At 46.7% G+C, this 121,896-nt stretch overlaps 1 protein-coding gene and 3 pseudogenes across 4 annotated transcripts; 1 reads left to right on the forward strand and 3 right to left on the reverse strand.

Moving 5' to 3' along the window:
- Window positions 1-32,666: 32,666 nt before the first annotated feature.
- Window positions 32,667-32,785, reverse strand: LOC139269777 (5S ribosomal RNA; annotated as a pseudogene).
- An 870-nt stretch (window positions 32,786-33,655) lies between these two features.
- LOC139269752 (5S ribosomal RNA) lies at window positions 33,656-33,774 on the reverse strand (annotated as a pseudogene).
- An 8,104-nt stretch (window positions 33,775-41,878) lies between these two features.
- acad11 (acyl-CoA dehydrogenase family, member 11) lies at window positions 41,879-121,536 on the reverse strand. 4 transcript variants are annotated; one of them, XM_070887948.1, is made up of 21 exons: window positions 121,260-121,536; window positions 112,744-112,953; window positions 110,481-110,626; window positions 102,501-102,692; window positions 97,119-97,277; window positions 96,122-96,281; window positions 94,374-94,515; window positions 93,545-93,613; window positions 90,400-90,581; window positions 88,685-88,835; window positions 86,581-86,726; window positions 78,149-78,322; window positions 74,309-74,715; window positions 72,267-72,407; window positions 72,016-72,153; window positions 68,203-68,293; window positions 65,949-66,107; window positions 64,442-64,614; window positions 53,526-53,669; window positions 49,075-49,152; window positions 41,879-47,393 (listed from the first exon to the last, which is right to left on the reverse strand). In XM_070887948.1, the coding sequence occupies exons 2-21, from the start codon at window positions 112,937-112,939 to the stop codon at window positions 47,259-47,261; spliced, it is 3,183 nt and encodes a 1,060-aa protein (XP_070744049.1). In that variant the 5' UTR covers window positions 112,940-112,953; window positions 121,260-121,536; the 3' UTR covers window positions 41,879-47,258. The 4 variants fall into 4 exon arrangements, with proteins under 4 accessions (XP_070744049.1, XP_070744050.1, XP_070744053.1 ...); XM_070887949.1 differs by lacking the exon at window positions 53,526-53,669; XM_070887952.1 differs by lacking the exons at window positions 110,481-110,626; window positions 112,744-112,953.
- Window positions 99,164-99,282, forward strand: LOC139269761 (5S ribosomal RNA; annotated as a pseudogene).
- Window positions 121,537-121,896: the final 360 nt, after the last annotated feature.

A 121,896-nucleotide genomic window follows, 5' to 3' on the forward strand; every position in this document is an offset into this window, starting at 1 on the left:
ACCAGTAGATTGATATCCTCCTGCAGCCCATGACTTTCCTCCTCATTATCAACCATAGACATAGATTTACCCCACACCGAATCTGAAAGTGTACAAAGTCCTATTATACCGTTCACACCCCGAGCCTGCTGAAATGACAAGTCAACTCATCCATATCCACTGGCCTTGAAGCCCATTCCTCCTGAATGTCGCAGCATTACCTGAAGAGCCTGATGGCTGTAGCCCAAATGCCTGGAGGACACTGTGCCCCAAGACCACCATCTCTCGTTCAGATGCTGCGACAAAGGAGAACTGTGGCAACATTACCGGCCGAGTGATAGACATCAAGAATGTTCAACTGGAGACATATCTTCATCAGTTGAGACTTCTGGATGACTATCTCTCACTCTCAGTGTGGATGGTGACCAGTATGCCCACTAGGAGATATTTCCTCTGATGGTCAAACATCGAAATTTAGAAATATAGAAACATAGAAATTTACAGCACAGAAGGAGGCCATTTCGGCCCTTCGTGTCCGTGCCGGACGACAAAGAGCCACACGGCCCTTGGTCAGCAGCTCTAAAGGTTACATGTAAACCTATAAACAATGACGGAAAGGCAAAGATCACTCAGCCCAACCAGTCCGCCTCACACAACTACGACACCCCTTATACTGAAACATCCTACACTCCACCCCAACCAGAGTCATGTGATCTCCTGGGAGCGGGAAAAAACAGAAAAAACCCGGCCAATTTAGGGATAATAAATCTGGGAAAATTCCTCTCCGAGCAATCCGGGTGATCGATACTAGTCCAGGAGATCACCCTGGCCATATTCTATTCCCTGCAGTACTTACCACTATATCTGCGCCGTCGAACAAAAGGTCATCCAGTCCAATCCCAATTACCAGCCCGAGGTCCGTAACCCTGCAGGTTACTGCACTTTAAGTGCCCATCCAACCATCTCTTAAAAGTGGTGAGGGTTTCTGCATCCACCACTCTTCCAGGCAGCGAGTTCCAGATCCCCACAACCCTCTGCGTAAAGAAGACCCCCTTCAAATCCCCTCTAAACATTCCACGAACCACCTTAAAACTATGCCCCCTCATAATAGACCCATTCACCAATGGAAATAGACCCTTACTATCCACTAAGTCCAGGCCCCTCAATATTTTGTACATCTCGATGAGGTCTCCTCTCAACCTTCTCTGTTCCAATGAGAACAAACCCAGCCTATCCAATTTGTCCTCATAATTAACATTCTCCATTCCAGGAAGAATCCTAGTAAATCTCCTCTGCACCCTCTCTAGTGCAATCATGACCTTCCTATAATACAGCGACCAGAACTGCACGCAGTACTCCAGCTGTGGCCCAATCAAAGTATTATACAATTTAAGCATAACCTCACTGCTCTTATATTCTATGCCTCGGCCAATAAAGGCAAGCATTCCGTATGCCTTCTTAACCACCTTATCCACCGCCTGCTGCTTTCAGGGATCTGTGGACAAGCACTCCAAGGTCCCTTTTTTCATCTACATTATTAAGTGGCCTATCATATACCTTATCCATATCACTTGACACTTCTCTGATTTAAATTCTATTTGCCACTGCTCTTCCCACCTGACCAGTAGATTGATATGCTCCTGCAGCCCATGACTTTCCTCTTCATTATCAACCCATACAGCCAATTTTAGTTTTGTCTCCCTATATTCAAATATAAATCATTGATATATATACCACAAAAAGCAAGGACCCAGTACTGAGCCCTGCAGAACCCCACTGGAAACATCCTTCCAGTCACATTGGAAACCAAGCCACATTGTGAAATACAAGCTGCTCGTGCAGAGGATACTCACTACTTCTGGTCTCCTGATCCCAAGTGTCCAGAGTAATTCACTTCCACAGGGAAGTACTGGAAGTGACCCACCCACCCAGCTCTGTGGTAGGCTATCAGGCGGTCACTTGGGGAGGTGGAACTGGACAGGGTATCGAAGGTTACTTGTTGCGAGCTCTCTGCATTCCAGATCCTATTCTGGAATAATGGGCTTGCATGGTACAAAGGACATTGCGGTCCGGATAAAGCCTTGTAAAGACTTATTGAGGGAAATGATTACATAGGATTAAATGGGACATACTGCCCAGAAACAGGCCATTCGGCCCAGTCAGCCAATGCCGGTGCTTATGCTCCACCCACTCATCTATCAGCAGAACCCTCTATTCCCTTCTCCCTCATATGCTTGTCTAGCCTCCCCTTATATAAATTGATACCATTCACTTCAACCTCTCCCTGGGGTAGCGAGCTCCACATTCTCACCACGCTCTGGGTAAAGATTTTCAGGTACTGCAGGTGCCCGTTGCTGCAGAGGGCTTCTTTGGTGAGCAAGTGGAGGAGCTGCTGCATAACTTCTCTGCCTTTCAATTCTACCCCTCCAGAAATAAACCCTAGTGCTTGGTCTATTTTGTGGTACCTTATCGACTGGTCAATAGTTCCCTGGACATGTTCGATCTCCCTTAAATACAGGAATGGATTGGTGGTGTGCTACATTATCTAGAGGAGGAAGGTCCACAAACAACTGTCTTTACATTTCCCGGACGTACGTCTCCCGCATTCTGGTGGCTTCCACACGGCCGGTGGGTTGCTGGAGGAGGAGCAGCTCTGGGATTCGTTCCATCAATTCTGAACATTCTGCTACTGCAGCTCCTCCACTTGCTCACCAAAGAAGCACCAAATACTACAGGGCACCTGCAGTACCTGAAAGAGCCCCACGTTGCTTGGCCAAGCTCATTGGCAAGGCAAGACCCACTGGATGCTGGGCCCTGCTCCGATATTGAGGGCACCCACACAGCTTGTTGCTGCAGTAGATGCTCTCTGAAGGTGGTCCTCACTCTGTGACAGGCATTGCTCCCTCACTCACCTGCGAGGCATTAGGCTGCTGGTCAGTAAAGCTGGCCCCAATGTCTTTGGTGGCAGGGAGTTCGGGACATGCGCTAAACCCTGCAGGAAGCCCCGCCAGACCCCAAATGTGGGTGGACCAGGGCTAGTTTCACTCGGCAGTAACCTTCCTTCTGAAGCCTTCACCACTGAAGTTCACCAGATGCCAATAAACTGCAAGGTGTGAAAGCAGGGTGGCGGAGGCACTATGGATGCTGTCTACCTTGGCCTTAACTGGAGTCCACCCAAACTGTCCAGGAAATTGTTAGGATGAATACAGCTATAGCCTGAGGCCTTTGCAAGAGCCCAAGTAAAAACTAAAGCCCCCGCGCTCTGCCCCCTCCCCCAAGTGAAGGGGCCTCCGGAACCCACAGTTTCAGACTGGCTCACCCTCGTGTTAAATACATGAAAAAGCCTAAACAACTGGAGATCGTGGTCCGACTCAGGCTCCCAGCTTGGCTTCCGAAGGCGGGATGGCTCCGGGAAGCTGCCTCGGGCTGAAGAGACAGGGAAGGTTGATAGTGAGGCTCTGGGAACAGAGGAACAGAGATGAGGGCCTCACGATCAGCCTTCCCTGTGGGTTCATCCCGAGGAAGCTACCTGGAGGCTTCCTGCCTTCGGAAGTGATTAGTTACAGGCTCATGAATACAAAGGCCGATTGAGTTAGACCCTCCAGACATGAGCCCCTGCGTCGTGGGGGAGGTGACACTGAGGCACACATATCCTCCCTTGGAGTGAGAGCCCTTGGAACCTAGATGACCCATAGGAATTGGGAGAGATCCTGGCACCAGCAGTCACGGACTCCTCCGAGCCAGCTGGTGCCAGGGCAGGACTCCCTCTTAATTCTGGGAAGTCTCGGGCAACAACCGGAGCGTCCCTTCTTGAGACTTTCCTGTTTAGTCCCGAGGTGGACCCCTGGCCGGCACTGGTTTGTAGATGACGGCACAGACTGGCCTTTACCCAGAGCCAGTGCAGTTCACCCCAAGCAGTGCCGAACTAAGCCTGGAGTTGGAGCAGGGTTAGTGCTTGATGCCGATGCAGGGACATGAGGACTAGATGGTTCTGTGTGGGGGGGTGCGGGGGGGTTACTGGCCATCAAATGAAACACAAATTGAAAGGTGTGGAGTTGGCACTGAGAAATGGATGGGACACAGAGGGAGGGCATCAGGAGAATTTCAGTTACACCGCTCCGCTCCTTCTGTGGTTTCTTTGCTGGCATGGATTTGATTTCTGTCACGATGTATTCTCGCTTGTGTGTCTGATCCACTTATCTTTGTGGTTTTGTTGCTCACAACTTTAGTCTGTCGGTACTTTGATGAAACCGCCAATTTCTCTCTCTCATCCTGACACCAACCGTGTATATCTAGCAGAAGAAGAAATTACAGATTTGTTTTTAAATCACTGGATCACAACAAGACAACTGCAGGTACTTTAGAGCGACCCTTGTATAGTAAACCTTTATAAATGTTCAATGCAGATTCTGGGGGCAAAACTATCAACTTGTTTCTTTTCATGTAATTTGTGAGTTTGGTAAGTGGGTAAGTTCGGGCAAGTGCGGGTGGCAGGTGCTGTTTTGTCTTATTTTTCCTACCAGTGCTGACACAAGAGCAGCTGATAAGGAGTGCGAGAGTAGGAGACGGAGGCCCAGAGACCAGCCCAACCAGCTGCAGACAAAGATAGAGGGGTGCGAAATCGAGAGGTGATGTCACAGCCAAGCTGGTAAGTGGTTGGTTGTTCGACTGCTAAGTATAACTCTCTATTAGACTGACTTTTAGATTGGTTTAATTGGCAGCGAACTACTAAGTAGCTGTTTGGTGTTTAAGTAAATTTTAGTAAGCAAATTAATTTAAGGGTTAAGTCATGGCAGGAGAGCTCAGACCCGTGTCATGCTCCTCCTGTGCTATGTGGGAAATCAGGGACTTTTCCAGTGTCCCTGACTACTATGTATGCAGGAAGTGTGTCCAGCTGCAGCTCCTGACAGACCGCATGATGGCACTGGAGCTGCGGATAGACTCACTCTGGAGCATGCGCGATGCTGAGAATGTTGTGGATAGCACATTTAGTGAGTTGGTCATACCGCAGATAAGGGTTAGGACAGATAGTGAATGGGTGACCAAGACACAAGGCAAGAGCAGGAAGGTAGTGCAGGAGTCCCCTGTGGTCATCTGCCTCCAAAACAGAGATACCATTTTGGATATTGTTGCGGGAAATGATTTACGAGGGGAAGGCACCAGCAGCCAGGTTCATGGCACCATGGGTGGCTCTGCTGCACAGAAGGGCGGGAAAGAGTGCAAGAGCTATAGTGATAGGGGACTCTATTGTAAGGGGAATAGATAGGAGTTTCTGCGACTGCAACCGAGACTCCAGGATTGTATGTTGCCTCCCTGGTGCAAGGGTCAAGGATGTCTCGGAGCGGCTGCAGAGCATTCTGGAGAGGGAGGGTGAACAGCCAGTTGTCGTGGTACATTTAGGTACCAACGATATAGGTAAGAAGCGGCAAGAGGTCCTACAAGCTGAATTTAGGGAGCTAGGAGTTAAATTAAAAAGTAGGACCTCAAAGGTAGTAATCTCTGCATTGCTACCAGAGCCATGTGCTAATCAGAGTAGAGGGAGCAGGAAAGTTAGAATAAATACGTGGCTTGAGAAGTGGTGCAAGAGGGAGGGATTCAAATTCCTGGGACATTGGAACCAGTTCTGGGGGAAGTGGGACCTGTACAAAAGGGACGGTCTGCACGTGGGCAGGACTGGAACTGATGTCCTCGGGGTAACATTTGCTAATGCAGTTCGGGAGTGTTTAAACTAATATGGCAGGGGGATGGGAACCTATACAGCGAGACAGGGCGAAGTAATATGGAGTCAGAAACAGATGGTAGAAAAGTAAAAACCAATAGTGGAAGGCCGAGTAAACAAAGGCAAGAAACAAAAAGGGTCACACTACATCATCATTCTAAAAGGACAAAGGGTGATAAAAAAAACAAGCCTGAAGGCTTTGTATCTTAATGCAAGGAGTATCCGTAATAAGGTGGATGAATTAACTGTGCAAATAGACGTTAACAGATATGATGTGATTGGGATTACAGAGATGTGGCTCCAGGATGATCAGGGCTGGGTGCTCAACATCCAAGGGTATTCAAAATTCAGGGAGGATAGAATAAAAGGAAAAGGAGGTGGGGTAGCATTGCTGGTTAAAGAGGAGATTAATGCAATAGTTAAGGACATTAGCTTGGATGTTGTGGAACCTATATGGGTGGAGCTGCGGAATACCAAAAGGCAGAAAACGCTAGTGGGAGTTGTGTACAGATCACCAAACAGTAGCAGTGATGTTGGGGATGGCATCAAATAGGAAATTAGGGATGCGTGCAATAAAGGTGCAGCGGTTATCATGGGTGACTTTAATATGCATATAGATTGGGCTAACCAAACTGGAAGCAATATGGTGGAGGAGGATTTCCGGGAGTACATAAGGGATGGTTTTCTAGACCAATATGTCGAGGAATTAACTAGAGGGGAGGTCATTTTAGTCTGGGTGTTGTGTAATGAGAGAGGATTAATTAGCAATCTCATTGCGCGAGGCCCCTTGGGGAAGAGTGACCATAATATGGTGGAATTCTCCAATAGGATGGAGAATGAAACAGTTAATTCAGAGACCATGGTCCAGAACTTAAAGAAGGCTAACTTTGAAGGTATGAGGCATGAATTGGCTAGAATAGATTGGTGAATGATACTTAAGGGGTTGACAGTGGATGGGCAATGGCAGACATTTAGAGACCGCATGGATGAACTGCAACAATTGTAAATCCCTGCATGGCGTAAAAATAAAAAAGTGAAGGTAGCTTAACCGTGGCTATCAAGGGAAATCAGGGATGTATTAAAGCCAAAGAAGTGGCATACAAATTGGCCAGAAATAGCAGCGAACCCGGGGACTGGGAGAAATTTAGAACTCAGCAGAGGAGGACAAAGGGTTTGATTAGGGCAGGGAAAATAGAGTATGAGAGGAAGCTTGCAGGGAACATTAAGATGGACTGCAAAAGTTTCTATAGCTATGCAAAGAGAAAAAGGTTAGTAAATACAAACGTAGGTCCCCTGCAATCAGAATCAGGGGAAGTCATAACGGGGAACAAAGAAATGGCAGACCAATTGAACAAGTACTTTGGTTCGGTATTCACGAAGGAGGACACAAACAACCTTCCGGATATAAAAGGGGTCAGAGGTTCTGGTAAGAAGGAGGAACTGAGGGAAATCCTCATTCGTCGGGAAATTGTGTTGGGGAAGTTGATGGGATTGAAGGCCGATAAATCCCCAGGGTCTAATGGACTGCATCCCAGAGTACTTAAGGAGATGGCCTTGGAAATAGCGGATGCATTGACAGTCATTTTCCAACATTCCATAGACTGTGGATCAGTTCCTATGGAGTTGAGGGTAGCCAATGTAACCCCACTTTTGAAAAAAGGAAGGAGAGAGAAAACAGGGAATTATAGACCGGTCAGCCTGACATCGGTAGTGGGTAAAATGATGGCATCAATTATTAAGGATGTCACAGCAGTGCATTTGGAAAGAGCTGATATGATAGGTCCAAGTCAGCATGGATTTGTGAAAGGGAAATCATGCTTGACAAATCTTCTGGAATTTTTTGAGGATGTTTCCAGTCGGGTGGACAAGGGGGAACCAGTTGATGTGGTGTATTTGGACTTTCAGAAGGCTTTTGACAAGGTCCCACACAAGAAATTAAAGTGCAAAGTTAAAGCACATGGGATTGGGGATAGTGTGCTGACGTGGACTGAGAACTGGTTGGCAGACAGGAATCAAAGAATAGGAATAAATGGGTACTTTTCAGAATGGCAGGCAGTGACTAGTCGGGTACCGGAAGGTTCTGTGCTGGGGCCCCAGATGTTTACTTTGTACATTAATGATTTAGACGAGGGGATTAAATGTAGTATCTCCAAATTTGCGGATGACACTAAGTTGGTGGCATTGTGATGTGCGAGGAGAATGCTATGAAGCTTCAGAGTGAATTGGATAGGTTAGGTGAGTGGGCAAATGCATGGCAGATGAAGTATAATGTGGATAAATGTGAGTTCATCCACTTTGGTGGTAAAAACAAAGAGACAGACTATTATCTGAATGGTGACAGATTAGGAAAAGGGAAGGTGCAACGAGACCTGGGTGTCATGGTACATCAGTCATTGAAGGTTGGTATACAGGTACAGCAGGCGGTTAAGAAAGCAAATGGCATGTTGGCCTTTATAGTGAGGGGATTTGAGTACAGGGGCAGGGAGGTGTTACTACAGTTGTACAGGGCCTTGGTGAGGCCACACCTGGAGTATTGTGTACAGTTTTGGTCTCCTAACTTGAGGAAGGACATTCTTGCTATTAAGGGAGTGCAGCGAAGGTTCATCAGACTGATTCCCGGGATGGCGGGACTGACATATCAAGAAAGATTGGATCAACTGGGGTTGTATTCACTGGAGTTCAGAAGAATGAGAGGGGATCTCATAGAAACATTTAAAATTCTGATGGGTTTAGACAGGTTAGATGCAGGAAGAATGTTCCCAATGTTGGGGAAGTCCAGAACCAGGGGTCACAGTCTAAGGATAAGGGGTCAGCCATTTAGGACCGAGATGAAGAGAAACCTCTTCACCCAGAGAGTGGTGAACCTGTGGAATTGTCTACCACAGAAAGTAGTTGAGGCCAATTCACTAAATATATTCAAAAAGGATATAGATGTAGTCCTTACTACTAGGGGGATCAAGGGGTATGGCGAGAAAGCAGGAATGGGGTACTGAAGTTGCATGTTCAGCCATGAACTCATTGAATGGCGGTGCAGGCTCGAAGGGCCGAATGGTCTACTCCTGCACCTATTTTCTATGTTTCTATGTTACTGGCCACCGATTCTCATGGCACCTGAGTATTAAAGGTTGTGGAGTTGGGGAATGTACACCTTCTTCAGAATCCAAGAGATGGTCCAGAATGGCGGCAATGCCATCAGGTGAACCAAGATGACTGGGACAAGGAACTTCTCTGACACAATCGGAGGGCTATTGGTGGCAGTACCTGAGCCAGCTGACCTGGGAGCAGGTTCTTGACAAGGACCTAGGGATTGGCAAGGTCAGAGGGCACCAGTAACAGAAGGGACAAGAGTTTCCCATCGACTCCTTGTCCCAGGGATTATCCCAGTTGATCAGAACAACGAGCGAGTACTGATTTGGTTTCAGTTTCCAGGGTTTGAGCATTGATGTCTGCATGGTCACTGCAGTGGATTATGGTGTTAGGCACTCTGACTTTCACGGGGAATTATACAAGCTGGAATAAACAAACCTTCGACAGCAACACCCTTCCGACTGTCAGCTGGTTAGTGATGATTCCATTGTTCACGCTCCCTGCACCAGGTTTTCTAGCCGGCCACATTCACTCCTAGAGAGATCAGCCAATTAGTCACAGTCAGTGCAGCTCCCTTTCCTTCACTTAAACTGCTTGTGCAACCTCTTCTGCCTCATGTTGCCCCTGTTTACAAACCTATCGTGATGTCAGTGATCAGGTGATGCACAGGGTAGGGTCAGGCTTGCCCTGTGATGTCACGGTTTGACCCGTCCAGTTAAACGGACTCACGTTGATGCAACAGTGTTTGGCCAAAAAGCCTTGGGCCTTAGGTTGTATGTGCTGGAATACAATAACAGCTTTGCACTTGGTTATGAACCAGAGAGTCGGGTGTGCGTGCAATGGGCAGTGATGGGATTGTTTGCCTTCTCTGTGCCCCCTTCTCTCAGTGGGGCCCAGTTACATGTGTGACTGTTGCTCACCCTGCAGACTGTCCCGAGCAATGCCCCGGGAGATCTGCCAATGATAAGTAGTTGTCTACATTTACAGAACACGGAGTGAGCACCAAACTCAAGGGCTGGGAGGGGCTGGTCAGTGAGGGAGCTGAGAGTGGGACTCAGTGACCATCTATGAGCAGGCTGCAGGCTCCAGACTAACTATTAACAACATCAAAGAAGATCTAATAACAACAAAATGAACTGATCCAACAACCTACTGTGCATCAGTATTACTGTATTTATTAAATTCTTTATGTTGCTCATTCTGACTTTCACAAATGATGATACAAGATCAATAGGTTAATACCAACCTTTCAAAGCTCACAACCTTCTCTCTAATCTGCTGGTTGATGATGTTTTCATCGTGTTCTCTTCATAAAGCAAAAATGGTGAGATACTGTATCCAGCCACATTCACTCCTAGAGAGATCAGCCAGTTAGTCACAGTTAGTGCTTTCCTTCACTGAAACTGCTTGTGTCTCAGGTTGCCCCAGGTTATGTTCTGTCTGTAATGTACCTATGAATAACTCTACGAGGCAATGTGTTGTACTCAAACTGTAGTGACCTTGGTCCTTTATTCGTAATTCCAGAGTAAGGCACAAGCATGGTGGGCAGCTATTTATACTGGGCCCTCCACACCTATTCAGGTGGCACGCAGCTCTCCCACCACAGTGCCCTCTGGTGGACAGCCTCTGCTACAGGGCAGGAAACCCCAGTCTCCACCAGTTGCACCCTCTAGTGGTGCCAGCATAGTATATACACAGTGTAAACCTTATTGATAGTACATCAGGTAACAAGTCTCCATCTTATGCAACTATACAGTGACTACACAGAAAGTATATCTATAGTCTGCATATATAACATCACTCTCCCCCAAGTCTTTTGAGCTGATTACCTTTGCACGATGTGCGCTTTTTCCTGCCCTCCTGTGCAGCAGCAGCCAAGTTCATGTCACCGTGGGTGGCTCTTCTGCACAGGAGGGCAGGAAAAAGAGTGGAAGAGCTATAGTGATAGGGGATTCCATTATAAGGGGGATAGATCGACGTTTGTGCGGTCACAACAGAGACACCAGGATGGTATGGTGCAAGGGTCAAGGATGTCTCGGAGTGGCTGCAGGGCATTCTGGAGGGGGAGGGTGAACAGCCAGTTGCCGTGTGGCATATAGATACCAACGATATAGGTAAAAAGCAGGATGAGGTTCAACAATCTGAATTTAGGCAGCGAGGAGTTAAATTAAAAAGTAGGTCCTCAAAGGTAGTAATCACAGGATTGCTACCAGTGCCACGTGCTAGTCAGAGTAGGAATCGCAGGATAGCTAAGATGAATATGTGGCTTGAGGAGTCGTGCAAGAGGGAGGGATTCAAATTCCTGGGAAATTGGAACCGGTTCTGGAGGAGGTGGGACCAGTACAAACCGAACGGTCTGCGCCTGGGCAGGACCAGAACCAATGCCCTCGGGGGTGTGTTTGCTAGTGCTGTTGGGGAGGGATTAAACTAATATGGCAGGAGGATGGGCACCTATGCAGGGAGACAGAGGGAAATAAAATGGGGGCTGAAGCAAAAGATAGAAAGGAGAATAGTAAAGGTGGAGGGCAGAGAAACCGAAGGCAAAAATCAAAAAGGGCCACATTACAGCAAAATTCTAAAGGGACAAAGAGTGTTAAAAAGACAAGCCTGAAGACTCTGTGCCTCAATGCGAGGAGTATTCATAATAAGGTGGATGAATTAACTGCGCAGGCAGCTATTAACAATTATGATATAATTGGGATTACGGAGACATGGCTCCAGAGTGACCAAGGTTGGGAACTCAACATCCAGGGGTATTCAACAGTCAGGAAGGATAGACAGAAAGGAAAAGGAGGCGGGGTGGCGTTGCTGGTTAAAGAGGAAATTAACGCAATAATAAGGAAGGACATTAGCTTGGATGATGTGGCATCTGTATGGGTCGAGCTGCGGAATACCAAAAGGCAGAAAATGTTAGTGGGAGTTGTGTACAGACCACCAAACACTAGGACTGAGGTTGGGGACAGCATCAAACAAGAAATTAGGGATGCGTGCAATAAAGGTACAGCAGTTATCAAAGGCAACTTTAATCTACATATCGATTGGGTTAACCAAGTTGGTAGCAATGCGGTGGAGGAGGATTTCCTGGAGTGTATTCGGGATGGCTTTCTGGACCAATATATCGAGGAACCAACTAGAGAGCTGGCCATCCTAGACTGGTTGTTGTATAATGAAAGGACACTAATTAGCAATCTTGTTGCCCCCTGGGGAAGAGTGACCATACTATGGTAGAATTCTTTATTAAGATGGAGAGTGACACAGTTAATTCAGAGACGAGGGTCCTGAACTTAAGGAAAGTTAACTTCGATGGTATGAAACGTGAATTGGCTAGGATAGACTGGCAAATGATACTTAAGGGTTGACAGTGGATAGGCAATGGCAGACATTTATAGATTACATGAAGGAACTTCAACAATTCTACACCCCTGTTTGGAGTAAAAATAAAAAAGGGGAAGGTAGCTCAATCGTGGCTAACAAGGGAAATTAGGGATCGTGTTAAATTCAAGGAAGAGGCATATAAATTGGCCAGAAAAAGCAGCAAACCTGAGGCCTGGGAGAAATTTAGAATTCAGCAGAGGACGACAAAGGGTCTAATTAGGAGGGTGGAAATAAAGTATGAGAGGAAGCTTGCCGGGAACATAAAAGCTGACTGCAAAGGCTTCTATAGACATGTGCAGAGAAAAAGATTTGTGAAGACCAACGTAGGTTCTTTTGCAGACAGAATCAGGTGAATTTATAATGGAGAACAAAGAAATGGCAGAACGATTGAACAAATACTTTGGATCTGTCTTCACTGAGAAAGACACAAATAACCTTCCGGAAATACTAGGGGTTTGAGGGTGTAGCGAAAAGGAGGAACTGAAGGACATCTTTATTAGTCAGGAAATTGTGTTTGGGAAATTGATGGGATTGAAGACCGATAAATCCCCAGGGAGTGATAGGCTGCATCCCAGAATACTTAAGGAAGTGGCCGTAGATATAGTGGATGCATTGTTGGTCATTTTCCAACATTCCATCGATTCTGGATCAGATCCTATGGACTGGAGGGTAGCTAATGTAACACCACTTTTTAAAAAAGGAGAGAGAGAGAAAACGGGGAATTATAGACCGGTTAGATGACATCGGTGGTGGGGAAAATGTTGGAATCAATTACTAAAGATGGAAAGCAGTGGCAGGATTGGTCCAAGTCAGCATGGATTTATGAAAGGGAAATCATGCTTGACAAATCTTCGAGAATTTTTTGAGGATGTAACTAATAGAGTGGACAAGGGAGAACCAGTGGACTTTCAAAAGGCTTTTAACAAGGTCCCACACAAGAGATTAGTGTGAAAAATTAAACACACAGTATTGGGGGTAATGTATTGACGTGGATAGAGAAACATAGAAAATAGATGCAGGAGTAGGCCATTTGGCCCTTCGAGCCTGCACCGCCATTCAATAAGATCATGGCTGATCATTCCCTCAATACCCCTTTCCTGCTTTCTCTCTATACCCCTTGATCCCTTTAGCCGTGAGAGCCATATCGAACTCCCTCTTGAATATATCCAATGAACTGGCATCAACAACTCTCTGCGGTAGAGAATTCCACAGGTTAACAACTCTCTGAGTGAAGAAGTTTCTTCTCATCTCAGTCCTAAATGTTCTACGCCTTATCCTAAGAGTGTGTCCCCTGGTTATGGACTTCCCCATCATCGGGAACATTCTTCCCGCATCTAACCTGTCCAGTCCCGTAGAATACTATAAGTTTCTATGAGATCCCTTCTCATCTTTCTAAACTCCAGTGTATAACGTCCCAGTTGATCCAGTCTCTCCTCATATGTCAGTCCTGCCATCCCGGGAATCAGTCTGGTGAACCTTTGCTGCGTTCCCTCAACAGCAAGAACGTCCTTCCTCAGATTAGGGGACCAAAACTGAACACAATATTCCAGGTTAGGCCTCACCAAGGCCCTGTACAACAGCAGTAAGACCTCCCTGCTCCTCTACTCAAATCCCCTAGCTATGAAGGCCAACATACCATTTGCGTTCTTCATCGCCTGCTGTACCTGCATGCCAACTTTCAATGACTGAGGAACCATGACACCCAGCTCTTGTTGCACCTCCCCCTTTCCTAATCTGCCGCCATTCAGATAATATTCTGCCATGCATTGGCAGAACTGGTTGGCAGACAGGAAGCAGAGAGCCGGAATAAACAGGTCCTTTTAAGAATGGCAGGCAGTGACCAGTGGGGTGCCACAGGGTTCAGTGCTGGGACCCCTGCTACTTACAAGATACATCAATAACTTCGATGAAGGAATTGAATGTAATATCTCCAAGTTTGCAGATGACACTAAGCGGTGTGAGCTGTGAGAAGGATGCTAAGAGACTGAAGGGTGACTTGGACAGTTTAGGTGAGTGGGCAAATGCATGGCAGACGCAGTATAATGTGGATAAATGTGAGGTTATCCACTTTGGTGTCAAAAACGGGAAGACAGATTATTATCTGAATGGTGACAGATTAGGAAAAGGGAAGGTGCAACGAGACCTGGGTGTCATGGTACATCAGTCATTGAAGGTTGGCATACAGGTACAGCAGGCAGTTAAGAAAGCAAATGGCATGTTGGCCTTTATAGCGAGGGGATTTGAGTACAGGGACAGGGAGGTGTTACTACAGTTGTACAGGGCCTTGGTGAGGCCACACCTGGAGTATTGTGTACAGTTTTGGTCTCCTAACTTGAGGAAGGACATTCTTGCTATTGAGGTTGTGCAGCGAAGGTTCATCAGACTGATTCCCGGGATGGCGGGACTGACATATCAAGAAAGATTGGATCAACTGGGCTTGTATTCACTGGAGTTCAGAAGAATGAGAGGGGATCTCATAGAAATGTTTAAAATTCTGACAGGTTTAGACAGGTTAGATGCAGGAAGAATGTTCCCAATGTTGGGGAAGTCCAGAACCAGGGGTCACAGTCTAAGGATCAGGGGTAAGCCATTTAGAACCGAGATGAGGAGAAACTTCTTCACCCAGAGAGTGGTGAACCTGTGGAATTCTCTACCACAGAAAGTTGTTGAGGCCAATTCACTAAATATATTCAAAAAGGATATCGATGTAGTCCTTGCTACTAGGGGGATCAATGGTTTTGGCGAGAAAGCAGGAATGGGGTACTGAAGTTGCATGTTCAGCCATGAACTCATTGAATGGCGGTGCAGGCTCGAAGGGCCGAATGGCCTACTCCTGCACCTATTTTCTATGTTTCTATGTTACTGGCCACCGATTCTGATGCCACCTGAGTATTAAAGGTTGTGGAGTTGGGGAATGTACACCTTCTTCAGAATCCAAGAGATGGTCCAGAATGGCGGCAATGCCATCAGGTGAACCAGGATGTCTGGGACATGGAACTTTTCTGACACAATCGGAGGGCTATTGGTGACAGTACCTGAGCCAGTTGACCTGGGAGCAGGTTCTTGACAAGGACCCAGGGATTGGCAAGGTCAGAGGGCACCAGTAACAGCTGGGACAAGAGTTTCCCATCGACTCCTTGTCCCAGGGATTATCCCAGTTGATCAGAACAACGAGCGAGTACTGATCTGGTTTCAGTTTCCAGGGTTTGAGCATTGATGTCTGCATGGTCACTGCAGTGGATTATGGTGTTCGGCACTCTGACTTTCACGGGGAATTATACAAGCTGGAATAAACAAACCTTCTACAGCAACACCCTTCCGACTGTCAGCTGGTTAGTGATGATTCCATTGTTCACGCTCTCTTCACCAGGTCTTCTAGCCGGCCACATTCACTCCTAGAGAGATCAGCCAGTTAGTCACAGTCAATATAGCTCCCTTTCCGTCACTTAAACTGCTTGTGCAACCTCTTCTGCCTCATGTTGTCCCTGTTTACAAACCTATCGTGTTGTCAGTGATCAGATGATACACAGGGTAGGGTCAGGCTTGCCCTGTGATGTCACGGTTTGACCCGTCCAGTTAAACGGCCTCACCTTGATGCAACGGTGTTTGGCCAAAAAGCCTTGGGCCTTAGGTTGGATGTGCTGGAATACAGTAACAGCTTTGCACTTGGCTATCAACCAGAGAGTCGGGTGTGCGTGCAATGGGCAGTGATGGGATTGTTTGCCTTCTCTGTGCCTCCTTCTCTCAGTGGGGCCCAGTTACATGTGTGACTGTTGCTCACCCTGCAGACTGTCCCGAGCAATGCCCCGGGAGATCTACCAATGATAAGTAATTGTTTACATTTACAGAACACGGAGTGAGCACCAAACTCAAGGGCTGGGAGGGGCTGGTCAGTGAGGGAGCTGAGAGTGGGACTCAGTGACCATCTGTGAGCAGGCTGCAGACTCCAGACTAACTATTAACAACATCAAAGAAGATCTAATAACAACAAAATGAACTGTTCCAACAACCTACTGTGCATCAGTATTACTGTATTTATTAAACTCTTTATGTTACTCATTCTGACTTTCACAAATGATGATACAAGATCAATCGGTTAACACCAACCTTTCAAAGCTCACAACCTTCTCTCTAATCCGCTGGTTGATGATGTTTTCATCGTGTTCTCTTCATAAAGCAAAGATGGTGAGATACTGTATCCGGTCACATTCACTCCTAGAGAGATCAGCCAGTTAGTCACAGTCAGTGCTTTCCTTCACTGAAACTGCTTGTGTCTCAGGTTGCCCCAGGTTATGTTCTGTCTGTAATGTACCTATGAATAACTCTATGAGGCAATGTGTTGTACTCAAACTGTAGTGACCTTGGTCCTTTATTCGTAATTCCAGAGTAAGGCACAAGCATGGTGGGCAGCTATTTATACTGGGCCCTCCACACCTATTCAGGTGACATGCAGCTCTCCCACCACAGTGCCCTCTGGTGGACAGCCTCTGCTACAGGGCAGGAAACCCCAGTCTCGACCAGTTGCACCCTCTAGTGGTGCCAGCATAGTATATACACAGTGTAAACCTTATTGATAGTACATCAGGTAACAAGTCTCCATCTTATGCAACTATACAGTGACTACACAGAGAGTACATCTATAGTCTGCATATATAACATCACTCTCCCCCAAGTCTTTTGAGCTGATTACCTTTGCACTATGTGCGCCTTTTCCTGCCCTCCTGTGCAGCAGCAGCCAAGTTCATGTCACCGTGGGTGGCTCTTCTGCACAGGAGGGCAGGAAAAAGAGTGGAAGAGCTATAGTGATAGGGGATTCCATTATAAGGGGGATAGATCGACGTTTGTGCGGTCACAACAGAGACACCAGGATGGTATGGTGCAAGGGTCAAGGATGTCTCGGAGCGGCTGCAGGGCATTCTGGAGGGGGAGGGTGAACAGCCAGTTGTCGTGGGGGATATAGGTACCAACGATATAGGTAAAAAGCAGGATGAGGTCCAACAATCTGAATTTAGGTAGCTAGGAGTTAAATTAAAAAGTAGGACCTCAAAGGTAGTAATCACAGGATTGCTACCAGTGCCACGTTCTAGTCAGAGTAGGAATCGCAGGATAGCTAAGATGAATATGTAGCTTGAGGAGTGGTGCAAGAGAGAGGGATGCAAATTCCTGGGAAATTGGAACTGGCTCTGGAGGAGGTGGGACCAGTACAAACCGGACGGGGCTGGTCAGTGAGGGAGCTGAGAGTGGGACTCAGTAACCATCTGTGAGCAGGCTGCAGGCTCCAGACTAACTATTAACAACATCAAAGAAGATCTAATAACAACAAAATGAACTGTTCCAACAACCTATTGTGCATCAGTATTACTGTATCTATTAAACTCTTTATTGCTTATTCTGACTTTCACAAATGATGATACAAGATCAATAGGTTAATACCAACCTTTCAAAGCTCACAACCTTCTTTCTAATCTGCTGGTTGATGATGTTTTAATCGTGTTCTCTACATAAAGCAAAGATGGTGAGATATTGTATCCGGCCACATTCACTCCTAGAGAGATCAGCCAGTTAGACCCAGTCAGTGCTTTCCTTCACTGAAACTGCTTGTGTCTCAGGTTGCCCCAGGTTACAAACCTATTGTGATGCCTGATCTCACTGTGATGCACAGGGTAGGGTCAGGCTTGCCCTGTGATGTCACGGTTTGACCCGTCCAGTGAATAGGCCTCACCTTGATGTAACTGTGTTTGGCCAAAAACCCTGGGCTTTAGATTACAATGACTAGATGCACTAGAATACAATAACAGCTTTACACTTGGTTATGACCCAGAGAAGAGGGTGCTCGGGCGATGGACAATGATAAGCTTGTTTGCCTTCTCCGTGTCCCCATCTCTGGGTGGAGGATGACTCTAGCACTCCAATATCCTTCTGAAGCAGCGTTTGTGTTTCTTGGTTTTGGAGTGCTGGACGCTCAGATCAACGGTGGTGCAGCAGTCATAAGAACATAAGAACATAAGAACATAAGCAGGAGTAGGCCATACGGCCCCTCGAGCCTGCTCCACCATTTAATACGATCATGGTTGATCCGATCATGGACTCAGATCCACTTCCCTGCCCGCTCCCCAGAACCCCTTAATCCATTATCAGTTAAGGAACTGTCTATTTCTGTCTTAAATCCCTTCAATGTCCCAGCTTCCACAGCTCTCTGAGGCAGCGATTTCCACAGATTTACAGCCCTCTGAGAAAAGAAATTCCTCCTCATCTCAGTTTTAAATGGGCGGCCCCTTATTCTAAGATCATGCCCTCTAGTTCCAGTCTCCCCCATTAGTGGTAACATTCTCTCTGCATCCACCTTGTCAAGCCCCCACTTAATCTTAAACGTTTCGATAAGATCCCCTCATTCTTCTGAATTGCAATGAGTAGAGGCCCAACTTACTCAACCTTTCCTCATAAGTCAACCCCCTCAGCTTGGGAATCAACTGAGTGAACCTTCTCTGAACTGCCTCCAATGCAAGTATATCTTTTCTTAAATATGGAAACCAAAACTGCTCGCAGTATTCCAGGCGTGGCCTCACCAATACCCTGTATAACTGTAGCAAGACTTCCCTGCTTTTATACTCCATCTCCTTTGCAATAAAGGCCAAGATTCCATTGGCCTTCCTGATCACTTGCTGTACCTGCATACGAACCTTTTGTGTTTCATGCACAAATACCCCCAGGTCCCGCTGTACTGTGGCACTTTGCAATCTTTCTCCATTTAAATAACAATTTGCTCTTTGATTTTTTTCTGCCAAAGTGCATGACCTCACACTTTGCAACATTATACTCCAACTGCCAAATTTTTGCCCACTCACTTAGCCTGTTTATGTCCTTTTGCAGATTTTTTGTGTCTTCCTCACACATTGCTTTTCCTCCCATCTTTGTTTCGCCAGCAAACTTGGCTACATTACACTCTGTCCCTTCTTCCAAGTCGTTAATATAGATTGTAAATAGTTGGGGTCCCAGCACTGATCCCTGCGGCACCCCACTGGTTACTGATTGCCAACCGGAGAATGACCCATTTATCCCGACGCTCTGTTTTCTGTTAGTTAGCCAATCCTCTAACCATGCTAATATACCCCCAACCCCCTGAACTTTTATCTTGTGCAGTAACCTTTTATGTGGCATCTTGTCAAATGATTTCTGGAAGTCCAAATACACCACATCCACTGGTTCCCCTTTATCCTCCCTGTTCATTATATCCTCAAAGAATTCCAGCAAATTTGTCAAACATGACTTCCCCTTCATAAATCCTTGCTGATTCTGCCTGACTGCATTATGTTTTTCAAAATGTCCTGCTACTGCTTCTTTAACAACATTTTCCCAACCCCGTCCTTTAACCAATCCTCAATCCATGCTAGTATATTACCCCTAATCCCATGAACCCTCATTTTGTTTAATAATCTTTTGTGTGGCACCTTATCGAATGCCTTCTGAAAATCCAAACAGACCACATCCACTGGTTCCCCCGATTTATTCTCAAAAAACTCAAAACAGATTTGTCAACCATGTTTTCCCTTTCATAAATCTATGTTGACTCTGCCCAATCCTATTATTATTTTCTCAGTGCCCTTAATAATAGATTCTATCCCTACTACTGATGTCAGGCAAACTGCTCTGTAGTTTCCCATTTTCTCTCTCCCTCCTTTCTTAAATAGTGGCGTTACATTAGCGACCTTCCAGTCCACGGAACCGTTCTAGAATCTATGGGACTAGACTTTCGGCACAGCATCTCCCATTTATAGCCCATTAACGGCTATTTATAGTCCATGTATCCCCCATTTATCACCCATTTAGTGCTGAGATGCAGGCTATCGCCCATTTTTGCCAGAAAGTGGAAACTAGCACCTGATTATCGCCCATTTATCTCCGGCCAAACTTTCGACACACATGAATGTGCTGCATCGCCCGGCCTAAGTTTAAAAAAAATATGACGTCATCCGCATGCCAGGCCGAGAATAGTGCTGAAAATGGAAACTTGCGCCCGATTATCACCCAGATGATCGGCAACGCAACTTTCGGCATTTCGCCCACACTTCACCGAAATGGTCGCCGGCCGAAAAAGTCGCTGAAAAAAAGCTGCACATACCTGACTTTAAGTCGGCACTACTCGGCAATACTCAGCACTACCGATGCCTTTTTGACAGTCGGAGGATCTGTACTGAAAGTGCTTGTGAGGAGAAACAATTTGTGAGTGATTTTATGGGCCTTTTTGACCCTTGCCAATCATCTAATCACATTTGTATCTGTTGAGGACAAATTAAGGGCATTTATAGTGATTTATAGTGATGGGGCCTGTAATTTCTCAACCAGTATTGGTCACTAATCACATGCTGCAGACTGAAGATGGGAGAAGGTATATTGAAGAGCATTATGTGCCCGATCAAAGAGATGGCAGACTGCTACAGAGGAAGAGACATTGCACCCAACGCATTTACAGGGAACAGCGATCATACCTGAACTTGTCTGATAACACGTGCGTTAGGAGGCTGCGCTTCCGAAAGGAGGTCATCAGTGAGATATGCCAGCTAAATAAGGCAAATCTGCAGCCTACCAGCACCATCAGGACCGCACTGCCCGTTGAGGTTAAGGTTACTGCGGCACTTTCGTTCTATGCATCGGGCTCCTTTCCAGCCTGAGCTGGCGACACTTGCAATATCTCTCAGCACGCCCGCCACACACTGCTCCATTCGACAGGTGACTGAAGCCCTTTACACACGCAGGATGGACTTTATAAACTTCTCGATGGCCAGGGAGACACAGAATGAGAGGGCTTTTGGTTTCTCATGAATACCAAACTTCCAAGGTGCAGGGAGCAATAGACTGTGCACACATCGCCCTGCGAGCACTTTTACAGGATGCAGAGGTGTTTCGGAACCGAAAGGGATTCCACTCCCTGAATGTGCAGTTTGTTGTCGACCACAAGCAAATAATCATGGAAGTAAATGCAAATTTTCCAGGCAGCATCCATGATGCACACATGTTGCGTGAGGGTACTGTCTCTGACCTGTTTAAGAGTCAGCCACAAGGTCACGGTTGGATGCTGGGGGATAAAGGATATGGCCTTGCCAGCTGGCTCATGACCCCCCTGCGTAAGCCCCAGATGGAAGCCGAGAAGCACGACAACGAAAGCCATATAGCTACATGCAATGTCGTCAAAAAGACAATTGGAGTGTTTAAGCACCACTTCAGATGCCTGGACCACTCGGGAGATAACCTACAATACCACACTGAGCAGGTCGCTGAGTTTATTGTGGTGTGCTGCATGTTGCATAACCTAGCGATCAGGAAAGGACAATAATTGCTAGATGGGTCCGCCGGTCCACCTCAGGAGAGAGGGGAGGCGGAAGAGGAGGATGAGGAGGAGAATGAGGAGGACCTTGGGGTGGACAATCAGCCCGGCGATGAACCCATGCCCCCCTGTAGGGGAGGACGAAAACCCCCTCATTTTACCCAGAAGGAAAAGTGCTGTGGGATCGGTCTGTGCTGTGAATTGAAACCGAGACGGTTTTGACCTTGGTAGAGCAGTGATTGGACGGGGGAGGACACCGGAGGGCCAATGGTGGGACAGAGTCAGCCCGAAGCATGGGGCTTTCAAGCCAATGGGAGAGCACTTGCACGAAAACTGTGGGACTGACTCATGGCAATTATCGGGCTATTGTCTTCCCCATGTTTACACTATGGAAGGAAATTATGCAGACCTTCAGAAAACTAGGGAACCCAAAACAACCCTAGGGCCTACACAATGGCTACAGGAGGCCAACGCAATTAACACCCATTCAAACCTTGAGTAGGTTATCAGTGGAAAAAACCCGCAATAATCTAAAACTGCTGCATTTTTCAAAATCACAAAGCCCACCAATGGGAAGAATCGATTTCAGCAGGAGAGGCGGACTGGATAATCTGGCTATAAAAAGGGGTTTCTGACGTAGTGTGGGTGGTTCCCTGCCCTCGTGATCCAATAACCAGCAAGACTCTCGACACTGAAGGAAAACCAGTGTCCGAAGACACCGAAGATAGAAGAAACAAACCATCAGACTGCAGAAGGCACAGTAGTGAGTATAACCTCTGGTCCCCGGAACTCCCAACTCAGTTAGGCCAGGAAAGGTGGGAGGTTGGGCATTGTACTGCTAAACTTGTGTAAAGATTTTCGTTGTGTCCGTTTAGTGGGATTTAAGGGGATTGTTTTGTTGGTGTATTGCTGTTTGTTGAGATACACCTTGTCAAATAAATTGGAAGCCTAAGTTCCTCTTGGAATCACCTTGTCTCAGTTCTATTGCATTACATCTCCTGATCGTGAGTCTCATGTCAGAACAGTGTAAGGGAAGCTAGGAGCGCCTCGAAAATGCTCAACTGTGTGTCACAGGCTAGGGAAGAAGGGATTAGGAGTGTTTGACACTCACAGGTGCCTCACAGGCTAGGCATAAGCTGTGGGGACGCACAAGTCTCAAAACCCCATTCATATGATGTGGAAACAGTCTCTCCAGGGGTGCTCTTGCAGCACTCAGGGTACCTCACAGGCCAGGCATAAGCTGTGAGGGCAGAAGCCCAGAGAGAGACACCCAAGGCACAACAACACTCACTGAAAACCCCTTACAAGAACCATGAGCGGCCTGTGGCAAAAAGGTTGTTGATGGTCCTCCACAGGCAGGTGGTCAAGGTCAGGGAGCGCTGGAGAGCGACTTTATTATTCTCCATGGAGTTGAATCACTCAGGGCCATGGTGGCCCATTTGGCCAAACTCACTCGCAGCGGGGACCCGTCTATCCACTTCATGGAGGTGATGCAGGCAGGGAAAATTAATGGGTGCGACGAGGAAGAGACAACCAAGCTGCTGCTCTTCTCTCTGGACAGTAAATTGTACCAGGCCCTACCGGCAGAATGCCGGAGGGGACAGCGTACATTTACTGAGGTCCAGAGGGCCATCCTTGAGGCTATGGGCTTCGATGACGGCAGTCCTTTCGAACGGGTCGAAAGGACAAGGCAGCTCGCAGGGGAAACCTCGCAGGCGTTTGCGGACAGGCTGTGGGTGGTATACCACGCAGCCCGTGGGGAGCTCCTCGACCGGGCGAATCTTTCCGCGGTACAGACTGGCAGCTGGCTGAGGATGCTGGTGGCAAACTGCTTGCCCCGGCTCAAGGCCAGGGCAGAACTGTGGTTCGATTCCCGGGACCCCAACCTCACCGAGGAAGCAGTAGTCAGGCAACTGGCACTGGTCCAACGGAATGGAGGAGGGGAGGAGGAGAAAACCTCCAAAGGTCGGGTAAATGAAGTAAAACCCAACTCGATTCCCAAAAGGGAATGGCACCAGGAGGGTGGCCGCTCGTCTGATAAGGAGGGAGTGGGCTACGGGTGCGGGAAAGCTGGGCATTTTAAAAGGGATTGCAGGAGCCCAGTAAAGAGATATGGGGGGAGAAGTCCTTCAGGAGCAGCCCTTCAGGAGCAGCCCAGAGTGGGGGAAGTGGAGCGAGCACCTCACCATCCCTTAACCAGATAGCAGCTGCAGTGAGGACAGCGCTGGAGGGGACTAGGAAGGTAGCCACGGCAACAGGCAGGGAAGCACCAGCAACCCTGCCAGCACAGAGGCCGTGACTAGCCCAGATCCAGCCTGCATACCTGTGCCCACTAGAATACATAGAAACATAGACATAGAAACATAGACATAGAAACATAGAAAATAGGTGCAGGAGTAGGCCATTCGGCCCTTCTAGCCTGCACCGCCATTCAATGAGTTCATGGCTGAACATGCAACTTCAGTACCCCATTCCTGCTTTCTCGCCATACCCCTTGATCCCCTAGTAGTAAGGACTTCATCTAACTCCTTTTTGAATATATTTAGTGAGTTGGCCTCAACAACTTTCTGTGGTAGAGAATTCCACAGGTTCACCACTCTCTGGCTGAAGAGGTTTCTCCTCATCTCGGTCCTAAATGGCTTCCCCCTTATCCTTAGACTGTGACCCCTGGGGATGACCCTGGGTCAAGATGGAGGTTGAGGGTGTATTGGGTACTTACCTTTTGGACACTGGTGCTTCCAGCACAATTGTCCATTCGGAGGACCCCGCAACCTCACCTCTATCAAACGGGGTGCCGTATCAACTGGTTGGTCTCACAGGAAATGAGAAGGCTGGGTTTTTCTCAGTCCCGCTCGCAGTTCGTTTAGGAGCACTCCAAACACAATGGAAGTGCGTCCTGATGAACTGGGAGCAGGTGGGAAAAGAGATCTTGGGTGCTGATTTCATCATCGCTCACCAGATCCTAGTAGACTTGAGGAATCACTGTCTATGGGGCATAGTGGGCACGGGAGCAGAGGGAGAAGTCATGGTTATTGATAAGAAACAGGGAAAAGGGACTCTGTGTACAATGAAGACAAAAGTGGGTTACGACTTGGAGGTTCTGGTCGGTAACACCCCGGCCGAGTACCGGGCCTATGTGCAAGCAAATCTTGCAGCATTTGCCACCCATAAACACGATTGTGGGAGAGTCACAGGAGTGGAGGTTAGAATAGATGGGGATCCCATGCCCCGCCCGCAAAAGCAGTATGGCTTTCCCCGAGAGGCAGAAGCAGACTTGGAGACAGCTTTAAGCTCGTTCGTCGAGCAGGAACTTTGAGACCCATAGCCACCCATCTCAACTCCCCGCTTTGGCCGGTTAGGAAACCGGACAATTCTTGGAGGGCTACGGTGGATTATAGGGTGCTCAATAAAAACATCCCAGCTTGTGCTCCCACAGTAGCGGCGGTTGCGGATCTGATAGGGGAAATCCCTGCATCCGCAACCACGTTCACTGTGTTGGACATATCCAACGGGTTCTGGTCTATCCCTGTACAGAGGGAAGACCAGTACAAGTTTGCCTTCACCTTCCGGGAACAGCAGTATACATGGAGCTGCCTCCCACAGGGCTTTCATAATAGTCCCAACATCTTTCACCAATGCATGGCGAACTGCTTAAAAGGCTTCAGCCAACCACACCAGCTGGTCCAGTATGTGGACGACCAGTTGTTGTTCACAGACAGCAGTGAGAAACACGGTCCACTGATGGCTGAACTGCTGGTCTTACTGAAGGAAGGGGGTTTTAAAGTTAACCCCAAGAAAGCCCAGATAGGTCTAGGAGAGGTAAAATTCCTGGGCCTGACGATAAGGGCAGGAGAAAGTGCCATTGATGAGGCTAGAAGTAAGGCAGTGCAGGAACTCCCTGTCCCGAGGGATGTGTCGGGGGTAAGGTCTTTCCTGGGAATCACTGGCTACTATAGGGACTTCATCGAGGACTATGCAGCCACTGCCGCCCCTCTGCTCAGACTCCTACATAAGGGGGTCGAGTGGGAATGGGACGAGGGCTGTGAGGCAGCATTTGTCCGTCTTAAGAGATACCTGCAGGTAGCACCAGCCCCAGGGGCAATTGATGGGAGGGGGGAGGAATTCTTCCTGGAGGTGGCAGCCAGTGGCGACAGCTTAAGTGCAGTGTTGCTCCAGGAGAGAAACGGTCAGCTGAGACCAGTGGTGTACTCCTCCAGGGTCCTCACGGAGGTAGAAAAGGGATACTCCAATTGTGAGAGGCACTTGCTTGTCACCCACTGGGCAGTAAAGAGAGCTGAGATCTTTACCGGAATATCCCCCATTACACTCCTCACCCATCATACCCCGACACAGATGCTGTTGGACGGGAGGATTAAGGACGGGAAAGTGAGCAGTGCTAGAATCACTCGCTGGACCCTCCTCCTCTCCCAAATGACTTTAAAGGTCAAGGAGCTCTGCGAACCCAGGCTCGCAGCAAATTTAATCTATCCAGGGCAGCCGCATAGATGCTCTGTGGAGGGGGTATGGGACATCAACTTTGGATTTCGGGCAGGGATACACCCCACAGGCCGCGAGGTCTACGTTGATGGCTCCAGTTCAGTGTCCGCGGGTACAAGACTCACGGGCTGCGGAGTTTGGGATCCCAAGGCAGGGATTGCCTTGGCTCTTAAACTCCCATGCACCCTGAGCGCCCAGCAGGCGGAACTCTCGGCGGTGATGTATGTGGTCACACACCCCGAGGAATTCCCTACCCCATACACGATTTGCTCGGACAGCATGTTCACTTGCAATTCGTGTACAGAGTATCTGGCGATTTGGTCACGCCGGGGGTACACCTCTGCGGATGGGAACTCCCTTGTGACCAAACCCCTGCTAGAAATGATCGTGGCTGCAGTGGGAGAAACTGGGGATGTATATATCCATAAGGTAAAGGCCCACTCCAAAACTGAGCCACGGGGGGAAGGTAACCCAGCAGGCAGACCTGCTGGCAAGGGAAGGTGCTTGTACAGGTCGCCCATGGGACCCATATGAGGCAGGCAGGATAGCAGCAGCAAGAAGCAAGCCAGGGACACAAGGGAGCGTAGGGGCGGCTGCGGCCCCGGACCTTAAAGTAGAACAGATGCAGGATCCGATCCTGAAGGCTACCTTGGCTGTTATCAAAAAGGGGGAAAAGGCAGAGGGCCCATACAATGCCGTAGATATTGCTGTGCGGGAAGGCATGTTGTTTAAAGGGGACAAATGGGTAGTGCCGCCACAACACCGGAGGGAATTCCTTCAGCTGGCCCATGAGGATCCAGGTGCGGGACACCCTGGGCCGGAATATACCTGGCAATGGGTAGAAAAGGCAGGGTGGTGGGCAGGCCTCCGGGAAGACGTCCGCGACTTCTGTGCAGGCTGTCTGGTTTGCGCTGTAAAGAACCCAGACCCTCAGAAAAGGAAAGTGTCTGTGGGACACGTCAGGCGGGTAGAGGGACCCTGGCAGTCGATCCAGATCGACTGCATCGGACCCCTACCGGCCGCCCAGGGAGGTTATAAATACTGCCTCGTCCTGGTGGATGTGTTTTCCAAGTGGGTGGAAGCCTTCCCTTGCCGAACAGCTGCCGCGGTGGGGACTGCAAAAATCCTGGTGAGGGAGGTGTTCTCTCGGTGGGGTCTACCTCAAATCGTGGAGTCCGACCGGGGAAGCCACTTCACCGGCCAGGTGATGCAGGCCACCCTAAAGGTGCTGGGGATAAGAGCCAAATGGCATGTCGCCTACAACCCTCAGTCCTCAGGCCCCGTAGAACGCCTGAACCGGACCCTAAAGGAAAGGCTGCGCAAGGAGACGGGAGACTCACCGAACAAGTGGGTGGAGGTCTTACCGTTGGTCCTCATGGGAATCCGGGCCAGTCAGTCAAAGAGCACAGGGTACTCACCCCATGAGCCGATGACGGGCCGGATCATGAGAACCCCAGTGCATGTGTTGGCGCCGGTTCTCACCGAAGGGCAGCTCCGAGAGGTGAACCGGGACCGCTTCGTCAGGAATCTGTTTGAACAGCTTCAACAGATTCACTGGCAGGCGGCCAACAACATGGGTAAACAGCACCGTGCCAATCGGCTGCTGCTGGAACCCCGCAGTCACCATGATTGGGAGGTGGGCCACCAGGTGATGGTGAGAAGCTTCGCCCGGGTCGGGGTATTTGAACCACTGTATATGGGGCCATACAGCATAGTCGACAAGGCTAGCCCTATGGTCTATGCGGTTCGACTGCCTCGCCGGGTGAAGTGGTATCACATTAATCAGTGTAAATTGTTTGACCCCAAAAGAGATAAAAAAACAGAGGGGATGAGCAAGGGAAGGGAATCAGGCACTGGGGGAAGAACAGGCCCCGGTGGATTTGGAGGCTCCGGAGGAGGCAGCGGGCCCCGAAGCTCTACAGCTGGGGGATTGTTCACTGCTCCAGTAAGGCTATCCCACCACTGGGTAGAGGTTCCCAGCCCACTAACAGAAGTAGGGAGAAAGGCTCTACCATTAGCAAGGTCCAAGGGGAAGCTGAACCTCCCATGGTGGATCAGCTGGGGCTAGCCCAAGAGGTGGAGGAGATAGCATTGCAGCCCATAACATGGGACTCTGCACCGACAGTAAGGAGGAGTAACAGAGTGCCACAGCCCAGGGCGCCGTGGTCCCCTGTTTACTTAGCCTCCCGCCCCAGACCGAGAAGGCGAAAGACAACAGGGAGGGTGCTCTCCTTGCGCTAGCAAGGGTCTCCCTCCGATTATCCGGGGCTCGGGACGGCCTTGGAGGGCAGCACAAGACTCATTAAGGGGGACTATACGAGCCCCTCAGCAGAGGGCATCCTGGTCCCTAGGGTATGGTCAGACGAGTGGTCGACGATGCCTGTACAGTGACAGGATGTAGCCTGGCCACCCAGGGACGGGTGGGGTGTGTATATTTTCCCTTCCTGTTTTGTTACTTTGTGTTGTGAGTATATGTGTTTAGGTAAGGCAGTGACGGTTGGGTACAGCATTTTTGTGATTGGAACATGTTAAGTGGGCCGAGCCTGGAGAGGTCTCTCAAGGCAAGGCCATGTTCTTCTTGCCTTTCAGATGTCAACACCTCCCTACTGGACGTTAGTGATGCTGGTATCGCTAAGGATCTGTACCGGGCACCGAGGGGACACTGAGGACTCCCTGGTTTTCAGATGCTCTGGGGGCAGAGCGCCGACAGTGACCACAGGAGAAGGGACTCCGGCGGCGGATGGCCGGGTCACCTACTCCCATGAGGGGAAATGGCCTGGGTGGTTGGGATCGAACTCCACCAAGTACTCCAACCATAAGGACTTTACCTACGGAGAGGCCTCCATCCCCTGCCCGGAGATCACTGTGGCCACTTCCAGAGTGAGAGTGACAGAAGGCAGGAAGGTATGCCTAACTTGCCAAGGGGACATACCTCTGAGACGGTGGTGGTGGCTCAGAAAGCTCAAGAGGGACCTAGGAGACTCGGACTGGGAACGTCTGGATAATGATACCTACCGAACCATCATGGGGTCATCTGGCGGGGTCACGGTGTGCTGGGAGAAATGGTGAGCGTACGACCAAGGAATTTATTTGTGTATGTGGGGATCCACTCGCGTGTGTTCAGAGGGGGTCTCCATTGCTTTCTATAGGTGGTGGCAGGATGTCGGGGATGGGGTGGTATGGGATCGCAGCGGGGAGAGGTGTGTGACCCCCAATCCCCGGGTTCCAGTAAACGCCACCGAACTTGTAGTTCGGGAAAGAAAACCCCCACCCACGGCCAAGCCCACCGTCCCACACGAGTGCCCGACAACAACCAGGGGGCCGAGGAATGGTTTAGTGTTGGTCCCTACCGAGAAACTACTTTATCAGGGGGCACACTACGCAGTGGCATCAGTGGTGCTAAATCTGACAGAAGTCCACCTACCTACGTGGTGTCCCCGGGAAACCGAACTGTTATACCAGGCTCTGCTGCGGAAGATGTTCTGGAAGTTCTATGAACTGGACTTCGGGGATGTCAAAGTGACAGACTTGTATAAACAATGGGATAGGGCCGAACCGGGCAGGCAGAGGCGTGGCACTTTAAATGACATTTTCACGGGGTTTAACACAGGGGCATCCGCCATAAACAGTTTGGATAACATGCAGCTGGCCCTCCAGATAAATGGGTTAAAGAATCAGCTACGCAAAGTCCTGGGGGACGAGAATACCGTAGTGGGATCCGCGCTCCACGAAGAGGTGGCAATGACAGTTCACTTAAAGGAAATTTTCTCTCAATTGGAGGCACAGGCCAGGGCTGTAAACGCCTTGATTCGGGAGGATAGAAACGCCTCCAATCAAGCCTCCCAAAATGAGGTGTGCGTGCTCGATGGGGCCTGGTTGGTGGGAGAGGGACGGAGTAACCTCGAGGATCTGAGACAGGGACAGGTCCCCTCCTGGATCAGCAACCAGCACTTAGCAGCACTGCACCCTTATGATAATGTTTTGAGTCCTTGCCAACTTCGTGTAGCGTCGGAAGCCTACCCGGTACTGGTGGACTGTGGAAAGTCAAACCATACCATCATGGGTGTGGTGGTCAGGATGCCCGTGATGGGGGCGTCCCCACGACCAGCACCCCTGTACCGAGTGGAGAGTGTGGGAGTCATTCGTGGAGGGGTGCATGTTCGATTCCAAGAGGTCCCACCTTATGTCACAATGTGGGAGCACACTGTGACAGGTACAGACCTCTCGGGTTGTCGGAGCAGGGGAGCACAGGTAATCCTGTGCCCCCAGCACTTGAACGCTTTTGCAAGGCCACAATGCGGGTTCAGCACTGCTGGGGCAGAGCCTATCAATTGCACAATGGAGGTAATGGCCCCTAACCACATGCCTCCATAGGTAGCATATGTAGGCGGTGGGACATATTGTGTCACCACAAGTGCCCAACGGTATGAACACGGACCGGGAAGGTGGTGTCCAATACCGTACAGCAGCTTTTGCTTTAAACCCAGGGCAGAGGTTCAAGTGGCACACACCAGAATCACATCCCTGAACCTTCCACAATTCACCTCACGATACAAAACAACCTCAGCCACCTACAACAATATGTCACCCAGTTTGGCTATCCCATTGCCCCACTACCTGAGAAACTTACAGCCCTCCTCCAGGCAGTGGATTTGTCTCAAAACATTTTTACACCATGGAGCAGAAAACTGAAATTCTAGCAGGGGAGATTGCCCAGATTAAACCCCCAGCATGGTGGGATTTGGGGATACGGGCAGACATACCTGCATGGATCCGGGTGGGATCGCATGCCTTAGGAATCGGCCAATTCCTGATTGTAGCTTATCTGCTAGTTACAAGCTGTAAACTCAGGAGAAAAAGAAAAAGAAAGCAGTTCCTCAGGCTACTACATAGACAGGAGAGCCGTTGCTAAACACTCAAGGCGTGTAAACAAAGCTTGACCGCGACACTTAGGCGGTTTTGTTATTCCCAGGGATGATTGCTTTTTCATACATGGCCCCTGGGGAGTTTGCAGGGCAGGTTACTTTGTTTTACGGTTAAGACTGAAATGAGACTCAATGTACAATAGCTGCTGTAACCTTAAGTCCATATATGTATATTGCTGTCGTATATTGTAACCTGTTGGATTCTGTGTTTTGTACCGCGTTAAAAGGAATTACGATATATATCGACGGGATCAGTTTAGAGTTAAACTGGGGAAAGTTGGGCAATTTGGGAGACCTAGGGTTTTCTCACCTCCCTGAACTTTGACACACTCGAGTGGTGTCTGACTGTGTCATATGGGGGATTATGTCGGGGAGGACAAAAACCCCCTCATTTTACCCAGAAGGAAAAGGGCTGTGGGATCAGTCTGTGCTGTGAATTGAAACCGATGCAGTTTGACCTTGGCAGAGCAGTGATTGGACGGGGGAGGACACCGGAGGGCCAATGGTGAGACAGAGTCAGCCCGAAGCATGGGGCTTTCAAGCCAATGGGAGAGCACTTGCTCGAAAACTATGGGACTGACTCACAGCCATTATCGGACTATTGTCTTCCCCATGTTTACACTTTGGAAGGAAATTATGCAGATCTTCAGAAAACTAGGGAACCCAAAACAAACCAAGGACCGACACAATGGCTACAGGAGGCCAACGCAATCAACACCCATTTAAACCTTGAGTAGGTTCGAAAAACTGAATTGAAGTAAGTTATGCAGACCTTTTGAAACCATGGAACCCAAAACAACCCAAGGGCCTACACAATGGCTACAGGAGGCCAACGCAATCAACACCCACTCAAACCTTGAGTAGGTCAACATCAGTGGAAAAAACCCGCAATAATCTAAAACTGCTGCATTTTTCAAAATCACAAAGCCCACCAATGTGAAGAATCGATTTCAGCAGGAGAGGCGGACTGGATAATCTGGCTATAAAAAGGGGTTTCTGAAGTAGTGTGGGTGGTTCCCTGCCCTCGTGATCCAACAACCAGCAAGACTCTCGACACTGAAGGAAAACCAGTGTCCGAAGACACTGAAGATAGAAGAAACAAACCACGAGACTGTAGAAGACACAGAAGTGAGTATAACCTCTGGTCCCCGGAACTCCCAACTCAGTTAGGCCAGGAAGGGTGGGAGGTTGGGCATTGTACTGCTAAACTTGTGTAAAGATTTTCGTTGTGTCCGTTTAGTGGGATTTAAGGGGATTGTTTTGTTGGTGTATTGCTGTTTGTTGAGATACACCTTGTCAAATAAATTGGAAGCCTAAGTTCCTCTTGGAATCACCTTGTCTCAGTTCTATTGTATTACATCTCCTGATCGTGAGTCTTATGTCAGAACAGTGTAAGGGAAGCTAGGAGCGCCTCGAAAATGCTCAACTGTGTGTCACAGGCTAGGGAAGAAGGGATTAGGAGTGTTTGACACTCACAGGTGCCTCACAGGCTAGGCATAAGCTGTGGGGACGCACCAGTCTCAAAACCCCATTCATATCCTGTGGACACAGTCTCTCCAGGGATACTCTTGCAGCACTCAGGGTACCTCACAGGCCAGGCATAAGCTGTGAGGACAGAAGCCCAGAGAGAGACACCCAAGGCACAACAACACTCACTGAAAACCCCTTACAAGAACCATGAGCAGCCTGTGGCAAAAGGGTTGTTGATGGATCAACGGCACTGTGTGTGCAGAAGCATGAGCGGCCTGTGGATGGCAGCAAAAGCATACTGCACCTGGTATTCCCAGGCAGTCTCCCGTCCAAGTACTAACCAGATCTCAGTCTGCTTGGTTTCCCAGATCAGACGAGATCGGGCATTTTCAGACTAGTGTGGCCGTAGGCATTGATAGCATGGATTTCTCTTTACTTAAACGGACATAAGGCTGATCTTCACTTCTTTTTCTCGTTCCATGCATTCATCCAAGGAATCAGCACTCAAGATTCATTTCACCATTTTCCTTCCGCCACACCCGCCTCTTGCTGCTCTGACTCCCACACAAACAAACGACAAGCCCTACCCTTCATTGCCTTGCCTCAAGCTTCAAAACTGCCTGACTTTCACCATTCCCTCATTCATCCACAAATCACTCACTCACTCACCCCCCAATCTCACGCTCGCCAACCTCGAAATCTCTCATCCCCTCAAATCGCTCTCCCCCAAATCTCCCCATCCCCAAATCTCTCCTCCCCCAAAAAAGCTTCCACCGCCCCCAAAACGCCAGGATTGTTTCATTTCCAATCTGACCAATTATTAAGCCAGATCGCTGTTGTAGCCACATTTCGGAACCCCATGTGGCAAGTGGCGCCTGCTACTCGGCATTCTGATTTGCAACACTCCTCACATGAACACACATGCATTCCAGCAGCATGCTAGTTGGCTTTACATTTTTCCTGCATTGAATTGCAGCTCTTCCTGCACGATTCTTTGTTCTCTTGCTGTTTGTCCCTCTCAGGTTTCTATGCACCTTGTCTCTCCTCTCTGTTGCTGCGTCCTGATGTGCCTGCGCCAGCGTGTGTTTTTTTGCCAACTCATTTTGTTGTTCTGCGTTCTTTCGCCCCTTGCGACGACCCCGTTGCATTTGTGCAGCAGCAGGAGAATGTGCAGGAAAGAAATGGTGAAAGCAAAGTGAGAAAGAGAGCAGCAAACAGGTTGTTGATGGATCAACGGCACTGTGTGTGCAGAAGCATGAGCAGCCTGTGGATGGCAGCAAAAGCCTACTGCACCTGGTATTCGCAGACAGTCTCCCAACCATGTACTAACCAGGCCTGACTCTGCTTGGCTTCCGACATCAAACGAGATCGGGCGTTTTCAGACTAGTGTGGCCGTAGGCATCGATGTCATGGCTTTCTCTTTACTTAAACGGACATAAGGCTGATCTTCACATCTTTTTCTCCTTCCATGCATTCATCCAAGGAATCTGCACTCAAGATTCATTTCACCATTTTCCTTCCGCCACACCCACTTCTTGCTGCTCTGACTCCCACACAAATAAACAACAAGCCCTATCCTTCATTTCCTTGCCTCAAGCTTCAAAAATGCCTGACTTTCACCATTCCCTCACTCACCCACAAATCACTCACTCACTCACCCCCCAATCTCACGCTCGCCAACCTCGAAATCTCTCATCTCCTCAAATCGCTCTCCCCCAAATCTCCCCATCCCCAAATCTCTCCTCCCCGAAAAAAGCTTCCACCGCCCCCAAAACACCAGGATTGTTTCATTTCCAATCCCACCAATTTTTAAGCCAGATCGCTGTTGTAGCCACATTTCGGAACCCCATGTGGCAAGTGGCGCCTGCTACTCGGCATTCTGATTTGTATCACTCCTCACATGAACACACATGCATTCCAGCAGTATGCTAGTTGGCTTTACATTTTTCTTGCATTGAATTGCAGCTCTTCCTGCACGATTCTTTGTTCTCTTGCTGTTTGTCCCTCCCAGGTTTCTATGCACCTTGTCTCTCCTCTCTGTTGTTGCGTCCTGGTGTGCCTGCGCCAGCGTGTGTTTTTTTGCTAACAGGTCCCGCAGGCTTTCAGTAGTGGCAGCGGATATGCTAGCCGACATTATCTCACATTCAATCCACTTGGAGTAAGCGTCTACAACCACAAGGAACATTTTCCCCAAGAACGGTCCTGTATAGTCGACGTGTACCCTAGACCACGGTTTGGAGTGTCAAGACGATAAACTTAACGGTGCCTCCCTGGGTACATTGCCTAACGAGCCTGTATTACATCTGCGAACGCAGGACTCGAAGTCCGCATCGATACTGGGCTACCACACGTGGGATCTGGCTGTCGCTTTCATCATTAAGATGCCTGGCTGGGTGCTCCAGAGGTCATTGATGAAGATGTGTCTGCCCTTCTTGGGGACCACGACTCGATTGCCCCACAGAAGGCAGTCTGCCTGTATAGACATTTAATTTTTGCGCCGCTGGAACACTGGACCAGCTCCCATGAAGCACACAGCTTTTGACGAGAGATAATAAGGGATCCTGGCTTGTCCAGGTTTTGATCTGTCGGGCAGTGACAGGTGATTGCTCACTCTCAACTGCTTCCATAACCATGGCTAGATCTGTGGGCTGCACCATTTCCACCCCCATGGTGGGCAATGGAAGCCTACTGAGAACATCAGCGCAGTTTTCTCTGCCTGGCCTGTGTCGGATGGTGGAGTTGTATGCGTTCAACATGAGCACCCATCTCTGGATGCAGACTGATGCGTTGGTATTTATCCCTTTACTCTCGGAAAACAGGGATAGAAGTGGCTGATGATCAGCTTCCAATTAGAATTTTAGCCCAAACAGGTATTGATGCATTTTCTTTACCCCATAGACACACGCTAACGCTTCTTTTTCAATCATGCTGTAGGCTGTCTCAGCCTTAGACAGACTCCTGGATGCATAAGCAACTGGTTGCAGTTTCCTGAAATCATTAGCTTGTTGTAATACGCAGCCGACGCCATATGACAACGCATCACATGCTAGTACCAAACACTTACATGGATCATACAACACAAGCAATTTGTTTGAGCATAACAATTTTCTCGCTTTTACAAAGGCATTTTCTTGGCTTTTGCCCCAAACCCATTCACCCCCTTTTCATAGTAAGACATGTAGTGGTTCTAACAGTGTGCTGAGACCTGGTAAGAAGTTACCAAATTAGTTCAAGAGTCCCAGAAACGACCGCAGCTCTGTCACGTTCTGTGACCTCGATGCTTTCTCGATTGCCTCCGTCATCGTGTTGGTGGGCCTGATGCCGTCCGCCGCAATCCTCTTTCCCAAGAACTCCACTTCAGGCGCCAGGAAAACGCACTTTGAGCGTTTTAACCGAAGCCATACGCGGTTGAGTCAACTAAGAACCTCCTCCAGGTTCTGTAGGTGCTCGACTGTGTTCCGACCTGTGACCACGATGTCGTCCTGGAAGACCACAGTGTGCGGGATCGACTTCGGTAAACTTTCCATGTTCCTCTGGAATATCGCCGCCGCTGATCGGATTCTAAATGTGCATCAATTATAAACAAAAAGACCCTTGTGCGTGTTGATGCAGGTGACGGCCTTCGATGATTCCTCCAGTTCCTGCGTCATGTAGGCTGAAGTCAGATCCAACTTCGTGAACGTCTTTCCTCCCGCCAGCGTTGCAAAGAGGTCATCGGCCTTTGGTAGTGGGTATTGGTCCTGCAGAGAGAAACGATTGATAGTTACTTTGTAATCGCCACAGATTCCGACGGTGCCGTCTCCCTTCAGGACTGGGACAATACGACTGGCCCACTCGCTGAACTCTATTGGTGAAATGATGCCCTCTCATTGCAGCTGGTCGAGCTCGATGTCTACCCTGTCTCTCATCATGTACGGTACTGCTCTCGCCTTGTGATGGATGGGTCGCGCCCCTGGATTAGGTGGATCTACACTTCTGCTCCTTGGAATTTCTCGATGCCTGTTTCGAACAGCGAAGGAAATTTGTTTAAGACCTGGGAACACAAAGTGTCGTCAGCGGGTGAAAGCGCTCGGACATCGTCCCAGTTCCAGCGTACCATCGCCCGGTACCACCCAGAGCGGTAGCTTGTGCACCGCTCCATCGTAGGAGACCTTTACGGCAGCACTGCCGATTACAGGAATCAGTTCTTTCGTGTAAGTTCTTAGTTTCGTGCGAACTGGAGTTCAGACTGGCCTTGAGGCCTTGTTGCACCAAAACCTTTCGAAAGTCTTTTTGCCCATGATGGACTGGCTCGCACCCGTGTCCAGCTCCATTGACACCGGGAGTCCATTTATTTCAACATTCAGCATTATCGGAGGACAATTCGTGGTAAATGTGTGCACCCCATGTACCTCTGCCTCCTCTATCTGAGGCTCTGGTTCGTCGTGATCCTCCATGGATCTGTCCTCCTCTGCAACATGATGGTTTGCAGATTTAACAGGCTTAGCAGCTCAGCTGCACACTCGTTGGAGGTGTTCCATTGTTCCACAGCCCTTGCAAACATACTCTTTGAATCGGCATGAATGGAAACGATGATCACCCCCGCAGCACCAACAAAGTGTTAATGGTCTTGCATTCATCACCCTTGATGGTGGACTCTGAGTCATCTGCTGACGTGCAGCTGCAGGTATGTGTGACCTGCCCTGTATGTTATGATTCGAAAACAACATCACTTTGTTCACAGTACTTGTAGCAGCACTCGTGTGCTGAGAGATTTGCTTCGTATTGGCACTGGTGGCAATGAACACCTGGGCTATCGCTATGGTCTTACTCAAGGTTGGGGTCTCCACAGTCAAAAGTTTGCGAAGTACGGTTTCATGGCCAATGCCAAGTACAAAAAAGTCTCTGAGCATGTGCTCCAAATATCCATCAAATTTGCAATGTCATGTAAGGCTTCTTAGCTCGGTGACATAACTCGCCACTTGCTGGCCTTCAGACCTTTTGTCGCTGTAGAACCGGTACCCAGCCATCAGAATGCTTTCCTTCAGGTTCAAATGCTCTTGGACCAGTGTGCACAAATCACCGTACGATTTCCCTGTGGGTTTCGCTGGAGTGATCAGATTCTTCATGAGGCCATACGTTGGTGCCCCACAGATGGTGAGGAGGATCGCTCTTTGTTTGGCAGCGCTCTCTTCCCCATCTGGCTCGTTGGTCACAAAGTATTGGTCGAGTCGCTCCACAAAAGTTTCCCAATCATCTCCCTCCAAAAATTTCTCCAGGATGCCCACTGTTCCCTGCATCTTTGGGTTCACGATCTGTATCTCGTTGCCAGTTGTTGTGTGTGGAGAAAGAGACAGTCTGAACACTGTGAGCTCAAAGTAAAGTGTGACTTTAGTCTTTTATTGCAGGTCTCCAGAGTGCCTCTCCAAGCTGTGAATCCTGCTTAAATATCTGTGCGCCCAAGGGATTTTAAAACAAATACAGGATCATTGATTTCAATCTCGCGTGACACATTTGTGCTCTCATGGTATGCACTTTGTTGAAGCCGCCTGCTCTCTACCTGTTCATGTAGATCAGAGTGAACTAGACGAGAGCCTTGTCTTAAGTGCTCTTTTCATGAGCAGTTCAGCAGGTGGGATCCCAGTGAGTGAGTGGGGTCTCGTGCGGGAGCTAAGCAGGACTCGGGATAGGCGAGTCTGCAGTGAGCCTTCAGTTACCTTCTTCAAGCCTTTCTTGATGATTTGCACTGCTCTCTCTGCCTGACCATTGGACGTTGGTTTAAACGGGGCAGATGTGACATGTTTGATCCCGTTACGGGTCGTGAATTCTTTGAACTTAGCACTGGTAAAACATGGCCCGTTGTCGCTCACCAGGACATCAGGTAAGCCATGAGTGGCAAACATGGCCCGCAGGCTTTCAGTAGTGGCAGCGGACATGCTAGCCGACATTTTCTCACATTCAAGCCACTTTGATAGAGAATTCAAACAGGCTGCATTTAGACAGGCTGTGAAAATTCACAGACAACAAGTCAGTGAGTGGTAGCATGTTGCATTAAGCCATCAATCAACTTGACATTTTCGGACCTTGGGTAGCGAACCAATTAAAAGGTTAAAAGACTATTAATTGAGCCAATAAGGTCAAAGAAAGCGAGTTCTTTTCTGTAAATTGAACCCGGTATAAATACAGACATTTTGACCATGTGGTCCCAGAAGGACAAAGAGCTGGCTTAAAACCAAGAACTTGTTGTTGCTCTCTGCCAAAAATAAAGAAATTAAAGCTACAATCGGAGTTGGTATTTCATTGGAAATTAAGAGATCTAACAATTTTGGCGTCACGAACACGATCGCTGAGGAAAGAAACTGAATTTTGGACATCGGACCTACATACTGAGGTAAGGACTCCTCTTTTTAAAAAGTTCTCGGTCAAAAGTCTAAATTCGCCTCTCCTTCTCCGCGATTCCGAAAGCCTCCGGTTTGCGAACCCTCCGGTTGGTAGTCGGCTCGAGGTCCCATAGACGTCTAAACTTCGGCGGTGTGTTAGTTAATTAATCACCGACCTATTGATCGGCTGCAAAGCCTACGACTCGAGACCCCAGTAAAGAACTCAGTATAATGGCAGCAGGAGATAAGAGCAAAGAATTGCCTACAACTGTTAAAGGTGGGCGGGCACCACCTGAGGTTTCGTTAGATTTAATTCTCGAACAGTTGAAAGAATACATAGAGCAACAATTCAATTTATCTAAAACCTATATTAAGATCGAACAAAAGTACGGAACCTCCAAAGGACAATGGTCCTTGGATGAGATTAAAAGGGCCTGGGGAGAAACGACCCATATGAAGAATAAAGAGCGAACTGGATGGTCCCTAGCGGTTATGGGCCAGATCCGAAACCGGAATGAAATTATAATGCGTTCCCAACATGATCGAGAACTGACCAGTACAAAGGATCAATTGCAAGCAGTTTGTGCACAGCTGCGACAGAAAAAGCTTGAACTTGAAAAGCTGGAAGCGGAAGTTAAAGATCTTAAAGGTGAAATTAAAGAATGGAAAAAATCATTAGGTCAAGAGACAGTAATAGGAAAAGGAAAATGTATTGGTCAATTCCCAGGGTACCCATGTTTGGATAAATTAAAAGCGCAAACCCGAAGACACGACCGAGGAATAGATACAGATTCTGAATCCTCCGACAATACAGTGTCGGAGGATGATGAAGAATTAGGGGTGCGCTTTGCCCTGTTTAAAAAAAGACGAGTTGTAGTCAAATCAGAAGAGACTGCGGATGAGGGCGGAACCAAAAAAACAAAGAAAAGGCTGTATGAAAAATACTTAATTCATGATCCGGCAGACCCAGAGAAAATTGATAAATTGATAGGTGGCGCTGTGAGCTGTGAAGAGGATGCTTAGCGGCTGCAGAGTGACTTAGACAGGTTGTGTGAGCGGGCAAATGCATGGCAGCTGCAGTATAATCTGGATAAATGTGAGGTTATCCACTTTTGTGGCAAAAACAGGAAGGCAGAATATTATCTGAATGGCGACAGATTGGGAAAGGGAGAGGTGCAACGAGACCTGGGTGTCATGGTACATCAGTCATTGAAAGTTGGCATGCAGGTACAGCAGGTGGTGAAGAAGTCAAATGGCATGTTGGCCTTCATAGCTAGGGGATTTGAGTATAGAGCAGCGAAGTCTTACTGCAGTTGTACAGGGCATTGGTGAGCTTCACCTGGAATATTGTGTTCAGTTTTGTTCTCCTAATCTGAGGAAAGACGTTATTGCTATTGAGGGAGTGCAGCGAAGGTTCACGGGATGGCAGGAATGACATATGAGGAGAGACTGGATAGACTGGGCCTGTATTCACTGGAGTTTAGAAGAATGAGAGGGGATCTCATTGAAACATATAAAATTCTGACGGGACTGAACAGGTTAGAGGCAGGAAGAATGTTCCCGATGCTGGGAAAGTCCAGAACCAGGGGTCACAGTCGAAGGATAAGGGGTAAGCTATTTAGGACCGAGATGAGGAGAAACTTCTTCATTCAGAGAGTTGTAAACCTGTGGAATTCTTTACCGCAGAAAGTTGTTGATGCCAGTTCGTTAGATATAGTCAAGAGGGAGTTAGATATGGCCCTTACAGCTAAAGGGATCAAGGGGTAGGGAGGGAAAGCAGGAAAGGGGTACTGAGGTGAATGATCAGCCAGGATCTTATTGAATGGTGGTTCAGGCTCGAAGGGCCGAATGGCCTACTCCTGCACCTATTTTCTCTGTTTCTATGTTTCTAAATAATAAATCCAATGGGGAATTCAGGAGAAACCTCTTTACCCAAAGAGTGGTTTGAATGTGGAACTCGCTGCCACAAGGAGTAGTTGAGTCGACGAGCAGAAATGCATTTCAGGAAAAAAACAGACAAACAGGTGAGGGGGAAATAAATAGAATGATATGATGGGGTTAGGTGACGGGTGGGAGGAGGTGCGTGTGGAGCACACACAGCGGCAGTGACCTGTTGGGTTGAATGGCTGTTTCTGTGTTGTAAATAGGGCGAGAAATTCAGTGAATTTGCGAAAAAGCCTGATCGTCCGGGAGTGGTGCTGGCAACGATTCCCGCCATATTGGGCGGAGTTTAGCGGCGGCACTATGACATTGAGCCCCGATCTCCTGCACCCGGAGATCATGATGTCATCGGTGCGTGCATTGCCCCGGCCCCGAAATTCACTTTCGGCCCCCGCAGCAGCGCCGGCCGCTAAGTCTCGCGCCTCCCGACTGTTACCGTCCCCAAACAGGGCAATGCTGAATTTCACCCCCCATGTCTGTAATACTTTCTATCCCCGGCCAAGATTAGATATAACACAGATTAAGTGCAGAGTAAATCTCTCTAAATTTCTCTCATCAACATGCCGTAACTCCAACTTCCTAAAAGCACCCTCACCGCAGCAGTGTGCCATTTCCCACACCAAGCACTCTGTGGACTCTGAGTGAGACTGTCGATTTTGTGTTACTGCACCCTCCCATATGTGTGCAGATGCATGCAGAACAGATAGAAATGAGGGAAAAATGAGTCCGCCATGATTACTGTCATTTGTCTTGTTTTGAACACTGGACATCAGTGCCGCCTGTTAGGCCCTGATGTCTGATGTCCAAAGAGTCAGAAGAGGAGGCCTTGGAGCTGTCAGCAAAGAGAGGCTTCAGCAATCATCTTCTGTAGCTTAACCCTGCTTGCACGATGGGCCGAATGGCCTCCTTCTGTGCCGCAAATTTCTATGATTCTGTGAAAAACTACAGCACCATTCGTGCAACTCGATGGTAGAAACCGGACAGCTCCCTCCAGCGTGCAAATGACCGCCAGCCTGGAAAGACATTTGGGATCTGGGGGTCGTCTCCAAGGCAGGTGGAAGTATTGCCCTGCAAGAGATGCAGTCCAATCATAAAGTCGAGGCCATTATTCCCGACCCACTACCTTAGTCTAGTTCCCAGTTAGCCTGGGTTTGATCAATTGGGAAGCATCGTCCCCTATTAAACACAATAAAGGTCGTGCGTATTATCGATGCTATAATCACACTTTATTCACCTTCAATGATACAGTTTTAAATCTAAGATCCATTATGTTATATATGAGGACTTGTATTTATTCTGTACAGCCACCAGAGGGCTCATCCCCTGGAGTCCCAAGGGATCCCATAATCCCTTGGGAACACAGGTATTTGAGGAGGCTTCACAGGTTGGAGAGGCACTCTGGAGACCTGCAATAAAAGACTAAAGTCACACTTTACTTTGAGCTCACAGTGTTCAGTCTGACTCTTTCTCCATACACAACAACTGGCGACGAGATACAGATAGCGAACCCAAAGATGCAGAGAACAGTGGGCATCCTGGAGAAATTTTTGGAGGCAGATGATTGGGAAACTTTTGTGGAGCGACTCGACCAATACTTTTTGGCCAACGATCTAGATGGGGAAGAGGGTGCTGCCAAATGAAGGGCGATCCTCCTCACCATCTGTGGGGCACCAATGTATGGCCTCATGAAGAATCTGCTCACTCCAGCGAAACCCACAGACAAATTGTACGGTGATTTGTGCACACTGGTCCAAGAGCATTTCAACCCGAAGGAAAGCATTCTGATGGCGAGGTACCGGTTCTACATCTACAAAAGGTCTGAAGGCCAGGAAGTGGTGAGTTATGTCGCCGAGTTAAGACGCCTTGCAGGACATTGCGAATTTGAAGGACATTTGGAGCAATTGCTCAGAGACTTTTTCGTACTTGGCATTGGCCACGAAACCATATTTCGCAAACTTTTGACAGGAGAGACCCCAACCTTGAGTCAGGCCATAGTGATAGCCCAGGTGTTCATTGCCACCTGTGACAATACGAAGCAAACCTCTCAGCACACAACTGCTGCTTCAAGTACTGTGAACAAACTGATGTTGTTTTCGAATCGTAGCGTACAGGGCAGGTCACACATACCTGCAGCTGCACGTCAGCAGATGACTCAGAGTCCACCATCAAGGGTCATGAATGCAAGGCCATTAACACTTTGTTGACGCTGCGGGGGTGATCATCGTTTCCATTCATGCCAATTCAAAGAGTACGTTTGCAAGGGCTGTGGAACAATGGGACACCTCCAACGAGTGTGCAGATGAGCTGCTAAGTCTGTTAAACCTGCAAACCACCATGTTGCAGAGGAGGACAGATCCATGGAGGATCACGATGAACCAGAGCCTCAGATAGAGGAGGCAGAGGTACATGGGGTGCACACATTCACCACGAATTGTCCTCCGATAATGCTGAATGTTAAACTAAATGGCCTCCCAGTGTCAATAGAACTAGACACGGGTGCGAGCCAGTCCATCATGGGCAAAAAGACTTTCGAAAGGTTTTGGTGCAACAAGGCCTCAAGGCCAGTCTTAACTCCAGTTTGCATTAAACTAAGAACTTACACGAAAGAACTGATTCCTGTAATTGGCAGTGCTACGTAAAGGTCTCCTACGATGGAGCGGTGCACAAGCTACCACTCTGGGTGGTACCGGGCGATGATCCCACGCTGCTCGGCAGGAGCTGGCTGGGAAGGATACGCTGAAACTGGGACGACGTCCGAGCGCTATCACCCGCTGATGACACTTTGTGTGCCCAGGTCTTAAACAAATTTCCTTCGCTGTTCGAACCAGGCATCGAGAAATTCCAAGGAGAAAAAGTGCAGATCCACCTAATTCCGTGGGCGTGACCCATCCATCACAAGGCGAGAGCAGTACCGTACATGATTAGAGAAAGGGTAGTGATGGAGCTAGACCAGCTGCAACGAGAGGGCATCATTTCACCGATCGAGTTCAGCGAGTGGGCCAATCCTACTGTCCCAGTCTTGAAGGGAGACGGCACTGTCAGAATCTGTGGCGATTACAAAGTAACTATCAATCGTTTCTCTCTGCAGGACCAATACCCACTACCAAAGGCCAATGACCTCTTTGCAACGCTGGCGGGAGGAAAGACGTTCATGAAGCTGGATCTGACTTCAGCCTACATGACGCAGGAACTGGAGGAATCATTGAAGGCCCTCACCTGCATCAACATGCACAAGGGTCTTTTTGTTTACAACAGATGCCCAATTGGAATCCGATCAGTGGCGGCGATATTCCAGAGGAACATGGAAAATTTACTGAAGTCGAGCCCGCACACTGTGGTCTTCCAGGACGACATCTTGGTCACAGGTCGGAACACAGTCGAGCACCTGCAGAACCTGAAGGAGGTTCTTAGTCGACTCAACATCGTGGAGCTTAGGTTAAAACTCTCAAAGTGCATTTTCCTGGCACCTGAAATGGAGTTCTTGGGAAGGAGGATTGCGGCGGACGGCATCAGGCCCACCAACGCGAAGACGGAGGCAATCGAGAACGCACTGAGGCCACAGAACGTGACGGAGCTGCGGTCGTTTCTGGGACTCTTGAACTACTTTGTAACTTCTTACCGGGTCTCAGCACACTGTTAGAACCACTACATGTCTTACTCTGAAAAGGGGGCGAATGGGTTTGGGGCAAAAGCCAAGAAAATGCCTTTGAAAAAGCAAGAAAATTGTTATGCTCAAACAAATTGCTTGTGATGTATGTTCCATGTAAGTGTTTGGTACTAGCATGTGATGCGTCGTCATATGGCGTCGGCTGTGTATTGCAACAAGCTCATGATTTTGGGAAACTGCAACCAGTTGCTTATGCATCCAGGAGTCTGTCTAAGGCTGAGACAGCCTACAGCATGATTGAAAAAGAAGCGTAAGCGTGTGTCTATGGGGTAAAGAAAATGCATCAATACCTGTTGGGCTAAGATTCGAATTGGAAACTGACCATAAGCCACTTATATCCCTGTTTTCCGAGAGTAAAGGGATAAATATCAACGCATCGGCCCGCATCCAGAGATGGCCGCTCACGTTGAACACATACAACTCTACCATCCGCCACAGGCCAGGCACAGAAAACTGCGCTGATGCTCTCAGTAGGCTGCCATTGCCCACCACAGAGCTGGAAATGGCGCAGCCCACAGATCTAGCCATGGTTATGGAAGCAGTTGAGAGTGAGCAATCACCTGTCACTGCCCGGCAGATCAAAACCTGGACAAGCCAGGACCCCTTGTTATCTCGAGTCAAAAGCTGTGTGCTTCATGGGAGCTGGTCCAGTGTCCCAGTGGAAATGCAGGAAGAGATAAAGCTGTTCCAGCGCAGCAAAGATGAAATGTCTATACAGGCAGACTGCCTTCTGTGGGGCAATCGAGTAGTGGTCCCCAAGAAGGGCAGACACATCTTCATCAATGACCTCCACAGTACCCACCCAGGCATCGTAATGATCCCACGTGTGGTAGCCCGGTATCGATGCGGACTTAAGAGTCCTGCGTTCACATGCTCGCAGTTAAGCAATGTACCCAGGGAGGCGCCGCTAAGTTTATGGTCTTGGCCCTCCAAACCGTGGTCTAGGGTACACGTTGACTATACAGGCCCGTTCTGGGGAAAATGTTCCTTGTGGTTGTAGACGCTTACTCCAAGTGGATTGAATGTGAGATAATGTCGGCGAGCATGTCCGCTGCCACTACTGAAAGCCTGGGGGCCATGTTTGCCACTCATGGCTTACCTGATGTCCTGGTGAGCGACAACGGGCCATGTTTTACCTCTGCTGAGTTCAAAGAATTCACGACCCGTAACGGGATCAAACATGTCACATCTGCCCAGTTTAAACCAACGTCCAATGGTCAGGCAGAGAGAGCAGTGCAAACCATCAAGAAAGGCTTGAAGAGGGTAACTGAAGGCTCACTGCAGACTCGCCTATCCCGAGTCCTGCTCAGCTACCGCACGAGACCCCACTCACTCACTGGGATCCTACCTGCTGAACTGCTCATGAAAAGAACACTTAAGACAAGGCTCTCGTCTAGTTCACCCTGATCTACATGAACAGGTAAAGAGCAGGCGGCTTCAACAAAGTGCATACCATGATAGCGCAAATGTGTCACGCGAGATTGAAATCAATGATCCTATATTGTTTTAAATTATGGGCAAGGTCCCAAGTGGCTTCCCGGCACTGTCGTGGCCAAAGAGGGAAGCAGGGTGTTTCGGGTCAAACTTTCAAATGGACTCATTCACCGGAAACACTTGGACCAAATCAAACTCAGATTCACGGACTATCCTGAACAACCCACCTTGTACCTGACCTTTTTTGATCCCCCAACATACACACCAGTGGCAACCGGCACCACGGTTGACCACGAAGCAGAACCCATCATCCACAGCAGCCCTGCAGGGCCCAACACACCAGGCATCCCAGCAAGGCCAGCTGCACAGCAGCCCAGTGAGAGACCAACAAATGATTCAACACCAGCTTTCACACCGAGTCAATCAACCAGGGCAAAAAGGGCCCCAGATCGACTCACATTGTAAATAGTTACACTATTGACTTTGGCGGGGGGAATGTTGTTATGTATGTGGACTTGTATTTAATCTGTACAGCCACCAGAGGGCTCATCCCCTGGAATCCCAAGGGATCCCATAATCTCTTGGGAGCACAGGTATTTAAGGAGGCTTCACAGGTTGGAGAGGCACTCTGGAGACCTGCAATAAAAGACTACGGTCACACTTTACTTTGAGCTCACAGTGTTCAGTCTGACTCTTTCTTCGTACACAACACATTATTTCAGAAAATAAACTTTCAACCTCTGTCTGAGCATCCCCGAGATAAGAATATGAACGTTTCCAAACAGTCGATTACAAAAATAAAAAGTGAAGTACATTTTAGAAAAAGAATTATGAAGAGGTGGCTTCATCTTCATTGGCTGTTGTTCTTCATGTCAGAAAGGGGATCGTCACCTGAAATAATCCGCAACGATCAACAAGCTACAGACAAGTTATAAGAACACCTACCAATGAAGAAATTAGGTGGTTCACTCAATGGCTCAGTGGTTGTTTGTGAGGAACTGACTCCGACAGACCAGGAAGGTCATAGCTTTCATCCCCTGCCTGTACGGAGTTAGCAGATCTCAGCTGGGGCTGCAGCAGGGGCATAGTTCCTTACCATTGGACCAAGACCTAGCTCTGTCAAGCCCGTGTGGTGGCTGGTGTGCAACGGCCAGCACACGTTAAAAAAAATCCACGCACAGGCATCTTCCATCCTTCAACATGTAGTTCGGGATCAGTTGATTGCAGGAGGTTCTTAGCTACTCTTGATTAGAGAATGATGTGCTGAGGGGTTTGGGGGGTGAGGGGGTGTAAAGAGCGGAGAACTGATAAGGCAATTAGTGTTATTATCGGCGAGACTGTTTCGAAACAGTAATCAGAGACAAATACTGTATTGTTGTTTCACAGACATGATTGTGATTTGATTTATGTGGGTTGTGATCTCAGGAAGTTTGGGGGTGGTTGCCCTGATCAGTGCCAGTATTCGGTGTCTCAGTGTGGTGCTTCAGTGTTTCAATTCATGCTTGGCAACCACAGCCCTGTGAACCTCATCCGGACCATCAGCGAGTCGCAATGCACGTGCCCAGCCGAAAAACTGGGCCAATGGGAAGTCACCGCTGAGCCCGGCAGCTCCAAATGCCTGCAAAACACAGAAACAAACTGTCAGCAAACTCTGAGTTGGAAGGTGATGATGCAGATCCAAGCTGGAGATGTTTGGGAACCAATGCCGAGCTCAAGGGCTGGTTACAGTTGGGTGCCTCTATCCCCAATATGGAACACTCTGCTGTCAAAAGGCATGTTATCCAGCAACTCACCCAATGACCAAAACAAATCCAATTAAGACTGATGGATCGGAGTGTGGGATGGAGCTTGAAAGGCCAATGTTTGGATCATACTAATACAATCCTGGAATGTAAACCCCTGACTTCAGGATCATGCAGAGTCATTTCTCATCAATACAGCCCGGAGTTACAGATGATACAAAAATTGACCATGTGGTTGGCAGTGAGGAGGAAAGCTGTAGACTGCAGGAAGATATCGATAAACTGGTCAGTTGGCGAGAAAAGTAGAAAATGTAATTCAATCCGGAAAAGTGTGAGGTAATGCATTGGGAAGGGCCAACAAGGTAAGGGAATACACAATAAATGGGAAGATACTGAGAGGTGTAGAGGAACAGAGGGACCTTGGAGTGTATGTTCACAGATCCTTAAAGGTAGCAGGACAGGTAGATAAAGTGTTAAAAAGGCATACGGAATGTTTTCCTTTATTAGCTGAGGCATAGAATGTAAAAGCAGGGAAGTTATGCTGGAACTGTATACAGCACTAGTTAGGCCACAGCTTGAGTACTGCGTGCAGTTCTGGTCACCACATTACAGAAAGACGTGATTGCACTAGAGAGGGTGCAGAGACTTATGAGGATGTTGCCTGGACTGGAGAATCTTTGCTGTGAGGAAAGATTGGATAAGCTGGGGTTGTTTTCTTTGGAACAGAGGAGGCTGAGGGGAGATTTAATTGAAGTGTATAAAATTATGAGGGGCCTAGATAGAGTGGATAGGAAGAATCTATTTCCCTTAGCAGAGGGGTCAATAACCAGGGGACATAGATTTAAAGTAGTTGGTAGAAGGATTAGAGGTGAGATGAGGGGAAAAAATTCACCCAGAGGGTTGTGGGGGTCTGGAACTCACTGCCTGAAAAGGTTGTAGAGGCAGAAACCCTCGTCACATTTAAGAAGTACTTGGGCGTGCACTTAAAGAGCTGTGACCTACAGGGCTACGGACCCAGTGCTGGAAGGTGGGATTAGGCTGGGCAGCTCTTTTTTGACTGACACGGACACGATGGGCCAAACGGCCTCCTTTTGTGTCGGAATTTTCGATGATTCTACGAGTTCCTTAATTATTTAAAGCTTCACCAAACAATGGATAGACCTCGATGGATCTTTCACTCACATTATCCCCTGGATTTCAGGCAAACCGTTGGCAGGTTTCTTGTAATTTAAAAATAAAAACCCTGAGGAGATTAGAACATATTTTAGCAGACTCATGTTGTGTTGGGGGTTCGGGATGTTCCAACTGTTAACAAATGGAACCTGCACTCGGCTATCTCTCATTTTACTTTCGCCTAGAATCATTCCGAGGCTCAGGGTTTACACTGGTATATCAGCAGTAAAAACACTGGCGAAGTACATCAGGCAGAAAGAGAGAGAGAAATCAACATTTTTATTTTTGTCAGTTTGTAATTCAGACAAAAAGGGCGCATGGTTGAATAAAAGAATAGTTTTACAGATCAGTGTATTTTTTGGTTTGCGCATTAGCCGCCCTCACCTGGATTGCACGATCAACGACCTGTAACGCCATGTTTGGTGCCACCAATTTAACCATGGAGATCTCAGATGCAGCTTCCTGCAATGATAAGAGAAAAAAATGCTCAAAATGCACTGCAGTGAGCATGACCCAGGAACGAGAGAAAGAATGCAACACATAAAGGAGACAGTACAGCACGGAACTATCGCGACAGACAATGCACTGCCGTCCCATCAGTAATCCTTTAGGAAGCAGCAATGACTTCAAAACTGTCGGGAGGCGGAGCGGGAGATCGCTGAGGCCTACAAGAGGCCCGTCAGTCCGGGGAGCAGCAGCGTCGTGTTGGGAGGTGGAGCGGGAGCGTGGGTGGCTCTGCTGCACAGGAGGGCAGGAAAAAGAGTGGGAGAGCTATAGAGATAGGGGATTCAATTGTAAGGGGAATAGATAGACGTTTCTGCAGCCGCAGCCGAGACTCCAGGATGGTATGTTGCCTCCCTGGTGCAAGGGTGAAGGATGTCTCGGAGCGGGTGCAGGGCATTCTGAAAAGGGAGGGTGAACAGTCATTTGTCGTGGTGCGTATAGATACCAGCAATATAGGTACAAAAAGGATGAGGTCCTACAGGACGAAGTTAGGGAGCTAGGAGCTAAATTAAAAAGTAGGACCTCAAAAGTAGTAATCTCAGGATTGCTACCAGTACCACGTGCTTGTCAGAGTAAGAATCGCAGGAGAGTTCAGATGAATACGTGGCTTGAGGAGTGGTGCAGAAGGGAGGGATTCAAATTCCTGGGGCATTGGAACCGATTCTGGGGAAGGTGGGAACAGTACAAACCGGACGGTCTGCACCTCGGCAGGACCGGAACCAATGTCCGAGGGGGAGTATTTGCTAGTGCTGTTGGGGAGGAGTTAAACTATTACGGCAGGGGGATGGGAACCTATGCAGGGAGACAGAGGGAAGTAGAATGGGGGCAGAAGCAAAAGAGAGAAAGAAGAAAAGTAAAAGTGGAGGGCAGAGAAACCTAAGGCAAAAAGCAAAAAGGGCCACATTACAGCAAAATTCTAAAGGCGCAAAGTGTGTTGATAAGACAAGCCTGAAGGCTCTGTGCCTCAATGCGAGGAGTATTTGGAATAAGGTGGACGAATTAACTGCGCAGATAGCAGTTAACAGGTATGATGTAATTGGCATCACGGAGACATGGCTCCAGGGTGACCAAGGCGAGGAACTCAACATCCAGAGGTACTCAACATTTAGGAACGATAGACAGAAAGGAAAAGGAGGCGGGGTGGCATTGCTGGTTAAGAGGAACTTAACGCAATAGTAAGAAAGGACATCAGCTTGGATGATGTGGAATCGGTATGGGTGGAGCTGCAGAATACCAAGCGGCAGAAAATGCTAGTGGGAGTTGTGTACAGACCACCAAACAGTAGTAGTAAGGTTGGGGACAGCATCAAACAAGAAATAAGGGATGCATGCAATAAAGGTACAGCAGTTATCATGGGTGACTTCAATCTACATATTGATTGGGCTCACCAAACTGGCAGCAATGCCGTGGAGGAGGATTTCCTGGAGTGTATTAGGGATGGTTTTCGAGACCAAATTGTCGAGGAACCAACCAGGGAGCTAGCCATCCTTGACTGGGTGATGTGTCATGAGAAAGGACTAATTAGCAATCTTGTTGTGCGAGACCCCTTGGGGAAGAGTGACCATAACATGGTAGAATTGTTTATTTGGAAGGAGAGTGACACAGTTAATTCAGAAACTAGGGTCCTGAAATTAAGGAAAGATAACTTCGATGGTTTGAGGCGTGAATTGTCTAGAGTGGACTGGCAAATGGTACTTAAAGGGTTGACGGTGGCTAGGCAATGGCAAACATTTAAAGATCACATGGATGAACTTCAGCAATTGTACATCCCTGTCTGAAGTAAAAATAAAACGGGAAAGGTGGCTCAACCGTGGCTAACAAGGGAAATTAAGGATAGTGTTAAAGCCAAGGAAGGGGCATATAAATTGGCCAGAAAAAGCAGCAAACCTGAAGACTGGGAGAAATTTAGAATTCAGCAGAGGAAGACAAAGAGAGGGAAAATAGAGTACGAGAAGAAGCTTGCCGGGAACATAAAAACTGACTGTAAAAGCTTCTATAGATATGTGAAAAGAAAAAGATTAGTGAAGACAAACGTAAGCTCCTTGCAGTCGGATTCAAGTGAATTTATAATGGAACAAAGAAATGGCAGAACAAATACTTTGGTTCTGTCTTCACAAAGGAAGACACAAATAACCACCTTCCGAAAGTACGAGGGGACCGAGGGTCTAGTGAGAAGGAGGAACTGAAGGATATCCTTATTAGGCAGGAAATTATGTTCTGGAAATTGATGGGATTGAAGGCCAATAAATCCCCGGGGCCTGATAGTCTGCATCCCAGAGTACTTAAGGAAGTAGCCCTACAAATAGTAGATGCATTGGTGATCATTTTCCAACAGTCTATCGACTCGGGATCAGTTCCTATGGACTGGAGGGTAGCTAATGTAACACCACTTTTTAAAAAAGGAGGGAGAGAGAAAGCTGGTAATTATAGACCGGTTAGCCTGACATCAGTGGTAGGGAAAATGTTGGAATCAATTATTAAGGATGAAATAGCAGCGCATTTATGAAGGGGAAATCATGCTTGACAAATCTTTTGGAATTTTTTGAGGATGTAACCAGTAGAGTGGACAAGGGAGAACCAGTGGATGTGGTGTATTTGGACTTTCAAAAGGCATTTGACAAGGTCCCATACAACAGATTGGAGTGCAAAATCAAAGCACATGGTATTGGGGGTAATATACTGACGTTGATAGAGAACTGGTTGGCAGACAGGAAGCAGAGAGTCGGGATAAACGGGTCCTTTTCAGAATGGCAGGCAGTGACCAGTGGAGTGCTGCAGGGCTCAGTGCTAGAACCCCAGCTCTTTACAATGATTTAGATGAAGGAATTGAGTGTAATATCTTCAAATTTGCAGATGACACTAAACTGGGTGGCGGTGTGAGCTGTGAGGGGGACGCCAAGAGGCTGCAGGGTGACTTAGACAGATTAGGTGATGGGCAAATGCATGGCAGATGCAGTATAATGTGGATAAATGTGAGGTTATCCACTTTGGGAGCAAAAACACGAAGACAGAATATTATCTGATGATGGCAGATTAGGAAAAGGGGAGGTGCAACAAGACCTGGGTGACATGGTTCATCAGTCATTGAAAGTTGGCATACAGGTGCAGCAAGCGGTAAAGGCGGCAAATGATATTTTGGCCTTCATAGCTAGGGGATTTGAGTATAGGAGCAGGGAGATCTTACTGCAGTTGTACAATGCCTTGGTGAGGTCTCACCTGGAATATTGTGTTCAATTTTGGTCTCCTAATCTGAGGAAGCACGTTCTTGCTATTGAGGGAGTGCAGCGAAGGTTCACCAGACTGATTCCCGGGATGGCCGACTGACATTTGAGGAGAGACTGGATCAACTGGGCCTTTATACATTGCAGTTTAGAAGGATGAGAGGGGTACTGACGGAATGATCAGCCATGACCTTATCGAATGGCAGTGCAGGCTTGAAGGGCTGAATGGCCTACTCCTGCACCTATTTTCTATGTTTCTATGTTTTTAGTTGATCACCCATGTCATTATTGGTGGACACAGAGTGGCATGGCCCACAATAAGTTGCAGGAGGCGCTGTTTTAGAATGATGGGAGTGTTACTATGTCATGCAATACTAGATCATATATTATACCTCCCATGGCATCGCTCACTGGTGGCAATGAGCGGCCAAGGAAGATTTAACATCCCACAGCCTGAGAAGTGGTGGCTTATTTATTCATCTACATTTATGAGCCAGAACTGGTAGGTTGTATCGGTGTGAGCACAGCAAGGGATGGAGTGGCAGGAAGGATGCAGGTGTGTAAAGATAAATGTACAATGAGGGTTCAAATGAACACAAGCCCCAGTCCCCATGTGAGCAGAGGCTGAAAATTATTGCAGAGACTTGTAACAGTCCGTGGGCAGCCAGCGTTCGTTATGTTATTTTTCGATGGGGTTGTTGGGAAACAAGATGGAAAAAATGTCAACCATTTGATTGTTTGGTTTCGCTTGTTGTTTATTGGTTTCACTTTCTGAATGGAACTTTTATCACCACAGACAGATAGAGGTTTATAGTCTGTAACACCTTTTGTAGTTGTGGTTTGCTTATTTTTGATCAATGGGCCAATCAACATGCTTCACGCCCGACAAAGGTGCAGCAGACACAAGACAGTGACATTGATAAATAGATAGATTAATGTGGCCAAAATCTATCAATCCAAAAGCCATGGAAACAGTAAGAACACTTCACACAATGACACGAGTTATACTGCTTGAACTCCTCAACCCATTCTCCAGTTTTACAAAAGATCTGCTGCAATCTGATTGGATGAAACCGTGGAGCAAAATTGAAGCTTTCATCTTGTTTTTACCTTGTTTCCCACCGTATCCATGAGATGGGCAGCTTTCAGCACGAGCAAACGTGCCTGCTCCATCTCAATCCGGGAGTTGGCAATGTCGGCCATGATCGTGCCCTGCTCAGCCAATGGTCTTCCAAAGGCCACTCGTGTTTTTACCTACATGCAGCGGGTGGGAGGTTACAAAGCGAGTGAGAGTCTGCATTGCATTACTGCATCCCTTTCATAAAGTTGAAGCTAATGTTAGCGAATGGAACAGTTGTGAATTAGGTCAGAAGAGCTTTTCGTCTTTGTGGGCTGCTTCGATGCAGACCATTGAGCCTTCTGAGCCACCTATAAAGTGTAAATCAATGTTCCCATTATTTTCCGGCATCTCAAACTGTTGATGCTAATAAGATCTGGTGTCCTCATTTACCATTTATTTATTCAGGCTGCATCACCAAGAACAATCCTTTGCAGACATCCAGAAACACAAAAGTGAACAAAAGTGACATTTAAATTCAGTGAATTAAATAAATCTGGAATTAAAAGCTGGTATGAGTAATGGTGACCATGAAACTACCGGATTGTCATAAAAACCCATCTAGTTCACTAATATCCTTTCGGGAAAGAAACCTGCCGTCCTTATCCGCTCTGGCCTATATGTGTCTCCAAACCCACAGCAATGTGGTTGACTCTTAACTGTCCTCTGAAACGGCCCAGCAAGCCACTCAGTTGTACCAAACTGCTATGACAGAGTCACTGTGGGAGTACCTTCACCATAAGAACATCAGAACATAAAAAATAGGAGCAGGAGTAGGCCAGTTGGCCCCTCGAGCCTGCTCCGCCATTCAGTAAGATCATGGCTGATCTGATCATGGGTTCAGCTTCACTTCCCTGCCCGCTCCCCATAAGCCTTTACTCCCTTATCGCTCAAAAATCTGTCTATCTCCGCCTTAAATGTATTCAATGACCCAGCATCCACAGCTCTCTGGGGCAGAGAATTCCACAGATTTACAAACCTCTGGGAGAAGAAATTCCTCCTCATCTCAGTTTTAAATGAGCGACTCCTTATTCTGAAACTATGTCCCGTAGTTCTTGATCCCCCCATGAGTGGAAACATCCTCTCTGCATCTACCTTGTCGAGCCCCCTCATTATCTAAAATGTTTCATTAAGATCACCTCTCATTCTTCTGAGCTCCAATGAGTACAGGCCCAACCTGCTGAACTTATCTTCATAAGTCAATCCCTTCATCTCAGGAATCAACCGAGTGAACCTTCTCTGAACTGCCTTCAATGCAAGTATATCCCTCCTTAAATAAGGAAACCAAATCTGTATGCAGTACTCGAGGTGTGGCCTCACCAATACCCTGTACAGTTGTAGCAGGATTTCTCTGCTTTTATACTCCATCCCTTACAATGAAGGCCAACATTCCATTTGCCTTCCTGATCACTTGCTGTACCTGCATATTAACTTTTTGTGTTTCACGCTCAGGTCCCTCTCCACTGCAGCATTTTGTAATTTCTCCATTTAAATAATAATATGCTTTTTTATTTTTTTCTGCCAAAATGGATAACCTCACACTTTCCCACATTATACTCCATCTGCCACATTTTTGCCCACTCACTTAGCCTGTCTATATCCTTTTGCAGATTTAGTGTCCTCCTCACAATTTGCTTTCCCACCCATCTTTGTATCATCAGCAAACTTGGCTACATTACACTCGGTCCCTTCATCCAAATCATTAATATAGATTGCAAATAGTTGAGGCCCCAGCACCAATCCCTGTGGCACCCCACTAGTTACTGTTTGCTGACCGGAAAATGACCCATTTAACCCAACACTCTGTTTTCTGTTAGCGAGCCAATCCTCTATCCGTGATAATATATTACCCCCAACCCCGTGAACTTTTATCTTGTGCAGTAGCCTTTTATGTGGCACCTTATCGAATGCCTTCTGGAAATCCAAATACACCACATCCACTGGTTTCCTCTTATCCTGCTTGTTACATACTCAAAGAACTCCAGCAAATTCTGCTTGACTGAATTATGCTTTTCCAAATGTCCTGCTACTGCTTCCTTAATAATGGACTCGAGAATTTTCCCAACCACAGATGTTAGGCTCACTGATCTATAGTTTCCTGCTTTCTGTCTGCCTTCTTTTTTAAATACCGGTGTTACATTTGCAGTTTTCCAATCCGCTGGGACCTCCCCAGAATCCAGGGAATTTTGGTAGATTACAGCCAATGCATCCACTATCTCTGCAGACACTTATTTTAAGACCCTAGGATGCAAGCCATCAGGTCCAGGGGACTTATCCACCTTTAGTTCTACCACAAGGACTGCAGCGGTTCAAGAATATTGCACATCACCACCTTCAAGAGGGAAATTAGGGATTGGCAGGAAATGCCGGCCTTGCTAGCGATGCCCACATCGCTATAACGAATGAATGAATAAATACAAAAGAAAAAGAACATGCCAGCAGTAACAGGCACAAGCAGAGCAAAGTTGCCTGGGCTCTATGGGGCATATTGACAGGGCTTGTCGGTAGCTGTGGGCCATAATTTTGACTGCCTCGACTTAGGAGGATCTGAAATTATCCAGAGTTCGATTGACCAGGAGTTACTCAAAGGCAGGGGGTCAAGACAGAGTGGAGGGGGGAGCAGAAGATGAAAATAAGATAGAAAAAAGCCTCACGCTGGCGGAGGGGCACCAGGACGCAGCAGCAGAGAGGAGAGACAACATAAGAACATAAGAACATAAGAATTAGGAACAGGAGTAGGCCATCTAGCCCCTCAAGCCTGCTCCGCCATTCAACAAGATCATGGCTGATCTGGCCGTGGACTCAGCTCCACTTACCCGCCCGCTCCCCATAACCCTTAATTCCCTTATTAGTTAAAAATCTATCTGTGACTTGAATACATTCAATGAGCTTGCCTCATGCTTCCTTGGGCAGAGAATTCCACAGATTCACAACCCTCTGGGAGAAGAAATTCCTTCTCAACTCGGTTTTAAATTGGCTCCCCCATATTTTGAGGCTGTGCCCCCTGGTTCTAGTCTTCCCGACCAGTGGAAACAACCTCTCTGCCTCTATCTTGTCTGTCCCTTTCATTATTTTAAATGTTTCTATAAGATCACCCCTCATCCTTCTGAACTCCAACGAGTAAAGACCCAGTCTACTCAATCTATCATCATACGGTAACCCCATCATCTCCGGAATCAACCCAGTGAATCGTCTCTGTACCCCCTCCAAAGCCAGTATATCCTTCCTTAAGTAAGGCGACCAAAATTGCACGCAGTACTCCAGGTGCGGCCTCACCAATACCCTATACAGTTGCAGAAGGACCTCCCTGCTTTTATACTCCATCCCTCTCGCAATGAAGGCCAACATTCCATTCGTCTTCCTGATTACCTGCTGCACCTGCAAACTAACTTTTTGGGATTCATGCACAAGGACCCACAGGTCCCTCTGCACCGGAGCATGTTGTAATTTCTCCCCATTCAAATAATATTCCCTTTTTTTGCTTTTTTTCCCAAGGTGGATGACCTCACACTTTCCGACATTGTATTCCACCTGCCAAACCTTAGCCCATTCGCTTAACCTATCTAAATCTCTTTGCAGCCTCTCTGTGTCCTCTACACAACCCGCTTTCCCACTAAGGTGCATAGAAACCTGGGAGGGACAAACAGCAACAGAACAAAGAATAGTGTAGGAAGAGCAGCAATTCAATGCAGGAAAAAAGCAAAGCCAACTAGCATGTTGCTGGAATGCAAGTGTGTTCATGTAAGAAGTGTTACGTATCAAGTGTTGCAAATTCTTTGAGGATGTAACGAAGAGTGTGGATAAAGAGGAACCAGTGGATTAGGTTTATTTGGACTTCCAGAAGGCATTTGACAAGGTGCCACATAAAAGGTTACTGCACAAGATAAAAGTTCACTGGGTTGGGGGTAATATATTAGCATGGATAGAGGATTGGCTAACTGACAGAAAACAAAGAGTCGGGATAAATGGGTCATTCTCTGGTTGGCAACCAGTAATTAGTGGGATGTGCTGGGACCTCAAATATTTACAATCTATATTAACAGCTTGGAAGAAGGGACTGAGTGTAATGTAGGCAAGTTTGCTGACGATACAAAGATGGGAGGAAAAGCAATGTGTGAGTACACAAAAAATCTGCAAATGGACATAGACAGGCTAAGTGAGTGGGCAAAAATTTGGCAGATGGTGTATAATGTTGGAAAGTGTGAGGTCACGCACTTTGGCAGAAAAAATCAAAGAGCAAGTTATTATTTAAATGGAGAAAGAATGCAAAGTACTGCAGTACAGCGGGACATGGGGATAGTGTGCAGAGACAGCAAGTGATCAGGAAGGCCAATAGAATCTTGGTCTTTGTTGCAAAGGGGTTGGAGTATAAAAGCAGGAAAGTCTTGCTGCAGCTATACAGGGTGTTGGTGAGGCCACACCTGGAATACTGTGTGCAGTTTTGGTTTCCATATTTAATAAAGGATATAGTTGCTTTGGAGGCAGTTCAGAGAAGTTTCACAAGGTTGATTCCAGAGATGAGGGGGTTAACTTATGAATAAAAATTGAATAGGTTGGGCCTCTACTCATTGGAATTCAGAAGAATGAGAGACGATCTTATCGAAACATAATCAGATCAGCCATAATCTTACTGAATGGCGGAAAAGACTCGAGGGGCCATATGGCCTACTCCTGTTCCTATTTCTTATGTTCTTCTGAAATGTGGTTATAACAGAGACCTGGCTTAAAAATGGGAAGGATTGGAAATTAAACAATCTTGGCGATTTGGGAGTGATGGGAGATTTTTTGGGGGGAGGAAAGATTTGGGGATGGAGAGATTTGGGGGAGAGCGATTTGAGGGGGTGAGAGATTTCGAGGTTGGCGAGCGTGAGATTCGGGGGTGAGTGAGTGAGTGATTTGTGGGTGAGTGAGGGAATGGTGAAAGTCAGGCACTTTTGAAGCTTGAGGCAAGGCAATGAAGGGTAGGGCTTGTCGTTTGTTTGTGTGGGAGTCAGAGCAGCAAGAGGTGGGTGTGGCGGAAGGAAAATGGTGAAATGAATCTTGAGTGCTGATTCCTTGGATGCTGATTCCTTGGATGAATGCATGGAACAAGAAAAAGAAGTGAAGAACAGCCTTATGTCCGTTTAAGTAAAGGGAAAGCAAAGGTGTCAATGCCAATGGCCACACTAGTCTGAAAACATCTGATCTTGGAAGCCAAGCAGAGTGAGGCCTGGTTAGTACTTGGATGGGAGACTGCCTGGGAATACCAGGTGCAGTAGGCTTTTGCTGCCATCCACAGGCTGCTCATGCTTCTGCACACAGAGAGCCGTTGATCCATCAACAACCTGTTTGCTGCTCCCTCTCTCACTTTGCTTTCACCATTTCTTTCCTGCACATTCTCCTGCTGCTACACAAATGTAACGGGGTCGTCGCAAGGGACGAAAGAACGCAGAACAACAAAATAAGTTGGCAAAAAAACACACGCTGGCGCAGGCACACCAGGACGCAGCAACAGAGAGGAGAGACAAGGTGCATAGAAACCTGGGAGGGACAAACAGCAAGAGAACAAAGAATAGTGTAGGAAGAGCTGCAATTCAATGCAGGAAAAAAGCAAAGCCAACTAGCATGCTGCTGGAATGCATGTGTTTTACTGTGAGGAACTGTGTAAAGCACTAATTGGACCACAGTTTGAGTACTGTGTACAGTTCTGGTCAGCACATTACAGGAAAGATGTGATTGCACTAGAGTGGATAGAGATGAGATTTACAAAGATGTTGCCAGGACTGGAGAATTTTGGCTTTGTTAAGCTAAGGCTGTTTTCTTTACAACAGAGGAGGCTGAGGGGAGCCTTAAATGAACGTATTATATTTTGAGGGGTCGAGATAGAGTGAATAGAAAGGAACAATTTCCCTAAGCAGAGAAGTCAATAACCAGGGGCCATAGTATTAAAGTAATTGGTTGGAGGATAAAAAGAGATTTGCAGTGGGTGGTGGGGCTATAATGTAATAATACTTGTAGAAGTCGAGTGAGCACATGTCCCGTGATCAGGCAGCACATGGTCAGACGTCATGGGGTGAGATGGTCACATGATCATATCTCCAGGAATACCTCCAACCAGCGTTGGCAACACGACCTGAGACCCGTATTCTTGCGGGAGGGTTAACTCGTGCGGTGCGGGTGGGTTTAAAGTAATTCACCAGGGGTTTGGGCAGCAGGATGTGTAATAAAAGTAGAAACCGGGTGCACAGAGGACTGGGACAGACAGTTAGAGTTAGCAATAATACAGAATTAGGTAGGATCATGGAAAATACGAAGAGATCTAAGTTAGGTCTAGAGTATATGTGTGCAAATGGACAAAGCATGTTTAATAAAGTTGGTGAGCTGCAGGTTCAAATAGCCACGTGGGAATATGCTGTTGTGGCCATAACTGAGACCTGGCTCAAAAAAGGGGAGCATTGGATGCTGAATATTCCTGGCTACAAGGTATTCAGGAAAGATAGGGAAGGGAAAAAAGGAGGATCAGCAGTTTTGATTCAGGGAAATATTACATTGCTAGAAAGAGAATGTCCTTGAGGGATCAAACAGAATCTATTTGGATGGAGTCAAGAAACAATAAAGGAGCTAAGTTACTTGGTGTATTTTATAGGCTACCAAATAGTGGGAAGGAGATAGAGTAGCAGATTTGCAATGAAATTACTGAGAGGTGCAAGAACTATAGAGTAGTGATAATGGGAGACTTTAACTACCTCGATATTGAATGGGGCAGCGACTATATTAAGAGCAAAAAACATAGAAATCTACAGCGCAGAAGGAAGCCATTTCAGCCCATCGTGTCCACGCCGGCCGACAAAGAGCCACATGGCCTCGGTCAGCAGCCCTGAAGATTACATATAAACCTATGAACAATGGCGGAAAGGCCACTGCGATACCTCATGCATCGCAACATTTTACACTCCACCCCAATCGGAGCCATGTGATCTCCTGGGAGAGGCAAAAAACAGATTTAAAAACGCAGGACAATTGGGGGAAAAGATCTGGGAAAATTCCTCTCCGACCCATCCAGGCGATCGAAACTAGTCCAGATCACCACTCTGGCCATATTCAATTCCATGAAGCAGTTACCATCGTATCTGCACCAGCCGACAAGAGGTTATCCAGTCTAATCCCACTTACCAGCTCTAGGTCAGTCACCCTGCAGGCTACGGCACTTCAAGTCCCCATCCAAGCACCTTTTAAATATGGTGAGGGTTTCTGCTTCTACCACCCTTCCAAGCAGCGAGTTCCAGACCCCCTTAACACTCTGCATGAAGAAGCTTCCCCTCAAATCACCTCTAAACCTTCCACCAACCACTTTAAACCTATGCCCCCTCGTAATTGACCCCTCCACCAAGGGAAATAGGCCTTTGCTATCCACTATATCCAGGCCCCTCAAAATTTTATACACCTCAATGAGGTCACCTATCAGCCTCCTCTGTTCCAAGGAGAACAAACCCAGCCTATCCAATCTGTCCTCATAGCTAAGATTCTCCATTCCAGGCAGCATCATCATAAATCTCCTCTGCACCCTCTCCAGTGCAATCACATCCTTCCCACTGGAAACATCCTTCCAGTCATAAAAACATCCATCAACCATTACCCTTTGCTTCCTATCTCTAAGCCAATTTCGGATCCAACTTGCCACTTTGCCCTGGATCCCATGGGCTTTTATCTTAGTGACCAGTCTGCCATGTGGGACCTTATCAAAAGCTTTGCTAAAGTCCATATACACTACATCATACACACTACCCTCATCGACCTCTTGGTTACCTCCTCGAAAAATTCAATCAGGTTAGTCAAACATGATTTTCTCTTAACAAATCCGTGCCGACTGTCCCTGATTAATCCTTGACTTTCTAAATGTAGATTTATCCTGTCCTTCAGGAATTTTTCCAATAATATTCCCACCATTGAGGTTAGGCTGACATGCCTGTAATTACTCAGCCTATCTCTTTCTCCCTTCTTAAACAAGGGTACCACATTAGCAGTCCTCCAGTACCATGCCTAAATCCAAAGAGGACTGGAAAATGATGGTCAAGGCCTCTGCTATTTCCTCTTTTGCTTCGCTCAACAGTCTGGGATGCATTTCATCCAGGCGTGAGGACTTTCAAAGCTGCTAAACCCCTTAATACCTCCTCTCTCACTATGTTTATTTCATCCAGAATTTTACACTCCTCCTCGATCGCAGTATCTGCCTTTGTGAAAACAGATGTAAAGTATTTATTAAGAACCATACCAATATCTTCCGCCTCCACACAGAGATTATCCTGGTCTCATGGTCTCTAATAGGCCCTACCCTTTCTTTAGTTATCTTCTTGCTCTTGATATATTTATAGAACATCTTTGGGTTTTCCTTCATTTTACTTGCCAAGAATTTTTCATGCTCTCTCTTAGCATTCCAATATCCTTTTTAATTTTACCTCTGAACTTTCTATATTCCTCCAGAGATTCTACAGTATTTAGCTGTCAGTATAGGACATACCCTTCCCTTTTTTTGCCTTTCTCCTCCCCTGTAAATCCCTAGACATCCAGGGGGCTCCAGAATTGTTAGTCCCACCCGTTTTCTTTCAGGGCACATGTTTGGCCTGAGCCCTCAGGATCTCCTCCTTGAATGCCTCCCACTGTTCCGACATGGATTTATCTGCAAGTAGCTGTTTCCAGTCCACTGTGGCCAAATCATTTCTCAACTTAGCAAAGTTAGCTTTTCCCTAATTTGGGACTTTTATTCCTGGTCTATCCTTGTCCTTATCCATAACTACCTTGAATGTGACTGAATTATGGTCACTGGCACCCAAGTGCCCTCCCACTGATACCCCTTCCACCTGCCCAGCTTCATTCCCCAATACTAAGTCCAAAACATTCCCCTCCTGTGTTGGGCTTGTTACATACTGATTAAAATAGTTCTCTTTAATGCATTTTAAGAATTCCGTACCCTCTATATCGTTCACACTATATCTGTCACAATCAATATTAGAATAGTTGAAATCCACTACTGTTACTGCCCTATGGTTTTTGGACTTCACAGAAATTTGCCGACATATTTGCTCTTCTATTTTCCTCCCACTGTTTGGGGGTTTATAATTCACGCCAACAGTGTGATCGCTCCTTTTTTATTTTTCAGTTCGACCCATATGGCCTCATTTGATGATCCCGCTAACATATCATCCCTCCTCACAACTGTCATAGTTTCTTTAATCAATACGGCGACCCCTCCTCCCTTTTTACCCCCCTCTCTGTCTTGTCTAAAAATCCTGTAACCAGGAATATTTAGCTGCCCAACCTGCCCCTCTTTCAGCCATGTCTCTGTAATAAAGGGGAGGAATTTCTGGTGTGTTCAGAAGATTTTCTTGATCGATATGTTTCCTGCCCAACGAGCAGGAAACAATTCCATTTATTCCAGTCGAAATCTTTGGTCACTGACCATTCTGCACTCATTAAGCTGGGTGGCTGATCTGATCACAGATCCAACAATGCAGCTCCTCAGCTTGACACAAGGTGGTGTGATCAACCCTCCATTTCATCCCTTCTCCATGTACAGAAGTAGGAAATGGAAAGTCACCATGCGAGAGAGGAGAAATACAAAAAACACACAGGATTGAAGCCACATCCTACCCCACCACAACAGAGCAAATTAAATTATTTAATTTCGATAGCATGTTATATTTTCAAACATCTGTGAACACAATGGTCCACTTTTGGAGTATGGGGCATTTACTCCCATATCAATAGCAACAAGCAACTACACACAACAGCCATCAGTGAGCGACACTTTTAAACAGCCACATTTGGCCAAGATCCGAATGGAGGTATCCAGATGATCAACTTCACTCAGTGACAGATACAGTGTCAGAGATGGAGTATAAAAGCAGGGAGGTGCTGCTGCAACTGTATAGGGTATTGGTGAGGCCGCACCTGGAGTACTGCGTCCATTTTTGGTCACCTTACTTAAGGAAGGATATACTAGCTTTGGAGGGGGTACAGAGACGATTCACTAGGCTGATTCCGGAGTTACCTTATGATGATAGATTGAGTAGACTGGGTCTTTACTCGTTGGAGTTCAGAAGGTTGAGGGGTGATCTTATAGAAACATTTAAAATAATGAAAGGGGTAGACAAGATGGAGGCAGAGAGGTTGTTTCCACTGGTCGGGGAGACTAGAACTAGGGGGCACAGCCTCAAAATACAGGGGAGCCAATTTAAAAGGAATTTCTTCTCCCAGAGGGTTGTGAATCTGTGGAATTCTCTGCCCAAGGAAGCAGCTGAGGCTAGCTCATTGAATGTATTCAAATCACAGATAGATAGATTTTTAACCAATAAGGGAATTAAGTGTTACGGGGAGCGGGCGGGTAAGTGGAGCTGAGTCCACGGCCAGATCAGCCATGATCTTGTTGAATGGCGGAGCAGGCTCGAGGGGCTAGATGGCCTACTCCTGTTCCTAATTCTTATGTTCTTATGCTCTTATGTTCTTATGTTCAGAACGGGTACAGTAACATAGTGCTTATGTTACTGGACTAGTAATCCAGAGGCCTGGAATGATCTGGAGCTAGTGTCAGTAATGGTGACCATGAAACTACCAGACTATCGTAAAAGCCCAAGTGGTTCACTAATGTTCTTTCGGGAAGGAAATCTGCCGTCCTTACCCAGTTTGGCCTAGATGTGACTCCTGACCCACAGCAATGTGGTTGACTCTTAACTGCCCCCTGAAATGGCCTAGCCAGCCACTCAGTTGTACCAAATCGCTACGACAGTCACCGTGAGAGTAACTTCACAACGAGGACTGCAGCGGTTCCTGGTGGCGGCTCACCACCACCTTCTCAAGGGCAATTAGCGATGGGTAATAAATGTTGGCCTCGTCAGTGATGTCCACACATCCTGTGAACAAATAAAACACTCACCCGATGTTTCAGAAGTTGCAATGCTCGATCTGCAGAACCAATGAGTCGCATGCAGTGGTGAATCCTTCCTGGTCCCAGCCTACCTTGGGCAATTTCAAAGCCGCGACCTGGCCCCAATAGAATGTTCTCTTTTGGCACGCGAACATTTTCAAATACAAGTTCTGCATGACCTCCTACAGTAAAGGAACAAATGTGCTTTTATATCCAATCATAACTCCAGCCATATCCCCATCCTCTCAGCATTACAGCTGTACCATCAGCTCCCTTCTCGCTCTCAGTCCAGACATTTCTACTTCTTCCCCACCCTTCCAACCAAGCCCACCAACTGGATCAGTCCTTCCTCCTCCCCTGTCCTGGCAGCTGGAGAAACTCCTCGTCCCTTCTTTTAAGACTACATTTATTGAGGTAGCTCGACTATCCCATGGTACTGGTGAGTGGTCTCATTAGTTCTGGTCTGAGCCACCCAGCTTGCAGTATATGTTGACAGAATCATACAGCATAGGAGAAAGCCACTCGGCCCATCGTGCCTGTGCCAACTCTTTGAAAGAGCGATCCAATTATTCCCACTCCCCTGCCCTTTCCCCATAGCCCTGCAATTCTTTCCTTTTTACATATATATATATCCAATTAACTTTTGAAACTTACTGTGGAATCTGCTTCCACCGCCCTTTCAGGCAGTGCATTCCAGATCATAACAACTCGCTGCCTAAAAAGAATTCTACTGATCTCCCTTCTGGGCTTTTTTGCCAATTATTTAAAATCTGTGTCCTTTGGTTACTGCCAGTGAAAACAGTTTCTCCCGATCTACTCTTTCAAAATCCCTCATGTTGCTCAGGGTGCCAACTGAAATGCTTCACTGTAAAAACTGCTTCATCTTTATGAGAAGACAAATTCTTACAGGCACTCATCCTGTGACAGGAAACCTGTGGCTCCTTTATTCCCTTTGCCAGATAAAGGGAACTGCGCAGAGAGAGCAATCTTGCAGGCATTTAAGTTTTGTGAATGTTATGCTCATCAAGGTGATGGACATCAGTGTTAGGAAGCGGAACAGTTTCCCATGTCAAGCACCCAGTGTCAGCATCAAGCATTCTCAGATCGAAGGCAACAGAGTTAGGCAGAGAATTTTGTTTCGACCTCAGAAAACCTCCTCTTCTGAATGAATGCAGCACTTTCACACCAGCCAACCTGTAGTTGCCCTGAATGAAACTGCAATTTCACATCACATTAGGGAGAGTTTAGTGCCTTGAAACAAGCCCACGAGGAACTGAGGTCAGTCTAAATAAACTTACTTGACAGAATCCTTACAGCCAACGGACAAAGAGAATTTCAAACGCAGCTTCACCCGAGATATCCACTATACCAGAACCAACTGAGTCACCCTGGGCACCCTCCAAATGTAACCTTCTTCCAGGGTTATTTCCAATACCTTGCTCACCTACACAGGTCCCTCAATTGTACAATGCACTTTCACCTCTCTCAGGTGAGCTCCAATAATAGCCTGCCTCACCTGGAGGATCTTCCATCCCGTAAACAGATAGGGGTCGGACAATCTTAATCCCTGGTGTATCCATAGAAACCAGAATCATGGACTGCTGCTTGTGTCGACGAGCCTGTGGATCGGTCTTTCCCATAAACACACAGAGTTTGCAGCGTGGATCCATTGCACCTGCCAAGATACTCAAGGGATCAATGGCTACGATCACACCCAAGACCAGAGAATCAAGACCAGAGAGTTGGAATCATGTAACATAGTGATCACACTGCTCAGATTAATTCAGTTATAACCCGCCGATAATTTTCTTCCTAGTTCTGGTCATCATACCACAGAAATACTAAGGGGTTGAAATTCGGTTGTGGACGGCGCCTGTTACCGCCAGCGGTAGGCGGCAAAGGCCTACTGTTGTCCTAAAGCGGTGTCCACACCCCGGCTGAAATTCAGGCGGCTCTTTGGTCGAGGCACCAAGAGGCAACGCTGCGCCGGCTAACGCCACCCGCGTGGTGACATCATCCAGCGTACATCTCTTTGATGCCTCTGTTGCGATATTTGCTTCATACGGCTGCCGTACTGGCAGGCGACCGTACAGCCTGAAAAAAGTGGTGGATAAAGAGCGGTTCTCGGGTGGAATCGCTCAGAAAGAAAGTAAGGTTTTCTCTTTATTTATTTCTGCCTGTTTTCATTAGTTTTAAGAGCGGGGAAGTGTGTGTGTGTGGATCGGAGAAGTTTAATTTTTTTTTTCCCCTTCTTCTTCTAGCATGGCGGCAGCCTCCCGTTGTGAAATTGAGTCGGCCTCCTGAGCTTCCGCCCCAGTTGGCACAGAGGATGAGTGTGCAATGTCACTTTTTAGCGCTGCTCTCATCTTTGGGCATTAAAAACAGAATTTGGCAGTTTGAGCCGGCACCGAACGACTGGCGGTAAAACCAGCACTGAGGCGGTGACAATACCTCAAAAACGCCAGGACCGAATTTCAACCCCTAAGTGAGCTATAAGGAAAGATCAGAAAAGCTCAAGCTCTATCGACAAGAAACAAGCCATTTAAACGGTTCCTGAGGAACATCAATATAATGTATTACATAGTGTATCCCAGGATATTACTTTCTAAGCTGGAGGAGCAATAAAATATTGTTTTTAATGTGAAAAGTAAATTTAAAACAGATATTAAAAAACATATTTATTCAATGAGTAATAAATGTTTGTAATAATCTGCTATTCAGGGTAATAGAGACAAAAATAGAAATTCAGTCCACAGCTGAGTGCTATAATGGGACATCTAGAGTACGAGACGGAATAGCATAATGGACTGAATCATCTTGACTTTTCTTTTATAACTCCAAAATATTTCTATTCGATCTTCCTGTGTCTTATGTGGCACTTTTATTCGAGATTAGTATTACTGGTACATTTTTAGGTCTTTTTAACCCTTCTTTTCTAGATTATTTCAGTTTTCATTCTTTGTAAATGAATTGGTCAGACCACAAATATTGTGTTCAATTTCAGAGGAGACATTAAACCGAGGCCCCATCCACTCTCTCAGGTGGAGGTAAAAGATCCCATGGCACTATTTTGAAGAAGAGGAGCAGGGGAGTTATCCCTGGTGTCCTGGCCAATATTTATCCCTCAATCGATGTAACAAAAATAGATTATCTGGTCATTATCACACTGCTGTTTGTGGCAAGTTGACCGCCCCGATTCCTACATTAAAGCAGCGACTACACTCCAAAAGTACTTCATTGACTGTAAAGCGGTTTGAGTCATCCGGTGGTCGTGAAAGGCGCTACAGAAATGCAAGTCTTTCTTTCTTTTTTCAATTTTGGCTACCAAGCCACAAAATAGATATGTGCATTAGAAAGGGTTCAGAGAAGAGCAGCGAGATTCATACCAAGTGTGAAGAGAAGTTTTAACTTAAGTAGGTGGTTAAATCAGACCTCAAAGTGTATATAATATGACATAATATAGATAGGGAGAACCCAAACAGATGCTTCAAAGTAAGCCAAGGAAGTAAATAAATGGGAGTGAGTGAAATCAGGAAAAATCAGGAAAAACATCTTTAGTGAGAACTAAATATGAAAAATATTGGGATTAATAAAAATACAATTAGATGCCACAATGGGTAGTGGAGGATGGTGAAATGGTCTTTTCACATCACAACCTTTGTTTTATTTGCAAATCCAGATCCAAGAAATAAACAGACAGTGTACTAACCCACCCCACCCTCTCATTATTCTCTCACTCACGTTGTGCATTTTCCCTTGGTCACTCTTACCCGATGTCCACCATTTGTGGCCATTGAGGATATAAATGTCCCCCTCCTCCACGATTGAGGCTTCAATGTTCGCAGCATCTGAAGAGGCAACCTGCGCGTTACAAGCAGAGCAAGGCAATATGGATTAATCGGAAACCTTTGAACATTACAGTCACCTTCTCGAAGTGACTACTTTCTCCGATCAGAATCTACAAGATTAGCAGTAGCTGAAACTTTACTCATGTCAAAATACCTGAATACCAGTACTTTATTTTCCCCTCCCCTAAAGGTGCGGATTCTTTCTCGGATATGGTTCCAGGGACACCAGCATTCTGAGTCCCTCACTTAAGTGGTCATTCTTCCTGCTGAGCCTCGACAGGGAGCGTTAGCCAACCCATATTCTTTCCTCCGCCAAGGTCCACACATGCACTTTCCAGCAAGGGTCAATGGATAGTGATGAGGAATGGAGACCCGGGCTAGTTTTCTTCTCACCTTTATCCACAGAGGTCAATTGTAGTGTCCTTACCGCTGAGAGTAACTAACTCTGCACAGGTCAGGGGCTGAAGCTCCTGCCTGTACAGCTCAGTTCTATACAACAGTGCACTTATCAAATGAGCCAAAAAAGGAGTCCTAGGACATTAGTAATACGGTGACAAGGTGTCGCTGGGATGCAGACGGACCACCGCCTAATCCGTTCCATCAACATTAATATAGCCCCAAAACGGCGACGGCAACAGAAGCAATGCCGCAGAAAAACCAACGCTGGGGCAAAGACCCGGTTAAGAGAGCCCTATACAGCCAGCGTCTCACTGCCAACCTGGTGACCCCGAGTCGCGGAGTGCCCACAGTGCCTGGTCTGCCCTCAAGGTCACCATAACCAGCGCCTGCGAAGAGATGCTCGGTCACTCAACCAGGAAACACCAAGACTGGTTTGACGAGAACGACCGGGAGATCCAGGAGCTAATAAACTGCAAGCGCAGGGCATTTCTGAACGTAAAGCAACAACCCAACTCGGGAGCAGCAAAGCAGCTCTACAAACGACTGAAGGTCGAGGTCCAACAAAAAACCCGCGACCTAAAGAATAGACGGTGGGTGGAGAAAGCACAGGAGATTCAGCTGCGAGGATTCTTCATCGCAGTTAAGTCCACCTATGGCCCAAGCACCCAAGGCCCCATCCCACTGCTGGCCAAGAACAGGGAGACACTCATTAAGGACAGCGAGGCAGTCAGGGCTGGTCACCATCCTCCGCCTGCTCCACAATGACGTGCAATCCGTGATCCTGACTAAAGGATCCATCACAGACCCAATCCACGTCCGGACTGGGGCCAAGCAAGGCTGTGTCATTGCGCCAATGCTCTACTCGATCTTCCTCGCTGCAATACACCATCTCGCTCTCAACAAGCTCCCTGCTGGAGTGGAACTTAGCTATAGAACCAATGGGAACCTGTTCAACCTTCGTCACCTACAGGCTAGATCCAAGGTTGTCCCATCCTCTGTCATCGAACTACAGTACACATGTGAAGTTTGCATCTGAGCACATTCAGAGGCCGAACTCCAAGCCATTATCAACATTTTCACCGAGGCATACGAAAGCATGGGCCTTACACTAAACATCCATAAGACAAAGGTCCTCCATCAACTTGACCCCCGGTCATCAGAATCCACAGCGTGGCCTTGGACGTGGACCATTTTCCATAGCTCGGGAGCCTACTATCAGCAAGGGCAGACATCGATGACGAGGTCCAACACCGCCTCCAGTGCGCCAGCGCAGCTTTCGGTCGCCTGAGGAAGAGAGCGTTTGAAGACAAGGACCTCAAATCTGGCACCAAGCTTATGGTCAACAGGGCAGTAGTGTTACCCGCCCTCCTATATGGCTCAGAGACGTGGACTATATACAGCAGACACCTCAAAGTGCTGGGGAAGTACCATCAGCGCTGCCTCTGCAAGATCCTGAAAATCCACTGGGAGGATAGACGCACCAACTTCAGTGTTCTCACTCAGGCCAACATGCCCAGCATCGAAGCACTGACCACACTCGACCAGCTCCGTTGGGTGGGCCAAGTTGTCCGCATGCCCGACACGAGACTCCCAAAGCAAGCGCTCTATTCGGAACTCCTACATGGCATGCGAGCTCCAGGTGGGCAGAGAAAACATTTCAAGGACACCCTCAAAGCCCCCTTGATAAAGTGCAACATCCCCACCGACACCTGGGAGTTCCTGGCCCAGGACCGGCCTAATTGGAGGAAGAGCATCCAGGACTGCGCTGAGCAGCTCGAGTCTCGTCGCCGAGAGCATGCAGAAACCAAACGCAGACAGTGGAAGAAGCGTGCGGAAAACCAGACTCCCCACCCACCCTTTCCTTCAACCATTGTCTGTCCCACCTGTGACAGAGACTGTAATTCCCGTATTGGACTGTACAGTCCCGAGAACTCACTTTTAGAGTGGAAGCAAGTCTTCCTCGATTTCAAGGGGCTGCGTATGATGATGATGGGATGCAGATGATAGGTCCTGCTTAAATGGCTATACACGTACCTCTAGTATGATCGATAACAAAAGAACTCCAAGAAGTACATTGGTAAAGTTAACCCACAACTATATCACATGTGTAAAATAAAATCCTTTTCTAACTGCACATCAGTCAACACAACAACATGTGCAGCTGGTAACATGGTTAGAAATGTCAGAAATCTGATTCCAATGGCCGGTGAGATCACAGAAAAACCTGGAGAAATTGAACTGGAGGACCAAAGAGCAAGTCATAGGATTCCCACAGCCCAACACATTCCAATAACCCTGGTCTAGTTCGGTAATTCTGTAATTGAACTATGTACAAGGGAGAGAGTTTTCCATGGAATATCAGAGAATTCCACAGGCAGGAAAAGCTTCACTGCTGATAATCTACTTGAAATTGGTGCGGGTTGTTGTGCTGCAGTTATATAACTTTTCAGCAGTGTTGTCGTTCTGCTCTGTATCTTGTGGATGATTGATGGACAGGCCATAAACCGCTACTGCCAATCTGTAGATTAAATGCTGGATTGGAAAAAGCCATTAATGTTAAAATCTCTTTAACCATCCCAATAAGCAATGCTCTGCAGAAAATGGTGAATTGTGAATAATCTGTGTGCGATTTAATTAATTACAATACCAATTATACATTTTTTAAATTGGCCCATGTTTGGTAGTAGGATTGAGATATTATTAATTCTACCAATAGCTGCTATGAAGGGCAACTACTCCTTTGCAAACAGAGGCAGCCAAAGAAGGCAAGTTATTTGTAGATTTACTACATGGTGTATAAACCGTCTGCCTGGTCACATTGTTGCACTATTAAAGTGCAGATAAATATTAATCTTGCATCCAAAATTACATTTAATTCACTCATATAATGACAGCCATCTGATGGTGCCTCAGATGTTGAAGCCACCTCCCAACATTGCTATCAGCTGAGTATGCATTTTGAACTCTAATACGCAAGAGGCAGAGTTGTTCATCATCTGAATGTATTATCCCATGGGAAGGTTCATCCAGTGGATTATTCAGGACTTCAGATACCTCAGCAGCTATCAAGATTAACTCTCCTGGGAATCTGTGCTCAATATATTTGTATCCAGCTGCACGCTTGTTGTAGGCAACTTTAAATATGCTCAAGGCAGAGGTCAGGTCACCAGGAGCACTCAGACAACGGCAATTTATCTGTTAATCGGCAATTGAAATGGCTTTGCTCCAAAGTAAAAAATAATTCTCTGACTGTCTGTTTTCGGGCTTCTCTGACAATGTTTTAATTGGAGGAGAGGCAGTTGGGGACAGCAACAAAGGTCAGAATATCTGTCATACCTGGGGCTCAGTCATGGCAAAACAGGACCTGATTTTCCCTTCCAACAATGGCAGAAGCCATTGCTCCTTCTGTGCTTCAGTCCCGTATTTCACCAGAATCTCCATGTTTCCTGTATCTGGTGCAGAACAGTTAAAAGCCTGTAAAACAGGAAATTTGGAATGACTTAAAAAAAACAATGCACTCATTAAGCCATGCTAAAAAAGCAAGTGGACACTTCACAACAAAGGCTCGCAAGTAATTCTAATAATACCTCAGGAGCATGCAGGGACCTCCCCATAACCTCACACAGGTGAGTATATTCCAGATTTGTCAGTCCGGCTCCATACTTAATCTCTGGATCCGTTTCCAATGGTAAAAACAGGTTCCAGAGACCATCCGCTTTAGCTTCATTCTGAAAGTGCAAAAAATCCTTTCACTATTGGTTAGTAGACACCATCAGCAAAGAACATGTTCCAGTCATTCCTGACCCAACCCCAACTTTGTCAACTCCCACCACATACAACTAACAAAAACTCACATCTGCCATCAAGCTGGAGGTAGAATGACTTTCTAGAGCTCAGTCGGGAATGTTTAACCCAGGAAGCTTCTAGTTATTTTTCAATCCTGAGACAGAGAGTGTACATATTCATATAAAAGTACCCAGCCTAATGAGGGAATGTGAAATGGTAAAATAATCTTCTAGATTCATAACATTGCCTGACTTCTCTCCCTCACCCCCCAACACTGGCTTTTTGTCTCCAATTCCTTACTCACCTCCACCAGACATAAACTCCAAATCCAAAACAATGCCACCCACATTCTGTCATGCTCACCTATCTTCTTCTTCTTACGCAGTCCCTCGCATCGAGGATGACTTGTCTCCACACCAAAAAGGGATGAGTTCACAGGTGTTCCAATGAAGGACCTAATATTCCAGGTCCCGAACTACATGTTGAAGGGTGGAAGATGCCTGTGTGTGGATTTTTTTAACGTGTGGTGACTGTTGCACATCAGCCACCACACGGGCTTGACAGAGCTAGGTCTTGTTCCAGTAGCAATGATTAATCAAGACGACTGGAGACCAGCTCTGCTGCACGGACCTAGTGCACACACATATCGCAGTGTGGGCTGGCCCGTGCTGCCCCTGGGCCCTCGCCTCTTCTAGGCCCCGAACTCACGCCTCTCCTGGGCCCCGATCACGTCCCTCTACAATCTCTCGCCGCTCCTTCACCCCGACCTCACCTATCACCCCTATCCTTACTGACCACCGGCTTCTCATCCCCAATATCCTGACTTCACAAACCTCATCCTTGTTTACAATTCCCTTCGCAGTTTCACTCCACTCTACCTCTGCAACCATTTCCAGCCCTACAGACCAGTCCACACCTTCGGACTCTGACCTACTCTGTAATCTTACCCCGCCCCATCACCATCAATGACAGAGCTTTCAGCCACCACCACCCTGGATATGAACTCTCTCCTTAGGCCCCATCCATCTTATTACATTTCCTCCCACCTTCAAAAGTCTCCTCAAATCTCTCACTTCAACGAAGCTCTATGCCACCTTTCTGAATTCTTCTATCTGGATGTTGATGCTCTGTCCTCTCTTGTGAAGAACCTTGGGACCTTTCACCACTATTACAATCAATGCAAGTACAAGTTGCTGTTGCAAGAGTAATTTGTATTTCAATCTTTTTCTTTCCCCGATTCCTATTGGGTCTCCACACAGCAATGAGCCAATCTCTCAATGTCCATGGTGAGTGGACAGCTCCATCCAGCGGCATCCCAGCCTGGTGCTGAGTGCAGCCATGTAATAGGCTGTATGTATGTTACAGATCAGCCCAGAATCCAATCTACAGAATGCTCTGTGAGGTGCCGGGTGAAAAATCGCACTGCAGATACGAATGGAGCAGCTCCCAGCCGTGTGTGGGAATGGAAAGAGAAATTAAAATAGGCGTCAATTATACCTTAAGAGTGTAGTTTTCAAAGTGGCTTCAAGTTGGGAAAGAACTTTAAAACCAAAGTACTCCCTCTCGCCAACACTTGCATTCTTCTTTAACTCAACGAGTCTGCAACCCAAAATATCACACTTTTTTTAATGAACCTTTTCCTCTTCCACCCATACTATACCCCAGGGACTGCTGAATAATTGCTCCCGGGACCTCTTTCATAAAGATTGGTCGGGGCCAGGTCTCTGGAACCAAGTTATTTCAGAATGTGGACATTGTGGTGTGGCACAGCATGCCAGAACATCATGTCTCTGTCGGGATCGATAAAATGCAAGTACACCTGACATGCCCTTCACAGACATACCTTCAGTTCCTCCATTCTAGGGTTCGGGACCCATCGATTTTCAGCCTTCTGGTGATCTGTAAGTTCCTGCTCCAGGGGATAGATACGTTTGTCCATGAACACAGTCAGTTTGTGGTACAATTCTTGCACGTGGGCAGGCAGCCCTTCAGGTGAGATAATCAAATGTCCTTTAGGAACGGACACCAAATGTCTGGAGTGGTTAGCATCAAGCGACGTGGTGGATGAAAAGCCTGCTGCTGATCTCTGTCTGTTCCATGTGGAGTACTTTCTCAATGGAGGACCTTGATTTCCAGCAGGAATTGATTTGAAGATTCGGAATCCTTCCCTGACAGCAAACACCCATGCCAGGTCGGCCATTTCCTCAGCAAGTTTTCCAGCTGTTTCAGCATTAGCAGAACTTGCCTGTCCTAAACAGAACATTAAAGAGAGAAATAAATTAGGCATGTACATAGAATCATTGAAACTTACAGAACAGGAGGCCATTCGGCCCATCGTGCCTGTGCTGGCTCTTTGAAAGAGCAGTCAGGCTAAGTCCACATTCCCACTTTTTGTCCATAACCCTGCAAGTTCTTCATCTTAAGTACCTGTCCAGCTGCCTTTTAAAATTATAACGGGCTGCGTGGCGAGGCCCATTCAAAAGTACTCGCCTGCGGGATTTTTCAATTTAACAGCCGGCTCATAAGAACATAATAAGAACATAATAATTAGGAACAGGAGTCGGCCATCTAACCCCTCGATCCTGCTCCGCCATTCAATAAGATCATGGCTGATCTGGCCGTGGACTCAGCTCCACTTACCCGCCCGCTCCCCGTAACCCTTAATTCCCTTATTGGTTAAAAATATATCTCTCTGTGACTTGAATACATTCAATGAGCTAGCCTCAACTGCTTCCTTGGGCAGAGAATTCCACAGATTCACAACCCTCTGGGAGAAGAAATTCCTTCTCAACTCGGTTTTAAATTGGCTCCCCCGTATTTTGAGGCTGTGCCCCCTAGTTCTAGTCTCCCCGAGCAATGGAAACAACCTCTCCGCCTCTATCTTGTCTATCCCTTTCATTATTTTAAATGTTTCTATAAGATCACCCCTCATCCTTCTGAACTCCAACGAGTAAAGACCCAGTCTACTCAATCTATCATCATAAGGTAACCCCCTCATCTCCGGAATCAGCCTAGTGAATCGTCACTGTACCCCCTCCAAAGCCAGTATATCCTTCCTTAAGTAAGGTGACCAAAACTGCACGCAGTACTCCAGGTGCGGCCTTACCAATACCCTCTACAGTTGCAGCAGGACTTCCCTGCTTTTGTACTCCATCCCTCTTCGCAATGAAGGCCAACATTCGATTCGCCTTCCTGATTACCTGCTGCACCTGCAAACTAACTTTTTGGGATTCATGCACAAGGACCCCCAGGTCCCTCTGCACTGCAGCATGTTGTAATTTCTCCCCATTCAAATAATATTCCCTTTTACTGTTTCTTTTCCCCAAGGTGGATGACCTCACATTTTCCGACATTGTATTTCATCTGCCAAACCTTAGCCATTTCGCTTAACCTATCTAAATCTCTTTTCAGCCTCTGTGTCCTCTACACAACCTGCTTTCCCACTAATCTTTGTGTCATTTGCAAATTTTGTTACTCTACACTCTGTCCCTTCTTCCAGGTCATCTATGTATACTGTAAACAGTTGTGGTCCCAGCACCGATCCCTGTGGCACACCACTAACCACCGATTTCCAACCCGAAAAGGACCCATTTATCCTGACTCTCTGCTTTCTGTTCGCCAGCCAATTCTCTATCCATGCTAATACATTTCCTCTGACTCCGCATACCTCTATCTTCTGCAGTAACCTTTTGTGTGGCACCTTATCGAATGCCTTTTGGAAATCTAAATACACCACATCCATTGGTACACCTCTATCCACCATGCTCGTTATATCCTCAAAAAATTCCAGTAAATTAGTTAAACATGATTTCCCCTTCATGAATCCATGTTGCGTCTGCTTGATTGCACTATTCCTATCTAGATGTCCCGTTATTTCTTCCTTAATGATAGTTTCAAGCATTTTCCCCACTACAGATGTTAAACTAACCGGCCTATAGTTACCTGCCTTTTGTCTGCCCCCTTTTTTAAACAGAGACGTTACATTAGCTGCTTTCCAATCCACTGGTATCTCCCCAGAGTCCAGAGAATTTTAGTAGATTATAACGAATGCATCTGCTATAACTTCCGCCATCTCTTTTAATACCCTGGGATGCATTTCATCAGGACCAGGGGGCTTGTCTACCTTGAGTCCCATTAGCCTGTCCAGCACTACCCCACTAGTGATAGTGATTGTCTCAAGATCCTTCCTTCCCACATTCCCGTGACCAGCAATTTTTGGCATGGTTTTTGTGTCTTCCACTGTGAAGACCGAAGCAAAATAATTGTTTAAGGTCTCAGCCATTTCCACATTTCCCATTATTAAATCCCCCTTCTCATCTTCTAAGGGACCAACATTTACCTTAGTCACTCTTTTCCGTTTTATATATCGGTAAAAGCTTTTACTGTTTGTTTTTATGTTTTGCGCAAATTTACTTTCATGTTCTGATATCCAGACAGGGCAACAAGTCAGATCAGAGAATTTTAAAAATGTATTTGTTGACGGGATGTGGGCGTCGCTGGCAAGGCCAGCGTTTATTGGCCATCCCTGATTGCCCTGGAGAAGCTGGTAGTGAGCCGGCTTCTTGAACCGCTGTTCTTTGTAGCGGTTTGGTACAACTGAGTGGCTTGATTGGCCATTTCAGAGGGCAGTTAAAAGAGTGCTGTGGGTCTGGAGTCACATATAGGCCAGACCGGGTTCGGCCGGTAGGTTTCCTTCCCTAAAGGACAGCAGTGAACCCGATGGGTTTTTACGCCTGATACTAGCTTTTTAATTCCAGGTCGCGGCTCTGTGTAGAGATCGGTTACAAGTAGAGTCCTGTTGGGATTAGTGCAAGGGCCGTTAACACTTCACGATTTATATCAATGATCTGGATGATGGAATTGGGGATACAGCTGCCACAAAGCTCTGTGCTGGTGTCAGAACCCGTGAGGAGGAAAAAAAAGATTGCAGCTTGATCTCGATGCGATGGGGGAATGGGCCGGAATCTGGCAGGTGGTGTCAGCGGGAACTCAAATAGGTTTGTGGCTCATGCAGTGAGGGCAGATTCACTGCAAACCTTCAAAAAGGAGCTGGACAGGATCCTGGAAGAGGATGACATTGCGTCATACAAAAGGTAGGTGGGACGTTGGGTAATGTGCCTCGTGGTCACCGATATCTCCTGGAGCTCATTTTTGATCATCTTGCGGGTGTTGGAGAGAAATTACTCCAAATTCCTTTACATTCCTGAATTGGCATAGAGTCTTTTTTTTTATCTGTTTGTTTTTTAGTCTCTCCCAGGAGATTAAATGGCTGCTGATGGTGGGGAACATTCTGGGATGTGTTGCCTAGTTGCTACATGACTGAATGGGACAGACTCGATAGACCAGCTGGTCGTTTTTGTATGTGCACTTTCTAGCAAGTGTCATTAGATAATGATCAGGGAATCCTTGCTGTCTTTCCCCCTGCTAGCCACTGAAGCCAATTGTGGCACCCTTGCTGAGAGCAACTAACCTGGGCCTGTCCTGGCCTGTATGGCTCAGTATCAGTCTCCACAGATTAGTATTATAACATGTGGTGCATTTACCTTGAAGTCTGTATTATTTCTCCAAAACCATCCCTACAGGACAAGGTCTATTGGTCCAGCCCTTCTGAGTTTGATCACTAAAATGTCTGTGATATCCAGCCACCAACAGAAAAACTCTAAGACTTGGCCCAGACTCTCACCTTGAAGTGACCGCTTATAGACTCCCTGGAGTATGGCTGTGACTCGGAAAAAGGAGAAAGCTAAATACAAATTCCAATTTTCAACAGGATTCATCCCCATGTTGTCACAGTAAAGAGTCAGGTATTCCAAATCAGACGGGATTCCTAACTCCATCAAATCACACTTGCTCATCCCTATAGCAGGAAGGAAAGAGAGATCATGTGGGTATTAGGATTAAACAACCACAAAGACATCCACAGATGTGATTAAAGATAGAACAAAGAGATAGACTCTTTTAAATGCAAGTTTAAGGGGGAAACAAACATTGAAAGTATGTGTCAGGTGAGCCTTAGATGTATTTATATTAAATTGGGGATCCAACCACATAAACTCAAGCAACTGGTGCATTGGTCACTTTAATCAGCCTGTTGAACAATTAATATAACGAATGGGAACCCGACAGGTTTGATAGTTAGATTATGGTAACCACAGAAAATAATGTTTAAAAATGGTCTCAATTAATTATCAAACTATCCAAATAAAAAGTTGCAGATTTATAGGTGGATTAACCTGCTGAGGTGTGATATTGACATTGTAATGGATTATAAAATCCTGTCAGTCAGCTGCTGTGCAAGAGGCTGAATAACATGCTAGTTACAAATACTAAGCATCAAAACTCAATGAGTAGCAAAACACTCCCATAATTGCTCCACCCACTGCCGGCATCTGACAGACCCCACCTCATTCGAGGACTGAGTGAAAAATACTTGCTGACCACGTGCACAAAGAGTACCTAGAACAATGAAACAGCTCCCAGCCTGCATAGTTGTGCCAATGCCACGAGACAATGCTTTGTATAGTGCATTCGCTCACATTGATGATTAAAAAATGTTTCCTTCTACTTTGTTCCCCTCCTCCTCTCTTGAACAGACCAACTATTGCTGGGCACAGTTGCACGAATACTGACAGGTGATACTTCCCATATCTCGGGAGCCTCCCATCAACAAGAGCAGGCATTGACGACAAGATCCAACACCGCCTCCAGTGCGCCAGTGCAGCCTTTGGCCGCCTGAGGAAAAGTGTGTTTGAAGACCAATCCCTCAAAACCGCAACCAAGTACATGGTCTACAGGACTGTAGTAATACCCGCCCTCCTATATGGCTCAGAAACATGGACCATGTACAGTAGACACCTCAAGTCGCTGGAGAAATACCACCTACGATGTCTCCGCAAGATCCTACAAATCCCCTGGGAGGACAGACGCACCAACATTAGGGTCCTCATTCAGGCTAACATCCCCAGCATCGAAGCACTGACCACACTTGATCAGCTCCGCTGGGCAGGCCACATAGTTCGCATGCCAGACACGAGACTCCCAAAGCAAATGCTCTACTCGGAACTCCTTCACAGCAAACGAGCCAAAGGTGGGCAGCGGAACCATTACAAGGACACCCTCAAAGCCTCCCTGATAAAGTGCAACATCCCCACTGACACCTGGGAGACCCTGGCTAAAGACCGTCCTAAGTGGAGGAAGTGCATCCAGGAGGGCACTGAGCACCTCGAGGCTCATCGCCGAGAGCATGCAGAAATCAAGCGCAGGCAGCAGAAAGAGCATGCGGCAAACCTGTCCCACCCACCCCTTCCCTCAATGACTATCTGCCCCACCTGTGACAGAGACGGTGGCTCTCGTATTGGACTGTTCAGCCACCTAAGAACTCATGTTAAGAGTGGAAGCAAGTCTTCCTTGATTCCGAGGGACTGCCTATGATGATGATATTGTGCTAATCATTATGTGTCAGCGGTCAGTGAAAGCTGTGAGTCCGTGGGTAGCACTCTCGCCTCTGAGTCAGAAGGTTGTGGGTTCAAGCCACACTCCAGGAACTTAAGCACAAAAATCTAGGCTGACATTCAAGTGCAGTGTTGAGGGAGTGCTGTCTTTCGGATGAGGCGTTAAACCGAGTGCCCCGTCTGCCCCCTCAGGTGGACGTAAAAGATCCCATGATACTATTTCGAAGAAGAGCAGGTGAGATATCCCCGGTATCCTGGCCAATATTTATCCCTCGATTAACATAACAAAAACAGATGATCTGGTCATTATCACATTGCTGTTTGTCGTTGTTTGCTGTGTGCAGGTTGTCTGCCACATTTCCCACAACAGTGACTACACTCTAAAAGTACTGAATTGGCTGTAAACCGCTTTGTGACTTCCAGTGGTTATGAAAGGCACCATATAAATGCAAGTCTTTCTTTCTGGTTATTTGTGGAACCCTGCTGTGTGCAAAGTGGTTGCTGTGTTTTCCTATAAAACAAGTAATTACACTGTGGGAAAGGTGCAATATAAATCCAAGTTCTTTCTTTCAAAGAAACATTAAGGCCCCAGTGTGAGTAAGTAGCTTAACCCATGTTGGAGCGGATTTTTGGACATATACTTGACTAGTATACGGGACCAAACATTTGTTTTTATTTTCCCCTTTAATGAATTTTGTAAGGGACAATACTGATGCATTATGCTTTATATAAAAAAAAGTTAGACTTCAAGGTATGCTGGCCTTGAGTTATGGAGATAGGAAAGTGAGATAATTAAGTGGGATGTTTGTCTATACCGGTGCCAGAAAGCCTGCACTTGTTTATAATGCTCTGTCACAATGCAGGCTGGTTTATATCAAAAGTTCAGCCTTGGATGAAAAGCTTTGCAAACCTTGTAATGTGATGATTAGACTTAAGAACTAGTGCTACAGCATGTGATGTAAAGTGACGTAATTTGTAAGATAAAAGAACCTCACTGGAGATACCAATTTGAGAAGTGGTTCAGAGACAGGGGTCTTTAACATTTCTCCCAAAGCTTTGTCTCCGATTTAATAAACCTCTCTTTATATATTATACAGTCTCGGAAATATTTTTCCACAACAAAATGGCGTCACAATATGATACTGTCTGATCAGATGTGATCACTTAAGACAGTATCTGGAATCTGGTGTTAGAGACTGAAAAGTGAGGTGTACGGGCACGTCGGGATAGTGTATAAGATACGAGTAAAGAGATAGCGGGAAGAGGCTGACTAACCAGTTTGAGTTGTCCCTTTAGTAAATAAGGTCGGTGCGGAAGGGAACTGATCGATCCAACCTAGAGCCGAAAACTCCGGTGGTAAGGAAACACGCTAGCTTTGTTGCGAAGACAAAGGGTCTCCACAGAGTAGTCGTGGCCGTGAGTATTGCAGAAACAAAGGACAACGTCCGAGACTGGCGAACATGGAAGGTAAGGAAGGGAATGTAAAACGCGGGCTGCCCGGGTCATTAATTAATTCCTATCATTAATTGTAACTTGCGTAATTACGTAATGCCATAAAAAAGCTGATAGTGACTATCTTAAGTGACATATGGATCCAGACATAAGCTTTGTTGAATGAAGAGAGACTTTTGTGAGTGTCTATTTTGAATGAAGAGAGTACTCGAGTGATTTTGACTGTGGAATGAATGAAAGCCTGCTTGGGAAGGTGTGGAGTTGCCTGCCTGTTTTAGCTCCACCCACTCTTTCCAAACCGAGTGAAATTTTTTTTAACCCTTCGTAGTGTTGTCCTGTATGTGGGAAGTTTAAGAAACTGTGAACCTTATGGTATTACATTTTAAGTTAGAAACGAAGGTGTGGATATATTCGGATGATAAGTTACAGAGCTAGGAAATGCACAAAGGATATGTTTGTTGAGTAAAAGATAAAAAAATTGGGTTGAAAGACATAAATTTAGTCTAGGAATGAGATAAAGAATGCCTTTTAAAACTCTCCCATTTTCCTTTGTGTAAAACCTTGACACGAAAGCTTCTAGCTCAGTAAAAAAAAAAAGTTTTAAATTTAGAAATACTTTAGGGATCAGGTCAAACTCCTGGGCGAGTGGTGAGCTATCTGTGAAGGTGTAAAAGGGACTTTTGAAAAAGGCTAAAACAGTAAGCTTTAGCAGTTTAGAAAAGAAAAAGATAAAGCAGGAAAAGATCTCTGCCACGGGAACAGGAGGAGGGCAGAAAAGGGGGCCTTGCCATAATTATGGAAAACTGGGCCATTTTGCCAGGGAATGCAAAGGGAAAGGCAGTGAAAAGCAATGTACGTATTGTGGTAAGAAAGGGCACCTGGAAGCGACATGCTATGGTAAAAATGGCTATCCTAATAAGGCAAGGACCCTGTCAGAACAGGAATACCAGAAGTGGCAGGCGTACAAAGCCACCCAGTGATGTCCGGCGGCCCCTGTACAAAGTAAAAAGGAGGGAAGGATATATGTGTCTGCACTAGTAGGGGGCCGACAGTGTGATATATGCTTGTGGACACGGGAGCCTCAATATCCATTACCAATATGCCCCTTCCCGTCACCGACAAGAAGGCTCTGATAAACGGAATAGATGGACGGCCCACACTGGCCTACCTGAGCACCACCCAATTGGTGGAAATTGATAACTTATATATACCCATGAGATTTTACGTACGCAAGAATCGTGAGAGAACAATATTGGGGAATGATGTAATGAGGAAGGTACTGGGCCTCTTTAATTACAGCCGGAACTTTATCCCTGGTTTTGCAAAAATTGCTGAGCCAATACAAAGATTAGTGAAAGGGGGGAAACCGGCCCTAGACCTCAGAGTGGGGCCCTGAACAAGAACAGGCGTATAGTAAACTCAAGTCAGAACTAGTCTCCGCACCTGGATTGGGACTGCCTGACATGGGTAAGGATTTCCACATCCACTAACAATGAAGGTGGGTTCTATATGGCCGTGGTCACCCAAGATCACGGGGATAAAAGGAGACCTATAGCCTATTACTCTACCACCAAAAGCCCGGTGGTGACTGGGTTATCCAGATGTATAGCCGCGCTAGATTGCGCAGCTTGGGCGGTAAAAATAAGCGAGCCTGTGGTGATGACTGGAAACATCATTCTCCACACTAAACACACATTGGTAGAAATGTTAAACACAGGAAAACTGAGAACCGTATCTAATATGAGACGGGCAAAGTGGGAAGCAGTCCTCTTAATACCCAACAAAGCGGTAACCAAAATTAGGAATGTAGGAAACAACCCCGCAGAAGGTATGATGGGTGAAGGGGAACCCCACTTTTGCGAAGAGGTATGTGAGGATATGGAAGAGGATAGAATAAAAGACGCCCCCCTTCAAACCGCAGAACAAACCTTGTTTGTGGACGGCTCACGAAAATACGTAGAGGGACTACCTTGTACCGGATGGGCCGTAGTTAACCAGGATCTAGAGACAGTCGAATCAGGGCGAATTAATGGGGGGTCGTCAGCTCAAGTGGCAGAACTGGTAGCCCTCACCCGGGCACTGGAATTATCGGAAAATATGACTGTTAATATCTATACGGACAGTTGATATGCATACGGGGTAGTACACGATTATATGACAGCATGGGGGAGAAGGGGTTTTATCACAACTAGCGGACATCCCATAAAGCATCAGCTGAGAATAGAAGCTCTTTTAGCAGCCAGTAATAAACCAAAACAGGTAGCGGTTATTAAAATTAAAGCCCACAGGAGGGAGCCGGACCGAACCAGTCCAGATTGGCCGAGTCACCTGGGAAATCAAGCTGCAGACGTAGCTGTACAGAAGGCATTAGAACAGGAAGAGTGTGAGGAAGCCTCAGTCAGTGCCGCTGGGGCCCGAGACCAACAGATAAGTATTGAGAAACTACACCAGGACACTTCTGAGGAAGAAATAGTTATGTGGACAAAGCAGGGCGCAATGCAAGGGAAGGATAACGTTTGGAGACGAAACGACAAGGTAATGGCGCCTGAATGCAGACAGAATACCTTATTGGAGTTGCATCATGGCCTGTCTCATTCAGGACGAGAGGCCATGACCGGGAATCTTGGGAGAGATTGGTGGTGGAAAGGGATGGGGAGAGATATCGCCAAATATTGCCATCGATGCGTTACGTGCGCACAATATAATCCAGGCAGGCCCATTAAAATTAAAATGGGACACCAGTCCCGTCCATGGGGGCCATGGGAACACGTACAAATTGATTTCACAGGTCCTTTGCCCCCATCCCATGAAAAAAAAAGATATTGCCCAGTGATTATAGATCAATTTACCCAGTGGGTGGAAGCTTTCCCCACACGTGATTGCACTGCCTCAACAGTGGCAAGGATATTCTGACCAAGGCACCCACTTCACCAGAAAAATTGTAAAAACAATATGCCAGCTGATGGGCATAAAACAAAAATTCCACATCCCCTACCACCCGCAGAGTTCTGGAATGGTAGAGCGCATGAACCGTACCCTTAAGAACGCCCTGGCAAAGGCCATGCAAACGTCAGGAAAAACGTGGACAGAAGTATTACCCATTATATTGATGAAGTTAAGAGCCACGACAAACCGGACAACCGGATTAACTCCTTATGAACTAATGACAGGAAGGGCGATGCAATTACCAGAGAACATCATAACAGGGGGGGCCGATGTAGGCCCATTAAAAGACAAAATAAAAACGGTATGTTTTGGAACTAAATACTCAATTAAAAGGGATACGTAAATTAGTTAGGGACAATCAGGAAGAAAGAGACGCGGAAGCAGAGCTTACAAAGCTCCCTGAAGTCCCGTTGGCAGGAAGTCGTGTTATGGTAAGGGTCCTCCCGGGAAAACCGGGGTTTGCCCCAAAAATGGATAGGACCGTATGAGGTTATAATCAGCAGGGATACTTGTGCCTGCATCGATGTTAAAGGGAACGGACAATGGAAGCATTGAACCCAGCTTAAGGTTTTTGAACCAGCCGTTTAGCACACGTATTAGTTGTTGTTTGTCTATTCTTCAAGCAAGCCATATGGCCATTTTGCCTTTGACTATTTGTTAGTTATAGAGTAATAAGATGAAACTATATATTGCAATCGGTGCGATTATCATAGTTCGTGTTAGGTCCGGCCTGCTAGCTAGACCGAAACGAGTGTTACATGTGAATACCTTTTTGTACATGTCTTATGTTTATTAGGTGGCGACGGGGGGCTGAGAGAGAGATTGGAATCGAATCTAACAGCATACAATGGCACTTATTTTGTGTGCGGGCATAAGGCCTACCCCTGGTTGCCTCAGAACTGGAGGGGGTCCTGTTATTTGGGATATGTGGTCCCTTTTGTCAGACGGGTACGTACTTTAGCAGAAGTACAGACACCAGGTCGACTAAGACGAGATCTTACCCCGGTAGAGAGGCTATTTGGGGTCATGATGCTCCCATTCGGGATAGGACGCACCATGGATGAATTACGTAACCTAGAGAGAGTACTGGAACAGATAGTTAACGACACTGCTGAAGCAATGGAGGGCATAACGGCTGAAATGGTAACCATACGCACAATGGTACTCCAGAACCGAATGGCCCTAGATTAGATACTAGCACAAAGTGGGGGCACATGTGCCTTAATTGGAGCTGAATGTTGCGCTTACATTCCCGATAATTCAGAAAACATAACCAACCTCACTGATCACATAAGGGAGGTAAAGAAGTTATCCACGACACCAGGAGGATCTGGCTGGTTTGACTGGCTGTTAGGGGGATCCTGGGGGTCCTATCTTATGCATGGAGCAATTATTCTGGTTGTAATAATAATTACTTGCTGTCTGATTATCGGGTGTTTTAATATCTGCTGTAAAGTTATGATGGCTCGACTGATGCTAGTAGCCAGTGTAATCGCCGAAGAAGAAGCACACCTGATGGAAATACCTGAAGACACCAAGGATGAAGAAACAGATGACGATGACACAGACCACTATCTTTGAAGGGTAGCCGAGAGCTACAGGCAAGGTGGACATACGGAACATAAGGGAAGTAACATACCCCAAAGGACGAATATATGACATCATGCTACTATCATTGTGGACATCTGGATTTCGTGAACATCCTCCAGGACCAAAAGGGGGAATATTGTTGGAGTGGATTTTTGGACATATACTTGACTAGTATACGGGACCAAACATTTGTTTTTATTTTCCCCTTTAATGAATTTTGTAAGGGACAATACTGATGCATTATGCTTTATATTAAAAAAACTGTTAGACTTCAAGGTATGCTGGCCTTGAGTTATGGAGATAGGAAAGTGAGATAATGAACGACTGGAGAGATAATTAAGTGGGATATTTGTCTATACCGGTGCCAGAAAGCCTGCACTTGTTTATAATGCTCTGTCACAATGCAGGCTGGTTTATATCAAAAGTTCAGCCTTGGATGAAAATCCTTGCAAACCTTGTAATGCGATGATTAGACTTAAGAACCAGTGCTACAGCATGTGATGTAAAGTGACGGAATTTGTAAGATAAAAGAACCTCACTGAAGATACCAATTTGAGAAGTGGTTCAGAGACAGGGGTCTCTAACGCTTCTCCCAAAGCTTTGTCTCCGATTTAATAAATCTCTCTTTATATATTATACAGTCTCGGAAATATTTTTCCACAACAACCTACATTACCTTTCAAGAGGGGAACATCTGCCGGGAGATGGTGAGTCAAACAATTATTCGCCACATCAGAGATGGGATCACCCAGTGTGGACAGTTCCCAGTCCAAAACCGCCAGCACCTCCGGCTTGTCAGGGTGGAAAATCAGGTTGTCCAGTCTAAGGAGAGAACAGAAAGGAATGGGGGTAGGGAAGAGGAGATTGGGAGAGAGAATGGAGACAGAGGAGACAAAGAAAATGGGGGAGAGAGAGAAAGAGACAGAGGAGATTGAGAGAAGAGAAGAAAAAAAGAATATTGGATTTATAAAATTGACGTACAATGCTCACCACAGGTGAGATTGTTAAGTATAAATGGGTTCAATTTTGGCCAAGAGATGCTCCGTTTTTTTGGAGCAACTTGATTTTTCTGGAATATCTTAAAAATTCCCATTTTGCACATTCAATTTACGGCAGTGTAAGTGAGTTAGTTAGGATTTTTTTTAGTTTCGTTTTTTTTCTCAAAAGGGGACGTTACCAGCCATCTACGCCAGTTTTGGCCATTTAGGCCACTTTGGCCAGCTAATAGTTACTCCAAACTTACTTAGGCCAGCGTATGTGGCCACTTCAGAAAACCCTTGCAGAGAGTTAAGAAATTAGCGCAGGTAGGTACATCGGAGACCACTCGGCCTGGGATAGGGGCGGGAAGGGAAGTGGAGAGGACCTGGCACTAAGACTTACAAAGCACAAAAAATAATAAGCATTCAAGAAGAAATAAAAAATAAAACCAAGTCCTACCTTCATCTGAAAACTCGACTCCGGAAGGGGCACACAGGCTGCAGGAAGAAAACTCACCGGACAGGCTGCAACAGGCTGCAGCAAGGGCAAAACACAAGCAGCTACTTCAACAGCAGGTTGGCCGGTGCAGGAGCCCACTCGGCCTGGAATAGGGACAGGACGACCAGGAGACCACTCGGCCTGGGATAGGGACAGGACGACCAGGAGACCACTCGGCCTGGGATAGGGACAGGACGACCAGGAGACCACTCGGCCTGGGATAGGGACAGGACGACCAGGAGACCACTCGGCCTGGAATAGGGACAGGACGACCGGGAGACCACTCGGCCAGAGATAGGGAGGGGACGACCGGGAGACCACTCGGCCAGGGATAGGGACAGAACGACCAGGAGACCACTCGGCCTGGGATAGGGACAGGACGACCAGGAGACCACTCGGCCTGGGATAGGGACAGGACGACCAGGAGACCACTCGGCCTGGGATAGGGACAGGACGACCAGGAGACCACTCGGCCTGGAATAGGGACAGGACGACCGGGAGACCACTCGGCCAGGGATAGGGAGGGGACGACCGGGAGACCACTCGGCCAGGGATAGGGATAGAACGACCAGGAGACCACTCGGCCTGGGATAGGGACAGGACGACCAGGAGACCACTCGGCCTGGGATAGGGACGGGACGACCAGGAGATCACTCGGTCTGTGATAGGGACGGGACGACCAGGAGACCACTCAGCCTGGGATAGGGACGGGACGACCAGGAGACCACTCGGCCAGGGATGGGGTGGGAACTGCCGACATCGGAGCACACAAAGGCTGCAGGAAGCAAACTCACCGGACAGCAAAACACAAGCAGTTACGATTCCTTTCAAAAATGGCCGACTGCCAAGTTTCGGCGCTACTGCGCATGTGCAGACACTTCGACCCGACTCCACTGCGCATGTGCAGGCGTCCCGGCACTGTTTTCAGCGCAAGAAGATGGCTCCGCCCCCGACTCGACTGGCTACGCTGCGCGACGACCGAGGAGAGGCCGGACAGCGACCAAAGTGGGGAGCGATTTTTTTGGCGCACTTATCAATGGAGAAAAGCAGCGCATCTCTGGTTAGTGCACTGAAAAAAAAGGGTGGGCCAAAATTGAGCCCTTAGATTGGTAGATTGGAGCTGTGATGACAGATTTGAGTGGGATGCAATGTGTCCCCATGGTTTAATTCAAGTCTTCACAGCCCAGTGAAATTTAAACCCTAATCTTAAAAATCTTGCTCAATTGTTACCCCCAAAACTTGTGGTGGATAAACTCCTGTCCGATGAAACTATTATCATGCACTTAAACAGTTACATTACATACCTGAAATCTCCGTGCACAACCGTGGTCTTTTCATGCGCTGGGAGGTGTTCTGGAAGCCATTTTATGAGCTGTTCCATTGCTGGAATGACATGAGTCTCACTTGCTTGGTACTGCTTAGTCCATGTGCGAACCTGACGCTCGATGTAATTGCCTAGGAATAAATACTATTAAGACAGATCAGCACAATAGAACAACAACTTGTAGTTATATAGCACCTTTAACATAGTGAAATGTCTCAAGGCGCTTCACAGGAGTATTATGAGATAGAAATTTGACACCGAGCCCCATAAGTAGAAATTAGTACAGCTTGGTCAAAGAGGTACGTTTTAAGGAGCGTCTTAAAGGAGGAAAGAGAGTTAGAGAGGCGGAGAGGTTTAGGCAGGGAAATCCAGAGCTTAGGGCCTAGGCAACAGAAGGCACGGCCACCAATGGTTGAGCGATTATAATCACAGATGCTCAAGAGGGCAGAATTAGAGGAGCGCAAACATCTCGGGGGGTTGTGGGGCTGGAGGAGATTACAGAGATAGGGAGGGGCGAGGCTATGGAGGGATATGAAAACAAGGTTGAGAATAATACTAGGAGAGCCACGAGAAATGATAAGGAGGGGCATCAAACCCTTGGAAGAAACAAGGGTAGATTAAGCCGACACTATTGTCGACTTCTGTACTGTTGACTGTGGATACAAATCTCCAATTTTTTCCCAGGTACACCATGTTGTTTATGTGCCTGATTCCCCACAGTAGTTCTGTGGATAAATGCACTGCTCACTGATACAGAGCCACATAGATCAGAAGCTGCCTGGTTTCATTCCTGGTCTGGACTGAATCAGCTGATCAGGACAACATTTGGTGTCCTTGGCAAGAAGAAAAATAAAATCAGCCAGTTTGATGCTCGTTCTAACACACACTTAATAAGAAGCGCTGATTACGAGTTTTGCAAACATCGTATAAGGGCAGCAGCGGTGATATAATACGTTGGTATTCCGACAATCTGCAGTCACCGAAGAATAAGGAGCAGGCTCAATCCTGTGATTCACCAGGTCGAAAGATCTGGTTCTCAACTTGCAAGGTAGAAGTGCCAAGGGGAAAAAGGGAATAAAAACTAAAGAGGACTATGAATTATCCAACATTTGTCAAAAAAAAATCCCTCGGAATAAGGAAAAAAATGAAATCCAACCAAACTCAAAACTCAGTGCTGTACATAACTAGAAGGAGCAAATATATGCCAAGTAATAATCAAATAGATCCAGGAGATGTTCATAAGAACACAAGAAATAGGACTAGGCCATTCGGCCCCTCGAGCCTGCTCCGCCATCTAATAAGATCATGGCTGATCTGATCTTGAACTCAGCTCCATTTCCCTGCCCACTCCCTATAACCCTTCACTCCCTTATTGTTCAAAAATCTGTCTATCTCCACTTTAAATATATTCAATGACCCAGCCTCCATAGCTCTCTGGGGCAGAGAATTCCACAGATTTACAACATTCTGAGAAGAAATTCCTCCTCATCTCATTTCTAAATTGGCTACCCCTGATTCTTAAACCATGCCCCCTAGTTCTAGATTTCCCCACGAGTGGAGACATCCTCTCTGCATTGACCTTATTGAGCCCCCTCAGTTTCTTATATGTTTCAATAAGATCACTTCTTAATCTTCGAAACTCCAATGAGTATAGGCCCAACCTGCTCAACCTTTCTTCATAAGTCAACCCCTTACCATATTTTCCATAATCCTCCAATCCAGCAGCCCGGAGGTCAACCTGGTGAATCTGGCAAAGAACACGGTTCATGGCGGTGTAAATGTCTCTCCGCTGGCTGGAGGTTAATCCCGGCAGTGTTGGGTCCTTAAATATCCTTCCCGGGCAGTATTCCATCAGGTAAAAGGAAGTCCCAAGAACACTGGAAAATAGGAAAAATTACAGGGAATTTTGCCTCTGTTTACAAAGGAGGAATTATCATCCGATACTTGCGAGCAAACACATTTTAACATATAACTAGGTCAGAGGGCACCACATGGGTCCCAAAATATTACTACATTTAAACAAGTGATAGTCAAAACTGTGTTATGTGTGCTTGCAACACAAATTCCAGTTGGGTTCAGCATTTTTTTCAAAATTTAAAAACCAGTACAAGTCATATCCTGACAAAAATCCCCAAAGCCACACGTATCAGCTAGTCTATATCTAAAAGAGACTCTACTCTCTCTTTACCATCCGCTCTCATTCCCTCACTATTCTCTAAAGCCCCAGTCTCCCTTCTTTATTTCCCCTTCATTCTCCAGTGCCTCTCGTTCTCTCCATTAATCTTTCATACCTCCTTTTCTCCTCTCTCATTACCTGTTTTCCCTTCTCCTTCTCCCTCTCGTCCATCCCCCTCTCAGCAGTTGTTGGTCTCACAACGGGCAACATTACCTCACTTCTTTCTTGCTGCACGTTTGTGATGGTGATAAGATGAGGCAATGCTGCTACTTGTGTCAGCTTGCCTCAGTGGTAGCACTCTCACCTTTGACTCCAAAGGTTGTGGATTCCAGCCCCACACCAGGGCTCCAGCATACCACCTAGCCTGACCAGTGCCGTTATGAGGAAGTGCCACCTTTTCAGAGGTGATGTCAAACCGAGGCCCCACCTGCCTGTTCGGGTGGACGTAAAAGTTCCCATGGCGTTGTTCGAAGAAAAGCAGGGAGCTCTCCTGGCTCTGTCCTGGCCAGCATTCCTTCCTGAAGTACCACCCCCAAAACAGATTAACTGATCATTCATCTCATTTGCTTACTGTGGGCCCAGTCGGTGTGAAAATTGGCTGCCACATTTGCCTACAAAACAACAGTTTAGAAGGTTGAGGGCTGATCTGATCAAAGATTTCAAGATATTAAGGGGAACAGAGAGGGTAGAGAGAGAAACTATTCCCGCTGGTTGAGGAGTCTAGGACTAGGGGGCATAGTCTAAAAATTAGAGCCAGACCTTTCAGGAGTGAAATTGGGAAACACTTCCACACACAAAGGGTGGGTGAAGTTTGGAATTCTCTTCCGCAAATGCCAATTGATGCTAGATCAATTGTTCATTTTAAATCAGAGATTGATAGCTTTCTGTTAACCAAAGGTATTGAGGTAAATGGATCAAAGGGTATATCGAGTTCAGTTGGAGATCAGCCATAATCTCGTTGAATGGCGAGGCAGGCTCGAGGGGCTGAATGGCATCCTCCTGTTCCTAACAGTGACTACAAGTCAAAAGTAATTCATTGGCTATGGAGAACTATATAAATGCAAGTTCTTTCTTTAGTTGTTTTCTGTCCACCTTGTTTAAATGCTGAATTTGAGCCGTTGGCCCATGAATTATTGGTTGGGTGGAAAGAGTCGCAGTTCAAACACAGAAAAGTCACATGCAATTCCATGATGGTCCACCGAAATTCAAGCTATCCAAGCCTTCAAGTCCCAGCTTATTGAACATATTCCTGACCAGAGGCCGTATTAAAACAGGTGCCACCAAAGCGGGCATGGCTCCAAGGCCTGGGATCACCCACATTATCCAACGCTGGAGAGCTAGTACTGTCTATTTCAAGACCCACCATGGGAAAAGAAAAAAAATCTTTCACCATTACATAGTCAGGTTCATCGGGTGCTCCAGTTGTCACACAGGCACCCAGTTTCACAGCTTCTATATGTTCCGACCTTAAAACAGTGTACACTTCAAAAAAGTACTGCATTGGCTGTAAAGCACTTAGGGACCTCTGGTGGTCGTGAAAGGCCCTATATAAATGCAAGTCTTTCTTTTTTTTTGTGTTGATATGCAGTGTATCCAGCTGGTATTCACAAGAGCTCAAAATTAGCTCTAATCCCAGACCAATTCGAAGTCATGCCCCCAGTGCAATTAATGGAGCCTATCCAGTAAACAAGTGGCATCATATGTGTAGAGAGTCCTTTTTAAAAAGTACTGCCCCAGACTTTCTTTCCCCTTCAAAAGATTATTTTATTTCTGGTCTCTCCCTCCCAGTGGGGATGTTTAAACTCTTCACTCGAGCCGATATCCATCTTGGACACTAAACAAGGAATACATCTCCCTTTACTGTGGCTCAATAATGTGCTTCAATGGCACCAAAAGACTGAATGCTTCCACCTGCCACACCAGCTATTTTTTTAAGCATTTGATTAAAACGGATGTTTTAGTGCTGAATGTCGTGCTGTGTATTCACATCTATTCGGAGCTGGGTGAAATTTTCTCTGATGACGCTCCTGTGAAGCGCCTTGGGATGTTTTACTATAGGTACGTTAAAGGTTCTATACAAATGCAAGTTGTTGTTTTGGATATCTAATCATCCTATCAGATCGCAGAGGTGAAAGAAAAGCACCTTGAAACCTACATCACTCAGCTTCCATGCCCACCTTGTTCCTTCAAACAGAGTTCCTTTCTCCTCCTCTCCAATACATTACTCCTACTGTTATATATGGATATGGTAGCATAGTGGTTATGTTACTGGACTAGTAATCCAGAGGCCTGGGGAGTTTAAATTCAATTAGTTAAATAATTCTGGAATTGAAAAGCTAGTATCAGTAATGGTGACCATGAAACTGCAGGATTGTCGTAAAAACCCATCTCATTCATTGAGGTCCTTTAGGGAAGGAAATCTGCCGTCCTTATATATGACTCCAGACCCACAGCAATGTGGCTGACTCTTAACTGCCCTCTGAAATGGCCCAGCGAGTCACTCAGTTGTCAAGAAGGCGGCTCACCACCACCTTCGCAAGGGCAATTAGGGATGGCCAATAAATGCTGGCCTTGCTGCCGATGTCCACATCCCAGAAATTTACTTTAAAAATTACTGATATACACATACTTATGCACTGCAACTACGCAGCTTGACTTTTGTACCTGGGGTCCTCGCAGATGGCAAATGTCTTGGGAACAGGAACTCCTGCGGCTCGAAGAGCTTTCATCACCCTGCATGGACCACAAAATGAAAATGAAACTTCAAGCCTTTATGCAACCGATTAAAACACAGTCGGCAACACGTTGACTGCAAAATAACATTCAGAACAGAGCATAATTAACTGTACATGCCCTCTGCAACCACCCTATTTTTAACCAATTTTCTCTCCTCCTGCCCTAATGTTGCCTATTCTCACTGATATATAGTTCAACAGGTGCTAGAGACTTTCACCCAAAGTTAGACAGTGAGTGTTGGCAGGGGCATCACAACCACACCCGACTATGACGTCATCCAACGCCCACAAATACAGTCCAGCAGGTGATCAAGAACTGGAATTGGTCCAATTTTCCCCTCCTTAGTCCCACGACTGAAGGGTACTGAGGGAATGATCAGCCATGATCTAATTGAATGGTGGTGCAGGCTCGAAGGGCCGAATGGCCTACTCCTGCACCTATTTTCTATGTTTCTATGAAGCCTATAGTGCTTCTAGTGTCAACTCGGCCGAAATCAACTGAATTGGCACAGATGGAAATCCAAGTGGGGACCTTCCTAATCAGTACGGCTCAATACCAGGCAGTACAGTTGCCTACTACTGCATTACGAAGCGATGAGCTGAAAACTTTAATTTTATAAAGTGGCTGGCCCATGGACCCTGGAACTCCCTGCACCTGACAGAATCAAACATTCAGCTCATTGTGCTGCCGACTGAGTGAAGAGGGATTATCAGTTTTGTAAGACACAGACGCTCCCTCCATTTTTCTCACAACTCACCTGTATTCTCTCTCCACTGCGTGTGCTGACTGCAGTAGTTTCCCAGGTGGCTTCTTCCTCAGGACCAGTTGTTGGTCACCACTCTGCACGTGGTATGTGGGGTTGGATTGGCCGTGACTAAACTGCCGGAGAGTCAGCCGCTCTGAAACCAGACACAACCACTTAGCATATCAATCAAACTTCATCAGTACCAATAATTACTATCATGGCAACACTGGTAACTAAAATAACTCTACAGGACATCCGGTGGCATGGTGCACTGCTGAACTATTTTGCTGCTCTACAGAATAGCAGGCGGCAGGTTCTCTCTGGGCAATCAATTCCCAGTGTCAGCCTGGTTATCTAGGAAGGCACAAGCAGGACAATTCAATCTACAATCTTGTGGACACCTGACCAATATTTATCCCTCAATCAACAGAACAAAAACAGATTACCTGGTCATTATCACATTGCTGTTTGTGGGAGCTTGCTGTGTGCAAGTTGGCTGCCACATTTCCCACATTACAACAGTGACTACAGTTCAAAAGTACTTAACTGGCTATAAAGTGTTTTGGGACATCCTGAGGTAATGAAAGGTGCAATGCAAATGCAAGTTTGTTCTTTCTTTCTGAAACAGGGACCAAGGGAGTGCTTTGGGGGGCCGTGCTTAGTAAATTGGGAGACACAAACTCTCAAAATTGAAAAGAGCCCTAACATTTCGCAGTAAACCATTTATTTAAAACAAAGCTTCACTACAAACTAAAATAAGAGAACTCTCCTCATCTGGGAAGGCTGTACGGTCCAATGCCGGGGCATCCAATCAATGTAAGAAGTTAACCCACTGCTTGGTCAAACACTGTCAGCCAATTGCTGCCTCCCTCCTGGGAAAAACAGTTAGTCACTGCAGGAAGTGAGTTGATGCAAAAAGCAACCTGCAGGTGCTACCTTGGAATGAAATCCCCACAGGAACTAAAATAAATTGATGAGAATGGGACAGAGCAGTTGTACAGTAACTCAATACAATAAAAGGCATGACTGGGCACAATAGTGAATGTGTAGTTTTTAAAAAAAAATTTCATTGCCAATCTTTCCAATTCTTTGTCAAATCACAAACGCCAGAGGTCACCTTGCACACATCAAGGATCACTCTGCGCTAATGCTCTTAGCCAAAAGGCCGAGAGCCACTGCACCGTTCCTGGAAGTACTGCAATACCAGGTTCGTGCCATGGAGGTGGATGGGTCAGGCCCCCCACACACCTCCGTGGAGGTGGATGGGTCAATCCACCCCACCCACCTCCTATTTTCATATGTGTAGTTACTCACAGTGCACTTATCTACAGAGTCAGCAGAGAAGCTCCAGGTAATGGCATTTCTAAAACTCCTCTCTCCAAACACAATTCCACAAACTGCAGCTGGCTGGAAGGGGAGCACTCGATCGGAGATTTCTTCCAGTTCAAACAAATGGAAAATCCAGAAAAAAGCATTTCTCCGAGGTGACCAGTTATCCCACATCCCAGCACACCCTGTGTCCGCCATTATTTCATCACACTGTGCATCGCTTCGAATCAATTAATAGAGTGCCGCACTGGATTGAATCTGGTCAAGCATCAGAGTCATTTAGTTATCCAAACAGGGATCATTTCAAAATCATTCTAATAAATAGTGTCCCATTGCAATTAAGTCATTCTACAAATACGCATGCTTGTGGTGTAAACAGTTTGGGATGCTCAGTGTCTGAGTCGGAGCTTGGCGCTGGAGAGTGAACCTACCTGCTGAGCTTAGCCCCAGAGTGGTCTGGAGATACTCCTTCAGACGGTCTGTCGGAATCTCCATGCCCTTACGAACAGCTTGCGTGCCATGCACATAACCGTGCAACGGGAACCCCAACATGGCTTCCAACTCATGAATGGCTGTAGCTATGTCTTCAACCTAGAAATGAAAATGAAACACGTTTTCCATATTGCTCTTCTATATGTGGGAGGGCACTGAGCACCTCGAGTGTCATCGCCGAGAGCATGCAGAACTCCAGCGCAGGCAGCGGAAAGAGCGTGCGGCAAACCTGTCCCACCCACCCTTTCCCTCAACGACTATCTGTCCCACCTGTGACAGGGACTGTGGTTCTCAGATTGGACTGTTCAGCCACCTAAGGACACATTTTAGGAGTGGAAGCAAGTCTTCCTCGATTCCGAGGGACTGCCTATGATGATGATGATGATGATTGCTGTTCAGCTGCAGATTCCCTGCTTTCCGTGTAGCGGTATCAACTTAAACTTAACGTGAATGCAAATATAAACTCTCCACTGGAGCTCTTCCGTAAAAGCAACACTCAATCAGACCATCCATTCAGATCATTTGATTCCTAGTCTGATCTCCAGCTGGAGAAGCTGTTGGCCGCAGTCCCCCTAGTCTAAAATGGGAAAATAAATAAGCCCAGGTTTCCACTCCTGATTGCCAAACAGTCAACCAGAAAATATGTGGGAATAGGATCACGCTGTACTGTGACGGCTCAATGGTGGAATATCCAGCATATAGCTATATATAAAGAATGCTCGGTTGGCCAAGGTACTGGAGGTCTGAGGAAGGTTGTGTAACTGTACCCCAGCAGGAGAAAATGCCATCAGATGATGGAGGGGAAGAAAAGCCAGAATTCATTCCCAGAACACTAATGACGCCTTTACACCTCTCTCTCCAGTCACTTCTCCATTGCGTGCTATGACCCTCCAAATTGTTTCTTTGTGCCCAGCAACTACCAATAGACAGCCTTACCTTAATAGTGCTGATTCCAAGTTGAGCTGCTGTTTTCAGGTTTTGTCCAAGGTCATCGAGGAAAATCGATTCTTCAGGGCGGACATTCAGACGTTCCAAACAGCGCTTGTAAATCTCAGGGCCCGGTTTGGAAACTCCTTCCCGGCAGGACTCGACAATCTAAAAAAAGACTTGCATTTATATAGCGCCTTTCACGACCACCGGATGTCTCAAAGTGCTTTTCAGCCAATGAAGTACATTTGGAGTGTAGTCACTGTTGTAATGTCGGAAACGCGGCAGCCAATGTGCGCACAGCAAGCTCCCACAAACAGCAATGTGATAATGACCAGATAATCTGTTTTTTTGGTTGAGGGATAAATACTGTCCAGGAAACTGGGGATATCTCCCCTACTTTTCTTTGAAATAGTGCCATGGGATCTTTTACATGCACTCAAGAGAGAGAGAGAGCAGACGGGACGTCGGTTTAAAGTTTCATCTGAAAGACAGCACCGCCAACAGTGCAGCACTCCCTCAGCACTGCACTGGATTTTTTTTGTGCTCAAGTTCCTGGAGTGGGACTTGAACCCACAACATTGTGACTCAGAGGTGAGAATGCTACCCTCTGAGCCACATCTGACACTGTGCTGCAATCTGAATCTGCAAAGATTGAAGAAAATGTAAGGAAGCAGTGAAGCGAAAGACCTCGGTTCTCAAACGGATTTGATTCCTGCCTCCATCACTTGCCATCTGCGGACTTGCCTCTGCTGTCCTGTTTGATCAGAGGCAGGAACTTTGATTAACAATATAAATGACAGGCTTTGCGACTCAACGTGATCGATGCAAGTTTACAAAACTATTAATGTTCGTTTATGAAAATAATAAGCATCGTTGCTTAAGTGATTATAGATATGCAGGGAATAACAGATCATGTTTTCAAACCCCCAATGACCATAAAATCTATTCATAACCCTCTGACTTCTACACTATATATTACTGCTCACAATAAAAAAATCTCTTGCAATTTTTGCACTCGTGACACATACACTTATTTATATTGTATCTAAGCAGGCCACTTCAAAAGGATTCTGTGCTTCAACGATATACAACCTCATTATCTTGTGCTATGGCTATTGGCCAAGGAGATCATTATAATCCAGCCCCTAGTCATTTATAACAGAAACATCAACACCTGCCACCCTCATACGTCTGCATAACTTCACTGGCTCAATTTCTCCAACATGCTTCTTACCAGCTCCCCTGCACATCGGCAAATCAACCAGAACCCCACACAAAGTCCTGCCCATCCTCGTCAACCTTTCCTGGTTCAGAATGTTAGCACCTGCAAACCTCTTATGGCTCTATTCCATTCTATCTCTGCAATCTGCTCAGCTCATCTGTTCCAGCAGGCAGGAGTTACTCTTCTGATTCTGAAAAACTGGACATTTCCTCTCCCTCTGCTCCACCGACGGACCAGTCGTTAGGTCCCTGCGCTCTGGAATTCTTTCCCTAGGCCTCTTCATCTTGCCAATTCTCTCCACTCCTTCTACAGCTGCCACAGTGCTCACCTCTTTTACCAGGTTTTAGTCCCCTCCCATAATGCTCTCCCTCCTTCCTTCTTATTGTCCCAACACCCGATTCCCCTGTACAGCACCCGACATGTCTCATTTTGTGGGAAGGGCTATAGAAATGCAACTTGCTGCTGCTTGGGAGACTCTATTGTAGAGTTCATAAAAATACACACGGTCACACATATACTTGCTTAACCAGCATTTCCCATCTGTGGCAGGTGCAGTACTTGAGAAGCATAAGCGAGAATGTCTATCAAGACCATTTCCTAGACAAAAGTATTATTTTTTTATTCATTCATGGGATGTGGGCGTCACTGGCAAGGCCAGCATTTATTGCCCATCCCGAATCCCCTCGAGCAGGTGGTGGTGAGCCACTATTTCAGACGGCAATTAAGAATCAACCACATTGTTGTGGGTCTGGAGTCACATGTAGGCCAGACCGAGTAAGGACGGCAGATATACTTCCCTAAAAGGACATTAGATTTACTTCCCTAAAAGGCTTATGGCCACACTAGCCTGAAAATGCCCGATCTCATCTGATCTCAGAAGCTAAGCAGAGTCAAGCCTGGTTAGTACTTGAATGGGAAACCGCCTGGGAATACCAGGTGCAGTAGGCTTTACAGAGGTCAGAGGGTCTAGTAAGGAGGAGGAACTGAGGAAAATCCTTATTAGTCGGGAAATTGTGTTGGGGAAATTGATGGGATTGAAGGCCGATAAATCCCCAGGGCCTGATGGACTGCATCCCAGAGTACTTAAGGAGGTGGCCTTGGAAATAGCGGATGCATTGACAGTCATTTTCCAACATTCCATTGACTCTGGATCAGTTCCTATCGAGTGGAGGGTAGCCAATGTAACCCCACTTTTTAAAAAAAGGAGGGAGAGAGAAAACAGGGAATTATAGACCGGTCAGCCTGACCTCAGTAGTGGGTAAAATGATGGAATCAATTATTAAGGATGTCATAGCTGCGCATTTGGAAAGAGATGACATGATACGTCCAAGTCAGCATGGATTTGTGAAAGGGAAATCATGCTTGACAAATCTTCTGGAATTTTTTGAGGATGTTTCCAGTAGAGTGGACAAGGGAGAACCAGTTGATGTGGTATATTTGGACTTTCAGAAGGCTTTCGACAAGGTCCCACACAAGAGATTAATGTGCAAAATTAAAGCACATGGATTGAGAACTGGTTGTCAGACAGGAAGCAAAGAGTCGGAGTAAATGGGTACTTTTCAGAATGCCAGGCAGTGACTAGTGGGGTACCGCAAGGTTCTGTGCTGGGGCCCCAGCTGTTTATACTGTACATTAATGATTTAGACGAGGGGATTAAATGTAGTATCTCCAAATTTGCAGATGACACTAAGTTGGGTGGCAGTGTGAGCTGCGAGGAGGATGCTATGAGGCTGCAGAGTAACTTGGATAGGTTAGGTGAGTGGGCAAATGCATGGCAGATGAAGTATAATGTGGATAAATGTGAGGTTATCCACTTTGGTGGTAAAAACAGAGAGACAGACTATTATCTGAATGGTGACAGATTAGGAAAAGGGGAGGTGCAACGAGACCTGGGTGTCATGGTACATCAGTCATTGAAGGTTGGCATACAGTTGCAGCAGGCGGTTAAGAAAGCAAATGGCATGTTGGTCTTCATAGCGAGGGGATTTGAGTACAGGGGCAGGGAGGTGTTACTACAGTTGTACAGGGCGGGCCTTGGTGAGGCCACACCTGGAGTATTGTGCACAGTTTTGGTCTCGTAACTTGAGGAAGGACATTCTTGCTATTGAGGGAGTGCAGCGAAGGTTCACCAGACTGATTCCCAGGATGGCGAGACTGACATATCAAGAAAGACTGGATCAACTGGGCTTGTATTCACTGGAGTTCAGAAGAATGAGAGGGGACCTCATAGAAACGTTTAAAATTCTGATGGGTTCAGACAGGTTAGATGCAGGAAGAATGTTCCCAATGTTGGGAAAGTCCAGAACCAGGGGTCACAGTCTAAGGATAAGGGGTAAGCCATTTAGGACCGTTATGAGGAGAAACTTCTTCACCCAGAGAGTGGTGAACCTGTGGAATTCTCTATCACAGAAAGTTGTTGAGGCCAATTCACTAAATATATTCAAAAAGGAGTTAGATGTAGTCCTTACTACTAGGGGGATCAAGGGGTATGGCGAGAAAGCAGGAATGGGATACTGAAGTTGCATGTTCAGCCATGAACTCATTGAATGGCGGTGCAGGCTAGAAGGGCCGAATGGCCTACTCCTGCACCTATTTTCTATGTTCCTATGTTCGTGAACCAGATGGATTTTTACGACAATCCGGTAGTTACATGGTCACCATTACTGACACTAGCCTTTTACACCAGATTTTTTTTTTTTAAATTAACTAAATTTAAATTCCCCAGCTGCCGTGGTATGATGCTCACCAATACAATATTCAGTGAAGATCCTTTTTATTTAGCACTTTCATCTCTTGTAGATGGAACTGAAAGGCAGACGCACACATCACTTCCAAGTTATCACTTACACCCCCGTAGCCGACCAGCAAGAGGTGCCAGAGGCCGACAACGTATGACGAGACCAAGTTCCTCTCCTCTTTGCTGAGCGATGCCACGGGCTCCACTTAATGGGCCCAAGTTTTCAAACGGCGCCGGAAAAAAAACTCGCGATTCTGGAGCGCCCTGCAGCTCCATGTCTGTTTGGTGCGGCGCCCAGGGGGGCGGAGCCTACACTCGCGCCGATTTTGTAAGTGGGAGGGGGCGGGTACTATTTAAATTTGTTTTTTTCCTTGCCGGCAACGCTGCGCGTGCGCGTTGGAGCGTTCGCGCACACGCAGTGTGAAGGAAACATTGGCACTCGGACATTTTTGTAGTTCTTTGTAGCTGTTTAATTTTTGAACATTTTTTAATAAAAGCACATTGCCATCAGCACATCAGCACTGAGGCTTCTTGCAGCAGTGAGAAGGCTGCAGGAAGCCTCAGAAAGTTGAGGCAGCCGTTTCCCCCCCCGCCCGCCGCGGGAATGAACGGCTCCCTCCTCCCCCCCCCCCCCCCCCCGGGAACAAACAGCTTCCTCCTCCCCCCCCCCCCCCCCCCCCGCGGGAACGAACGGCTGCCTCCTTTCCCCCCACCCCACGGCTGCCTTGTTTTGTGAGGCTTCCTGCAGCATTCTCCCTGGCTGAAGCACTTTCACACAGGTAGGAAGATGGTTTATTTAATCTTTTCTTTGCTTATAAATTTTTATTCAGGTTGGATTTATTTGTATAATATTTGTAGAAGTATAAATAAGGATTTATTATAGAATTTAATGACTGCCCTTCCCCCCCCCCCCACCTCGTTCTGGACGCCTAATTTGTAACCTGCGCCTGATTTTTTAGACAAGGTTTTTTCAGTTCTACAAAAATCTTCACTTGCTCCATTCTAAGTTAGTTTGGAGTACATTTTCACTGTGGAAACTTTGAAATCAGGCTTCAGTGGCCGGACACGCCCCCTTTTGAAGAAAAAATTCTGTTCCAAAGTGAAACTGTTCTACCTGACTAGAACTGCAGAAAAAAAAATGTGGAGAATTGCGATTTCTAAGATAGTCCGTTCTCCACCAGTTGCTCCTAAAAATCAGGCGCAAATCATGTGGAAACTTGGGCCCAATGTTTCTCTGCTCAACGTAACTCCGACCAGGACTCGAGGCGAAGTCTGTTCCCCGCTCTGTGGCACCGAGTGCCAGCACACCAACGCTCGGCACTGCTGCATCAATAAGTAGTTCTAATCAGAGTTTTCCTTTTCGCACCTACCACAGCAGAGATGCATGAAAGGAAATCAAATCCTGAAGTGCTTGATGAATTGTACTCACCACATCAAAATGAACTTTCTCCACGGGCAAGAAACTCTGGCCTTTGAGCCAGAAGTTATTAGTCAGTACAGCAGTTTGCAGTCCCTCCGCCCGGATACACTGGATCGCTTCTCTCATCCCAGGAGAAGCCGGATTATGCAGCTGACTTGTCAGGTCGAATAAATAGGACTGGACTGGATCAACGGTCTGATTCTGTGTCAAGAAAAGGAAAACTGTTAGAGCTAGTGACAGAGAGAAGCAATCTGTGAGAGAAAGAGAGAGAGAGAGTGAGAGCAAAAGAAAGTCAAGAAAGAGAAACAGCAAGAGCAAGAAACAGCACACGAGAGAAAATAAAGAGAGAAAATAAAGAAAGCGAACCGGGAGAGCATGAATGGCAACGGGATGGCAGTGGCAAAAGTCTGAGTGAGGCTGGCTGCGAAACCAGAAATGAGAGCAAAATAAAAGATGAAGGGTTGGTCGTGATTTGGGGATAGGGATGGAAAGGGAGACAGAGAGTGCATGTGTGCAAGACCAGGGAAACTGAGAACAAGGTGAACAAGGCAATGAAGAAAGGGATGAAGATGCAGAAAGGTGGAGCAAGACTGGGCTGAGACCATGAGTTGCAGTACTCCTGTAGGTTAAGGATTTGTGACTACAATTCCCCATGTCCCAAGTATCAGATATAGGCCATGCTGTCAGCTTGGTGATGATGTGAAGGGTGGCCAATCAAGCTGGACGATTCATGCACAGCAAGGTCAGGCCATTCAGACTTCCTATTGGCTGGTTACACAGTAGCACTGGGAACAGTGTTGAACAGAAAGGCCTTCAAAGGGACAACAAAAAAAGGTGAAAACACGACACCGAAAGAGACAATATAACAAGAAAAAAGGAAAAGGAAAGAAGAAAAGAAAAAGAAAAAGAAGAAAAAAGAAGAAAGGAAAAGAAAGGAAAGACTTAGAAACATAGAAACAAGGTGCAGGAGTGGGCCATTCAGCCCTTCGTGCCTGCACCACCATTCAATATGATCATGGCTGATCATGCTGTTATTGCATTTATGTAGCACCTTTCACAACCACCGGACGTCTCAAAGCGCTTTACAGCCAATTAAGTACTTTTTGAAATGCAGTCACTGTTGTAATGTGGGAAACACAGTTGTTAATTTGCACACAGCAAGCTCCCACAAACTGCAATGTGATAATGACCAGATAATCTGTTTTTGTTGTTGATTGAGGGATAAATATTGGCCCAGGACACCGGGGATAACTCCGCTGCTCTTCTTCAAAATAGTGCCGTGGGATCTTTTACATCTGCCTGAGAGAGCAGACAGGACCTTGGTTTAACATCTCATCCGAGAGACAGCACCTCTGACAGTGCGGCACTCCCTCAGCACTGCACTGGAGTGTCAGCCTAGATTTATGTACTCAAGTCCCTGGAGTGGGATTTGAACCCACTACCTTCGAGATTCAGAGACAAGCATGCTATCCACTGAGCCACAGCTGACACTATCGCTTTGTGGGTAGCACGCTGACAAGAGATGATACAGGAAAAGAAAAACAGCAGAGGCATTACAAATGAGAAAATTTTTTTTTTTTTTTTTTTAAAAAGGTGGAACACAACAATGTGGGATCTGTACCGCTGAATGGGAATGGAAAGCAATGCAGCATTTTAGGAATGCAAAATATGGGTAAATCACCCCACCATCCACACCTCACAGTGAACCCACATTCCTGGTCACTAATCAGCAGAAAGCTCACGAAATGGGCAGTGAATGAAAAGGGAGAAAGATGCAAGGGAAGCAGGGGTGGCCAGGAATGGACAGAGAAAACAGGGAACAATTTACCAGGACAGTCAATCCTACGCTCACGCAGTCTGAAGGCCTGAGTTCCACACAGTCAGCTTTGTCTGTATCAGTGTAAATTGTTCTTTACACATAATCTCTGTACTAGATGCATGAGAATAATATCTGAACGAGTCGTAGTTGTCTTTATTTTCACATACAGGCCCCAAACAAAAGGGGATCGGAGACAGGCAGACAAACATACAGTTGACGACAGACTAAGAACTTACAGCTCCCCCAATCTTTTGCCCTTTTCTCCTGAAGACACTGACATTAGTACCTTTTGACAAGTGGTTGCTCTTTAGATGCGAGCCCACATAATGTGGCTACTTGAGTGTTGTAAAGTCCTGTCCCCTCAGCACAGATTCACACGAGGCATGTAGTGAAGTCAAGGTCACTCTGGTCCTGCACCTTTATTTCACAGCTCTGGAATGCTGCACTTGCCTGAGACCTGCCCTTATATACCTGTCTCTTGCAAGTGCACCCCTGGTGGTAAGGTATGCTGGTGGTTACAGGTCATATCTTATTACAGTCATGTATAGCATGTTAGGATACAGTTATATATAATAATGTAAGATACATGACATCACCCTCCCCCAAGGACTTATTGTCTTTATAGGTTCAATCTCTCAGGTGGTCTACACTCTCGCGTGGAGCGTCTGAGTTGTAGTTCAGTTGTTTGCCTTGGTGTCTGTTTTTCTTTGGGTGTGGTTGCTGGTATCTCGCCTGGGCTGTCTGTTTCGATTGGTGTGATTGTTGTTTACTCGCCTGGGCTGTCTGTTGGGATTGCCCTTTCCTCAGGTTGTTCCCTCTGTCTGTCCACCAGGTGTGGTGCGAGTTCCACATTGTAGTCTGCCTCTGGTTCTGCAGTGTTGTTGGTAAATCTGCTTTTGACTTGGTCGACATACCTCCGGCAGGTTTTGCCATTGTCCATTTGTACTACCAGTAGCCTGTTTCCTTCCTTGCCCGTTACTGTCCTGCAAGCCATTTGGGACCCCTGCCATAGTTTAGTACAAACACTTTGTCCCCTATCTCATTCCATCTCCCCCTCGAATTTCTGTCATGGTACTCAGTCAGCTTACGGCGCTTTGCCTCAACAATTTTGTGCATGTCTGGGAGGATTAATGAGAGCCTTGTTTTTGAATTCCTTTTCATCAACAGTTGCACGGGGGGGATCCCAGTCAATGAGTGTGGATGAGATCTGTATGCCAGCAGCAGTCGCGACAGGCAACCCTGCAGCGTGGGACCCTGGATTTTAAGCATGCCTTGTTTAATGATTTGCACTGCTCTCTCCGCTTGGCCGTTGGAGGCCGGCTTGAACGGTGCCTTGTTGATGTGATTTATGCCGTGGTCAATTATAAAGTCTTGGAATTCTGCGCTGGTGAAGCACGGACCATTGTCACTGACCAATATGTCAGGGATTCCGTGTGCTGCAAACATGGTTGCGAGGCTCTCCACAGTGGTGGAGGTTGTGCTCGAGTTTAAAAGAGTGCATTCGATCCACTTTGAAAATGCATCTACAACTACGAGGAACATTTTTCCCATGAATGGGCCCGCATAGTCTACGTGCACCCGCAACCACGGTTTGGTAGGCCAGGGCCAGGGGCTCAGTGGAGCCTCCCTGGGAGCATTGCTGAGTTGGGCACAAATGGTGCACCTTCGGACGCAGAGCTCCAAGTCCGCGTCAATACCAGGCTACCAGATGTGGGATCTGGCTATGGCCTTCATGAGAACGATGCCCGGTTGCTCGCGGTGGAGCTCCGGACAAATGTCTCTCTGCCTCTCAGAGGCATGACTACTCGGCTGCCCCAGTCTGCTTGTAGTGATAGCTCATGCATGCGCCTGTGAAAGGGTTTTAATTCCTCGGGGCAGGCATCGCGAGCCTCTGCCCAGTCACTGGTTAGGCCACATCTTTTTACTAAGGATAACGTGGAGTCGCTGCCCGTCCAGGCTCTGATTTGGCGAGCCGTCATGGGCGAACCTGTGGACTCAAAGGTATTGATTGCCATGACTATCTCACAGTCCTGTTCGTCAGACCCTTCCGTGGTCGCCAGGGGTAGCCTGCTGAGCGCGTCGGCACAGTTGTCTGTGCCTGGTCTGTGCCTTATGGTATAGTCATAGGACGCCAGCATAAGTGCCTACCGTTGAATTCGCGCCGAGGCGTTGGCTTTTATTGCCTTGCTCTCGGATAGGAGGGACGTGAGGGGCTTGTGGTCGGTTTCTAACGCGAACTTGGCCCCGAAAAGGTATTAGTGCATCTTTTTGACACCGTACACGCACGCGCCTCCTTTTCTACCATTCCGTACCCGCGCTCCGCCCGCGAAAGTGAGCTGGAGGCATAAGCTATGGGTTGTAATTTGCCCGCACTATTGACATGTTGCAAAACGCACCCGACCCCATACGCTGACGCATCGCATATGAGAACTAGCTTTTTACCTGGGACAAAGAAAGTCAAAATACTGTTGGAACACAGAAGGTTGCGTGCCTTATTGAAGGCGCGTTCCTGGGCGTCCCCCCAAAACCAATCGCACCCCTTCCTGAGTAGCACGTGAAGAGGCTCCAGCAGCGTGCTTAAGTTCTGCATAAAGTTCCCAAAGTAATTGAGTAGCCTGAGAAAAGTGCGCAGTTCTGAGACATTCCGGGGCCTGGGTGCCAGGCGAATTGCTTCTGTTTTGGACTCTGTTGGGCGGATTTCATCAGCGGCAATCCGTCTGCAAAAAAATTCAACCTCGGGTGCGAGAAACAGGCACTTAGACCTACCCGATCCAACCGCTTTAGTACTTCCTCCAAATTACGGAGATGGGAGTCGGTGTCCCTGCCCGTGATAAGTATATCATCTTGAAATACAACTGTCCCCAGGATGGACTTGAGCAGACTCTCCATGTTGCGCTGGAATATGGCAGCTGCCGACCTGATGCCGAATGGGCATCGATTGTACATGAAAAGGCCTCGATGTGTGTTGATGGTGGTGAGTAGCTTGGATTCCTCGGTCAATTCTTGCGTCATATTCGCAGATGTGAGGTCTAATTTTGAGAAAAGTTTACCTCCAGCCAATGTGGCAACTAAGTCCTCCGCTCTGGGCAGCAGGTACTGATCCTGTAGGGAGACTCTGTTTATGATAGATTTGTAGTCCCCATAGATTCGTACGGATCCATCAGGCTTCATGACTGGGACGATGGGACTTGCCCAGTCGCTAAATTCCACAGGTGATATAATGCCTTCCCGCAAAAGCCTGTCTAGTTCGTGTTCACTCTTTTCCCTCATCACATAGGGTACAGCTCTGGCCTTGTGATGGACCGGTCTAGCATCCTGTGTGATGTAGATTTTGACTTTGGCCCCTTTGAAAGTGCCCACACCTGGCTGAAAGGGATGTTCAAATTGCTTTATAACTGTTGAGCAGGAGGTCCGTTCTTCCAATGACATGGCATGGACATCATCCCATTTCCAGTTTGCCAGCCAGCTTCTCCCCAGCAGTGCTGGGGGGTCTCCGGGGACAATCCACAGGGGAAGTCGGTTCACTGTCCCTTTGTGTGTGACAGAGAGCATGGCGCTGCCAAGGACTGGTACGATTTCTTTGGTATAGGTCCTTAGTGTGGTGTCAACCCTTGTGAGTTTTGGTCTGTCTCTTTTATGCAGCCACAGTTGTTCAAATTGTTGAGCGCCCATGATAGATTGACTCGCTCCCATATCCAGCTCCATGTTGACAGATATCCCGTTGAGTAGGACCCTCATCATTATAGGAGGCGTCCTGTTGTAGGAGCAGCGGCCATTGATCGTGTTGACCCGCTGTACACCGGTGTCCCGGGTACTGTCCCCACCATCTTCTGGTCCGCTTTCCGACCCATCCGATTCGTATACCAGCCGAGCTGCCGTTTTTTTGCACATGCGGGCCAAATGCCCTGTATATTCACAATTTCTGCAAACAGCCTGCTGAAATCAACATCCCCTTGCCGAGTGCCCACCCCCACACCTCCAGCACAGACCTGTTCCATTGTTCAAAGAGTTTCCAAAGAATGAGCTGCGTCTGGCTGATCTCTCTTGAGCTTCTCTCAGTTTGTCGTTGATTGCTCGCATTGTGGGTTGATGAGGTGTGAACGGCCATTCCTGTGGCCCTTGATGGCTTCTGCCAGTTCTCCCGGTTTTGTCTGTGTGTGGGGGTAGCAGCTTGTTTAGTGCTGTGAACTTCTTGTTCCAATATTTCGTTAGTTGTCGTACCTGCATCGTTTCTTCTTCCCCTACCAAGAATGTCTGTGCAACCAGTGCTGCTGCCTCGAAGGTCAGGTTCTTGGTCTCTATGAGCTTTCGGAATATGCCTGCGTGCCCTATTCCTTCAATGAAAAGTCTCTCAGCATTTCTCTCCTCAGTTCATCGGAGAACTCACATAAACTAGCCAACCTCCGAAGTTCCTCCTCGAAGTCGGGTATGCTCTGGCCCACACAGCGTCTGTAGTTGTAGAACCTGTGTCTGGCCATGTGTAGGCTGCTCGCTGGCTTCAGGTGGTCTCTTACCAGTGTGCTCAATTCTTCAAACGACTTGCTTGCTGGTTTCTCGGGTGCCAACAGATCCTTCATTAAAGCGTATGTTTTTGAGCCACAGCTGGTCAAGAGATGCGCTCTTCTCTTGTCTGCCTTATCGTCACCTAACCAGTCTTTGGTTACAAAGCTTTGCTGGAGCCTTTCCATAAAGTCCTCCCAATTGTCTCCCACATTGTACTTTTCATCTGATCCGTTGTTCGCCATTCTGTGGATTCTGTAATCCCGTAACCCGTCGCCACTGGCATGTAGTGAAGTCAAGGTCACTCTGGACCTGCACCTTTATTTCACAGCTCTGGAATGCTGCACTTGCCCGAGACCTGCCCTTATATACCTGTCTCTTGCAAGTGTATCCCTGGTGGTAAGGTATGCTGGTGGTTACAGGTCATATCTTATTACAGTCATGTATAGCATGTTAAGATACAGTTATATATAATAATATAAGATACATGTCAAGTGTGCAGGAAGGAACTCCCAGCAGAACCCTCTCCCCACCTAACAAATAGGAGGGAAGAAAGGTAAACCAAGAAATAATGCCAAACTTAGGTTTTAAACGTGAATGAGGACTGTTAAACCGAGGAAGGCACGGAGCCCCACAGTTCTGAAGCCCTGAAACAGGTGTTAAAATAATAGACAATGCACCGAGTTTGATTTCAACGCAGCAGGAATGTACAACAACAACTTGTATTTGTATAGCGCCTTTAATATAGTAAAACGTCCCAAGGTGCATCATAGGAGTATTATAAGACAAAAAAATTTGACATCGAGCCACATTAGGAGAAATTAGGGCAGGTGACCAAAAACTTGGTCAAAGAGGTAGGTTTTAAGGAGCGTCTTAAAGGAGGAAAGAGAGGTGGAGAGGTTTAGGCAGGGAGTTCCAGAGCTTGGGGCCTAGGCAACAGAAGGCACGGCCACCAATGGGTGAGTGATTATAATCAGGGATGCTCAACAGGGCAGAATTAGAGCGTAGATATCTCGGGGGGCTTGTAGGGCTGAAGGAGATTACAGAGATAGGGAGGGGCGAGGCCATGGAGGGATTTGAAAACAAGGATGAGAATTTTGAAATTGGGGAGTTGCTTTAAATGGGAGGCAATATAGGTCAGTGAGCACAGTGGCGATGGGCGGGTGGTACTTGGTGCTATTTAGGACACAGATGTAGAGAAGGAGGAGCATGTAGAATTGTAGTTGCAACTTATAAGGAATGAGTCAAAATGTTCAGGAGGTACACTGGCCACGGTATCATCAATAAAAGAGAAATAATTTAGAAGTGAACTAATAGATCATGTTAAAGGGGCATACGAGGCAACCTGGCTGTTTATATATGCTCCCTAACGCAGGGTACTGTGGATGATTGCAGTACTACACTTATTGACCCAGCTGGGATCAGCCAGCTCAGCACTGCTCAGGAAAAAGACACTGCACCCTTTTGACGAGTGTGGCTGATTATTGCACTGGTAGCTGCTTCACTCCCTAGGTTATTGGGGGGAGCCTCGTGAGAGGGAACTAGACAGCCACAAAGAGTACCTCAGCAGCAGGCAGTATCCTCAGGAGAGGAGGCAAGAAAATTGTCGGGGGAAATGGGAGAATTGTTATTTTGAACCCGAGACATCAGACTCAATATAGAATACTTACTGCTGCCCCCTCTTTGCTGCACACTTTTACAAGCTCCTCGAACGTTAGTTTCCCTCTCATGCACCGGTCCCAGGCAACATGTTTCTCTCCAGATAATATAGTTTGCCAGATCGATCCAGCCTTAAGATTATTCTTCAGCTCCCACTCTATTGAATACAAGGGCACAGGTCACGGATTACAGAATACTGGAGGTGGAGGAGCTATAAAACCTGTATAAAACGATGTCTCCGCAAGATCCTGCAAATCCCCTGGGAGGACAGACGCACCAACGTTAGCGTCCTCGGCCAGGCCAACATCCCCAGCACTGAAGCACTGACCACACTTGACCAGCTCTGCTGGGCAAGCCACATTGTTCGCATGTCTGACACAAGACTCCCAAAGTAAGCGCTCTACTCAGAAGTTCTACACGGCAAGCGAGCCCAAGAAGGGCAGAGGAAACGTTTCAAGGACACCCTCAAAGCCTCCTTGTTAAAATGCAACATCCCCACCGACACCTGGGAGTCCCTGGCCAAAGACCGCCCTAAGTGGAGGAAGAGCATCTGGGAGGGCGCTGAGCACCTCGAGTCTCGTCGCCGAGAGCATGCAGAAACCAAGCGCAGGCAGCGGAAGGAGCGTGCGGCAAACCAGTCCCACCCACCCTTTCCTTCAACGACTGTCTGTCCCACCTGTGACAGAGACTCCCGCATTGGACTGTTTAGTCACCTAAGAATTCATATTTAGAGTGGAAGCAAGTCTTCCTCGATTTCAAGGGACTGTCTATGATGATGATGATACAGTGGGCACTCTACAGCTATTTCAACTAAAGCAAAACTAAAGAATGTAACAAATTACAGAATTTACTATATTTCATATTTTCCTACTCACAGCTGCCTCCTTTAAGTACAGGTATTCCACCCCCGCCAACCAGCACAGCGAAGGGAGCAGAAAACCTGATCCTGGTCCTTCATTACTAACACTCTGAAATCTTCCAGTAGGAAAGGTGCAAAAGCAGCCAAGGAAGGAGTCTGTCCACTTTGCTCCCTTCAAAGTGCTTGGTCTTAACTTATTACTTCCCTTACCCACAGCTGAGGTAAGGAATGCAGAATTGCATGTGCAACCCTTTGCCCTATCTCTCCATCTACGAGATGATTCAAGGACCTCCATAAATGCAAGTTCTAGTTCTATTCCATCATGCCCACGATTACAGATTTTAAAAACCTTGCTTGAAAGGTGTGACGTGATGAAGGTTGGATATCATACTTTAGCTGATGTAGCAGGCAGGCAGATTTGGTTGGGTTAGAGGTGCACTGGACAACAGGAGCATTTCACCCCCCACCATCCAATGCCAATTTTCTCCTGGTGGTAGTTGACTCCTTGCTGGGGCATAGCTCCATGGCTTCTTCAGTAACTTGCCCAAGTGGCAATTATTCAACTATGAGCCTGGACATTGATCACTTACAGGCTATTCAACCACAGGTGGCACCACAGCCAAGCCCAGTGCTCACAAGAAATTAACATGAGGAAAGTCATTTGACCCAGCTTAATTCATTCATCCAAAAAGACATTATAAATTCCACCATTTCACCATCTAATTGTTTTTTCAATGATTCCATGGTTTTCACTTCCACTCCTCCATGAAAGTCCATTCCAAGTTAATCACACAGTGTGTAGAACTAATTCTTGATAGCAGTCTTAAATTTACCTTTTACTAATTTCAACCAATGCTCCCTCATCCTACCCAGTTTAATTTAAAGCAATATTCCGTATTTACCTTTTTCCATTTCCTTATCCAAGACCTCTACAAGATCACCTCTCAGATACCTCCTTTCCAGCTGAAAAGCCCAGGTTTCTCCAGTCTTTTCATAGCTCCGACCCTTACTGCTAGAAATCAGCCTCCTGATTCCTCTCTGCACTACTTCCAGTGCACGAAGGTCTTTCTTTCTCAGTGACCAGAACTGTAGCTTTCCCAACATCCATACATGCCCACTTCCTTAATGGACAGTATTCAAGGGAAGCAACCGTGGTCAATGTTTTCCCTCTCCAGCCCGAGGCCATTGAGGCAAATGATATCGCCTCTAGCATTCTCCCAGATTTGATCAGTTAATTGAGCACATATCAGGCATGGTCACCGAGATCTTCATGGTCTCATTGAGCCAAAAGGGATCATTTTTGAGTGTCCCCATTGTTAGATAAAAGATGCCACTCCATTAACAAACCTGTAAAAGTTCACTTCCGAAGGATTTAATTTTAAAAAGACCAAAAAAATGTCTGCACATCGGCTCACCAGCAGCCAGCTTGTACGGAGAAGGAATGAGAACTCCGCCCATGTCAAAAATCACAGCCTTGTACTGCCGAGGGTCGGAGTGCTTCTGTCGCGACGAGACCCACCACGAGACATGTGGGTGTTTGCACAGGGGCACCACTCTCTGTGCTTTGGCCAAGATATAGCGCGGAGCACGGAACATTCCAGAGACAGACATGCTGGTGGGAGTCGCTGTGGAAAGAAACAGAGGTTACAAAATGGGGGCCACAAAACAAACTGCAGCAAATATTTCCCAACAGAGAGCCCGCGAGTGCTGAAGCTGCTACAGTCAGAACACTGGAATAGGAAACTTTAGGTCACTTCCAGTGCAGTGCTGAGGGAGTGCTGCACTGTCGGAGGGGCCGTCTTTTAGATGAGACGTTAAACCAAGGCCCCGTCTGCCCTGTCAGGTGGACGTAAAAGATCCCGTGGCATTATTCGAAGAAGAGCAGGGGAGTTATCCCCAGTGTCCTGGCCAATATTTATCCCTCAACCAACATAACAAAAACAATTTATCTAGTTATTATCATATTGCTGTTTGTGGGAGTTTGCTGTGCGTAAATTGGCTGCTGCGTTTCCCACATTACAACAGTGACTACACTCCAAAAGTACTTCATTGGCTGTAATGCGCTTTGAGATGTCTGGTGGTCATGAAAGGCGCTATATAAATGTAAGTCTATCCATCTATCTCTACTTGCCAACATCAGGGAAATAAAGTAAGAAGAAAACTGGCATGGAACTGACAGGGACAGGGGCTTAGAAGGTGGAGTCCTTTTGTTTTCTCATTTCCATTAGTGTGTGTGGAGCAACAAAACTATAATCCCACTCTCTGCCCCACTCATTTCCTGACCTCGCCCAGCTTTGACCTCAGAAGGGGATAACTCTATTCTGTATCAATGACATCACACCACACTACGAGGAACACACTGGCCAATGTACAAAGTAGTGACAGCAAAAAGAATCCCAAAGTACTCTTGCATCTCCCTTGTCCAGCCTGCAACAAACTCCCAGGTGTCTATTTCTATATATAAACCCATCTGACTCACTCAATTAGATCCTAACCCATAATCAACACCTGTATCTATTCCCTAGTTACATCTTCATTATGTTTGGTGTTTGTTCTATTGGGGTTGATAGCTCTTGTGATGCACTGATACTGCTGCCCTGACACTAATCAGACTTATATACTGGGACAAAACTAAAATACTTGCAACAATTGTAGCTCTTATTATAATCCAACACCACACAGTTGGAGATATATAACACACATACGTGTATATATAATATACATGCATATACACACATATACACGCACGTATATACACACAATTATATATACACACACGTATATATACATATACACATACGTATATACACACACATATATACACACACACATACACATATATACATACATACACACACATACAGATACAAACACACAGGCAGATACAAACACACATGCAGATACAAACACACAGGCAGATACAAACACACACACGTATATATATATACATACCACACATATACACACACATGTATATATATATATATATATATACACACGTCATCATCAAAGGCAGTATATTATATATACACACACGTGTGTGTGTGTGTGTATATGTATTACACTTGTGTGTGTCTGTGTGTATATGTGTATATATATACACACACGTGCGTAATTATGTGTGTATATACACACACATGTGCATGTGTGTATACACGTGTGTGTATATACACACACATACACACGTATATATACACGCGTGTGCGAATAAACGCGCGCGTGTATATACGTGTGCGCGCATGTGTATACGCGCGCGCGTGCGTGTGTATACGTGCACGTGTGTATATACGCGCGCGTGTGTATGTGTGTATATACGCGCGCGAGTGTGTATATGCGCGTGTGTATGTGTGTATATACGCGTGTGTGTGTATATACACGTGCATATGTGTGTGTGTATATACGCGTGTGTGTATGTGTGTATATACACGTGTATATATATATATATATATACGCACATGTCACACACCCGTATGTGCATATATATATATATATACAGACGTATGTGCGTGTGTATACGCACGTGTGTATATATGCACACGTATGCGTGTGTATATATGCACATGTATGTGTGTGTGTATATGCATGTGTGTGTGTGTATATGCACGTGTGTGTGTGTGTGTGTGTGTATGCACATGCACACACATATATACACCTGCATATACACGTATAGATACACACGCAAAAGTATACACATGCATACGCATGCATATGCATACGCATACGCACGCATATGCATACATATAAGTACTCGTGCATACCCATATACATGCATGCGCACGTACCCATATGCATGCATGCGTACATAACCATACATGCATGCACACATAACCATACATGTGTGCATGCATGCACATACTTGCATGCACGCATACACATACATGCATGAACACATACATGAACACATGCACGGCATGCACACACACGGATATGCATGCACACACACACAGACATGCATGCACACATACATGCATGCACACATACACACACATATATACATATAAGAACATAAGAAAAAGGAACAGGAGTAGGCCATAAGGCCCCTCGAGCCTGCTCCACCATTCAATAAGATCATGGCTGATCTGATCATGGACTCAGCTTTGCTTTCCCGCCCGCTCCCCATAACCCCTTATCGTTTAAGAAACTGTCTATTTCTGTCTTAAATTTATTCAATGTCCCAGCTGCCACATCTGTCTGAGGCAGCGAATTCCACAGATTTACAACCCTCAGAGAAGAAGTTTCTCCTCATTTCTGTTTTAAATGGGCGGTCCCTTATTCTAAGATCATGCCCTCTAGTTCTAGTCTCCCCCATCAGTGGAAACATCCTCTCTGCATCCACCTTGTCAAGCCCTCCTCATAATCTTAGACGTTTCGATAAGATCACCTCTCATTCATCTGATTTCCAATGAATAGATTATATATATGTATACACACACACACACACATACATATACACATATATATGATGGAGGGAAAGGAGTACTTTGATGCTCACCCCTGGTTTTGTGGTTCTAGGGCAATTCAGATTTGGAATATTTTAGTCACTACCGATCTCACTAACTTGCTCAGTAGAGGGGGCTCACTTAATGCTCTATTCATATGTTGTTGTACTTCGGTGCCTGCACCATTAGAGGGGGTTACTATCTTTACAATTACATTCACACCGATCCGATTTCACTCACTGGCAAGGCCAGCAGAAACCTGCGTGTATGGATTTTGCATTCAAAATAAGGAATTTTCAAACACCGCAAGTCTGAGGAGATGTTTTTTTTTAAAATCCAGACATTTTGCAGCTACTTATATGTCACTGCCTCCCTCTCGACTCTGCCTACCTGCCACATGTAGAAAACATTCAGGTAAAGAAATCTTTCTGCACCTAAACTTAGTTTGTTTCTTCATTGACAGGGCGAGAGCTCAGGTTAGTAGAGTGAAGTGTGCAGGAACATTCATCATTCCAGACTCAAGTAAAGCTAGCTGCTCTCCAGACGGGTAGATTGAGTACTGTGCTTGTGAGGCTGTGGTTGGAACTCACACTACTATAATACATTGACATGATGTCAGAAAGTAGTTCTTCACACAAAAGGGTCGTGGAAATCTGAAACTCCCGACCCCCGCCCCCGGCCCCTCAAAAAAACATAGAAACATAGAAAATAGGTGCAGGAGTAGGCCATTCAGCCCTTCGAGCTTGCACCACCATTCAATAAGATCATGGCTGATCATTCACCTCAGTACCCCTTTCCTGCTTTCTCTCCATACCCCTTGATCCCTTTAGCCGTAAAGGCCATATCTAACTCCCTCTTGAATATGTCTAACAAACTGGCATCAACAACTCTCTTCGATAGAGAATTCCACAGGTTCACAACTCTCTGAATGAAGAAGTTTCTCCTCATCTCAGTCTTAAATACCTTACCCCTTATCCTTAGACTGTGTCCCCTGGTTCTGGATTTCCCCAACATCGGGAACGTTCTTCCTGCATCTAACCTGTCCAGTCTCGTCAGAATTTTATATGTTTCTATGAGATCCCCTCTCATCCTTCTAAACTCCAGTGAATACAGGCCTAGTCGATCCAGTCTCTCCTCATATGTTAGTCCTGCCATCCCGGGAATCAGTCTGGTGAACCTTCGCTGCACTCCCTCAATAGCAGAAATGTCCTTCCTCAGATGAGGAGACCAAAACTAAACACAGTATTCCAGGTGAGGCCTCAGCAAGGCCCTGTACAACTGCAGCAAGACCTCCCTGCTCCTATACTCAAATCCTCTCGCTATGAAGGCCAACATACCATTTGCCTTCTTCACCACCTGCTGTACCTGCATGCCAACTTTCAATGACTGATGAACCATAACACCCAGGTCTTGTTGTACCTCCCCTTTTCCTAATCTGCTGCTATTCAGATAATATTCTGCCTTCGTGTTTTTGCCACCAAAGTGGATAACCTCACATTTATCCACATTATACTGCATCTGCCATGCATTTGCCCACTCACCTAACCTGTCCAAGTCACCCTGCAGCCTCTTAGCATCCTCCTCACAGCTCACACCGCCATCCAGTTTAGTGTCATCCGCAAACTTGGAGATATTACACTCAATTCCTTCATCTAAATCGTTAATGTATATTGTAAATAGCTGGGGTCCCAGCACTGAACCCTGCAGCATCCCACTAGTTACTGCCGCCATTCTGAAAAGGACCCGTTTATCCCGACTCTCTGCTTCCTGTCTGCCAACCAGTTCCCTATCCATGTCAGTACATTACCCCCCCAATACCATGTGCTTTAATTTTGCACACCAATCTCTTATGTGGGACCTTGTCAAAAGTCTTTTGAAAGTCCAAATACATCACATCCACTGGTTCTCCCTTGTCCACTCTACTCGTTACATCCTCAAAAAGTTCTAGAAGATTTGTCAAGCATGATTTCCCTTTCAGAAATACATGCTGACTTGGACCGATCCTGTCACTGCTTTCCAAATGCGCTGCTATTTCATCTTTAATGATTGATTCCAACATTTTCTGGCTAACCGATCTATAATTACCTCTCTCCCTCCTTTTTTAAAAAGTGGTATTACATTAGCTACCCTCCAGTCCATAGGAACTGATCCAGAGTCGATAGACTGTTGGAAAATGATCACCAATGCATCCACTATTTCTAGGGCCACTTCCTTAAGTACTCTGGGATGCAGACTATCAGGCCCTGGGGATTTATCGGCCTTCAATCCCATCAATTTCCCTAACACAATTTCCCAACTGATAAGGATTTCCTTCAGTTCCTCCTTTTCACTTGACCCCGGTCCCCTAGTATTTCCGGAAGGTTATTTGTGTCTTCCTTCGTGAAGACAGAACCAAAGTATTTGTTCAATTAGTCTGCTATTTCTTTATTCCCCATTATAAATTCACCTGAATCTGACTTCAAGGGACCTACGTTTGTCTTCACTAATCTTTTTCTCTTCACATATCTATAGAAGCTTTTGCAGTCAGTTTTTATGTTCCTAGAAAGCTTCCTCTCATACTCTATTTCCCCCCTTCTAATTAAACCCTTTGTTCTCCTTTGCTGAATTCTAAATTTCTCCCAGTTCTCTGGTTTGCTGCTTTTTCTAGCCAATTTATATGCCTCTTCCTTGGATTTAACACTATCCTTAATTTCCCTTGTTAGTCACGGTTGAGCCACCTTCCCAGTTTTATTTTTACTCCAGACAGGGATGTACAATTATTGAAGTTCATCCATGTGATCTTTAAATGTTTGCCATTGCCTATCCATCGGCAACCCTTTAAGTATCATTCGCCAGTCTATTCTAGCCAATTCACGTCTCATACCATCGAAGTTACCTTTCCTTAAGTTCAGGACCCTAGTCTCTGAATTAACTGTGTCACCCTCTATCTTAATAAAGAATTCTACCATATTATGGTCACTTTTCCCCAAGGGGCCTCGCACAACAAGATTCTCATTACACATCACCCGGTCTAGGATGGCCAGCCCTCTAGGTGGTTCCTCAAGATATTGGTCTCGAAAACCATCCCTAATACACTCCAGGAAATCCTCCTCCACCGCATTGCTACCAGTTTGGTTAGCCCAATCTATATGTAGATTAAAGTCGCCCAATTTAACTCCTGTACCTTTATTGCACGCATCCCTTATTTCTTGTTTGATGCTGTCCCCAACCTCACTACTACTGTTTGGTGGTCTGTACACAACTCCCACTAGCGTTTTCTGCCCTTTGGTATTCCGCAGCTCCACCCATACAGGTTCCACATCATCCAAGCTAATGTCCTTCCTTACTAAAACTGTTGAGGTTAGTTCAATTGAAAATTTCAAAACTGAGATTTATGGATTTTTGTTAGGCAAGAGTATTAAGGGTTACGGAACCAAGACGGATAGATGGAGTTGAGGTACAGATCAGCCATGATCTAATTGAATGGCAAAACAGGCCCAAGGGGTTGAATAGCCTACTCCTGTTCCTAACCTGCACCTGGAACACAGTCAGCTTTACTTGAGGGAAAAATTAAAAATTTCTAGTATTCTTTGTTGCACTCATCATCATCATAGGCAGTCCCTCGGGATCGAGGATGACTTGCTTCCACACTAAAAATGTGTACTCAGGTGCCTGATGAACTCATTTAAAAAGGTGGAAGATGCCTGTGCGTGAATTCTTTCAATGTGGGGCGGCCGTTGCACACCAGCCACCACACGGGCTTGACGGAGCACGGTCTTGGTCCAGTGGCAAGGAGATCCAAGACGACTGGAGACCAGGCTTCGCCACATGTGCCAATACACACACACAAACTCAAACATACTCCTCTACTGTCCTCCTTCCTTCTTCCTTCCCACAGGACCTCTCTCTACGTGGAATTCATAGAACGCAATTTAAGCCTCGCGAACTCACAGCCTCGCTATTGGCCCGTGCTGCGCCTTCCCTTGGTCTTGTCCACGCTGCTCCACCTCTGGGCTCCGACCTCTCCGCTCCTCCGTGCCTCGTCTGTCCTCTCCCGACCTCCGCTCCTCCCCCGATTCTGACCTTCGCTCCTCCCCAGATTCAGACCTCCGCTCCTAGTCGGTCCCGACCTCTGCTCCTCCCCCGATTCCGACCTCCGCTCCATGCCGCTTCCGACCTTCGCATTGTTGATTCTGTTACTGCGTTGGCTAGTTTTGTTGCACCAGCCCCAGCTATTAAGCTCTAACTACTGATGCAGAATAAGTGTAGCTGGAAAAAAACAATTGAGATTTGGAGCAAATTTCCACAGATTTCTGATCGCCCTGCTCAATGACACTCTTGGGTCAGTCCTGGCTCAATCCCACCTCTGAATTAGGTGGTTGTGGATTCAAGTCTCATTCCATCACTTGATCTGACCTGAAACTTCAGTGCAGTACCGAGGGTGTGTTGCATTGTCAGAGATGGAGTCTCTCAAATGAGACTTTAAACTGACGCTGGCTGCCCTCTTTGATGGATGCAAAAGAACCCATGGCACTATTTGAAGGGGAGCAGGCGAGTTGTCCTGGCCAACATCTATACAATCAGAAGTCTGTTTTATTTTTTTCCTTTTCTGTGGAATACCAGTGTTTGTGCACCATTTTGGTATTTCTTGTACAAGATTAGGATGTTGTTCCCAATATCATGCAGCTATGTACCCAGAAATCAGCTGCTGCATATGTGTGCCAGCTCTCTTGCATATTACATCAACCCCAGACAGCCTCCTTGAGGTACACCATTAAAAGAGAGGCAGTGATTTAGTCAAAGTCTGATTTTAGTACAGTATTGCAAATAAGTCAGAAACCCCAAACTGTACTTGTGAATTACATTGTAAGGCAGACCTTGACCTGAAACATTAACTGTTTCTCTCTCCAAAATGCAGAGTATTTTTCCAGCATTTTCTGTTTTTATGATAGTGGCTCAGTTGCCTCGGAGTCAGAAGGTTGTGGGTTCAAGTCCCATTCCAAAGACTTGAGCACAAAAAACTCCAGTGCAGTACTGAGGGAATGTTGCACTGTCTTTCGGATGAGACGCTCAACCGAGGTCCCATCTGCTCTCTCAGGTTGATGTAAAAGATCCGAAGAAGAGCAGGGGAGTTACCCCTGATGTTCTGGGCCAATATTTATCCTTCAATCAACATCACCAAAACAGATTATCTGGTCATTATCACACTGCTGTTTGTGGGAGCTTGCTGTGCCCAAATTGGCTGCCACGTTTCCTACATTGCAACAGTGACAGCAATCCAAAAAAAAAGTATTTCATTGGCTGTAAAGTGCTTTGGAACATCCAGTGCGCATGAAAGGCGCTATATGAATGCAAGTCTTTCTTTTATAAACTGACCTTGTGGTTTGAATAAAATATAGAACTGCCCAAATCTCACTCATTTCAGTTCAGTTCAGTTCAAAAATAGATACACCTCATTTAAAAAAAAAATCAATGCAACGCCACTTGTTTAAATGAATTGAAACCTCGCTCACTTTTGAGTCAGTTTGTATTGATCACTGACGTTGGCAGCAAACAGGAGTTGGGAACTTGTGCTTAAACCTCTTAACTTGAACCTTCTGCTCCTTAATTCCCAGTCAGATGCACTGCAGGCACTGTGGTTACAACCAGCAAGTCATGCTTCCCTCACGTCGGCGTTCTCCAGTCATTTAAAAGCCGCAATTCTGCTTCAATGGGGGGGGGGAAGCTCGCAACCTTCACCCGCCGAGGCCTAACCTGCTGCACCTTGGCCAGTGCCTCCGCCCGCTGACCTCATCACGCCGCGACAGCCCGCTGACCTCATCACCCCGCGACAGTCTAGCCGCGACCAACGCCGGGCACCACCACCACCTTGGTAAAGGAAGGCCGGCCGGCCGGCCGGGGAAAGCTTCGTGTTGGAACCGGTTACCGACGCGCGCCAGAAAAAAGGAGCCGGACAACAACGAACGAATGAACTCTCAATTGTGAGCCGTGCGACTGCAGAACTGTCAACAATAGGGAAATAAGCTTACGGATTGGACCGAAAGTGTGTCAGCTGGGTCTGTGGCCTCTCAGTCAGAAAATGGTGGGTTCAAGTCCCGCTGCAGAGACACACAGAAGGCGCCTTTTGTAAAATTCTCACTCCCTTCTCCA

This window comes from Pristiophorus japonicus, chromosome 8, assembly GCF_044704955.1.
Source record: "Pristiophorus japonicus isolate sPriJap1 chromosome 8, sPriJap1.hap1, whole genome shotgun sequence".
Classification (NCBI taxonomy): domain Eukaryota; kingdom Metazoa; phylum Chordata; class Chondrichthyes; family Pristiophoridae; genus Pristiophorus; species Pristiophorus japonicus.

Excerpts from the sequence above, each read along its gene's own strand:
- acad11 (XM_070887948.1), bottom strand. The coding sequence starts at position 112,939 with ATGTCTGTCTCTGGAATGTTCCGTGCTCCGCGCTATATCTTGGCCAAA. Across the intron at positions 93,614-94,373 it reads GCAGTGGAGAGAGAATACAG|GGTGATGAAAGCTCTTCGAG; the intron begins GTGAGTTGTGAG and ends TGGTCCATGCAG. Across the intron at positions 88,836-90,399 it reads GGAGGATTATGGAAAATATG|GCAATTACATCGAGCGTCAG; the intron begins GTAAGGGGTTGA and ends ATTTATTCCTAG.